Source organism: Varanus komodoensis, unplaced genomic scaffold (genome assembly GCF_004798865.1).
Source record: "Varanus komodoensis strain SLA01 unplaced genomic scaffold, ASM479886v1 scaffold190, whole genome shotgun sequence".
Classification (NCBI taxonomy): Eukaryota; Metazoa; Chordata; class Lepidosauria; order Squamata; family Varanidae; genus Varanus; species Varanus komodoensis.
Window position 1 is genome coordinate 1 of NW_025335551.1, and position 120,644 is coordinate 120,644.

The 120,644-nt window shown below is 44.0% G+C and overlaps 5 protein-coding genes across 5 annotated transcripts; all 5 read right to left on the reverse strand.

The window, feature by feature from the left end:
- Window positions 1-45,958: 45,958 nt before the first annotated feature.
- SLC39A2 (solute carrier family 39 member 2) lies at window positions 45,959-51,902 on the reverse strand. Its single transcript, XM_044428140.1, has 4 exons — window positions 51,788-51,902; window positions 49,732-49,862; window positions 49,023-49,076; window positions 45,959-46,555 (listed from the first exon to the last, which is right to left on the reverse strand). Exons 1-4 carry the CDS (start codon window positions 51,900-51,902, stop codon window positions 45,959-45,961), a joined length of 897 nt encoding a protein of 298 aa, XP_044284075.1.
- Window positions 51,903-58,637: 6,735 nt separating this feature from the next.
- METTL17 (methyltransferase like 17) lies at window positions 58,638-81,492 on the reverse strand. Its single transcript, XM_044428141.1, has 15 exons — window positions 81,478-81,492; window positions 78,675-78,827; window positions 76,729-76,882; window positions 74,562-74,714; window positions 73,229-73,325; window positions 71,662-71,743; window positions 70,562-70,635; window positions 70,309-70,403; window positions 69,164-69,234; window positions 67,509-67,616; window positions 65,045-65,113; window positions 63,921-63,971; window positions 63,009-63,101; window positions 61,374-61,558; window positions 58,638-61,272 (listed from the first exon to the last, which is right to left on the reverse strand). Exons 1-15 carry the CDS (start codon window positions 81,490-81,492, stop codon window positions 61,137-61,139), a joined length of 1,536 nt encoding a protein of 511 aa, XP_044284076.1. The 3' UTR covers window positions 58,638-61,136.
- Window positions 81,493-81,644: 152 nt separating this feature from the next.
- On the reverse strand, window positions 81,645-82,079 carry LOC123022444 (ribonuclease-like). Its single transcript, XM_044428142.1, has one exon. The coding sequence runs from the start codon at window positions 82,077-82,079 to the stop codon at window positions 81,645-81,647; it is 435 nt and encodes a 144-aa protein (XP_044284077.1).
- Window positions 82,080-93,802: 11,723 nt separating this feature from the next.
- On the reverse strand, window positions 93,803-94,234 carry LOC123022445 (ribonuclease-like). The gene has a single exon (XM_044428143.1). It carries the CDS (start codon window positions 94,232-94,234, stop codon window positions 93,803-93,805), a length of 432 nt encoding a protein of 143 aa, XP_044284078.1.
- Window positions 94,235-102,032: 7,798 nt separating this feature from the next.
- Window positions 102,033-110,419, reverse strand: LOC123022446 (vomeronasal type-2 receptor 26-like). The gene is made up of 5 exons (XM_044428145.1): window positions 110,352-110,419; window positions 106,811-106,928; window positions 104,216-104,443; window positions 103,217-103,343; window positions 102,033-102,961 (listed from the first exon to the last, which is right to left on the reverse strand). Exons 1-5 carry the CDS (start codon window positions 110,417-110,419, stop codon window positions 102,033-102,035), a joined length of 1,470 nt encoding a protein of 489 aa, XP_044284080.1.
- Between the last annotated feature and the right edge of the window lie 10,225 nt (window positions 110,420-120,644).

The window sequence follows — 120,644 nt, forward strand, 5'->3', positions numbered from 1 at the left end:
GTGGAATCCCTGGCGGCAGCTCTCCACACATGCTGCACGTGGAAGCATCTACAATTAACCCCAAGAAAAGAGATTCAGCATGACGGACGTGGTCATGCTCTTCCTTAGAGCTCATGAATCTTCACTCTGACCTTCTTGCGAAAAGACAATTCCAAAATACAAGAAAGAGAAAACTAGAGATTTCACTATTCATTACCACTCCACAAAACATTTCTGATAAAGCAAAATCTAACCTTAGGAGAAAATGAGTATGTTGAAAGTTAAGATGGAGTTATTTTGAAATATAGCAGCTAAATACACTGAAAGCAGAGAGCGGGAAAAGGAATGAGTCCAATGCAACTCTTGGATGATCTGTACAACTGGGCTTCCTATCATGCAGTTTTTCATGGTGTGGGAGAGCAGGTACAGTCAGGAACCTCCCCAATCATCTCTCAACTTTGACTTCACAAGTACATTGATGATAAAAGCCTCTTCCTATTCAGGTTGAGAACATAAAATGTATGACCCAGTTACCAAAGCAAACTGATCAAAAGCACTGGGGATTTCCATTCAGCTATAAATTAGCGCTCCACTAAACATTTCAGATAAAGCCAAGTCCAACATGAGGAGAAAATGAGCATGTGTAAGGCTACAATGCAATTGTTTAAGCATGTGACAGTTGCTATAACAGAAAGCAGAGACAGAGAAAGAGAATGAGTTCAATGCAATCTTGCATGGTGTGGAAGAGCAGGCACATTTAGGAAACTCAACAAACAGGTCTCATTTTTGGATTTGCAAGTACATCCATAATATTAGTCTCTTCCAATTCAGGTTGAGAACATAAAATGTGCTGTCAACTTACCAAAGCAACCCGACCAATTGCATACCTCTGCGAACTTGGGATTCCACACAATGGCACTTCCGTTAATGGTGAACACCTTTCCATCAGGGGCTCTGGGGTCCATCCTTCCAACCTGAGCCCTCCAGAAGGTATGATTGGAGTTTATGACCAAGTTGAGGATATCGTACCCAGATGTCAGGAAGCCATTCCCATCAAAAAGGATTTCTTCCCCAGCAGTATTGTTGAAACGAATTCTTCTCAGGAATGCATGGAGCTAGAGGGGATGGGACAAAGATTTGGATGAAGTGCAGGAAGTCAAAAACTGAGATAGTCTTCTCACACTGGAAGTTGCTGAACGAGCAAATATCCAGCTACCCTGCATGTATTACAGAGGAGCACAGCATAAAGGATATATGTAATGGCATCCAAGAACTGTAGGATTGCTCAAGGGAAACCCCAAGGACCATCTTTCCAAGCAGATTTTAGGAGAAGTTTCCACTTTTAGTCTGTCCTCCATGCTCATTTCCCTTGGCCTCAGGAAAACAATTGTATGCCCTAACACTTTGCAGCTTGTTGCCTGGCTGTAATTCCTCTCCTGGAGGTAGACGGTCATGCATTTGAAACTCATGCAAAGAATTGTGGTGTGAATAGTTCATTCAACTGGGTATGCATCTGAAGAGTCATGTCTCACCTGCCAGGGATGAGACTCCCTGAGATTCTGTTTCCCATGGTGCCAGATTGCTCTCTGCTTTGCCCTTGTGAGATACAAGTCATGGCATGCATGCGCCAGAGCATAAACAGCATTGTAGATGTTGTAGCTGTGCCCGGACATCTCCATTTCAAACAAAAAGCCGGACAGGTCCCTCAGTCTCTCCTCTCCAGTGCAGTCCTTTCCTCCTGGTATATGCTTATTATACAGGGGAAGCGAGCACAGGAATGCATTACTCCAGAACCGATGGATGAGATAGAAGGAAGACTGGAAAGGATTAATGTCCTCAAGAAAGACCTGAAATCCTGGGACCACTTTTGTGTGAAGTGAGAAGGACAAGGTTCCATTGAGGGATTTTTCTGGGAATCTGCTCCAAGGAAACATAGCTGTGACATCCCACTGGGAAATTGTAACCCACACTTTTTCCATGGGGTGCTTCAGGAACCATTCAGATGCTTCCAATAGTATTCGGAAACATTCCATAGACTGGCCATCTCCACTGACAAGAGTCACATTGATTTTACAATGTGATAGATTATGGGATAGCTTATTCAAGTTAATTGAAAGAGACTTAACGTTCAATGAGTAACTCTTCATCTTTGGAATAACTTGTGTCAAACCAATGCATATGTCATTGTGGAAGAGCCTTTTTTGTAGACTTTGAAGGAAAGTTTCTCCACTGTCATCATCGGATGTTAAGAGGCCTATCCAATTCCACCCAAAATGCTTCAGTAACTGGACAATCCCGTTGAACTGAAGACTTTCACTTGGAGCCATCCGAAATAGGTTTGGGAAGTGTGCTTTATCAATCAATTTGGTGTCAAGAGAGCGATAAGTAAGCTGCATAGTAGAAAGAGAGAGAAGGGCAAGCATGTTGGTAGTATACTCTTGGACCAAAGTGAAGCACACAAATTGGATAAAAGGGGATGGGGAGGAGATATAGTTGCACTCATCTAAGACATGCCAAGGATATTGTCAAAAGAATGTGGGCAGAGGAGAAGAGAGTCTCAGCATTTAGTGCTGTTAACACATTTATTCACTGAACAGTACATGCAAAGCAGGTGATATGAAAAAGAATACATGCAAAGCTGGAGAGTACAAAGAAACTTGACATGATGTAAACAACTTTGAATTTTCACTGTTTTACATATATCTATGATTTCTGTTGTGTGAAATCTTATATATCTTTGATATTCAGCATCACATCCCAATTGATTTGCTTTTAAATCAGTTACCTATAAGCATACAAAGTTTTTCAATGTTTCTATAGAGTCTATAAGCATGCACACACCTGTGGAATCTTGTAGGTAGTTAAAATATTGGACATCTGGATGGAGTTTTGGGAGGTGAGCCCTCCAATGGCAGCCACAAGACTCTTCCGCCTGTCACAGTTGTAATTGATAGGATGTTCTTGTTCCAGGAAGAGGAGCTGCAAGCTGCTAAAACAGGCTTTTATTTCATTGAATGAATTGTCATAGACTTTAGAACCCACTGTCCTGTTGGGTAATAACTTGCCATTCCTGTTGATCTCATCAATGGCAAAAAGAAAGGCAAGAATGTGCTGGTAGTTTTTCGTTATTATCCTGCAAACGAGTTCCACATATTCTTACATTCCTACATCAGAGAATCCAGTGCAATATTTCCCATAAAATTGTAGCTGTAGACCTTGCAGCAGTAAAATAAATACAACACATTTCCAGCTCATTTTGTCTGCAGGAGGGATGGATGAACATGTGAGCGCATCCATTGAAAATGTCCTAATCCGACATGATAGGAAAATTCTTCTTGGGGCATTAGAGCTCTTTCGTGGCCACATGCCAAACCTTCTGGCATTGTTTCATGGACACATCTCAAGATACATAGTCACCAATTGATGAACATCAATGCATGAACTAGATAATGTCACTATTTCATCAATGAAGTAACATACAGGAGTAAACGGCTACTTACCATGACTTTCTTGAGAAATCTGGGGAATTTGTGAAGTAAAATAAGGGAGTTTCAGATAGCTCAAGAGAAACAAATTCACCAATCATGAGATTAATTCTTGAAGTTGGAAAACTACGTTGCACTCTTGGCTGTTGGCTGCACATTGAATTCAGACTCTTGCTGAATGTATAAGGCAAGTGGAGTAGTAGGAAAAGAGTTCTGAGTGACAGCAATTTTCTGCCATACCCTTGGATGTTCAACTGCATTTTCACCTGCAGAATTGCCAGCTTAGATACAATCCACATTAGTCTTAACTGAAACTAGAGGAAATGCTTAGCAAACGGGGAAGAAGCATTGCCTGGGTTTGGATGCTGACCTAGTATTTTGATCTAGTGAATCAGCTAATGCCACTCGGGCCTGACAAGTGATCACCAAATCTCTCTGGCATGTGATGGTGGGAAATAGCTCTTATAGGCTCAATCTGAAATGAAACATACTTCCAAGGTGGGTTGACTGGCTTTTGTTGTAGTTGGTCATTTTTCCGGCAGCATATTCTCACCACAAAACAACTCTAAGAGCAGTGTTTAATTATAGTGATTCTAATAATTACAGAGGACATAATTACCTTTTTCCAAAGTCATCAAGTGTCTGCAAAACCAGGAACAATTTCCAATTTCTGTGATTGGAACAGATCCATTGTTGAGAATGGATCTCTTTCAGCCCAGTCCCTCTCCTTTTCTCTTTCCTGCAGAGCAAGATGGGAGGTTCCCCCTTGCAGTCTTTATTTTTGAAAGCTGTCAAGCTAGGGTTGGCTTTGTGTTACAGAGTGAGGTATACATTAGTTTGCCAAGCGGAAGCCTCCCTCAAGTGCATGAGACCAGAAATTATAAAAGGAGGTATGATCATCCTAGAAATTGATTCTGAATGGAAATCCTTTCTTTCCCTTTCCTGCAAAAAGAGTTAGCACCACCCTGATGGAGGCTTGTGCTGCTTATTGGCAAGAACTGCAGGAACACAAACCATTAGTTCATTGTACACTTGGTTGACTTGACACTAGACCACTGGGCTGATAAAGGGCAAAGGGCAAAGGTGATCCCCCAACTTGTATGGAACCACCTGCACATTATGGCCCTGGTTGCACTGAATTTGTCATCTTTTTGGAGGCAGGTTAGGAGGACCCTCTTCTCTAAGGTTTCTAAGGAATTGGCAACCCACATGCCTCAGGGGAATTTCTCGTCCAATGTGTTTTGCAGAGTCATACTTTGCTATTGTCTGTTTTTAGCTATTTTAAATTTGTTAACATCTTTTCTGATTTTCTAATTTTTGTTGCATTTTCATTGACTGTTTTTATGAATTTTTGTGAGGTATCCAGATAGTTTCTGCTGTAGGATGATTTAGGAATCAATCAATAAATCTAAGTCAAACTCCCCCAGTTCTGTCTCTCTCCCTTCCAGACTGTCATCCCACAAACAAGAGGTAGCCTGGTTCTCCCCAGCCACCTGGTTTATTGTGAGGCTCATTGGTCTTGGAATGACAGTTGTGTTGACCTCACTTCTCCTTCTCATTCAATTTCAGAGTCTCATACATCCACCTTGAAATGCTGCATTTGGGTGAAAAGGGCCCAGTCTCTGAAGTCCAAACGCACTGTTTACCTAAATATCGACAGGCCTTAGATAATTCTGCTGCAACCCTTGCAGTCTCTTAGGGATTGTCTAATTTTCTAGATAGAGTAGCTAATACAACTCAAGTTGATCAGGCAAGTGATTATAGCTTCTAGAAATAAGTAAGTAAATCAATGTACAGCTCAAGAAATCAACCCTTCACCTTGCATCCACCATGTAGCAAAAATTTCTGCCAAAGGATCAGCCTCATAGACTTGACCAAGTTGGGCTGTTTCACAATAAATGTCACTGTGGTAGACTGTATTTAATTGCCTTCTTGTCTGGATGCATGGCTACAGACTCATCTTTTCTTTAGCTATTCTTCCCTTGGAATTTCAAACAACTCACACTCTGACATGGAATCCAGCATCCTCAAAGGCAGAAATGCTGGGAATTTTTTTTTCTTCCATACTGGAAGAAAAGATCGCTTTCATTGACTGAAGGTCTGGGAGTTGAAGGTTGAACTAAGCTCAGAAAACTATTTCTTATTTCTGGGATGGTTTTATGCAACAGGAAACATAGTACAAAATTGAGATACCCCAATTATTTCAACAGCCTTTCTAACGGATTTGTTGTGTAAGCTGTTTGATCATTTTCTGGCATAAGTGTATACATGGTGGACAGAAAGAACTCTGATGTTGGTGCTCCAGGTCCACCCTTACGTCACCAACTCCTATGCCCAACTGGACAGCAACTAACTACTCTGTTTTATTATTGCATACTTGCAAGTACAGGTACATGCATTTAAAATAAAATCAAACCATCTGTGTGGAAATCTCCCCAATTCATGTCCCCCCCTTGCACATCCATCTACTATCCATGTGATTTCTAGAAGAGGACCGAGGGACCATTTTTGAGCTCTATAAATAGATTTACCAAGCTCCACACCATGACTGAGGACATTATCTGTAAGAGTTATTGCTACTCAGTGTTAATTTGCATCTTGTTTTTTAACTTCTCCGAGAATCTTTCTCCAATAACACCCATATAAGACTTGGTCATTTCTTGGTCTCTGGTTCATTATATTGGACAGCTCACCATCAGTCCCAAAAGAGGGATGCCCAACAAAAAGAAGCAAAAGTTGAACGGGATGGGAGGAACTCACATTCCTTACACACATGCCTTAGTTATTACATGAAATCCTGAAATCAGGCATTTCTGTCCCTTATACTCTTCTTAGCAGAGGAAGGGCTCCAGCTGTACAAACTACACCCTGAATGACACCTTGATGTTTGTTTCATAGAAGCACACAAACATAGGATAGTAGAGTTGGAAGGGACCAGAGGGCCATTGGGTTCAGCCCCCTGCTCAGTGCAAGATTCCAAGTTGAACCATCCCTTGGTTCCATTGCCCCATTACTCTTACTGTCAGGATATCCTTCTTGATGTTCAGCCAGAACCTGGCTTTTGGATATTTGAGCCTGTTTTTCTGTGTCCTGCACACTGGGATGATTGAGAAGAGATCTTGGTCTTCCTGTTTGTGACAACCTTTCAAGTATTTATTCATTCATTTGATTTTTGTCCTGTGGCATTAGGCAGTAAGTTTCCCTGAGTGGTCCTTGAAGAGGGTTTTCATACATGTGTTCTTTTTTGTTTTGAGATGATGGCTAAGCTTCTTGTGAAGCCACATGGCCCTGTTCTGTTTTCTTCTACTGACTTTCCTTGTTTTAATTGTTTCCAATTGTGCCTTTAGAATTTTCTTAAACCAAAAATGAATGAATGAATGAATGAATGAAAAGCAAAGCAAAGCAAAGCAAAGCAAAGCAAAAAGAAGGGAAGGGAAGAAGATTCCAAATAATTGAAATAACTTATAGATTTTATTCCATAGTATTCACCATATTTTAAATACAGTATACCTATCTCTAACTAAACTACATCGACTTTGCATTGAACTTACAATTGGAAACAATTTGGATGGAAATCTTACATCAGGTATTCCACCCCCACTCCCTGAACTATTATGTAGTTACACAGGACACAAACCCTGGGTTCTCTCCCACTGTTTCCCAAACAATAAGCAATGAAGTTGTGGTCAGGTTCAGACAGAATGGGGTCTGAGTGCCTTTTTGTTCAACCTCTTCCACCCATTCAAATAATTTAGGAGATTCCTACTCACATCACACATACAGGGACACTTTCCAGTACAGTTTTACATGGAAGTGAAAAGGCTGGAGACTCAAAGCTCTTATCAGTCAAGTTGGCTATTCCTTTTTCTTACTAGAATTTGCCTAGTGTTGAGATTTGGCCTCACTATTATGATGTAGCACTTGGGAAAAAAGAGGCACCCCAGTAAGCCAGCACTGGCAGCCAGGATGGAGAAGACCTCCACAGCCACCATGTACTTCCCCTTGGTGCTCAAGTAGGTGGGCACAAAGGACACCCACACACTGCAGAAGACCAACATGCTGAAGGTGATCAGCTTGGCTTCGTTGAAGGTATCTGGCAGCTTCCTGGCAAGGAAAGCCACCATGAAGCTGATGGAGGCCAAAACACCCATGTAGCCCAGCACTATGTAGAACATCAGGGCTGAACCTTCATTGCACTGCACAATGATCTCACTGATCTGGGAGTGCACGTCAACCTCCGGGAAGGGAGGAGAGGTTGCCAGCCACACCCCACAGATGCCAGCTTGCATGAGAGAGCCGAGCACAATGACGGATGTGGCCAGCCTATTACCTACCCACCGCCTCATCCCATATCCTGGCTTGGTGGCTAGGAAGGCCACAATGACAGTGATGGTTTTGGCTAAGACACAAGAAACAGCTGCAGAAAAGACAGTGCCAAACACAGTTTGCTGGAGGATGCAGGACACCTTTCCAGGCCAGCCAATGAAGAGGAAGGAGCAGAGGAAGCAGAGCAGCAGTGAGAAGAGCAGTGCACATGTGATGCTCCTGTTGTTGGCTTTGATGATGGGGGTGTTCCAGTGCAGAAGGAAAATCCCCATCACCGCAACTGTGCTTGCAGAAAAGAAGAGCACCATGAATGCCAATGCAATTCCCAGGCCTTCTGTGTAAGATAAAAAGGTGACTCTTTTGGGAATGCATCGGTCCTGGTTCTCATTTGGGTACTGATCTTCTGGACACCTCTCACATTGATCTGCATCTGAAAATATGAAGCAAAGTACTGTAAAGATACATAAATCAGAATCTATCAATTACACTAGTATCTACCAATTAATATACCTTGCACAATTAATTTGTTTTGTTAATTAGTAAAATAAGCAATCTGTTGTGAATTAAAATGTAAAATGAGGTTTGCCTAACAGTAATGTAAATTATGGGTGAACTTCTCCCCAAGAAATTGGGCGATGAAACTGGGAATAATACTTTTTATTTTGAAAAAAAGATCTATTTCTTTCTGTGCTGAACAGGTCAGATGCCATCCCTCCTTTCTGACTGAGCAGCTTCTTTGTTCTTTGAGAAGCAAGCTGTTTGCCTTTTTTCATTATGAATTAAACTACAATCTTCCCTTCAGTACTTTCTAGGGAGGAGACAAGAATATGAAGGAGAAATGCCTGATTATCCTGCTTGAATTGCTGCGGGCACTTTTGAAGCTGACCCAGCCCAGCTCAGGGAGGCCACTTTTGTGCTCCATCTGGCATCCAGAAACCTCTTCCTCTTCAAATGAAGATGATTACAAAGTCCACTTTGGGAAAGGTGAGCCAGGTCACAGTTGGCAGAAGGCTTTGTAGAAGATTGGGGACTATAGGGTGATATCTGGCATGAAAGGAGCTGGAGGAAGAGGAAGGAAAATGTTGGGGGCAAAAGTCCATACCCTGATTGAGACAGGGCCTTCAGCCCTGGGTGGACATGTCCACCCTGACCATTATTTTCCCCATAGGCAGCTATTGCTCCATAATCCCCTCATCCATTATCCCTCAACCTTTGCTTGATAATTCCCTTATTCATTATCCTTCCTTCATTTTCAAGCAATGGGACCTAATCATTTTTTTCTAAGCATTTTTGGGTGCAGGGGGAGGATACTTGTCTTGCAAGTTCTCAGGGCATGTGCTCTGCACATTCCTCATTAGTACTTTATTACATTTTGGGCATTATCTTGCCAGAATTTGATGTGCCACTTCCTTGCTTTGGACCTAAAACCTCAGGTAGTGATCATCTAGCAAGAGACATGAACTAACACCCTAGTACACCTCTTTAAATTAGGGGTGTACACCTTCTTGACTCTGAGGGCCAAATCGGGTTTTCTTAGGGTTCTTGGGGGCTGTACACACCTGCAAACACACTGTGGTAGGGTGAGACACATATGATAACAAGGTAGAGATGGGTAAGGAGCACACACCCTGGCGGGACAGCATACACATTGGAATGGAATGATACACACAGAATCACACACTGGAATGGTGAAGGACAGACCCAAATTTCCTCCCCATGTGTTCATACATGGGCTTAGGAAGGAAGTGGTTCTGTGACTCTGAAAGACTAGACTACGTCAGCACCTGCTTATATTCCTGTAAAGTGTGATAAAAAGAGAAGTTCTTTCCTTGTGGCTCCACTTTGCCTACTTTGGGCATGAAGACCTTTTTCTGTAGGGTCCATTGCACACCCTGGAGGACTTGATGGGCTATTGCACACTCCATGACCAAATCCCACTTCTGAGGACAACATGGGAAGGAGACACACACTGTGGTGTGAGGCAGGTTTGGGTGGAGACACGTATAATACAATGAGGGGGGCATACATTAAGTAGGATCTCTCTCTCTCTCTCTCTCTCTCTCTCTCTCTCTCTCTCTCTCTCTCTCTCTCTCTCACACACACACACACACACACACACACACACAGGTGCTGCTGGAGTAGGAAGTAATGCTGAAGCCTTCTCACTTCCCCAGTGATCCTGACTGTACTACACTTAACAAACCAGGATCAGCCCAAATTGCTTCTTCAGTGCCATAGTTTGATCTCCCTAGCCCAACCTCCACCCCATCTATTTCCAATCTCAAATCAGAGATTGGCAGTTAGTCTAGGACGAGAAACACTACTTTCCTTCATTTACCAGTCTGGACTGAAATCATTCCAACAGGGCATTTAATGCATCCATAACAACAGACTTGCTTTCCTTGGAGGACAATCCTGCTGTATCCAGTGTGGCATCTCTCCACACATGTGGCACGGGGAAGCATCTAAAGGTAATCACAAGAAAGGATGCTTGTTGTCTTTGATTTATGGTGTCACTATGCAAGAGTGCCCTCCAAAATGTTCTCTCCTTGTCAGCCAAGCTCAACTCTTGTAAGCTCAAGACTGTGGTTTCCTTAATGGCACTAGACAATCTCATAGGTGACCTTCCCTTCTTCTTCTGCCTTCAACTTTCCCTAGCATTCTTGTCTTCTCTCACCTTCCAAGGGGTCTTGCCATCTTATGATATGCCCAAAGTGGGATCGCTTCAGTTTTGTCATTTTCACTTCTAGGGAAACTCTGGCTACATTCAGTCAATGGCCCACTTGTTCATCTTTTAACCAGCCCAGGGTAGTTGCAAAGCTCTCCTTAAGCACCATGTCATAAGTGTATCCATTTTCTTCTGGTTAGTTTTCTTTCGTCATAGCTAATTATTCTCAGCAGTTCTACTTTATTTATTTATTTCCATTTCTATACTGCCTCATAACCCGAAGGTTCACTGGGTGGCTTACAAATGCATTTATAACATCTCTATCCCTCCCATTAACCAAGAAGACTCCTTAGGCAGTATATAAAAATATTCCTTAAAGCAGACCCTTAGTATCTAAAAACCCCTTCGTTTGTAAAACAGGATACAAACGGAAAGGGGATTGGAAGGGTAGAGAAAAACGTTAATTCAGACAATAGATGCTTGGTGCAGTGAAAGGGCCTCATCAATGACAATGCTTTTCCACAGTGGCACACATTCTAAAAATGCAATTGTAAAAGAAAATGGGGTTCTATTATTATAATAATAGTAATTTCTACTCCAGTACATGTCATCCACAAAGTGGATCCCATATCCAGAGAATATGGGATGGTTTAATCTTCCACCTACTCCACAGGCAAGGGATTATTGCTACAGGTAAGTGTTGTTTTATTCAGTGACTGCATGGCACAGGGAACAAGGATCTTGCCAGGAATCCTTCAGGTCTGAATTCCCAAGGAAGGAGCTAATGGTATCCTACCCATTCATTGTAGAGCAGAAAATGTATTGCTTGGCTATGGAAATGTATTGCTTGCCTATAAAAATGGTGATGAAGACAGCCATACCCCCTTAAACTGGTGATTCCACAGAATGGCACTTCCATTGATGGTGAACGCTTTCCTATCAGGAGCTCTGGGGTCCATCCTTCCCACTCGGACCCTCTGGAAGGATTCATTGGGGAACATGATCAAGTTGAGGATATCATACCCAGATGTTACATCCCCATTCACATCGAATAGTATTTCTTCCCCAGCGTTATTGTTAAAGCAGGTATTTCTCAGAAAAGAATGCAGCTAAATTGGAGGAGAAAGGGGGTTATGCACTGCTGGTAGCAAATGGGTCATTTTTATCTCACTGGAATGTCCCACATTGTGATCTTTGGTCTAGCTGACACATTGTCATATCACCTGGAGTGACTGTAATACTTTCCAAAGAAGATTCAGACCTCAGGAATGCCCTATTTAAGCCCAGGATGTACACATCGGAAGCTAAAATTTGTGGGATCTCCCCCAGAGAATCCCCAGAAGTTTCTGCCCAGGCTGTTCTTGGGTGTACAGCATCATGGAGCTCACTGGGGGACTTTGGGTGAGTCATGGACTCTCAGCCCAACCCACCTCACACAGCTGTTGCTGTGAGGATAAGCTTGAGAGCAGGAGGAGAATGAGGTAAGCCACCTTGAGTTCCTTCAAAAGAAAAAAAGCAGGCTATAAATAGCACTGGCACAAGGGAGGAAACAGAAGGGTTCGACTGGCTGCAGAAAAGTTCCTCCAGGGTCACAGTCTGCCCACTAAGGCTGAAGCAGCCCAGTTATCATCTTGAGACATTTGCAAAAGCCCAACCAGGCTTGGCATATGTTTCCTTGAAGAATCACACCATCCTTACAGCTTAGCTGCAGCAAAAATGACCAATGTCTTACCTGCACAGTCTGAGCCTTTAGAGAACCCTTTCCTTCTTGGTTCTGCATTGCTTTCTGCTTGGCCATGGATGCCTCCATGGCATGGAGGGCATGTGCTACAGCATAAACAGCATTGTAAATATTGTAGCTTTCCCCTGACATTCCCATTTCAAATATAATTCCAGGGAGGCTCCTCAACTTTTCTTGGCCAGTGCAGTGGTTTTGGCCTGGTATAGACAAGTCATGCTGGGGAATTGAACATAGGAATGCAGTAAACCAGAAATGATGGATTAAATAAAGGGAAGACTGTAAAGGATGCAAGGCCTCAAGAAAGTCCTGAAATCCTGGCACCACATTTGTGTGAAGTGCGAAAGACAAAGTGCCATTGAGAGACTTTGGCGTGAATTTTTTGCCAGAAAAAACAGATGTGACATCCCACCGAGCAGTTGCGATCCAAACTCTGTGATCCATTGGATACATCATTAAAATTTCATAATTTTCCCAAATTATTCGTAAACCCTCCATAGACTGACCATCCCCATAGAGAAGAAGCAAATTTACTTTGTTCAGTAAAACAGTAGAAGCTATTCTTCCTAGGTGTTTAGCAAGTGATTTATTATTTGATGTGTAACTCTTCACTGTTGGAATGAATTCTGTGAAAGCAATGCACATGTCATTCTGGAAGAGCATTGGTTTCAGGGTTTGAAGGAAGGTTTCTCCACTGTCACCTTCTGGTACCAAAAGGCCAATCCAGTTCCACCCAAAATACTTCAGTAACTGAACAATCCCATCATACTGAGAGCTTTCATTTGGAACCATTTGGAAGAACATCGGGAAATGAGTTTTATCACTCAGCACTGGGTCAAAGGAACCATAACTGAGCTAATAGGAAGGAAAAAAAAAAATGACATGAATCTCAGTATTCCTGAAGAAATTGAAGTGCTTATGCATTTCACTAAACTTGATCCTCCCAGAAATATAAGCCAAATCATAAAATCATTGTACTAGGATGCATATGCATAATCAAGGTTTGCCCAGAGGAAACGGGCTCTCAGAAAGAAGCTGGAGAGTAAGAGTAGACAATTCATTATTTACAGCTTGCTATTCCCAATCAAGGCTTAGGAAGGAAAGGGAAACTGCTGAAAGTCAGATATAGGTGTGCATGGGGAAAAAAATGTTCCAAGCTCTTTTCTGACCAGAATTTACTCATTTTCCACCTTCTTGACTCAAGCACAATCTGCAAAGTGCACACATATCCAAGCTTGCAGTCATTCAGGGATCAAACAAAAGGCATTTAACATGCATATACTTGAAAAATGTGCACAATAACCTTCAACCAAAGGCAGAGGAGTGCACGCATTTCAAAGACATGCACAATCAATCCATTCATTTAGAAAATAACACACAGGTACATATTGATTTCCATGCAAAAAGGAAAACAACAAGAAGAAAATTAACAATCAGAATTGAAGTCAAGGCAGAAAAACCTTCAGGATGAAACACAGAGAAATTTATCAAGTTTAAGTTTTGCTGATTCCCACATCTTCACTCAGAGGTTGCTTTCCCACATTTGAAAGACTACAGCTTAGAGGAACACAGAGGGGCTACCTGTGTCTTTAGCTAAGGAACACGTACCTGTGGAATCTTGTATATATTTAATATGTTGTCTATCTGGATGGAATTTGGAGAAGTAAGCCCCCCAATGGTGGCCACCAGCCTTTTCTCCATGCCACAGCGGTAATTGAGCGGACCTCCTTGTCCTATAAAAAGTAGATGCAGAGTTGCATCAACAGCTTTCCACGGACTAAAAGCATTGTCATAGATCTTTGGAAGTAGTGTGATGTTGGGCAATAACGTGTTGTCCTTATTAAGCTCATGAATGGCAAAAGCTAAGGCAAGGACATGCTGGTAGTTCTTAGGCAATAACCTGCAATGAGAGACATACATTTATCCACATCCTGATGACAGAGAAACAGGTACTCTTTTGGCTTTATAATTCTAGCTGTAACATTTGCAGCAACAGGATAGGTGGTATTTAGCAAGGCCAAACTCAACACCTGGTATTCTCAGGTGGCTGCCAAGGCCCCAAAATCCAGCTGTAGGCAACCGGGTCAAGTCCTTACTGTTAATATTATTCCCATACAACATTGATATCCTACTTTTTCCACTTGTGAGGAACCGAAGATGGCTCATGTAGCCCTGTTCCATTCCATTTTCTCCTCACAACATCAGCCCTGCAAGGTGGGTTAAGCTGAGACCCTTTCTTCAACCTTCTAGTTAATCCTTTCCTTGTCAAGCACAGCTCAGGAACTCTCATCACTGTGCTTCAAACTGAAGAGTTGGTGTGCCATAGTGGTTAAGAGCTTAGGACTGGAACTCAGGCACTCTGGGTTCAAGTCCAGCTCAGCCAGGGAGCCAGCTGGGTAACTTTGGGCCAGGCACAGACTCTCAGCCCAGCCTACCTCACAGGGCTGTTGTTGTGGGATGCGATTAAAAGCAGCAGAAGGAAGATGCTGTAAGTCACTTTGAGTTCATTGTAAGAAAAAAAGAGGATATAAATTGGATTGAGTCCTAGGTGGGTGCCCAAACATACCAACTCTTCATGGCAGCTGCACTAAAGGAAAAACGAGCTACTCACCAATCTACATACACAAATTCCTTTCCTTCTACATGAGACTCCCACAGGTGTATTTGATTACTGGTGGGTGAACCGTATGAGCAGCCCCCAATAAACTCCATTGGGTTTGATGTGACATGGGAGTTAACTGGAGCACTAACTTCCTGATGGTCACATTCAAGCATGCAAGTGATACCTAACTGCTGCTCTCACCACCTCCTTCATGATCCAGTTTATTTAAATTAAATCAGAAATGTCAAAAGATCTTTAAAACATGAAATAGCAACTTACCATGCATTTCTGAAACTGTATGGGTATGAGGCAAAGTTGAATAAGAGCAATTCAGAAAGTGTAAGGGAAACAAATTCTCCAATGAGGATACTATTTCTAGAGCTAGGAGAATTTGATGAATGGTTTTCCTCCCAAGTATACATGGAGTTCAGTCCCTTGCTTTAAGTATATGGCAAGAAGAAAAGCTCTTTGAAGGATATTCAACTCTGGCCAAAATACCAGCTATTTATTTACAGATACTAACAATGTAGCATCTGAATTAACCAAAGGTACAGAAAACCAAGCACAAGTATGAAGGAGACTTTACATTTAAATGGATTCCAACCTGACTATTGATCAATGGGACAAAATATCAAAGATCAAGTTTGTCTTATCTCTCTCAAATAACCTCTCAAGACTCTGTGGGCTATGGCAATTTGTAAGAGCTTTTTACAGACTGAGTATAGAACAAGATAAAATATGCATCTTAATTTGTCTCCTACCACACACACACACACAGAGGAACACTCCCTGTGGTGAATGATCTCCAATGAGATGTAGGGTTTTTTAAATTAATATTTACAACAAACAGAATTACATTATAGTGATTTTTATAATTATGGGACAAAACTTTCAGGTAGTTCTCAAATCTCTGCACAACTGAAATAATATATTTTTGTGATGCAAACACATCCACATCCATTCTTTGTTAAGGCTTGGACAAGGTCCAAAAAACTGTTGAAACAACTGTGTATCATTGTATAAAGCCAGATTTTTCCTGAATGGAATTTCTATTGCCCTGTTAATTGTAGGAAGGCAGAGAAGAGGGGAAAATTTGTTTGAGTATCATAGTGTGTCTTATCCAGATAAATATCATTTCCCTTCTGCCTATCAAAATGGAATGCTACCACACAGGTAAGCTTTCATCCAATATGAGAAGAATTGCATTCATTCTAGAAGTCCAAGGTGAATCCACAGCCTAAGCAAAATTCTGTAAATTACCTGTGTCTGGAAGTCTTTACATGCAAAGGGCATCTTTCCATACTTGAACACAAAAAATGTCCCCTTAGTCACAGTTATGGTATTCCTGTGAATGTAGTATAAGTAGTTAGTCGGCCTATACACACTTGAGCCAAGGAGAAAATGTACCTTGTCTATGAATCGTTATTTCTGACCATCATCAGAGTGAGAGATATTGATGGATGATACCTGAGAGATAGTGCCAGATAAAATCAAGGAATCCAAATAATTACTTATTTTTTAAAATCCTGGACAGATGGGCAAGACAAACAGATATTGATATAAAGATATCTGACAATTCACTCAAGACATTCTGGCGATTAGCAGGTGTATTCAGAGGGACACTTTGTACAATCCTTTTAGATCTGCTGGAGTGATTGGAAACAGAATTGGGTTTTGCAAAGGCATGAATGGTACAATGAAATATGGAACATGGTAATTAATGATAAACTGATGACAGAAATAAAAATTAAAGGAGAGTTAATGAAAGAAAATAAATATAATGAAATTTGGGAAGATTTTGTAAAAGCAGTACTGATATAAGGCAAAGACTGTAAACCCAGTCAAGATTATATGAACTTCTGGAGGGGATATGGAAATAATTGAAGCATATTATGTATTATTAATTGTTATAGTATGTGAATGGTGGTAGCATTGGTCTCCAGGGTGGTGGAAGCACTTTATTATTTACTTTTTTATTATTGTGTTTTTGTTATGTTATATTATTATTGTTGTGATGTATTGTAATTATGTTTTTTTTGTAAAAAAAATAAAAAATGGGGGAAAGAAAAAGTTCTGCTGGAGCAGACTGAGAGAAGTCATCAGAGTTAGTTTCCATAATAGTGCTCTACCTTCAAACATTGAAGTCATTCATTTTACCCTGGAACTGCCCTAAGGAGACCAGCTTTCAAGCCAGACTGCTCAATACCACAGCATCATTGGACAGCATAATCCTCAACAGGGATTATTTGTTGCACCCTGTTCCTTACTGAGAGGGCCACAGATCAGTATTACAGTACATGCTTACATGCAGGAAGTCCTACATTCGGTCCTAACATTTCCAGGAAGGGCAGAAAAAGATACCAATTAAAAGCTCTGCAGATCAGTTGCCAGTCAGTGTAGAGCCAACTGAATTTCATGGACCAATGAGCCACACAGTATAATAAACTTCATGAACCTGGGTGTAGCCTATTTTGTTTCTCAGTTTGGGTTTCCAACTCACATGGCTAGATATTGGGAAGTACCACTGCAGGTCCCCCCATTTTTCACCAAATGGTCCTCCTCATGTTGGCTGCTTGTAGCTGGGAACAGAAATGTCGGAGGGCTATTTTGGTGCAGTTCAATTACCACTAATATGTGAGGAATCAAAGAAATTGTTTGAAAGCAGTTGCTCTAAGGGAAATATCTCAGGGATACAAGTTGAGCAGGAGAATTCACCGCATTTAGTTGCTTTGTCTCTCAGGAATTAACACTGTGAGGCTTCTCTACATGACATATTTGGTCTGCTGCTTTAGCAAGAGCTCTTATTCCACCTCTGGTTTCTTGATAGGAGTTACAACCCTTTATTTGAACAGGTTTTTACTGTTGGCCTTTCTTTCTCTGCCTTCCTATATGCTCTGTAAAACAACCACAGAGTGGCAGTAAAGTAATGAGCAATTGGGAAAATACTTGTGCTTCTGTAAGCATTATAGCCAGATAATGACCTCATTCTAAAAGACAGTGGGGAACATTATGGGAAACATGAAAGCAGCCCTGAAGAACAAAAGCATTGTGTAAAATCCCTGAAAACTACCAGAGTGAAAAACGATCACATATCAAATGCCTGGAAGAGTGAAGCACAGAGTTTGAGAAGATCCAACCCAGTAACCCAGCCTTTGATGGACAAGATGTAGACAATCACTAAGGCCACCAGATAGGGTTCCCACTCAGGCAGTACTCTTCATGGATTATCATTTTTTCCTCACCAACTGCTCTCTGGTATTCAGTTGAGATTGCAGAATGATAATGTAACACCTGGGGAGAAAGATGCAACCTAACAAGCCCACACTAGAAGCCAAGATGGAGAAGATCTCCACAGCCACCATGTATTTCCCCCTGGTGCTCAGATTCTACCAGACACACCCACCTGCTCAGAACTACAACCAACTAACCACTGTACCTCCAATTCCTGACTAACAGTATTATCCCAGAAATATAGCAAGCATAAAATGCAAGGGAGCAGATTACATTCCCTTTTCTTGTGACCCATGTCTCTCTTCTTTCATGGGGATGACCACAGCTATTTCTCTACCAAACCCAGAGAAAGGTACACTTACTTTCACCCAGTGAGCCTGGAATGCCACACCCCTTGACTTATAAAATGGGCAGAGCTTTGAATTTCCCATGGGGCTTCCAGAAATAAACAGTGCTGATAAGTATTTATTTTTGAAAGTATGAATTACATGGCAGAGCATCTGATGTTTGTGTGTCCTCAGGTCACAGCACAAGCAAGAATGAGATGTCTCTTTAATCACATGATGCTTTTACTTTTCTACAGTAAATTGCATGGAAAAGAGCACGGGAATGCAAAACTTGTTTCTTGTTGACTTATCTCTCTAATTGACTTCACTGAACTCCCATTCAGGGCTCATCATCGTGTACAAGAAGTTCAGATTTCCCACATCAGTGTGCATCACATTACATCACTATTTCCCCCTATTGGGAAGCCTTCTCAACTGTTCACATGTAACTCCTGATGATTTGTAAACAAATAATGAAGTCCTAGTCACAATAATAATATCTTGTGAAACCATATGGCTTAAATCTCTACATGGTGACAGGAGATTAATCCTGCTTACTAATGTATATAATGAAATTCAAATAGTCAGTATTGCCACTGAGTAATCTTTCAGGTGACCATGGAAAGTCCATCAAGTACTAAGGTTCTTCTTCCTCACCAACTGCTCTCTAGTATTCAGCTGAGGTTGCAGAATGATAATGTAACACTTGGGGAGAAAGATGCAACCTAACAAGCCCACACTAGAAGCCAAGATGGAGAAGATCTCCACAGCCACCATGTATTTCCCCCTGGTGCTCAGATATGTGGGCACAAAGGATACCCAAACACTACAGAAGACCAACATACTGAAGGTGATCATCTTAGCTTCATTGAAGGTATTGGGCAACTTCCTGGCAAGGAAGGCCACGGTTAAGCTGACCATGGCGAGAAAGCCCATGTAGCTCAAGACAATGTAGAACATGAGGTCCGAGCCTTCATTGCACTGCACTATGATCTGGCTGATCTGGGAGTGCATGTCAAACTCTGGAAATGGGGGAGAGCTTAGCCACCACCCTGCACAGATGCCAGTTTGAATGAGTGCAGAGAGAATGATGACGGAAGCTGCCAGCCTCTTCCCCACCCATTTCCTCATCCTGTTCCCAGGCTTTGTGGCCATGAAGGCCAACACCACTGTGATGGTTTTGGCCAACACACTGGAGACTGAGATGGAGAAGATAATGCCAAAGACGGTTTGCCTCAGAAGGCAGGTTGCCTTCCCAGGCTGTCCGATGAATAAGAGGGAGCAGAGAAAGCAGAACAGCAGGGAGAAGAGCAGGGTCTGTGTGAGGCTCCAGTTGTTGGCTTTGACAATGGGAGTGTTTCGGTGCTGAATGAAGATCCACAGCACCAGAAGTGTGACTACAGAAAGGACAAGAGCCAAGGAAAGAAGTGCTGCTCCTAGTGACTCCTGATATGACAAGTAGCTCACTTCTTTAGGAATACAGTGATCCTGATTCTTGTTTGGATACTGATCTTCCAAGCACTTTACACATTCTTCTGCATCTGAAAGTCATGGGAAACATCTTAGTATTTCTAGTTTGCTCTGTTTCTATTTGAGTTCCACAATACGAAATCGGTATAAGCAAATGCACTGTTTCAATTGGACAACAAAGCTGTAATATTCACATTCCCCAACACCTCTTCATGCATCTAGATTCTGAGAAACAAATTATGGTTGGATTAAGGTGTCTGGGTCCTGGTGTCCATAAGTTCAACCTGCTGCCGCATCCTAGACTCTGATATATATGCCTGTACATTCTAATAAACACAACTCTATTTACAGATAGAAAAATGGCCAAATGGCAGCAAACACAAACGCTTTAAACATCTGGAATATTTTCTATATAAACTGAGATTCTTTCACTTACTGATCTTGATTGAAATCATTCCTTCAGCACATTGAAAGCAATCATAGCAACAGGTTTGTTCTCCTTGTCGGACAATCATGCTCTGTCCAGGGTGGCAGTTCTCCACACATGTGGAATGGGGCATTGCCTGTTGGTACTCACAAGGAAGACCATATGGGAAGATTAGTCTTTCCTGATTGCTCCACTTCCCAAGTACATTCCCCTTTCTCAGGTCAGGCATCTCTATCAGGTCAGAAATCCTCATCACCATAATTCTGGAGATATTTTTCCTCAGATTCCTTGCCATTTTCTTTTTGCCCAGTCACACAAGATGGACAACTGGAAAGCACCAAGTGTTACCACCTCCTTTCAGGTGTGGAGAACACTGGGTGTCCTGGACCTAATTCTCATCCTTAACTGGAGGGTTTGTGCATTTACCGGCATGCATCCTCAGATCTATGGGAATGTTAATTCTGTTCTTTCCTCAGAACTTAATACCAATAACATCAAGAGGTTTTAAAAAAAATAGTGATGCACATGATTAAAATGGGTAATTTCTGGGTTCTTTAAAACCAGAAATGTGGTTTTGGTAGGGTGAGCAGAAGCAAATAATATCCTGATGGAAGGTTGTACTTTTCCCACTCTCCATGTTTTTCACATTTTTCCCCATGAAAACAGCAGTGCAATGCCTGTTGGTAATGAAGCCAAGCCAATCTCCTGCATTATATAGGCATCCTTGTGTGGTATTTAGACTTCCTGTGTCAGAGCATCCAAGTACATCTGTAGCAGAATCTTTGTATTCATCGGAGATCCAAATTTCTACAAGTTAGCTTTTGAAGAACACAATTTGCACTTTCCCAACATCTAATATGAATTGGTAATGATATGTGAGGAATGCTTTGTGGGATGGGAGCCTGTCCAATTCCTTGGACTCTGCTCCCTGGTCTCTGGTCCACTTTGCAACAGCTCTGGTGTTCCTGGGGCGGGTGTCCAGGGCTTTTGGGACACACTCACCAGGAATCAAGGCCAACAAGCACTGACCCTCTTCCTCACCAAGTGCAGCCACCATTTGTGTGGATGTAGCTGACCCTGAAGAAGGCTTGTCATGGGGGTCTTACCAGGAAAGGAGCCTGCACAAGCAGCATCCATTTTCTCTGTTTCCTACGGCCACAATTAGGGCTGTTGTACCTGGCATGGAACATTTCTGGTTGTGTGACCAGGGTTCTGCAAGGGTTTGTGGACTTCCTCTGAGCCTAGCTTGTTTTGGAAGACTGGACTGAGGACAAGAGGATGTTCGTAAATGATCGGAGGGATGAATTCTTATACAGTTCGTGCCAACCCTAGAATGGACCTAACTTTCTATCTTCTCTGCACATTGAAGCACAATTATACTTCATTTTTAAGTCTTCTCTAAATTTTTTCTTGCAGTGTTCTAATTAAAATTTATGTACAGAAATACATATATCAAAGAAGATAGCATACAGAAAAGCATTTATGGAGAAATAATGCACAGTTCTGGGAAATGTGGGTAAATAATTGGGTAAAAATTTTAATTTGCCCAAAAATGCATAAGAATTTTAATGCACACTTTAAAAACACCTTCTGAAATGGAGATGGAACGAGCATAGAATGAATTTCTGTTTGAGAATATGTGAACATTGTATGAGATGAAATAAGCCCCAGGTCATAACAAACCAGATACAATAAACACACACTTTCCATTCTAACTTCTTAACAAAACATAAAAGGTAATGATGCTCCAGATAATTATCACCACCATAGATCCTTTTTGCTTTGCTTTGCTTTGCTTTCTTTTGCTTTCCTTTCCTTTCATTAGCTACATGTTGGCAACTGTACAAAAGTTACACCCACCTGCTTAAACTTAGGATTCCATGTAACAGCACTTGAGTTAATACTGAATTCATTGCCAGCAGGAGCCCGGGGATCGATCCTTCCAACTCGGACTCTCTGGAAGGATTGATTGGGAAATGTGACCAGGTTGATGAGATCATATCCACCGGCAAGCTCCCAGTTCTCATCAAACAAGATTTCTTTCTGAGCACTGTTGTTAAATCTGATGTTTCTGAGAAAGGGGTGAAGCTGGATTGCAAGAAAACAAACACTCAGAGGCTTGGTCCAATCTTGGCAAAAGTGCCCAGATTGCATCTATGGCCTTTACCAAGTGGAGACCTTGACCTCATTTGCTATTGGTACTGTATTGGTACTATCTGGCACGAATCTGTACCCTGCCATGCTTTCTGTCTATGCCATATGCAAAAACCCCCAAAAACCCCAAAACGTTAATTCACAGGTGGAATACGATCAAGTGCTACTATCAGTATTGCTCAGGTGGAGTGTTTCTAGAACTTCACCTTGTTGGCCACTGAAGTGGCCAACACTCCTCCAGGGTTTTAGGTGAGATCCCTTCCTTCTTATCAGGGAACCATCTTTTAATTCCAAGGATTGAACTTGTGTAATTTATGATCTGTGAATGAGCTATTACTCCTGCTTGTTACAAGAGCTGACCAGGGATAAGCTGCAGGAAACATTTTTTCCATGCTTTGATGCAGTCCTGAACCAGGAAGCAATCTTTAAAAGGGTGGCTGGAAGGAAATAAGGCATTTTTTAATTTCAACTAACCATGGGTCATGATCAGAAAGACTTCTGGACCTTGAAGTCCAAACCGCTGGAGATTTCCTTCTGCCCATTTCTGATCTAATTCTTCCTGAACCAAAATCAGAAAAGCCATCCAAATTATTCCAGGTTTCATTTCAGAAATTTAAAAGAAAAAAGTCACTCTGTGAGGCATTTCATCGAGAAAAGGGGGAGATTTGAGGGATATTTCTGTCATGTTGTCTCCTTGCTTGTCAGACCTCACCTGGAATACTGTGTCCAATTCTGGGCACCAAGATTTAAGAAAGATGCAGGTAAATGAGAAAGGGTCCAGAGGAGGGCAACTAAAATGATCAAGGGTTTGGAGACACTGCCCTATGATGAGCGATTGAGAGAACTGGGCATGTTCAGCCTTGAGAAGAGAAGACTGGGGGGATATATACTTATATATTCCTCTATAAGTACCTCAAAGACTGTCACAAAGAGGAAGGTCAAGATCTCTTCTTGCTGATGTTATAGTGTAGGACATGGAATATTCAGTTCAATGTGTAGCAACTCAGATTCAGGCTGGACATCAGGAAAAACTTCCTCACTGTCAGAGCAATATGACAGTGGAACCAGCTGCCTAGTTCCACTGTCTAGAGGTGGTGGGCTTTCCCACACTAGAGACCTTCAAAAAGAAACTGGACAGCTGTCTGAGTGGGATGGTGTAGATTGCTGTCCTGCAACAGCAGGGTATTGGACTCTATTGCCTTCATGGCCCCTTCAAATTCTACAATTCTATGAGCTAGAGTTGCTTTTTTGTCTTAAAATCCAAGACTACAGACAGTTTTTACATCTTGATTAGCACTTCACAGCTAACAAGGAAATGCAACTCCAGAACACCACTAGAAAGTTGAACAATAGCATCTGCTCACATAGAGTGAAGGATAGTTGAACCCAAATGGGAAACCTCCCTCCAGATTTCCCTTTCAGTACACACTGCAGGTTCCACCCCTGGGGTGACTCTTACTGATGGAGAACTAGTCCATGATACCTACACAAGTCCTCAAATTTTCACCACAACTTGTGTCCCTGAGCTTGCAATGCTTGTTTACAAAATGTATAGTTTAGACAATTGTGCACTTCAAATATGCATATTTTAAGATTGCATTCCCAATCATCATTTATCAGGGTTGATATGGTTCTTGCTATGCTTTTGTTTCATGGTTCATGGCTTTACATTGTTTTATGGTTTGATCTTAGAGCTGCAGTTACCTGCCAGGGCTGAAATTCCAGGAGGCTCCATTTTTCTCCACTCCCCCTTGCTTTCTGTTTGGTTCTGCATGAATGCATGGCATGGAGAGCATGAGCTACAGTGTAAACACTGTTGTAGATGCTGTAGCTCTGGCCAGACATCTCCATCTCAAACCAAGGCGCAGGGAGTCTCCCCAACTTCTCCTCACCTGTGCAGCTCTCCTTGTTTGGAAGATGAAGGTTGAATTGTGGGAAAGAGCAAAGAAATGCACTGACCCAGAACTGCTGGAGGAAATAAATGGTGGATTGCAATGGATTGATGCTCTCAAGAAAGTCCTGAAACCCTGGAACCACTGTTGTATCATGTATCAATGACATGGTGCCATTGAATGACTGTGTGGTGAGCATGTCCCCAGTGGCTACAGCAGTGAAATCCCATTGAGCAGTTATGATCCACACCCTCTCTAGTGGGTGCCTATGTGAAATTTCAAATGAGTATAGAATCAGTCGTAAACCTTCCAGAGACTGACTATCTCCATACACAAGAATGACATTGATTTCATTCAATAATAGTGCTGACATAATCGGATCCAATTTTTCTTGAATTATCTCATTTGTTAAAAATTTTGTCACTCTCGGGATCACTTGAGTCCAAGCAATGCAGATTGAGTTCTGGAAAAGCCTTGGTCTCAATGTTCGAAGAAAGGTTTCTCCACTGTCATCATCTGGGAGAATGAGGCCAAACCAATTCCATCCAAAGTGCCTGAAGAGATGTATGATTCCAAGATACTGAGGATCCTCATTTGGCATCATCCGGTATAAGCCAGGGAACTGGATTTTGTTCCCCATCATTGGATCAAAGGAGCCATAGCTGAGCTAGAGGGCAAGATGTAGCATCTGAATGAATTAAACCCATCCATCATTATATTATTTTTACTATTAATAGATTCTGGTCTTGGAGCCATGAAGGAAAATTCCTGACTTTACAAGCTCAGTCAACTAACTTGACCAACTCCACATTTAAGGTTGGGAGCATCCTTTGACCTTGGTGTGCATGAAGATGTGCATGCCATTGCTTTTGTGAGTTCCAATGCATCAGTCAGTTTTGGCACTTCTCCTTTCCCCTCACATATTGCCCCTTTGGATAAGGGATCATAGTTGGGAGGGAAGGGAGAGATGAATAAAGAGACAGGTACATAGCACTTTGGTGTAAACATGGTCATATTTATTTGAAAGAGATCTGCAGATGATATTGGCAGCTGCTCTTGCGGGTGATTATCCTATAATTTTATTGAGTGAAGATATCCACCCTTGCCAGGTGGCACCTGCCCACTTACCACCCTGAAGGGCAATGCCATCATGATATAGGGCAGCCTTCCTGTGTCACCTTCTCCCAGAGCCACCAAACTCTGAGTGGTCCATCAGCCTAAGAGGCAACCCAGATCTCCACCACAGGTTGCAAACACTTCAGCATGAACCTGAGCATGGAAGTGTGGGTCACTGTACAGATGTCCACAAAGGCTCACCAACTTGAACCTGAACTGAATTATGCCTAGATCTACCTGCCACATGTGACTAAGAATATGCTCCAGTCAGCCCAAAATGGTCCCTTTCCCATCTAACAGTGTGGAGAAGATAAAAGCTGCAGGCAACCTCTGGCAAATCAGGTTGCCTGCTAAAAATTCCTTCTTGTCTCCTCAAAAGGTGAGCAGACCCACCCACACTGTATATGGAAGGAGAGATAGAGTGGGAGCCCAAAAATTAAGGAGGGCAAGGATGGAGCTCTGCAAGCTAAAATTTCCACATGGGTTCCAGTTATGACATGCATGAATTAAGCACACAGCATTGTCCCATCTGTCTCTTCCGTCACTCACCTGCCATGTTTTCTCATGCCCAGATGAACTGGGCACATGTAGGGGTATTAAGTGACCCAAGAATAGGTCAAATAATGTTGGACATCCTGCAAGAGTACTCTATGGGAGTGTCCGTAAAAATTTTTATCTCTGATTGGCACATCAACCTATGCCCTGCTAGCTGCTTCTTTGTTATTTCAAGCTGCAAAGCTCACACAGTGACTTACAAATCCACTAAAACGAAACAGTCTAAACATGTGTGGCACACAAGGGAAGAGGAACGGAGAGGTAAAAGGAACAGGACAGGCCTGTGGCCATCTCAAAGGAAGATCCCCATTGTTGAACTGGTATGACCCATTTAAATGTTTGAGTATTTGCTTTTTATCTGACCTGGTCATTTCTTCTGTGCTATAAAAAATGCAGGGCTGATGTTATACTTCTTGGCCCATCTATTGTTTAGAGAGAAGTATATTGTTTTCTGGGTAAGTAACTGATACTGCCAGTGTGTGTCTGCTCAATCCATTGCTCAATTAAGATCAAACATTCATGAAGCAAAAGTTGGTAGCTCAAAAACTGACCCCAGAAATGTTGGTTCCTGAGCTATGAGAAATGTAAACAGAGCTTCCTTATGCAAGTTCCAATCCCTTGCCCTATTCCAACCCATCTTTTGGCTAATTTTGGTTCTGTGTTGACTGTGTACAGTCTTACAGGCTTCCTGTTGTTCATATGCACTTGTGAAACACCTAAAATGCTACTCAATGGAAGAAGCAGCGGGTAGAAGTGGTAGATGGCCAGTAGAGCTGGTGATGATGAAGGTGAGAAGTGGGAATTGTGGGCACAGAAGGAAAAATGTGGCAGGGGAGGCAGTGAAGGAAGGGAAAGGAAATCCTGCAGGCAGAGAAGAGGAATGGTGGAGGAGGAGGAAGGGGAAGGAAGTCTAAGGACTTCTCCTAACCTCCTTCCTTAGACTTCCTTCTCCTACAGAAAAGGAGAAGGGGTGAACAAAGAGGATATTCAAAGTCAATCTGTGTAAGGGAGACGAGAATATGCATGCACACAGAAGTTCCCAATTTTCCATTGCCCTGACCAAAGTGCCTCCTCTGGGTCACAGAAGCATGTGTAGGTGAATGAGCTACTGTATCTTTATGTTCTGCCTGTCTACCTGTCTACTGCCTGCTCTGCTAACAGGAGGACCCATACTTCAATGTCCGTCCACTCCACTTGTTCCCTCTATGTTCCAAAAGTAGGGACTAAGTTAACGCCCCAAGTCTCAAAGATCTCCATCTCAAATACAACTAGTTGTCTGAAGTTTTCCACTATATGTGTGAACAGAAGGGAGGACTATCCTATCTTGTCCATCACTATAGCAGAAGGTAATTTGCTGCTAGTGCCCTTAAGACTTCTTCAGATCTATAGCATCAAGTTCACAAATTCCTATATCTGCCTGAAGACTTACCTGTGGAATTTTGACCATATTTAAGATGTTGGCCATCTGGACAGAGTTTTGGGAGGTGAGCCCACCAAGAACAGCCACTTGTTTTTCTCTCCTGTTACACTTGAATGCAGGATTGCCCAGTCCTCTCCAGAGCAGATCCAGAATGGTCCAAGAAGTCCTTATTGCATTGAAAAAATTGTCAAAGATTTTGGATCCCAAGGTGACATTGGGCAATAACATGGGGCTATTGTTGATCTCATGCATGGCAAAAGCAAAAGCCAGGACATGCTGATAATTTTTAGGAATCATGCTGCAAAGAGATTTTAATGTTGTCCTTAGTCCTTATATGACAGAACTGAGTATTCAATAGCTGGCATTAAGATTCACCCATTTATGTTCTGCAAATAGTGGCTCCCCAAATGTGGACAAAGGACAGAACTGATTGGTCCTAACTGATATAGTCAATGGTGAGCAATCCCAGGAGATTCAGAAAAAGAGATATGGAAGAACACAAGTGGCCCACCCCACACTCAGTGAATGAGATGTTGCTAACAGTTCTATAATAGACAGACAGCTTGTTTATCCATAGTGATGAGAGAAAGATGATCTTCAGAAGGAAATTTAGGGAATGTGCATAGAACAAGCATGTTACAGATTTTGTTCTCCATGTGTGAAACTTGGCTTTGCGAACTCCTTGCTTTCTTGTGAAGTTCACTAGGTGCTCTTCTGCAAGGTACTATGTCTTCTCCCAACACACTTACTGGGTAGATGTGCAGATATATTGTTACTTCCATATTTTCAGAGAAAGCATGGAATACAAGGAAATAAGTGGCAAGGAATCTGGAACAACATGGTTCCACACAGATCTTCCTGCCATACTTCCTACTCAGTCAGCAAGCCATGGGACGCATCTCTTTCCCTTTCCCTCCCTCTCTCATTTTCTGTCCCCTTATATCCCTGAGGCACATCTTATTTCCACCTGTCTCTTTCTCCCTTACCCCTCTTTTATGGTAGCCATCTCCTTTCCTCTCATTCTCTCACCTTGTTCTCACCTTTCTTAGAATTATGAGGATATAAGAAAGCAACAAAAGTTTAGCTGCACTTGTAGGAGTTTCAAGGCACAAAACTCTTTTTTTGTCTTTGGCAAAGAGCCACACATGTTGTTGCTTTGATAGATGGGGGAAAGAAACAATAGTTTGAAACTGCTTGAAGAGAGAAGCTTTCTTTACCTTTCTTTGGGGGGGGGGGTTGTACAAAGATATTTTTTGTACCCAAGGCAAACAACTAATTTTCAGACTATTCTCTTTATGTTCATGGACAGCTGCTCTTCCATATAAGGGGCTTTGCCAGGCTTACCTGGAGATGCCAGCTACTGAACCTGTGATATCTGAATGCAAAATATGTATGCTACCCTCCCATTCTTCAGCTCCCTAAAAGAAAAGTGGGGCATCTGAGCAATCATATTTTTAACCTTTTTCTGGAAATAGCTGCATGAAAAATTAGAAATTCAACAGAGGAAGCAGTTCTTATTTTAAATCTTATAAGAGGAAATGGTGAATGTATGGTATTATTTGACAGAGATTTCAAAACATGGATGCAATCCTCTAACAAGGCATTTTATCTACTGAATTTTTGCCTGGATATAGAGTGTTTAAACACTTGGCAGCAATGACAGTGTACAAAGTTTGTCGCTCAGTGCATTCCATGTGTAAATGGGATGAAAACAGACCTTTAGACATCAGCCTTGAACCTGCATTGACTGGCTCAGACACTGGGAGATGCCATGGCTATGCTCTCTTTTCTACCAGCTAAAAGCAGAGGAAAATTAGTCTGAATGTATCCCAGCTAGACTAGAGCAGGAGGGAAGGAAGAACAGCAGCCTTGTTTTGTTGAGGTGTGAGTGACCATGAGACTGACTATGGCATTATAAAATATGCAAGAAAATAAAGAATGACTTACAAGCTGCTTACAAGTGGGATATCCATGCAATAATATTTGGAGTTCTTCAATGTGTCTGCATAAAAGGGAAGAAATCAATACTCCTGTAAGACGAAGCACTGAAGCTTTTGCTTGCCAGAGAGGTGAAAAATACAGATGCTAAAATCTGCACTCCTCTGTTAAGGAAAACAGAGAAATGGCCAAGGCACTGAGCCTTTGGCTGGGGAAAAAAGTTGGGATGCTGTGTGGGGCTGAACGGGACAGTGGCTCAGCTGCAGAGGGAACAGTCTGATCAGTCGTCACTCTTCAAAGCTATGGACCTATTGCACAATCACAGTATACTACTCAATACATTCATTGTGGAAATGGGAAGAAAACAAACCTTTCAAATTCAGCTGTGGAACTCCCTTGCCTGGTGCAGGACCTCCAGTTTTTAGATGCCCCTGAATGCAGAGCCAGAGCTGTTTTTAGACTTTGCTGGTAGCTTAGCTAGTTATGGCCCATTTTCTGCCACATAAAAGTAGTGAAAAATCAGTCTAATTCATATCAGCATGGAAAGAACAGGAAAGTGGATGGAGTAAAAAGAAGCCATCAGAGAAATGATGATTCCAGTGCAGAACAGCATTGTGAAAAATAAAAGAAAATAAAGAATAACTTACAAGACAGATGTAGTGGAAAAAAGTGGGTTCTCAGCAAACTCTGGAGAAAGCAGCTTGGCAAATGTAATGGATACAAATTCAGCAATGATGATCTCCTCTCCAGAACCAAGTGAATGAGTCTGAGCTGTTGTTCTCCAACTACATGTGAAAGGGTTTAGATTTTGGCCAGAAGAATAATGCGGCAGTAGCAGCAAAATCAGTCCTAGTGCCAAAAAATCTTCTGCATGTCCCAGCTGCATACCCGCATGACCACCAATTCACTCACCCAAACCAGCTTGCCCCAGTCCTGACAAGAAATGCAGTTGACTTTACTCCATAAGGATTAACAGACATCACAATTTTTGATAATTTTTCCTGATTTCTTGGTAGGAAAGAATGATCAAAGCTGAAGTGGGCAGACTGATCTTCTAGACCCAAATGGTGCCGGTTGTTTGGGCTGATGTCTTTATACATCATGCACCAAATAAATCAAAGTTAGAAAGGTTTTGGGGAATTCATTTCACATACAGCCTTTTCTTTTCCTTGGGGCTTCCAGAGATGTCAGTGCTGATTACAGTATTTAGTCTTTTAATGCTAATTACATGGCAAATCATCTGTTGTTTCTATGTCTGCAGGTCTCAGTGCAAGCAAGAATCAGATGTCTCTAATTGGATTATGCTTGTACTTTTCTGTAGTATATTGTATGGAAAAGAGCAGACGGGTGCAAAACTTCTGGTTGATTTAACTTTCTAAATGCAGTTAATTAGTATATGAGCACCAGGAAGGGAAATGCCCACCCTATACTCCTATCCTTACTCTAATGAGCAGTAACTGAAATAAAAACATCCTCTTGGTATGTAACCCTTTCTAGTATCTTTGGTCCTCTGATTGCTGTCCAAATTCACCTGTCCCAGGTTGCATGGTCAGTGGTGCATAGCTTTTCTCACCTCTCTGCTGGAGATACTGGAAGCTGAACTGGGTCACACAGGTAGGAGCAGGTCAAACAGAAGTATGTGCACTACCCCTCATTTAGAATCAATAAATTAATCAATGAAAATGCCACTGCATGTGTCTCATGCCTTCTCCACCACCTCTGAGAGTCAGTATTACACACTTAAACATGGAACCTCACCAGAACAGCAAAGAAGTTCACCGCTTATACAGTGGTGCCCTCTCCAGGTGGAAACTTCTTGGTTTAGCTGTGACAGCCTGAAGAAGTTAAGCCAACATCAACAATGGATGCCCTACCACAATGGAAGAGGAGATGGGCACTCAGTGGCAAACCTTTCTATGCTATTAAAGTTGGATGAGATCTCTGAGCCAGTATGCATGATCAGGAGTAGGTACCATAGGTACAGGATGGGGGACAAGTGGCTGGAGAGTGACACTTGTGAAAAGGATCTAAGTGTACTTGTTAACAACAGGCTAAACATGAGCCAGCAGCGTGACACAGTAGTTAAGAGGGTGAACCCTTGGATGTATAGTGAGAGGTGTGGTTTCCAGATCAAGAGAGGTGCTGGTATCGCTCCATAAGATTCTGGTGCACCCACAACTGGATTACAGTGCCCATTCTTGGGCTCCACATTACAAGAGGGACATAGCAAAGTTGGAATCAGTCCAACACAGGGTCACAAGGATGGTAGCCAGATTTCGGGGGGACGCCATATGAGATGAGAATGAGGGAACTGGAACTTCTCAACTTGGAGACTCTGAGAGGCTAATATATTGATTTATTTATTTAGAATATTTATATGCCGTCCTTTTGCAAAAGCCTCAGGACCAGTATCATACATTAATAAGAATAATAATATACAACATAATACAAATAAATTCCAGATCCACCCTGGCTGCAGATTAAAACATAGCCAATATTGAAAGATATTAAAATATTGTTGGAATAAAAAGTTCTTAACCTGGCACCGAGAAACAAATAACGACAGCGCCAGGAGGACCTTTCTGGGGAGCACATTCCATAGGTGGGGCGCCACCACAGAGAAAGCCCTCCTCCGGGTACTTTGCCTCTTAATATCTTTCATGGAGGGTTCCCAGAGGAGGGCCTCTGTTGCTGATCTTGGGGTGGTAGGGCAAATACGGAAGAAGGCGTTCCTTTAGGTATCCAGGTCCCAAGCCATTAAGGGCTTTATAGGTAATAACCAGCACCTTGAATTGAGCCTGGACTTCGATGGGAAGTCAGTGAAGCTGGTAGAGGACTGGTTTATATGAGAATAATGCCCAGTCCCCATCAGCAACCAGGCTGCTCTATTTTGCACCATCTGAAGTATCCGAACTGTCTTCAAGGGCAGCCCCACATACAGTGCTTTACAGAAATCTAACCAGGAAGTAACCAATGCATGTGTCACTGTCGCTAGGCAATCGTCCTCCAGGTAGGGACACAGTTGATTAACCGAAGCTGAAGGAAAGTGCTGCTCACCACCACAGTCACCTGAGTTTCCAGGGACAGGTCCGGGTCGAGGACCACTCCCAAGCTGAGGACCCTGTCCTTTAGAGGGAGTGCAACCCCATTCAGGGCAAGGTCCAAGTCACCTACCCAGGAGCTTGAACCACCCACCAACAGGACCTCCATCTTGTCTGGATTGAGCTTCAGTTTATTGGCCCTCATCCAGCCCATTACCTCAGCCAGGCTCCATCAGTACAGCCACTGCCTCATCTGAATTGGTTGAAAAAAAGAGGTAGAGAGGTACAGCATACTGATGATTCCACAGCCCAAACCTCCTGATGACCTCTCCCAGTGGTTTCATGTAGATGTTGAATAGCAAGGGGGACAAAATGGACCCCTGTGGTACTCCATGGCATAGCTGCCATGGTGCAGAGCCATAGTCCCCCAGCACCACCTTCTGGAATCAGCAGTCGAGGTAGGAGCGGAATCACTGCCAAGCAGTGCCTCCTACTCCCAGTTTCACTAGCCTATCCAGAAGGATACCATGGTCGATGGTATCGAAAGCCACTGAGAGGTCCAGGAGGACCAACAGGGACGCACTCCCCCTGTCGCTCTCCCTGCACAGGTCATCATACAGGGTGACCAAGGCAAATTCAGTACCATACTTCAGTCGGGTCTGAAGCTGGACTGAAATGGGTCCAGATAGTCCAGATATAGTGACATACTGGTATGTGAAGGGGTCTCACACAGTGGAGGGTCCTGACCTGCTGTCCCTTGTGGTGGAAGGAAGGATGTGGTCCAGTGGGGCAAAGTTAAAGGAACCAGTTTTCAGGATGGATGTCAGGAAGAACTTCCTGATGATTAGGATGCCTAAGATATGGAATGGAATTCCACAGGAGGTGGTAGGAACCATCAGTGAGGGTGTTCAGGGAAAGATTGGACAACCACATTTTGGGGATTAAATGAGTGGAGCTGGCTCGTGCTGAGGGTCAGACTAGACGGCTCAGGAGAACCCTTCTGACTCGCTATGTTTCTGTCTCCTAACTGTTGTTTTGTTCACAACACACTGAAAAGATGTGTGTGAGCCCACCTTCATGCCCATATGATAGTGGAAGGAAAGCAAGGGCAAAAGAACATTAGGGTAGTTTAGGAAACTGGGTCTGTGAACTTGGACTGTGTCTAAGAACTGCAAGGGAAGCCACTGGGCTATGACAGCAAAGGAAAGGAAAACAGGACTTTGAATGACAAGTAGTATGACATAAGGATTCTGTTTCATTTATATCTCACCTTGCTTTCCTCTTCTGAGGAACTCAAAGCAGCCTGCATACCTCCATTTTGGTTAAGCAGAGAATGAGTGACAGGCCCAAAGTCACACAACGCCAGTCATAACTGAGTGGGGCTAGAATCGAGTCCCACAGCCTGACCACCACCTCATCCTTGACTTGCCCATGCAAATAAATATCTGCTCAGAAGAGTGTGCCTTGGACATTTCCCTGTTGTCCTTGACAGAGGCTCTGTGCTCAGCCCAGCACTGTTTCCCAACTGATTCTCACCACTGCCACTCCTGCACATGGAGGCCTTCACTCAAGCACAAACCTGGGGTGCTGAGGGGAATCAGCTGAGCAGGAGTGCTCTTTTCCCTAGCACCACCCAATGGATTCCCCCTGCCTTTTGCCTGAGCAAAGGTCAGGCACCTCCTCCTGCTCCAGCAGTCCCCTCTTGCTAAGTAAACACCAATGAAGTACTCCATTAATTGGGCAAATGATGGTCCTTCACAATGAATACTCACATTCCTGGACTGTATAATACAAGAAGGACAGCAGATCACCAATGAGCAGGAGTCACCAATGCTCCTTTCAATACATACTCCAGAGCTAACAAAACACTGACCTAACCCATTGTTCCAGGTTTCAGATGTCAGAAAACATGTCAAGATACTTCATATTCTAGACATTCAGAAGTTAGTTGCCCTCCTTTGTATGTCCGTAAAAGAGGAAAAGATGGAGGGAACCATTCCCACATTTCGAGTTCTGGGATACGAGTCAGCTGATGCCTCTCACACAGGCCCAGCACCAGTTCTCCCAACCCTCAGGGAAAACAATGAGCATCGGAATGGTGATGCAATGGGATAAGCTCTTACCCAGCTTGGGTTATCTTGCTGAAGTAAAGCCCATCCCCATATCATGATTGTCTAAATTCAGAGGTAAATGACTGGATCCAGAGCATTGATCTTGAAAGAACATGGAGCTAGGTTGATCTTGGCCTTTTAAGCCCCTGAAATGCTGACTGTAGCACTGGAAAGTAGGGTCAGAAGGATAACACTAAAACCTAACAACATAGAACGTATCACATACTAGACACTATGAACCGGCTTGTTGATATACTGGTTCTATTATGATTGTTTTAGTTGTTAATGGAAACCACCTCTCATTAATTTGCCAGTAGGACGGTACCCACATTCAACCAAATAAAATGACAATACAACATGTACAGTGTAAGAAAAGATGAAATTTCATGGCCACGTTCTTCAGACTAGAGACATGTATTTCTGTCTGAGGTCTTCATTATGTTAAGCTAACTAGCAAGGGTGGCTTTGTGATATAATTGAAAAGCACTGCAGTAATGGTTAATAAAAGCCTTCAGAAAGTCAGGGAACAGTGGCTTATACATAAGAAGTTGATTCCAAACAAGCTCCCTCTCCTCCCTTCCTAAGAAAAAGGAGTTAGCTGCTCCCTCAGAGTGCTTTCAGCTGCTTTTGAACTTGCCAGAGGCAAGGTCCATTTCCCTGCCCTTTTGATCACTTGCAAAAAGATCGCACAAACCATGCAAAGAAGGGAGAAGTCAAGGCTTCTAATTCTTCTTCCTTACCAGCTGTTCTCTGGTATTCAGCTCTGGCCTCCACACAATAATGTAGAATTTGGGGAGAAAGATGCAACTCAGCAGCCCAACCCCTGAGGCCAGGATGGAGAAGACCTCCACAGCCACCATGTACTTGCCCTTGGTGCTCAGGTAGGTGGGCACAAAGGACACCCAAACGCTGCAGAAGACCAGCATGCTGAAGGTGATCAGCTTGGCTTCATTGAAAGCATCGGGCAACCTCCTGGCAAAGAAAGCAACGCTGAAGCTGATGATGGCCAACATGCCCAGATAGCCCAGGACAAGGTAGAACATGATATCCGAGCCTTCGTTGCACTGCACTATGACCTGATCCACCTGGGAGCGCATGTCAAACTCGGGGAAGGGGGGAGAAGTTGCCAGCCACACTGCACAGATGATGGCTTGTGTCAGTGAGGAGAGCACCACAACCCATGCAGCCCACCTCTTCCCTACCCACTTGGCCAACCTGTTCCCTGGCTTTGTGGCCACAAAGGCCACAACCACAGTGATGGTTTTGCCCAGGATGGAGGAGACGGCGGTGGAGAAAGTGATGGCAAACAAGGTCTGCCGCAGAAAGCAGGACACCGTCCCTGGCTGCCCGAGGAACAGGAAAGAGCACAGGATGCAAAGCAGCAGGGAGGAGAGGAGGATGTAGGTGAGGCTCCTGTTGTTGGCCTTGACGATGGGTGTGTGTCTGTGCCAGACAAAGCTCCACAACACCACAAGTGTGACCAGAGAAGAGAAGAGAACTAAGCAGGTCAGAGCGATCCCCAGTGGCTCCTCATAGGATAGGAAGCTTATCTGTTTGTTGACGCACTGATCTTGCTTCTGGTTTGGGTGTTGGCTGTCTGCACACGGGTTGCAATGTTCTGCATCTGCAAGTAATACATAAAGCCTTGATACTTTAATGTTATGCTTTCAGCACCTCATAGAAATGACAGTCGTGGGTGAATCCTGTAGAAGGAACAGGTCATTGGACAAAGACAGAAGGAGGAATTCATGCAGAACCCTTGAAATGATCATTAAGTTAGAGGTGCACTCCACATTGGACTGAATCCTGAACCCAAAAGCTAAGCGGGCTGATTCCAGTAGGTTCAAGTGATGTCTTAACAGAGCTAGGGATCCTCTGAAGCTCACTGAATCCAAGTATGAACATTCCTGAAGAATTAAACTATTAGCCATTTTGATTTAGAAGAATGCGGAGCTCTGACGCTCTTTAGAAGGCCAGATATTGAAGATGAAACCGAAATACTTTGGCCACCTAATGACAAGGAAAGACTCATTGGAGAAGCCCTGATGCTGGGAACGACTGAAGGAAAAAGGAGAATGGTGTGGCTGAGGATGAGGTGGCAAGATGGAGTCGCTGAAGCAGTCAGTGTGGGCTTGGGTGGACTCTAACGGATGGTGGAGGACAGGAGAGCCTGGAGGAATGTTGCCATGGGGCCGCAATCAGTCGGGCACAACTTTGCGATGAACAACAACAATACAAAGCAGGAGACACTGTGTCTGTATGGAAGGTTGCTGGTTTTGAACCAAATTTCCTCAAACTCAATTCACTTTCCAGGATGATGCCTACTGCAAAAAGTAGTCTGCAGATACTGCACGTTTATCTGAAAAGGTTCATCCTATACCATAGAGCAGTGCTTTCCTACCACTGTGACCCTGGAAAATCCATTTTTATTGGTTAGAGGGCTGTCTACAGAAAGAACCATCTATATTTGGACTTCTCCTTGACTTTAAAGAGGATAGTGCTTTCTAAAATGCCCCCTGTCTTCATTGTGCTGGAAGCAGAGCATTCAAGTTGGAAGTCCCCTTCCCGAGGAGATGGTTCCTTTTGGTTGCACCAGGCAGCTTTGACTCACACCATAGGGTATTTGTATGCAAGGGAGAGAACTAGTCCTTTGGTCCTGCTCTTACCCCATCCTTACTGCTGGGCCAGCTGTACCTACCTTTCTGGTTTGAAATCATTCCTTCAGGGCACTGAGGGCAGTTGTAACAGCAGATCTGTTGCTCCTTACGAATCATCTTGCTGTGTCCAGGATGGCAACTTGGAACACAAGTTGATTGGGGAAGCTTCTAGCAGTAATCACAAGAGAAAGGGCTTAAGGAGGAAACCAGAGGAACTTTGCTTCTTAGAGTTATCATGTTTACACAATAACTGACCCTTCCTGTCCATTACAAAGAATACAGGAATATTCAAATATCTGGGAGATGTACCTGAATCACTTAAGTCTCACACATCCCCCCTCCTCCATGAATTAGCCCTGGGGCATTTGTGGAAGTAATGGTGCTTCATTAGGTAAACAAAGAATTTAACAGATGAGAGACCGCAGGACCACTTCTGCTCAAGAATGCCTTGGTCCATTTTATTTCATTCTGCAGTGTAGTTTTGTCCATTTTTCAGTCTATAGGAACTCCATTCTGGAGCCTTAAGAATGGGATCAGCCACGTTTCCATATTCTTTATCAGTGATGGAAAAATCAAAATGAAGAGGTCCATTCCTACCTGCTTAAACTTGAGATTCCACACAACGGCACTTCCATTAATGGTGAATTGTTTTCCCGTGGGTGCATGGGGGTCCATCCTTCCAACATGGATTTTTTGGAAGGATTGGTTGGGAAAGGTGACGGTGTTGATTAGGTCATACCCCATTGACATCTCCCCATTCTCATCAAAGAAGAGTTCTTCTCCAGCACTATTGTTGAAGCGGACATGCTTCAAAAAGGAATGAAGCTAAATTGGAGACAAATCAAGAATGAATGAGAAGCAGTGGTGAGAAATGACTTGCTGAAATTCTTTTGGAATATGTTCTCCGGATTGGTTAACATTAGATACATTTGAGAAACCAAAATTATACATAAATAGATTTTTCTCAGTTTCCTCCGTGATACACTGGACAATCTGGTAGATACATTAGGAAGAAGTTCAGTAGTGAGATGGGCAAGTTCTTTACAGAGATCAACTCAAATTGGCAATTTTAATCCCCATTCTACACCTAGGCTTACTGCTAGAAGAGGGCTTCCCTACACAATTCAAGCCATCTTGCAAACTACCAGTGCTTGCAGCCAAGTGGCATTGACCAAGTCTTTGGAGGATTCGTATTGAAATACTAAGAGAAGGTCAGTAAGGCAGAAGACAAGATAGAGCACCTTTGCTGGATCCAGGCACTCTGACCTCCACCATCTGGACCTAAAACACTAAGAAAAATGGGGGGGGGGGGTTGTTGCATGGAGAAGGACCTGTAAACCAGCATGATTTGTGACACTGCACAACATCATCAACACTTTCAGATTTCATTAAATCACAAGAAACATTAACTCCAGCTTCTATTTTCCTCTCTGACCACAGAAACATGTAGCCACTGTGAATGGAAGATACCCTGGGCCATTTAAGACTTTGGTGATACTGTTGAATGTCATACTCTGGAATATTAACATCTCCCCTTTAGTATACTCACTTATGCAGATGGATGCAGACTTCATTTGAGTTTGGTCTCTATAAGAATGTATTAACAGGGGCAATGTGCCCAATATTCAGGGCAAACTGACCAGTGACTGCCAAGAACAAATGCATAGAAAGCAGAAAGAAGAGATTTCTCCATCAGCACCCAGGGATTTAAGACTGGTTCGCTCTTAAAATGTTGCTTGGCAACCCATTCTATGCATCCCTGCTGGTGAAAAACTAGGTTTGCAGCATCATTTGTTTTTTTCCTGAATGGTATCTCAATTTTATCACCTTCAGAGCAGGTGGATACATCAAGGTCCTCCCCATGCTGTGAAAAGCTGCACCTGTGGGGAACTGATACCAGCAGTATTGGGCCTGGGGCAGAGGTGCCAGAACTTATCGTGACACCAGTGCTGGAAGGGAAAGAGACCAAAAATCCTTTTCCAGTGACATATACATGTCAGCATATACATGGCCCCATCCCTCTTGACTGGTTGGGGATACTTGGAGGGAATATATGTTGCAAGCTTGTTTGATTTTAGAGAAAGTATATCATGCAGTAGGCTTTAAAATTTCAGTTTAATGTGGAAAGGGGGAGGAATGAACTGAAAGACAAAGAAATCCAGAAGTGTTGAGGCCCCAAACACACTGATTTGCCCATCCCAAGTTCTGTCTGCCCTCTTTTACAAAGATTCTTAACAGGAGGGACTGAAGAAAAACCCTCTATACCTGCCAAGGGTGAACATGGAGAATGCTCCAGTTTGCTTCAGTTCCTCGTGCTCTCTGCTTGGATCTTGAGGAAAACATGGCATGGAGAGCATGTGCAATGGCATAAACAGCATTGTAGATGCTGTAACCTTCCCCGGGCATGTCTCCTTCAAACACAGAGTTGGGGAGGCTGCTCAACTTCTCTTCCCCGGTACAATCTGCTGCACCTGGTATGTACCAGTTATATGCAGGAAATGAGCACACAAAAGCACTGGACCAGAACCCATGGATGAAATAAAGTTCAGACCACTTAGGAGTCATAGTCTGAAGGATTTCTTTATACCCTGCTACTTCTTGCATGTGGAGTGCAAAGGATAAGGTGCCATTGAGGGATTTGGGGGTGAATACTCCACTATAGTAGACAGATGTAAAATCCCACTGAGCTGTGATGATCCAAACCCTCTCAATGGGATTCTTTTGCTCAAACTCACAGAAGGAAAGAATGGCTCGTAAGCCCTCCATAGATCTCGAGTCTCCATGAACAACAATCACATTTGCTTTTGTGGAGGAGAGAGTGGAAGCAAGCCTTTGCAGTTGGGGATGAAGTTGCTCTCTGTTTCCCCAGTGGTCCTTCAGTGTTGGAACTACTTCCCTAAAAGCAAAGCATATGTTGTTCTCAAATAGCAGAGGAGTGAGAGCCCTTGATAACATTTCTCCACTGTTGTCACCTGAAATAATGAGTCCAACCCAGCTCCATCCAAAATATTGAAGCAGCTGAATAATCCCGACATACTGAGGATTCACATTGGGGATCATCTGATAGACAGCAGGGAACTGGATTTTATCACTCAACACAGGGTCAAAGGAGCCATAATTAAACTAAGAAGAATAACAGTGGTCTATTTAGCATTGCAAAGGAGCAATTTTTGCTTGCTAAATTTAAGTTACATCCTACTACATTCTGGCAGGACAGAAGATTTGACCTATTGAGTCCACCCTCCAGCAATTATTACAGACAAAAAATGCCTTCTGGCAACCCAAATTTGATATGCATGCCAGGACATTAGTAACATATGTGACGTGAGACCTAATATCAGAGCCAAAAAGATTTGGTGTGAATGGGAACTTGAGGCAGAAAGATCCAGTTCCCAAACTGAGATGATAATTCATCCACATACCCATACCTGTGGCATCTTATAGATGGTTAAAAAGTGAGGCATCTGATTCATGTTGATAGAGGTGAGCCCACCAATGACAGCCATTTGCTTGTATTTCCTTTCACAGACATAATTTGGGGGACTCCCTTGTCTTGTGAATAGATGATCCATAGTTGCAAAGCATGATCCCTTCTCATTGTAAGCATTTTGAGAGAAGATATATTTCAATGTAAGGTTGGGTAAGAGCTGGGCATTGTGAGTGATCTCCAGAATGGCATATTCAAAGGCAAGGACCTGGTGATAATATTTAGGCACCACACTGCAAGGAGATTGAGAAGTGGTCTTAGAACAGCCACATTGGTGAAAGATCTCATCTGATTTAATGTACAGACCATTCACTTCAGATTAATTCCTGAAAGCTCAGTTCCTTGACCTTTCAACTATCTTAACCATTAAAAAGTGCTTCCTCTTTTCTTATGTCTTTCTACACTATTCATATCTCTATGGTTTCTGATTCTTTTGTAGGTTGTGAGCCTAATCTTCATGAACAGTATGCTTATTTTTACCCTTCATCATGGGAATCCATCACTCATCAGGAACAAATGCAGTGCTGAAAACTTTGCTGAAGGACCTCCAGTGGCCCTCCAGATGTTTCTGGACTACAGCAGTAGATCTTGAAAATGGGTCATGCTAGCTCGACCTGTTGGGAATGGGAGAGCCCCTAACATCTGGAGGATCACAGGTTCTGCAGTCTTGGCCTGGGGATTCTATGGCTCAGATTTAGTAGATCTTAAATCAAAAGCCATCTCTCCATATGTACAGCAGCATATTCAGACAGAATGGTCATTTTTTGCATAAACCTGCTTCACATAATAAAAGGTCAACTTACTACGCATGTACCATCTCAGGTGGGGTCATGTTAAATGAAAGTTCATTCAGTAAAGGAATCAGAAGAGACACAAATTCACCGATGACAATATCTTCTCGAAAGCCATAAATGTGCTTTTGAGGCTTCAGATGCCAAGCACAGCTGTTGCCCCATTTCTTGTTGGCAATATGGGGTAGCTGCAGCAGCAAAAGAATGAGCGGCAAAGGCATCCATCTGCCCACTAGCACATCCAGGCCCCCATCAGACTTTGACACACTCATATTGACCGATACCGCAGAGCTACCAAGACCCTTCGTCTTCAAATGGGCTTCCAGATCACCCTGAAAACATGGTGGTGCAATGCAGGCTTTAGTTTTGCGCCGACATCATGCTGAGTTCTCACACATTCCTGTCTTAAATGCTGCCTGTTTTCAGTCAGCCTTGAGTAACTGCATCTGAAAGGAGGTGTTTTGAGACTAGACTTGCAGTGGAGGGAATCATCAACTCCTAAGGTAGATTATTGTGTTCTTGTGTCTTCCACATCATTCCGCAATTCAATGACTGCATGACATTAATTATGATGATTACAGGCTACACAATTGCCCTTCCTAGTCCACACAGTTTAGGAAAACACACCTCAATGTCTCCGGAGGGGTTCCTATGCCCACTGTGGGCTGGACTTCTTCCTGCCATAGAACTAAGGGCCAATGTATTTAGAAAAACCAAGGCCAGAACAGACACTTCACATGATGTTGAAACTTTTATTTCTTTTCCACTTCAGTTTTCCTCTACTTAAGGAGCAGGAAGCCCAGTGCAAATCAGGACAAGAGTATGGGGGGCTTTTAAGATCCTGGACAGGGGCCCTGCCCCTACTGTAGAGTAAGAGCTGAAATGATAATGATATAAGCACAAGAGGACAGTTATTCTCAGCTCATGTTCCAAGGTGAGGCAGATACAGACTTCCCGGATGGAGAGGGTTTGGGAAGCAAAATTCTTGGACTCTGAAATTCAAGACTTGGAGGGGCTTATCTTTGCCATACACCCAGGCAAATGTTGAGACCAGTCAGGCTTTGCAACTGCAAGGAGGAAGTGCACGAGAACTCCTGTAGTCAGCTAAGCCTGGCACAACTCTTGACTCCTTTATGTGACCTCAGGAGAGACCTGCCAACCAACCAGAGGGATGATGGATAGAGAAGAAGCTTGCTCATCTCCAAAAGAGACATCCTAGAGAGAGGGACCACAAGGGAACTTCAAAGGAGGAAGCTTAGGAAGTACTAGTAGGTTGGGTTCAATGAACTAGTCTGTGCATACTCAGAAACTCATTGTTTCTTTGTTGTGCTTATTGGAAGAGCATTGTAGATTAACAACTTTTGCCAAAGAACAGCCTGTGCTTTGGAAATTTGAAGGGGGAAAACCTGGCTTGCAACAGCAGGGCCTCTTCATGATATTGTTGTCCTCCAGGGCCTTGCCTAAGTTTTCCAGTCAGTCTTTTATGCAGGATGTTTCATTTTGGTTTTTTGTTTGCTTTAAAAGTGAGGGAAATCTGGTGTTAAATTTTAAATCACAACCAACCAGCCTAATGAAAAACGAAAATCCATGATATGGTAGTTACAGCACAGTACCAAATGTATATAGAAAAGCAGAGAACTGCAAACATCCAGAAAAAGTATCTTGGAAAGGAGGCATTTTTCTTCCCTAATGAAAAGAGAAGATACCTCCACTAAGATGCAGGTTCAGCCCCTCATGCAGTGAAGCCCCCAGAATGCAGTAGGCCCTGCTCTTTTGGGGCACAACTCCTGAGTTTGGAGCAGAGGGGAAAATCCACCACCTCTCTTCTGCCTGAAGAGGATCCCAGACAATCACTGTCACCCCAAAGGGCATATTTCCTCAAGGTTGCAGCACTCCTAAGTGAAGTGGTTAATAGCCTGAGGAAATTCCTCCACAGCAAAAGGGTTGGTAGCTCACAGGGCTGGAGTTGTCTCTTCAAGGAACCTTTCCTGGTTTGTTGTCTTCATTCTTCTCCAGGCAGGCTCCCTCCTGAATGTTGTAGGGTGGCTGACTTCAACCTTAAAGTCTCCACACATGAATTCACGCCAGAAGGTGTAGCTGTATGCCTTAAAGCATCACATCATCACATGCAGTCTTGGGTGGTGTGGGTGACAGAACTCGGTAAGGAAGGGATGGGAATCCAGCCCACAGGGCTCCGGGCAAGTCCCCTCTCTCTCCCCCACCCCTTCAAGCCTGACTTCCTCAGAACTGAGAAGGGAAGGAGGAGCAAAGGCAGGTGTTCTTCACAGCTGGTGCTTCCAGAGTTGGGACTCAGATCTGGTTCTCCAATACTACAGTGAGGCCTTGCCGCAAACTGTCCTCTATCTGGGAAAAATGGTGGGGAAGACTGCATGATGGGGTAAGTAATCTTTCTCCAACCACCTCTCTCCACTTCCTGCAGTCAATCACCAGTCAAGGCTTGATTCTCTCCACTGGGCCTCCTTCCCCTAAGACGCCTCAGTCATGCAATGGGTTGAGCAAAATGGCCAAGCGTTCTGACCCCTGCCAGGCTTTCTGCTCACCTGCCTCTCCCCATTCCCTACTGGTTTTCCTCTCTTACACTGTCATTCCATCTTTGGTTCCTTGTCTCCCACCTGCCATCCTGACAGCCAGTCCCAAGAATTCTGTTTACCTAGGACAGGGCCATATCCACATTTAGGACTTAAAATACTTTTGGCTTAAATGAACACTGGAATCTCCAGAAGAAGCAACAATAGTCTTGACTGTATCTTTAGTAAGCCCAGGACAAACCATCACTGTTCTGCAGTCCTCCAACCAGAGTATAACTGGAGAAAACATTTCACTAAAGTGTTTGCCCTCTTCTGATTGTTAAGAAAAGACACAAAACCTTTTATTGCACTGTACAATAGACATAGGCACATGAATTGTGGAAAGAAAGGGTGGGGGGGGGTAGCACAGCTTACGTGTCCAAAATGAAGATTGGGACATCTGCTGTGGTCAAGCACAAAGCTACACAAGATAGTTACTGCACTTTCCCTTCCACTAATGCCCTGAACCATAACCAGGGACCTGAGGCAACTCAGAGAAAGATTGAGTATGAGCATTGCTATGCTAGTTGGGGAGAGCAAGCAAGGGGAGTTCAATGAGAAGACTTCTTAGGTCAACAAAGCAGTGTAGAGCATGCAATGCATCCGGATTCCTCTAAAAACTTCTGGTTTGGAACCACGAATACTAGGACACCTTGTGTAACTGCCTGCTTTGCCTTGTCCACCCTTAGCAGTATGGAAGCAAGAGCTCGTCTTTCCAAGGAAATGCCTTAAGCAGGGTAGATCACCTGCCCTCACCTAAGATGAGCCATGCTGGATCAGACCAAGGGTGCATCTAAACCAACATTTTGGTCACACAGTGGCCAAGCAGCTTGCACCTCCCGCCACCCCCCCCCCCCAGAGAGAGAGAGAGAGAGAGAGAGAGAGAGAGAGAGAGAGAGAGAGAAATACAATGCAAGCAGATCATGAGCATCTGTTTTGATCCACAGATGCAAAATCAGCAAGCAGCCTCTACTTCCTGTCTCAGTCTCCCCTTTCTTGGTCCCCTGCTAGACCCAGAGTTCTTTCCAGGAAACCTTGCACATTCATGTTTCCATGGAGTGAAAAGGTTACGGATTGTGGAGGTAGCAGAATTGCTTGCTCTCAGCTATCATGCTTCTCGTGGATGCAGTCAGCTGCTGCTAGTAACTGTGGTCTTTCAGTACCATGGAGAAATCACTGCCGATTAAAATGATGCTTTCCCCTCCCACCATCCAGTATTTGGTCCTGGAGGCCTTAGTTTTCCTCTGACCTTTTCCTTCCCTTTGTGGGTTGGTGTTCATCATCATCCACCACCACTACCACCACCATCATCTACATACAGGTCTCCTTTCTACCACTGCACTCAAGATGGTTCACTGTATAAACATCAAGGCTTAGAATTTAACAGGCACAATACAAAAAGAACATGGAAGACTGACCAACCAACCAACCAAAAGTCAATTCAGGTAAAGGAAGGTCAAGAAGCCAAATGGCACTTGGGTCCTTATGAATGCAGAGCGGTGTCACTTCTCCCTCCAAGACACAAGGGGTGGAAATGGCAGCTGATAAAGGTGTTTCTGGAAAGGGAAACATCCAGATGTGGAATTGTGATGGGTTTCCTTCAGGACTAGAGCCAGGAGCAGGCATAACTGTGCCCCCAGAAGACCCGGGTCCCATTGAATTGCTCTTCTCTTCACCTTTGAAGCCTTTGTTCACCTGTCTTTTGTTCTGGTCCTGGCAATGGCACTGGTGAGGAGAATGGGCATATGGCATGGTGGTCCACTTGCTCCCTGGCTCCTTGCTTGTTAGCCAAAAAAGGACTAGCAATGATGACAAGGAAGATGAGGAGCAACAGCAGGTGGTGGCAATGGCTGTGTGAAGATAGACTCACTGAGGTTGTGAGTCCATTGAGAGAATCTCACCCAAAGGCCTACAGTCAGCAACAGTTTTCATAGGGACCCTTCAGTCACCGAACCTTCAGGCCCAGATAGCAATGATGGCCATGATAGAGAAGCCTAGGAAGATGAAGAAGAACTTACTGAGGGAGCTTTCATGAGAGCGTAGTTCATATGGAAGGATCTCCAAGAAGGTGACGTAGAGGAAGGTTCCTGCTGCCACCCCTTCCAGCACCGCCTGGGCCAGGCCGCTCCCATCACCATTGGAAAAAGAGACACCGATGCCCACGCCAATACCAGCAGGAGACATCAGAGAAAAGAAGACCACATACAGCACCCTCCAGAAGGTTTGGGTGCCACTTTGCACCAGCTTCATTGCTAAGCTGAAGGCCACAATGGCTTTGTGGATGAGCACTGCCAGGCAGAGCTGGACTGCAGCCGTCATCTCCTTCTGGACACCAATGGCGAGGCCCTCAAAGATGGAGTGGAAGGACAGTGAGAGGAAGAGCACAAATGCCCGGAAAGAGTTGTGTGCTTCTGGCTGGTCCTTGTGGTCATCCTGATTTTCCTGGTCACCATGAGAATGCACAGCCTGCGGGCAGCAATGGAGCACTGTACTCTCGATCACAAACACCAGGAAGAAGCCCAAGGAGATGACGAGCTCCCCAAATGGATAGCCCTGCCATGGACAAGGAGGGAGGGAGGGAAGGGGAGTGGAAAGTGAAGGCGTTATATTAGTTCCTTTAGTATATATAATATAATATGATGCAATATAATATAATACAATACAATGTAATAATAACATCAATAATAGAATAGAAATACTATAATATAAATAATATGATACTATACAATAATATACTTTCTGACCCTAGCCTAATGGGACTGCAGGTGGCACCTAGACCCTAGCCTAGAAACCGATGAAATACTTCATTTATTATTTATTTATTGCATTTATTTGAGAGCTGCCCACTGGAATCACGTTCTCTGTGCAGCCATTACTATAATAAATGCCAATAAAATAACATTAGATAAAAGGAATGCAATTTAAAATATAATAAAATAGAACAGGATAAAATCATGATATACATTATTAAATAAAAAATATAATAGAATGTATTATAAAACAGGGCAAATAGCCAGAATGGTCTAAGCAGCACCATAAGTACTCTGAAAAAGGAAGGCTTTTGCCAGGCACCTAAAACTCAGCAAAGAAGACTCTGGCAAATTTCCTGAAGTAAGACATTCCATTTAATCTTTTGCCCTCATCTGTTGCTTTGCCCATATGATTCAACGAGTTGTACAGTGTTCTGCCCATGAAGCATCACTTTGAGCATGCTATTTCTCCAAAGGAATCTCTTCATGCCACAGGGCAAGCAGTTCTTGGAACGGCATGGCTTTCGGAATCCATTGAACAGTGCAACTCCCAGAAGGGATGTGTTTTTAGAAAACCTGAGAAGAGTTTCTGCCCTCTGCTCATCTATCCAGAAGTGCTGACTGTTACTTAAGTCTTAATAAAGAGCTTTCAAAAGTCCCAGTGGCCAAAATAGGAGAAAAGGGCTACAGGGATCCATTCAAAGGTGATCCAACAGGTGGCGATCAAGGGACACCATAGGATTGTTTGAGAAGCACATTGCTTTGTGCTGTGTCTGGGGAGGAAGGAGGAGATGCTCACACCCAAATGCAGAAAGTTACACGTGAGAAATAAAAACACTGAACACATTTGGGAAGATGGCCCAAATGTGTGTTGGGAGTAGCTGGGTTCTCTCCATTATGTAATGTATCCTCCAAGAAGAAATGACGTCCCATTTTTCAGTATTGCACTTGAATCCTTGAATCAGTATTGCATTCCTTCTTCTAAGGAGTTCAGGCTAGCCCAGTGGTTTTATTCATCATCCACTGATACTCACAACAAGCCTGTGAGATATGGTGGAATGAGACATGGTGGCAAGCAAGAGGCACCTGGTAAGCTTCAGGAGGACTGGAATTCTTCTCTCTCCAGTCCGGGTATATTGCTGGGTATTTAAAAGATTCAGGACTCAGGACCATACAACAGAATTCTCTCTCTCTCAGTCTGTATGTACATTTATCAATTATTACTAAGATTTTACAGGAGATTCTCTCAAACAAAATGGAGTTTTCAGCTTATTTGCACCCTGATCAATGGAAAATATTTTTTCCTAAGTTTAGTTGCCACACAGGGGAAGATTTGGTGGGGGGAGTGGTTAAGCATGTGGGAAGCATGGCCCACCTCTTGAAAATTGGCTCCTGTGTGTCAGTTAAGTTGAGGAGGGGGCAAAAAATATTCCACTGGCACTCATGGTGCCCAACCATGTATTGGACTGTAAGTCCCAGTACCCTAGTCAGCAATGCTGGCATTGTAGTCCAACACATCTGTAGGGACATGGTCAAAGAAGGCTGTGCTTTATGTTTGATATGTGTTCACTTGTTTTGCAACATTTCTCTGCAGCTAAGCTCACCTTTACAAAATCAGTTTAGAGCAATATTTTTGCTCTAGAACCCAACAAAGCTCCCAGAATAGTAGGCGATTCATTAAATTTGATTCGTTAAAAAAGTGAATCAACACCAAATGCAAATATGTAACTTTAGAACTTCAGCACAATCGAGCTATTGTGTTCAAATGTTTACTGTGGTTACCTTTGTCTTTAATCAGTACCGAAACCAAACCAGAGCAACCCAGGATGCTTGAAGCTCTCATTAAACAGGTCATGAAGCCCATGGAGAACAAGCTCGAGGTTTGACTCTCATGTATCATCTGCTTGTGCAACATTAAAAACATTTCGCCACAGACTGGAGCTGATAGTCTATGAGGTTGACAAAATTACAAGCTGATGCCCAGAGGTAGAAGAGCCAGGGAACACTTTATACTTTTGCTAACTCCTAGAGTAGAGAAATCCCTAAATCAGCTTTCCCCAACCTGGTGCCTCCTGGCTGTGGAGGACTACAGCTCCCATAATTTCTAGCCAGCATGGCCAATGGTAGGACTACAACTCCTACATTGGCCATGTTGGCTGAGAAGTACAGGAATTGGAGATACTGTCTTAATTGATCACAATGGTTGGTGCCTATCCCAAGTTCATCTGGAATTAGGAAAAAGAGAAATGCTTCAGAAAGGGGACACCCACCTCAGAATTGTCGCCATTTTCCAAGGTGCCATTCTGCTTGTATGGAAACTTTCCCTGTATGTGGACACAACATCAGAGTTGAATGTATTTCGGAGGTCAGAGTCAATAGCTATGGTGGATGCGAAATGAAGCAACATGCTCCAGTTTAAAGTAACCTGATGAATCTCCAAATCCTGAATTCAGCTTTTTGAACTGTGAACTTTCTCCCAGCTCATGAATCAGATCATTGCTGCTCCTGCATTGCTGCTTCTTCTTATATTATGAAATGGATTTAAAATGCAATTTTAATATTAATATTTTAAATGCGATTTTAATTTCATATGTAAACCACTTAGGCATTTTATTGTATGTAGCACTTTATAAATAATATGACTCCCCCTCCCCAGCCTACATCATTGTAACAGCACAAATACAGCATAAAGAATCCAGGAATTACTGAAAAAATTGGCACAGTTTGGGAACCTTTGGAGTGCAAGCTTAGGACTCTGTTGGGGGTTGGATTTGGCCCACAGTCCCCCAGGTTCAACTTTTCTGAGTTTACTTGGACTGGCAGTGACTCCAGGGCCTCAAGCAAAATTCTTGCTTGCCACTGGCACTGGGGTTGCCATGGACTGAAACGGAGACCCTGTGCCTGTAAAGCACGAATTCTCCCACCGTCCAAACTGCTGCAGGGAAATGCAAGTGAAAAGGCTCCTGTGAGAACACTCACCTGTCGCTGTCGCTTTTTTATTTCCTCTTGGATGTCCCCCAGTGCATCGGCCACCATGTGCATGATGCAGGCCCCAAGGAACACTCCGGCAGCAAAGCAGCCGATGAAACTGAGGATTCGCCGATGCTTTCCTGAATGGGGTGCCCAAAGAAAGGGAGAGTGATTATTCCAGCTCTACAGCAACTCAGGATAAGACTATCTATCCGTGCCCTACTGGAGAATTTATACTAGCATGACTAGCAGTGAATACCCACCAAGATCAAGAGATACCTGCAAATATTGAAGTATCTCTTCGGTTGAAGCACCACAGTGTTTGCTCAGCGGAAACGTGCCAGCATTATTAAATGGCAGATAAGAACTTTGGTCCACTTTTGTTAAGTACCTGCTGAGATTCCAGAAGTTGTGTTAATTTGGGACACAAAGTATTTCTGATGAAAAACATCTGAGCATTTGGCAAGAAAACAAAATGGATGGAGTCCTTCCTCCAGGTCTTTGGGTACTTTCCCCTTAAAAGTCTGGGTTTGTATCCCTGTGCATTTAATTGTGCAATTGCTACCTTTGCATTGCCTCCTCTTTCTCCTGCACATGCCCAATCAGGTTCCTCATCTTTACCGAAAATGTGGCAGGTAGGCACACTGCAGTCCTTTCTGTGCAAAGTTGTGCCTACTGAATCTGGGTCATATGGATGGAGAAGCCCTGCAGTTTGTTTCTGCTAAGAAGTTGTAAAAAAAGGCCAAGTTCTTCATGTTCAAGAGGGAAAGCACTTGAGATTTTAAAGACTCAAATGCTAGATGAAGACAAGCAAACAGAATTGCTGATCCTTCTTTCCTGTGTACCCATTTAAATATATGTGTGTGTGTGTGTGTGTGTGTGTGTGTGTGTGTGTGTGTGTAGTTGTTTTATATGCTCAGGTGCTTGAAGCCCTGGTCATTCATCCTCCATGTATGGATTCCAGGTTTGGAGAGTGGAAAATGATGGAAGTACTGATTGTTTCCAGCTGCCTGCAGCTCCTCAGATTAGCTCTGGGGAGCTGGGGGAGGACTCAGCTCCCCAGAGCAACAGCAGATTTCTACCTATATATGGGCAGATTTCTGCAGCCTGATGTTCTCCAGATGTTTTGGACATCAACTTCCATGGACCTCAGCAGGTGCAAACAAGGGACTGGAATACTAGGAGTAGCAGTCCAAAATTTTTGGAGACCACCAGTTTGGAGAAGCCTGGAATTGGCCTCAGCTCCTGAACATCTGCATTTTGGCACAATCATCTTTCCTCCACCAAAAAGGAAGAGGGAAAGAAAACAAGAAAGAAAGGCTGGTAGGCATCACGACAACTGGAACAAACTGGAGTTTGCTTTATCACCTGCTGTCTGGGTCCACTGGGGCATGGGCTTTTGATCTGAGGTCCAGTCCTATCTGTAACACTGATAACATAGTAAGGTAGTACACCCCATGGAGTCTTACTGCTCACATATTTACTTTTATCCATCTTTCACTCATTTTGAAAGGACAACAAATCTTTGGGTTTTACCATTCCCCACTGATTCTACCCTCTTCCCATCTTTCTAGCTTTCTTGTGCTGTCCTATCCTCCTGCCACTTCAAATATTAGCTTTTACATTCATTGAGAAGCCTTCTCCAACCTCTAGAAGACTACAACTCCTTGCACCCCTCAAGCTGGCCAACACAAATGTAGGTACCATTTAGTGGGAAATGCTGTCCTAGAGGCATGGAGATGTAATGTAACATGTTTGCACAGCTTCTTTCATGTCAACAGTATAGTAAAAAATGTGCTATGATGGCAAAAATCAGGGCAGTCATATACATACTGTATAAAATCTAGACACTCCATGATAAGTGAGGTGCCTTCCCAATGCATGTCCAGCTACCAAGTTAATGACAAAGTTGTTTTCAACTGGGAGTGCATGCTATATTATCTTGCCTCCCAACCATTCTATCTCAATCTTTGTACTCCTGGACAAGGTTGTTCTGAGAGTTGCATTACCTCCCCGTCCCTCTGAGGATTAGGAGACACCCCCATTCCCTTTGCCAGCTTCTCACCTCTGGCCATGTTGATCTGGAACCATTTGATCTGAGTTGGGATGAGGCCACAAAGGAGTGGGACCACCAGTAAACCACCTAGGCAGCCGATTTTCACTGCCAGCAATTGATCCATCTCAGTGGTGTAGGATGAGAAGGTTCAGACCAGGCGACAAGTAACCAAGCAGGAACAGGTAATGTGGATCCCTTGGACTGTTGCGTTTTGCTCCTTTCAGGCCAACCTGACCCTAAAGCTTCTCACAAATAGTAACTAGCCTTAAGCAGAGATGTCTCCTATGCTTCACACACTTCTGGTCCGATAAAGCTCTGCTTTTGGAGTGTTTAGTGAGAAGAGTTTCACACCCATGTAATTATCATGGACCACATACCCACACATGACAAGATCAAAACCAATTAGATGTCTCAGTTGTGACCAGAAAATCAGTTCCTTCAGCAACTTCTGCCTCCTTTAATTATGCTCCATGGTGTTTTCCACTCTCAACAATACTTCTGGCAGTCCACTGCTCTTCCCGCTTCCTCACTGGTCCAGTTCAGTCCCTCTGTCTTCCATTCCACCTTCCTTCCTATCTCCTCTCACCAGGCTGCAGCTTCTGTCCCAGCTCTGTCCAGCCCTTGCCTTCTCGGGAGCTTATAATTACCCTGATACTCCAAGTGAGAAAATGCTCCGGTCTTCTCTGGCATGTCAGCCCGATGCAACACCTTCATTATGTAAATACATAACTTCATTTGCAATAAGTCTTCGTCAGAGATTAATGTCAAGATTAACTTAAGGTTACTAGGCCATGGCAGCTGTAGTCAAGGGCTCCACCTCAAGTTCCTGGCAAATACACTCATTACAATAGGAGTTTGTTGAACTAGCACAAGATTGTGAATTTAGGGCTGGTCTTTGGCTACTAGGCTAGGATCTAGAAATGCCCTGATTATACCAGCTGTATTCCCATTGTGTGTGAGTGTGTGAGAGAGATTTTGGGATTTCACAGAGAAAATGTAAAGAGAGGGAGAAGAACAAGCTCATACTGTATTTTTAAAATGAAACACACAATTCCTCACCAGTGTAGGATCTCCACTCTTCATCCACTGACATCTGGATGAAGTATCTAGCAATATATTCAGAGTAGTCAGTAGCAGACTGGATGCACAACATTTCTTCCATGTTCCTGCCACCCAAAAACTCTTGTAATTGCAGCCTCCAGTTGCATGCTAGTATTGAATATGGAATTCTGCTCTGGGTTTGCTTTCAATAGGAAAAAACACAGTTCCTGTAAGAGCCTGGCCAGTTGCAAAGTATCACAGAAGCAAGCAATGCAATGCATTTGATGATATACAGCAAAATAAATTCATTCAGAAAGAATAATAATCAGGCAGCCAAATGTTTCAACAGTTACAAAATAAGTGTAACATGATTTGAAAGGTTTGCAGTGTAGGAAATCTGCAACCCAGAAATGTGCTGATCGTGGTCATTTGAGAAGTTGAAAAGTTGAAGAATGTGGAAGGGGGAAAATAACCCCATGTCCATTTTCACAGATATTTGCATTTCAATTAGTTCTTAATATGTGGCCCAACTGTATTTAGTGGAGGCTTTCTTATTGTGATTATTTGGTTGTAGAAACCTAGGAAGCTGCCCTGATGGACTGGACTATACCTCCATCCAGCTTAAGGAAGTTGAATGCCTTTCAGCCCAAGGGTCAAATTGTATTTTGGAGAAGCAATTGGTCAGCTGCTTTCTCTCAGTGGCTGGGACCAAAATACCACCCCCAAGCCTATGATAGCTAAAGGCCACAATACAATGTTCTCCATCCTTCATGCACATAAGCATCTGAACACAGAGGGTTACATCCATCCAGGGCAGGGCACAAGCTCTGTGTCTTGTGTCCTGTATTTCTCCCTAGAAGTCATTTTCAGGTGTCCAGATGAAGCGCAAACAGGAAAGGAAGAAGGAAGACTGCCACTTGCATTCAGAATCAACTGTCAGTCCCAGACTCTTCGCTCTCCTGCTTCCTGGCACACCTCTTTGGCCCTCTCTCCAAGGCTGACTTCCAACCTCGGAGAGGCAGCCAGATGGTTTCTTTCCACACGACGACAGGATGTAAGCTCTGCATTTGCAGTTTCAGCTTCAAGTTCAAGGAGGCAATGTCAGGAGGCCAGAGAACTGTGCCCTAGAGCTTATAGGGCATTTCAGGCTTTTAGCATGGTGGAACTGTCCAAAGCAAGATTCCACCAATGGGGGAAAGGCGGTGGGAGCAGGAAAAGTGAGGATGGCCACCTGCAGAATCACAGAGGGCTTGATTTGGAGCCCAGGCCGGGCCAGCTTTGGATGCTCCAATCTAGCCCAGTATTGTCTATTTTGATTAGCCGAGTCTTCCCAAAATACTGCAAGAGGATATTTCACATCACAGGTTACCCCAAAGTTGCTGGGTATCTTTGTTAGGATTAAGACATAAGAACCTGATTGAGTAAACAATTATGTATTTTTATTATATATTGGCACAGTAGTGACACTCTCTGGGTGGTTCACAGTAATAAAACCATAAACAATAATATACAAGAACATTTAAGAGTACAATATAAAATAATAATTAAAAACCTAAAATGAAACCTAGCAGAAGGACGCTTTAAAACACAGCAACAGATTTTAAATTACAGAAACTGAGAAATTGAAATGCCTGGAAAAATACGGTCCTCATGTCAGTCTCAGAGAATTCCAATTGTGGAGCCACAACAGAAAAGTCCTTTCAGTAGCCACTCATCTTTCTTTGCTGGAAATTTCCCAAAATCTACAAACAGGCTCTGGGCACATCCATATAGGAAAAGATGCTCCTTCAGGCAACCTGATCAATAGGGCTTTGAATGTTAATACTGGGTTTTTCAATCGGATCTGTAAGGATGGGCAGCCAGTACTGATGAGAAAGTCCTGGCATGATTGCTTTGACCAGTACCCATTAACTTGTAACTTGTAAACCGTCCCGAGTTGCCAGTAGATGGACGGTCTATAAAAGCTTTAGATAAATAAATACCTTGCTGTTGTACTGAAGACTAGCTGAAGTCTCCAGTAAGATTTCAAAGGGAGACCCTTGTATAATACACCACACAAATATGGACCAGAGGTGACCAGGGCATGGAAAACTCTCACTAAGCTATCTCAGTCTACAAAAAAGCTGTTGAGGTCCAGGACCCCCAATTGGAACACCTGGCCAAGAGGAAGCTGGCAGCTGGCCAACAGTCATGATCGCTATCAGGGTCCGGATTATGTTTTCTTCCACGAGTCATTTAACAACTCTTTTGAAAAGCCTGGCACCACCCTTCAAGGAAGAATGCCCAACTGCCTGGATCCAGCTGAATATCCCCTTCCCTAGAAGATGCAGGGTGGTGGGGGCGGTGATCAGGCTCCATCCATCCCTTCCGGCCTTGATAACTGAAACTTACCTGATACAATTGAATCTGATGGTGCTCTGGACCACTGTACTGAGATTGCACTATGAGGACCACATGGTGAGTGATGGGAGCAGCTTTCCCTTCAAAACGCTAAGCAGGCTTGTCACAGTGCATTACCAAGTGGCACCCTTCCCGATTTGCACCCGGAGCCACCTGGAAAAAGGACCCCAAAGTACAAACCTGATCCTTCAGAGGGGTGTAATGGTGTACTTATCCCTGGAATGCTTTGCACATCACTGATTCTATGCCTTATCTCTGCCTTGCCTGAATTAAGCCTTGGTTTATTGGGCCTCATCCAATCCACTACCATGCTTGTACTGTCTTCCCTCTTGATTCTTTATGCTCCCCACCACCTGGTTGCTGCAGCCCTAAATCTTAAAAGTGGGCAGGGGGCAACAGGATGGTGTTCAATGTTGAAAAATCCAAAGTCTTGCACTTGGGGCATAGGAACGGGTGCCATAAGTACAGGCAAGGGGACAAGTGGCTGGAGAGCAGCACTTGTGAAAGGGATCTTGGGGTACTGGTTGACTGCTGGCTAAACATGAGTCAACAGTGAGACATAAACACAACCCATGGTTGCATAGGCAGAAGGCTTCTAGAGCGAGAGAGGTATTACTATTACTCTGTATGACTCTGGTGCTCCCACAACTGGAGTATTGTGTTCAGTTCTGGGCTCCACATTACAGGAAGGATATAGCCAGGTTGGAATTGGTGCAGCACAGGGTCACAGGTATGATGGTTGGAATGCAGGGAAAGCTGTATGAGGTGAGACTGAGAGAACTGGGCCTCTTCAGCCAGGAGGAGACTCCAAGGGGATCTGTTGGTGATGTATAGGTTTGTGAGGGGATATTATACGGAGGTAGGTAGAGACCTGCTTTTCCCTGCAGAGGAAGGCAGGAAGTGCACCAACAGAGCCAAGCTTAGGGAACCAAGGTTCAATTTGGATGCCAGGAAGTACTTCCTGACAGTTACGACCCCGAGGGTGTGGAATGGGCTTCCACAGGAGGTGGCTGAGGCCCCATCAGTGAGGGTGTTCAAATATAGGCTAGACATGCACATGGTAGGCATGTCATGAGCAGAGCCAACTTGAGCAGGGAGTCAGACTAGATGACCCAGGAGATTCCTTCTGACTCGCTCTGTTTCTATGTTACTGTATTTCTAAAATGCTAATAATCTTTTATTAGGAAGCTCACAGATGAGAAGTTTGCAGGTTGCATCTTTCATCATGAAAAATGCCCAAATGGGTGCCAGCAGGATTTGTGGAAATGCACAAATTGCCTCGTAATACTAATCCCAAGCACAATGGATTAGCTAGATCAGGGATAAGGATCCTGTGGCCCTCCAGTGGGGACTGAAACTCCCATCATCCTTCTTTTTCAACCAGACTGGCTAGGAGCTGCCATACAGAGAGAACTGGAGCGGGCTGCATATTTTACACACACACACACACACACACACACACACACACACACAGAGAGAGAAATAGAGAGAGAGAGACCGCACAAACTGAAAAAAAAAAGAAACAAAAAGGAACCCTAACTGTTGAGAGACTCTATGGAATGAGGTTATTTTGCCTTTGAGGATTTGCAGATTAAATGATGCAGTACAAGGCCAGAGATAACCAAGGTTTCAGCAACAACATTCAAGATATAATCAGCCCTCTCACCCCATCAGAAACCACAGTGGCCTATTTTAAGGCCCCACCAGGCTTCCTTTACTATCCCAGCCTCAAGACTGGTTTGACAGGCTGGAAGGAGACACTCCCAAAGGCGTTCGTTTCAACAAACCGGGCACTGCACTTTATTGAGCGCTGGCATGACCCAACTACTAGTTTCCTCATCGTTCTGCTGTTAAAACAAAGACTAGGACTTTGCAATCCTAACCCAGAAAACTGCAAACAAAATGCACTCGTTACCTCTGCACAAAGAACAAACAACCCTTTTCCTGTACCAGTGAAGACACCAAAGCCTTCCTCTGTTCTAATCTCTACTTAGGGTGGCCACCTACAAATTACTAATAAAGAAACATACCACATCCCTCCGCTCAAAAAAGGATGAAATAGGACTCCAGTTCGCACATGAAAAATTGCAAACCAAGCTGGACATATTTAACCTTGAGATGCGAAGACTGAATGGAGCTAACAGATCACTTTTCAAATACTTGAAAGGCTGTCGCACAGAAGAGAGTCAAGCCTCTTCTCCATCATCAACTCTTCCCAGTGCAGGACAGGGAATAATGGGCTTAAGCTGCAGGAAGCCAGGCTCTGGCTGGGGATCAGGAAAAATTTCCTGATGGTTGTAGCAGTGCAACAACGGAACCAATGACCTAGGGAGATGGTGGGCTCTCCCACATTAGAGGCATTCAAGAGGTTCATCCTCTGCTCCAGATACTTTAACTGCAGTCCTGCACTCAATTTGATAGTCCTTTAGGCCCCTTCCAATTTTACTATTCTATGAAATTAGAAATAAGTGCAATGATTAAACAAACATATATCGAAGATACAACCAGCCTTCTGGTGTGTCCAGAAAGTAATGAGAATGAAGTCCCTACACTTGAGAAGGGTTCTGTGAAGAGAGAAACTGGTCAGGGCCACTTGGGGTGCGGTGTCAGGCATGTGTGAGAATAAGGATCAGTTGCATTCCAGTCCTACAAGCGAGTTTGGAACAGTGGTATGTGATAAAATGGTATGAAGTTGGGTAAAGGTGCATCAGAAACTTTGGAAATAGTGAGGTAAGCTTATGGAGAAGCTGCGCTGTCATCTGCGCAAGTGTAGCAATGGCACAAGTTGAGATCGGCTCAGCTTGGATCCTTCATCAAGACAATGCACCAAGTCATAGAGATTTTAGCTGAAAAACACATCACGGGGCTTCCCCATCCACCCTACAGCCCCGACGTGGCTCCTTGTGACTTTTTCATCTTCCCAAAGATGAAGAGTGGTGAGAAAGGACACCATTTTGGTAGTGTGGATAACGTCCAAAGAGCCACTGGGCAGGCTCTGAACTTGAAGCCTTCCAGGGCTGCTATGAAGAATGAGAAAATCGCTGGGGGTGTTGTGTACACTCACAAGGTGCATACTTTGAAGGAGACAATGTTCAATTGTAAAACTTGTCAATAAAAGAATTTTTAAAATATTCCCATTAATTTTTGGGCACACCTCATATTACACCTGACTGTACTGTGAAAGAGGGACTAAGTGACCTATGTACCTACTCTTGGTGGGGTATTTTAAGTCCCCTCACCTCCATGTGGAATTTCTATTTGTACACTGGGCTTGATTAACAGCCCTTCCAAGAATTGGACATCTTCAAATACAGACTGTCTTCTGACAGCTCTTTAAATAGAGGATTGATCTCTAAGCATAGAACCAATGGTAAAATAATACAGTTCTGAAAGGGTCTGAAAGAAACAAAACACATAATTTGGTTTGGGTGAAGTTTTGCTTTACGGCTGTGTGAAGGGGATTCTTTCAAAACCTACAATTCCTCCTCAGTAAAAGTGAAGAACTGGAAAACTCTGCTTAATGCTCACAAATGTTTTGGCATGTTGCAGCACAATCCTATGTGTATTTTACTCAGGAGTAGGCCTCACTAAACCAGTAAACCAGGCTTATACTAGTCCCGATAGTTTTGCCAATGGTCCACTTTCAGAGCATCTCACTTTCTAGTCAGCTCATTTGTACCTAAGGTTCTTTCATGACTTTGTTGCTTTGGATGGTCTACAAAAAAGATCAGCAAGGACAAGGGGACATTCCTGCAGCTGCTGCTTATTGGCCAGGACCAAACTATTGAGTCCCACTGGTTCCAGGGACTGATCCAACTCAAAACATGGCACAATGGGGCAGCTCTGTGCAACCATTCCAGTTCCTGGTGGGGGACTAGGATCCACACATGAGCAGCCAGGTCTGCGTCCAGATAGCAGAAGTGCCCCTGCAGAACACTAGAGCACTGGGCCAAGTGGCTGGCAAAATCTATAGCTGAACTCTAAATTCCTGAATGTAATGGCAAAGAACCATTAGGCAGACTCTCCATTTTAATGTGTTTTTAAGCCGAATTGTGGCTGCTCTGAGTGGTAAAACCTGAGGGCAGCAGAAATCCATACAATTTTTCAGGCCACTAAAGTTACATCCTTTGATACCCTGTCCTGTTAAGTGATTTTGACACTGTTGCATTTCCTCCCGAATCCATCCATTTCTGCTCCCATCACCCTCAGAAGCTTCTGAGGGTCATGGTTGTAAGAGATCTAGTCACTGCTCTCCTGTCCTTCACCATCCCTCGGAGTCCACCCAAGCTCAGACCCACTGCCCCAATGACTCCATCTAACCACCTCATCCTCTACCATCCCCTTCTTCTTTTGCCCTCAATTGTTCCCAGCATCAGGGTCTTCTCCAGTGAGTCCTTCCTTCTCATTAGGTGGCCAAAGTATTTGAGTTTCATAGGCAGTGGTAAAACCCAGGCAGACACACTTTGTGGGAAGCAGCTTCAAGGCCTTGGATGGCTCCCTCAGGCTCTGCAATTTTTGGATGAGGCTGCTCCAGGGCATGCAGCAAGTACACCCAAGAGAAACGAGTTTGCAGGACAAGCTAGGCTCATGGTGGATTGTTTTACCCCCATTAAGCCACAGCCTACGCCATTTGGAATATGCTTGATTTGAAGGTTCTAGCCTCATGCAAACTCAGCCAAACCAGTTTGTTCCAGCATTAAAAAACCTGCCAGAGATCCACGGCTTTTAGCAACCCGATTGGGGATTGCATATTTAGAATGGTACCTAGTGCACCCCTTGGCACATCAAGGATTATACAACCCACGGTGAGTCCAATGCATCATACAAACTGCACCAGCGTCTTGAGAATGATGGTTTGGCTGCAATCCTAGGCACCCTGTACAAAAAGCCCAGGCTCTCTCATTCCAAAGCTTCTGGAAAAGCGATTCCCAAAGCAATCTAGATAATGGATTGCATGTTTTTCTGGTCCACCTGCAATCAGAAGTTCCAAGAACCTGGTTGAATCAAGCAGCATGGAAAGATGACCAATTCTGGTTGAGAGGTGCTTGAATTGCCCAGATGGGTATTTTTTGGATGCAGAATTCATCATTCATCAGAACGATCTACTGAGAGTACAAGATTCCTCTCAAGGTATCAATATATATCTCCAAACCCATGAATTGTAGACATTTGCATGTGCCAAGAATTGTGCAATCTTACAAGTCTGTTTCCTCACTCCAAAGCTAGGAACGGAATCTGAGCTCCTGCACCTCATACAACTTCTCTTCCAGCACTGGGACTGAGCTTGCATGGGAACACAAACCCTTTCACCTTGGACAAAAACTAGACATGTTCTACCAACCTCCCAGTTTCAGGCTGTACACGCTAATCCAGTTTGGAATTTGACTTCACCCTTAAATTAACATCAAAAGGAAGAGTGGGAGAACACTCCTTTTCCATTCTTGATCCAATCTGATTGCCAAGTACAGGGGAGGGGCAGTTCATCTGAGTTAAATGATCTCCCACAAAAGATACCAAGCAGCCTTTTGCAGCCCTCCAGGTAGTCTGAACACCAGTAGGTCCTCTGGTGGACACGTCTGTGACTTTAACCCCGGGAGACTGGCTTTTGCCCCCAGGTCAGGGACTTTACAGTGTCCAGTTAGCAATACTTTAGAGGATGCTGCTACACTTGGCCATGTCAGGCCAAGGGGAAACAACACACCATTAATCACAGTGCTTCTGGAAGGAGAAGAGGCTGGCTCAAGGCATTCAACAGCATCCATGCAAAGTGGTTCGCACAATGGCGAAACCTGGTGCTCAAGGCCACACAGTGATTTCCCAGCCAAGAGGTCTGAAGAAAGGGCCGCAGTTAGTTCATTCTGGAGCGCTGGCACAACATGTCACGGAGAGGCCGTGGAGCTCACTGGAAGGCGCTCCATCAGTGCTGGTTCTCGTTCTCATCCCTGTCCTCACCCTCGCAGGCTGCCTCGGCTTCCAAGGGCAGCTGGCTCTCTGGGTTCGAGACAGGGAAGCGGTCCCCCCAGGAGCTGGTCCGGGCACAGCGGTAAAGATCCCTGAAGGGAGAAAGGACATGGCATTTATGGCCAACGTTCCTGACACGTTGCCCAGAGAACTTGGAGACCCTCCATCCCTGGGGAGAGCAGGAGGCCAGTACCTGCCGTGCCTCCGAGAGGTGATCACGCAGTGCTGGAGGTGGCCGTCAGCACAGCACAGGTGGAGGTGGACGTGGCGAGGGCGGCACAGGACCGACTGAGTAATTCGCGGCCAGGCCTCCTCTGACTCCCCTGTTCCTCGGCGTACGATCAGGTAGAAAAACTTCTCTTCTTTCTGCGGTGGATTCTGGAGGAACAGAACGGGTGGGGGGAAAGTATAAATATTCAGTGCAGTCTCTCAGCAAGCACTGCAACCTTGGAAGGGAAGACCATGCATTTGCTATGCTGCAAGAGAGAAACCTCACAGTGGGGCTGCGTAACCATGACTCTACCTCTGATCTAAACACGCCTCCATCCGAGACTCAAAGAGCCAGCATGGCTAGTCGGTGGGAAGCACTTCCTCACTGCCATTTGCCCAACATGAAGTATGTGGACTGGCCTTTGCAACTGGAACAGGGCTGCCGATACAGTTCAGCACACAACAAGTTCCTTGCATTCAATCTCCTCGATGATGCAAGAGAAGCCTGAAGGGGGATTGGCTCCTGTCCCAAATTAACAGTCTTCACCCTCTCCACCATGCTGCCATTTGCTCTGGACCCGCAGAACAACTAGGAGGAGGGTAAGAATTAGGCAAGCAAGGAAAGCTTGGGGATCCATGAAGGTGACATGGGGATCCCCCATAACCATAGACTCTTCCAATGGGTCCAGACCAGAGACATGGATCCAGAAAAAGAGAAAAATCTCCTCCTGCTGCCTAGTTTCCCTGTATAATAAAATACCTTTGCAGTATCCAAGCCACTTCCAGCATAGAAAAAGTGCTTTACACTGTCAAACTATTTGTCCATCTGCCCAGGACTGACCAGCAATACCTGTTACTTGAACTTCATAATAGGAGATGTTGAGAATTCAAACGGGGTGCTGTTATACTTCAAGCTGACCACGTGTAAATCAGGGAGCTTCACATCCACTGCAGATAACTGCAGATATGACTAAATCTGGATCTAGCACTAAGGCTGGGTGGAATCTGTCAGATGCCCTGGCTCAGCACCTTGGACTCCAGTGTGCTTCTTCAGAGCCATGAGTTCAACTTCCTGGCAAGTGTGCAAAGCGTTAATGCAGCGCTTGCAGAGAACTGAGCTCCACACGACTGCTGCACCAGCGGCATTTCTCTGCTGTGCACATGACTTGCAGCCTCGGCTGCGCTGCATGTGACACAGAAGGAGGTTGGCTGGTTGCACAACCGAGCACTCACCAACTTCCTCTTGGCTTGATCTCTAAGACAGGGCCAAGCATGAGGGGAAGTCTGCGAAATGAAGAGGGATGGAATCTGGGCAGCTTTCTTGAACTCTTTATCCAGCACTGAGTATTTGTTACATCCATTAATTAAGTAGTCCAAGTGCTTCCAATACATTTTTCTCAACAACACTCACAACCTTGGAAGGAAGGACAGTGTAACTGCTACACTGCAAGATGCAGAAACCAAAACGGGAAGAGCGGCTTGCTTCATCACTTGTGCCCTCAATGGCTTCACTCCACAGGCTCACTGACCTACAGCACCCCTCCCTCCGGCTCAAAAGGGCTTGAACGACCTACCGTGATGGGCATTCTCTCTTTTCAAGGCCAGGAAGGTCACTTACCCAACTGAAGGGCAATGGGCGGTACATCTGGACGAAGTTACATGGCACGGGATGGTCGCGTGACAAGCGAGGGCAGGGCAAATGATGAGGACACTGCAAGAGAAAGGGCAGATGGGTAGCGACAAAAAGGTTGCAAGCCTTTATGGGCTCTTGGACAATGAGAAAGGATATGAAAAGAATGTTCATTATCTGCACATCCTACCAGTTGGTGCATCTTTGCAAGGCTTCTGTTCCCAAGGACTGAGTTGAAGCCTGACTGAGCACAGCAAAGTGGCTTTATCAGAAGCAGAGCTAAGCCAAGTGCAGTGGCACCAACTCCCACCCGGCTTCCTTGTTGCATCTTTAACTCAAAACTGCCGGGGTTTTGTAAGCTCTGGTTACAGCCAAGCTGGGAAACTGTTAAAGAGGTCATGGGACTGTCAGGTGGGGAAGGGGGAGAACAGGATCCCCGGGATCCTATTCTCTATTGATTCACAGAATCATACAGTTGAAAGAGGTGCTCCCCCAAAGATCACAGGATTGGTCTGCCCTGGCCACAAACCAGGACTGGCCACAGTTTAACCTTGGTTTGTAAGCCAGGATTAGTTGCAGATGAGGTGCATAGAAACATCAGACATATCACATTAAGGTACTTCTGAGAAAGGAAGTGAACGCAAAAGGAAATGATACATGTTCTTGATCTGATAAACCAGGATGGACAAACTGTAGACCCAGATATGGAGGAACACAGCTCCCCTGGGTACACCAGCTAGGGGTGACGGGAGCTGTAAGCCAAGTCATCTGACAGGCCACCCACTTTTCAATAAAACATAGTTCAGCAGATGATAATTAGCATCATATCTGTGCCTTACATTCCCTCCATGAGGTCACCTTGGTCCCGCTACACCTCTGAGAACACTTTGCAACACTTACCGGAGCAAAAACACGAGCTTCTCGGGGATCGTGAACTACTTTATCCATCCCCTGCACAACAGCATTTTAAAAAAAAAAAGCACAGTGAGTTAGATCATCCCTCCATGGAACTGGTGCCTGGTGAAGACATGTCTTGTCTCCAAGACGTTTTACACTAGCATTATTTTATTTTACATTCTTTCAGAAATGTTTTTATTTCAAGTTTTTCTTATAGATAGCCCAAACATCAGTGTGGAGTGACTGACTGGACATATGAAAGTGTTGTGAGAGGTGACGGCTCACAGTTGTAAATGACCCACACTTATGCAGGCAATAAAACTGAAGTCCTTTATTGCTACTTATCTACAAGATTTATGATGCTACGAATCAGCCCTACAGCAATGACCTTAACAAGTCAGTTGCTATCTTCCCAGTGACGTCTTCTCAGGGAACCCACGTGGTATTAGCTTTCCTTGCCCCACCTTCCCCCCCAAGGCGGGACAAAGCCTCCTTTTGTTCCAATCGGCGCAAGCCACGTCTAAGAGACGCGCGAGACAAATCTATCTCGCCTCTTGCATCTCCTGTATCCTGCTCAGGAGGCTCAACGTCAGGAGGAAGGGGGGCCTCCTGCCCAAGCTCTTTTGGAGCAGGAAGTGTAGTGTCTTTTCCCTCAGGGATCTTGTGGTCGGGCTGAGATGTGGCTGTTTGCCCAAGGCGTAAAGGGTCAGGATGAGGATCGGCTGCCTGTATAGTTGCTCCCAAGCCAGGTTGTGGAAGGGTCACTTGGTCCAAGTATAAGTCCTCCTGTTTCAATGACTGATCCCCCCTTCTGGTGTTTGACCCTTCCTCATGAGGTGCCTCCTCCTCTGTTGAGGCATCAGGCATGACAGAAAGGTACACTGCTGTAGAAGAAGACTCTGCAACACAGGGAAGGTACCTCAATAATCTTTCTGCTAGCGGGATGTGGAATTAGGGCCGTCTCCTTGCTGCTGCACATTTGTTGTTTTAACCTGTTTTGTATGAGCTGTCCTGAAAACATTTTGCTATAGAGGAATTTAGCGACATACAGTCCATTTTCTTTCACTACCATTTTATAGTCTTTCGGTGTTCTTTTTGGCAGGCACAAATGTCTCCAAAAGCCTTACCTTCAGGACAACATCTCGGGCCTCCATGAGCATCTGATGGCCTTCCTTGGTTCCATTTTCAACCAGAACCTGGAAAAGACAGATGAAGGAGATAAAACACTCTGGCCTGAATGCCTCCCACAGCACAGGATGCCTGAGGGAAGTAAATTAGTATTATTTCTAAAGTACCATCAGTGCCCCTTGCAAACAGCAAGGAGACAGAGAACCCTGCCCGAGGGATCCCAGTTTAATACTGGGAAAACAGAAAAAGGGGGACAATGCACAAACAGGGAAAGCCATCAAGTGGTTCTTTGGGATGGACATGGTAAGGCTAAGTTAAACGCTGAGTGAAGGCATTCCAACCAAGTGGTGGGCCATGGTTAAGGCCAACTAGATTTCAAAAGCTGCTCCAAAATATTGGAACCACAAAGATCCACTGTTAGGTAGGCAACTCACCCCCGGCTTATGTTTTCCATTGGCAACCAGATCCTAATCCAACGATCCCACAGGTCAACACATTTGGGAGGCAGAGAGAAAAAAGCAGAGCTAATACTCTGGGACAGTGGTGGAAAACCTATGGCATGCGTGCCACAGCGGGCGTGCAGAGCCCTCTCTGTTGGCACGTGAACCAACTTGTCCCAGCATTGCCCCAGCAGACAAGCGTCAGATAAGAGCGCAGGTAGTGGCCATGCACATGCTTGGAAAGGAGTAGCGGTGCCAGGTGATGACATCACAAGCCACAACTCGTCCGAGCTTTCGCATGGCTGGTCAGTGCATTGCCAAGGATATGTATATATTTGCTCGGACAGGCTGTGAAGTGTTTTTTCTAAACTAAAACCTCAGTAAAGTGGGTTTTGGGTTGCAGTTTGGGGACTTGGTCTCTAAAAGGTTCGCCATCACTGGGTTAGGGTTAGAAAAAGGTGCCCTGGCATGATTTTGATGGTTGAAATGTGTTTAGAATGGGCAGAAATGATGAGCAGTGCAGAAAATGCTACTCAACGAAGGCTTTTTCTACACTGCTGCCCCTTTCAATGAAACTTTAGCCCTATATTAGGGTTAGGGATGAGCACCAGGGTAGGGTTATGGTTACAAATACGAGGTGTCCTGACATGATTCTGATGGTTGGAATGTGTTTAGAATGGACAGAAATGATGAGCAGTGCAGAAAAAGCTACTCGAGGAAGGCTTTTTCAAAATCATTCTCTTTTCTATGGAATTTTCCTCTTATATTAGGGTAGGGTATGCACCGGGTTAGGTTTAGGGTTACAAAAACGAGGTGTCCTGGCATGATTTTGATGGTTGGAATGTGTTTAGAATGGGAAGAAATGCTGAGTTGCACAGAAAAAGCTAGTCAAGGAGGGCTTTTTCAACATTGCTGCCCCTTTCAATGGAACTTTAGCCCTATATTAGGGTTAGGGGAGTGCATCAGGTTATGTTTAGGGCAATGGTGGTGAACCTATGGCACGTGTCCCACAGCCGGCACGCAGAGCCCTCTATGTTGGCACACAAGCCAAGTCGTGCCAGCATCACCCCAGCAGCCGAGCATCACATAGGAGCAAACATAGGGACCATGCGCATGCTCAGAAAGGAGTAGCGGCACCAGGCAATGATGTCACAAGCCGCAACTCATTAGCCGCGACTCGTCCGAGCTTTCGCATGGTCAGTCAGTTTGCTGCCAAGGATATGTATATATTTACTTGGACAGGCTATCAGTTGTTTTTTCTAAACTAATACCTCAGTTTTCAGGTTTTATTGTAATGTTGGCACTTTGCGATAAATAAGTGGGTTTTGGGTTGCAGTTTGGGCACTCGGTCTCTAAAAGATTCACCTGCTCTGGGAGATGGGCTAGACATTCTGCAGCAGAGATTGGGACCACAGTGTGATTCTCCAGATGTCACTGGACTACAGCTCCCATCACCCTCCACCACTGGATAGTATAGTTAGGGCAGACGGGAGTTGCAGTCTGTCCACTTCTAGAGGGCCACACTGTTCTGTGCCAAGCCTTCCGGGCTGAGAAAAGCAGCTCAGCAAGGGGAGGAGTGTTTCACAAAAGCCCCTACATGTGGCCCTGTGACCTACTCTTGTGCCTGCCTACTTGTCGTCCTGCCAGTGCTTCCTGCCATGGCTCAGCATTGCTTCCTTCCCTTGCAAGAAATGACAACAGGGAGCCAGAGCAGGAAATGTTGCCCTCGCTCAGAATTGGCTTGGAATAGCACTGCATGGTAGACTTAAAAGCGGACGTGGTGTCATTATGCTGCGAATCAGAGTGAGGCTCATGCTTTCAGGCTCCTCCTCTGGTACTGGAGTGGGGAGGGAAAAAGCCAAAGTTGCCCACTGGCAGCACGATCAAGGTCATTAGAAAGGGGGTGAACCAATTAATTATGAGCAGGCAGGCCCTCTTTTCACAGCCCAGGAACAAACCGATGCTGTAGGGAGAAGCGTGTTTTCACCTGGCTGAACTGAGCCAGAACGTGCCCGTCACTTACCAGAAAGCCGTCTGTCTTTCGCCAAAGCGCCTGCACTGTCTCTACTCTGTGAGAGTAACTCGTGAGTTCATTGAGCGAGAACGCAGACACCACAAGATCAAATTTCACCTGCAGAGGAAGGGGAAGAGCCTGAACACATAGCCAGACACTTCCCACTAGAAACGGGGTACTTTTAAAGATTCACCGATTTCGTTACACCCACCAACTTCCCCCAGCCTGGTCCCGAATCCTTTCTCCCTGAAAAGGAGAGAAGGGATTCCGATCTTGTATTTGTCAAAAAAGACCCGTCATGGCTGCCCTGGTGATGAATAACATGGTTCACCCTGCAAGTGCCTGCAGGACCGGGGTGGGCCCATAGGTACTCACAAGGAAGGGAGCCTGCAACTCCATGCAGCGTAGCCAGGAGGCCCAAGAGGCAACATGGCTCCGTGGTGGCTGCTTGTGTTCCTACCTCCAAGTCTTGCCTAGACTGCTGTCTACACCTGACTCTGGTGCAACCCCACCTTGCCAGCTACCTGATCCTTGCTGCCTTCTGACCCTGCTTTGCCTCTGGACCTGCCATGCCTTGCAGGATATTGACGGCTGCTTATTCCTGGCTCTGTCATGGCTTCTGACCCTTGCTTGTTCCTGACTCTGTTTCTGGCCTGGGTGTATCCACAAGATCTCCATCCACCGGGTCCTTCTGCTCCACCCATGGAACCTGGTGCCCATATCCTGGATCTGAAAGTGCTATAGTTTTGTACATCTTAGAAATTCTTCTTAATGTGACTTATATATACAGTAGTCCCCTGAAATTCGCAGGCGTTACGTTCCTAGAGCACCTGCGAATTGTGAAAAACCGCAAATCTGGTGCCGGCGATGGGCACCGGCCGTCAAGGAGGTGCAGGCGGGAGGTGCGGCCCGGGCCAGGCTGGGGGGCAGGATGCGCACGTGGCGAGGTGGGGCGCATGCGCACAGAGATCGCTTGCTCCGAGTGAGTCCAAGCTCAGAGGAAACGATCTCCTGCAAGGAGATCGACTTGGACTCACTTGGAGAAAAATCTCATGAAAGACTGAAGCCGCGAATGCTGAATCGCGACTTCACGGGGGCATACTGCAGTTACTAAATTTACATCGATCTGATGGGTAATGGACAGACAGTGGGGTGCAGACTGGAAAGCTGGGTTCAAGTTCATCCCATCATGAAACTTACTGTGTGACCATGAGTGGCCTGGCAAAAAACGCCCATGCAGGCTCCTTAGTCCCTTGCAGGAAAGGATAGCAGGAATCACACTTACTACAGAGAACCTCTGTTCATGATCAAGTGCCAGTTACCCTCATCTTCTACTCTGCCTGATCAAAAGTGGGCATGTCCAGAAGTTGCTTTTCAGGAATGTCAGACTGACTTGAATGATTCAAAAACAAAGAAACAAACAAGCACCCCACATGGGGACCAGCTTCAGTCACAGGAGATCTGGTAAGAAGAGGAACGCAACCCGGTAAAACCGGGAAATGATTGTGGCACTTGAGAAAACACACAGGGAAACAGGCCATGTTACCAGTCCCCAGCTGAAAGAGAAGTGCAGATGTTGGAAAGATATTTAACAGGCCCCCTTGGGACCAGCCTGCTTTGAACGCAGCTGCTATTTGGATGAGTTGCATGAGAGTTGTTTTTACCTTTGGTGAAACAGGGAGGAACTGCCGGAAATAGACACCAGGAAAGTGTAAATTCTGATCCTCAGATAACCCTAAGAAGAAGATGGGCAATAGGTATAAGTGTGGCGATATAAGAAGGAGCTTGTGGGGTTCAAGAATCCTGACCGATCCTGAATGAGATGGGCACAAACTACAGCTCAAAACAGCTATTATGTAGGTGGGGAAGGAAGGAGTGAAAGGTTTAAGAAAAACTTTAATAAAGATTATAGTTGCAGAAGTGAAGGACTTGCTGTCTGGCGTTGAGTGTAATATGCTCAGATAATTTTACTTTTATTTTTAAAGCCCAAGTTTCTAGTCCTCAAGACTTGGAAGGCATATTTGGAAACGTGTATGGGCAATGCACAGTAAAATTTCCATCACTAAGAATAGGGCATCCATGCCCTAAGATACATTTTGCATTCTTTCCATAACTAGCAGGTGTGTATCAAACAAGAAGTTCAACTGAGACATTGTAAAGGCCGGGATAGAAAAACTTTAAGTAAATAAATAAACAGAAATTGAGCTATACACAGTTTTTAAGCTTATATATGTCTATATGCATACCTTCACTTCTTCCCTGCATAGGAACTACAGAACTGTGTGTGGTTGGCACAAAATGCAAAACATCAGGTTTGGGCTTTAAACTGTGTACATTTTTAACTGTACTCTGGTTTGTATTCACCGAGTGTTGCAGAAAACCTGCCTCTGGACTATGCCCATTTCAAAATCCAGGTGTTCCAGGAAGAGGGCCAAAATAAAAACACGATAAATCAATTTGCTGGTGCAGAGACTGATGATTCTATGTAGGCATGTATGAAAGCACATTTGATTTTTTTGTGTACCCACCTGCAGTCTTAATGCGGCAAGCCCAAACCCAGTTCGGATGCTTCACTGGGAAGCTTAAACACTGTTAGAAATGGGGGTGCCTCATGCAAATTCTTTGGCCATCCTTCTGCTGTGCAGTCCGTAAGAGGCCGGGACCAGTGGGAATCAGGGGACGACCCAAGGGGGACCTCTTCTGTACAGGAACCAGGCCTGGAAAGCCAGTTCCACCAGGGCTACTGAGATAAGGGCAGCCAAGCACACACCTCCGTCTCGCTGCAGAGCACCCCACGCACCGTTCTCACCTTTCATGAGCTTCTCCGCCAAGGCCAACATTGGCGCCGAGCTGTCGATGTTCATGTATTCCTTGAGAGTCTTTCCCCACATGCTGTGTGCTGCCCTAAAGTGGGCACAAGAGGACAAACCATGGCGAAGCTGCTAGGATGGAAGCACCCTTCTATCATCCCCAGATGACAGTTCCCACCCTCCCCCTTAGGAAAGTGCCCCCTCCCCCATTGCTGCAGAGGAAAGGCAGCGTTCCCTTATGGGGTTTCTCACCAGCTGACAGCTCCGGTCCCTGAGCCAAAATCTAACAGGGTGCTTGGCTGGAATTCTGGGACTCTCTTCTGGATCTGAAGAGGGCAAAATAGAAAAGGATGACTGTTAGCTGAAGGCCACTATCGATTGCGGTTGTTTTGCATTTATATCCTACATTTTTCCCCCTGTTGTGAGGAACCCAACGTGCTACATAGCTCCATTTCATCCTCACAACAACCCTGAAAAGTAGATTGGGCCAAGATGCTTTTCCCAGTTCAAAAGTGCATAGTAGAAAAATGATTGGAACTACTCTGGATGTCATTCTCTGAGATATTTGTCAGTATGTGCAGCTGTATATAAATCCATTGAATGAAAATAATTCCTGTGTCTATTTAGACATCCCACAACTTCTACCATTCTGCAGCTAGAATATTTTTAGAACACCAACTGAGCCTCACAAGGGAATGCTCTTCATAATCAAAGCAAGTTGTTCCACACTGAGAGCCAGTGTGGTGTAGTGGTTAAGAGCGTGGGACTGGGACTCAGACGATCTGGGTTCTAGTCTCCGCCCGACCATGGAGCCAACTGGGTGACGTTGGGCCAGTCGCAGACTCTCAGCCCAGCCTACCTCACAGCGTTGTTGTTGTGGGGATAAGATGGAGGAGGAGATGTAAGCTGCCTTGAGCCCTTTGTAGAAAAAGGCAGGATATAAATAAATAAATAAATGGCCATTCTCCAAAGTGTTGCCAGTGAAGGTTTACGAAGAGGGATGGGCAGCTTCCAGATCTGCAGGGGTCCTTTTTGTCCTTTGACCTAAATTTTAAGACTCTTAAGGATGCCTGGGGCTAAATGATTTGAAAATCTGGTGGGCAATCAATACATGCTAAATAATACCTACTCTAAAAAGAGCGAGGGGAAGCCAAGACTGATATTTCGGCTTGCCAAAAGATCACCCGTGCAAGTCCTTGGCAGAAACCGTATGCGAGTCCAGGGCCTCCATACCTAAACACGGCACTGGAGCCTTTCCAGCCTGTTGCCAAGTGAACTGTGCTTGCTTAAAATTATGGCCTGCCTGCTCAAAGCATTTCCCCACTGCCATAAAAACTGAAGCGGCTACTCACCTCATGGAAAGCTCGGCAAACTGCAGCAAACACTCCATCCATTCGGGCTACCATGTATACGAAGCTGAGCTCGTTGGTGTATCTTGGAAGGACAAAGCAAGGCATCAGTCAGTAGTGCATAGGTGACCTCAGTCTCAGCCAGTAAGACTGGAAGGTGTCATTTACAAGGGGTCAGTGGAGTGATTTCCATTGGTGGCAAGGGTAAGTCATTTTACGAATGCCCTCCCTGCCTCTGTTATGCTAGAAAGTGATCTGCTTCACATTGGCAAACTTTGATTCAACTTAGGAATCTCAGCTTTCAATTCAAAATAGAGGAATCAAGCATCAAGTCCTTATTGCTGCTTAGGAAAGTGTGAACAAGTGTAGGCTAAGACATCCAAAATCTCAAAGGACAAAGGGGGTGAGCTCATGTTTGCGCATGCACGTGTGCGAAGAGAATTTGCATTTCTCCTGTGGATACGTTACATCTCTGTAAGAATGCACAGGCAGAATCACACAGTTCTACTATATATTCATCAATCTGACAAAAGCCACTACTGTTCTTCTCCATGCAACTCCAGAGATGCATCATGGAAAATCAGAGCCAGTGTGGTGCAGTGGTGAGTGACTAGGCTAGGAATCAGGAGATTAGGGTTCTAGTCCCTGTTCATTCTTGAAGCTTTCCAGGTTATTTTGAGCCAGCCATCAACTCTCAGCCTAACCCACCTCTAAGTGTTTGAATGAGGATAAAATAGGAAAAAGGGGCATTATGGAAGTCACTTTGGATTTCTTGAAAGCAAAAGAAAGGCAGAGTTATACATATCATTAAATACATGTAACTACTAGGTTAAGGAATGCCAATATTTTGCTATAACTTTTTCAGAGGGAGCAGTGGGGATGTTACCTGGTTTAATTTAGCTACAGGCTAAGAGCCAGTATGGCATAATGGTGAGGTTACTGGACTGAGACCCGGGATATTCAGGATTTCCGGCCATAAAGCTCACTGGGGGACTTTAGGCCAGACACTGACCTCAGCCTAACCTACTTCACAAAATTATTTAAATTTGTTTATTTAAAACATTTTTATACCATCTACTACTGAGGTCTCGTGATGGTTTGACAGTAAAGCACAATAAAACAAATTAAAATGCAGCATTCTAATTAATTTCTAGTGATAAAACCCATGACAATCAAACCTTAAAATATTGGGAAAATAAAAAGGTTTTAGCCCGGCACCAAAAAGAATAAAGTGACAGTGCCAGGCAAACCTTTCTGGGAAGCATATTCCTAACTGGGGTGCCACCGCAGAGAAGGCCCTTCTCTGGGTAGCCACTTTCCTAATCTCCTTCAAGGAGGGCTTCCGGAGGACCTCTGCCCCAGATCTTAAGGGGCGGGCAGGCACATATGGAAGGAGATACTCCTTCAGGTAACCAGGTCATAAGCCTTTATTGTGAAGATGAAAAATGGAGATGGGGACCACAGAAGCCAACCTGGGCTCCTTGCAGGAAGGAAACGGCAGGCTATAAATATAATAAGATCAGTCAATAAAAGGGAGGACTTGTTTGAAAAGAGTTGCGGAAACACTCACTCTAGTGCCTCCCAGTGGTAAGATGTTCTACGGAGGGCTTTCAAGACCATTCTCTGAAGCTTTGTCTCATCTTCTTCATCCAGGCTGGTCAGTTCACCTGTCAGAGAAAGGAAAAAACAGACCATTTTATTTAGTATATTTGTATTCCATCCATCTTCTTAGGCTGCATGGTGGATACACCATTCACTATGTCCATTTTGCCCTCACAGCCATCCCAGGATCTATGTTAAGATACGGATTGGGCTAAATCCACCCAGTGAAGGTTTCATAGCTGAGATGGGATTGAAACTCTGGCCTCCTTAGGCCAAGCCCAACATTAACTGCTATGCCACATTGGCTCTTCCTTGGACACAATCCTGCTTTTTTTTTAATGCTCTCTTAAAATAAAGTAAAGTAAGAATGCCAAGGGATCTTATACAAATATATACACTCAACCTGCATATTACCTGCAAATTCTCAAAAAGGATATTATCCAGCTTTATTGGGTAAGGGTGCAGCACAAGTCGTGATAAACACCACATGAAAAATCACTTTTCATGAGACACAACAAACATGTTTGTGATTCAAACATGTGGCTGCCCCAAAAGAGCTATGGGCTTGGTTAAACCCATTCTACCTGTTTCGTGGACCATCAGACATCTCTTGCTCCATCATGAGCTCGGTGATGGAGTAAATCCAATTTCTTGCATGCTAATTTTGTTTGTTAGAAAGCATACACTCAGCAATGCATTTTTTACTGTGCAAATCCCCAGCAGTTTAAATGAAAGAAAGAAGGCAAAAAATATCAGCCTGTGAGCACAGGAGACTTGGAAAAAGCCACTTCACTGCCTGAAGAGCCTGATTCTGCCTAATCTTGCAAGCTGAGCAGGGTCAGGCCAGGTTGAAACTTGGACAGATGACGGAGCAGGCCGTTGTACCCGATGGCCTTCTAGGCCTCTTCCAACTGTACGATTCTAAATTTTTAAAAATCCAAGCTTATGAAAATCCACCCTGGGCTCATCCCTAGTTGTAAGAGGCATCAACATCAGAGAATAAAAATTCCTTCCCAAGAAAGCAAAAGAGAGACACACAGTGAGAAGGAGAAGTGCCTCTTCTTAAATTTTCCAGCTACATTTAAGTATTTTATTTAAAATATATTTACTGAACAGCAGCACTTAAAATCACTTCAATCTGGTTAACCCCCAACCACTTTCTAATTAATAGAGGATAGTTTTCACACAAGGGAGGCCATCAAACCGACGCACACGTTGTAACACACCCAAAACATCCAAAACCATGTGCTGCTCATGGGGGACATCCTCTCCTCCACAATATCCCCCCAAACCAGGCTCACCTTCCTGAGGGGCTGCCATCCTGGTCCCCCTGAGCTTCTGCTCCAATTCTTGTGCCTTCCTGCACAAGTCTGCTGCCTCCAGGGGGCGCTTGCGGCTCCACAAGTAGTTGATGAAAGCCTTCGATTTGTTCTCCAGATTGCGCACAGAGGATTCTGGGAGAGGAAATGGGAGCTGTGATGGGCAAAACAAGCTCTCCAATGTGCATACAGCATGTGGGGTGGAAAGAAAGGAGATCAGGTGCTAACAGCATTTCTCCAGCCTGATGGGGCAGACTGGAGAGAGGACAACCATGATGCCCTGAGCTCAGTCTGGTTGGGAAGAGATGTTTCCTCTGGGTCAGGATTAGTAAAACCTGCACCTTGAGCACATCTAGAGGCTTTGAACACACCTGGATTGGGCAGATAGGAGAAACAGGCAACCAAGATCTCTGAGCACTGCTTTTGACCATGCTGCCGTAGTGGGGCAGGCGTTACAAAGGTGTAGGGTTAAGCTTTAGGTTAGGCTTAGTAAGTCCTGGCACTATGACCATGGCTAGAGGTCTGGAAATAGCATTGGAACCCCTGAGCAAACCCAAAGAGCCTGCTGTCTGGGCGTGGATGGATTTTAACCATGAGTTTATGCTCAGGATAAGCTTCATATTAGTGTTAGGATTAATAAAACCAGCCCCCCTGAGCACTTGTATGGGTCTGGAACTAACCTAGGCTGGGCACATGGGGCAAACAGTCAAAGTTGACCTGAGTGCCATGCTTGGGCATGGGGAAAAATTTTGCTACCGTATTAGCATCAGAGTTAACTGTTAGGTTCTGATTAGTGTTAGTACTGCCTAGATCTCTATGCACATCTAGACTGGACAACAAAATTGATGCCAGCTTCCCCAAAAAAGTAGAAGTAGAATAATATTTCCAGTGCTCTAAATATTACTTGGTTTGCTATATTCGACTGATTGTTACCCCGAAGGGACATCCTCCCACAATTAGCACATGAAGCCTTGTGTTGAGTAAACAGGACCTAATATGCAATCTATGTCAATTTTATGTGCAATATAAATATATCAACAGTTTCCCAATTGCTACAAAATATTTGACCTTACTTCAACAGCTTAATTTTCTTTCACTGGGGCAACTGTAGCACCTTCAGCTTGGCATACGCTCTGCACCACTTCCTGGCTGTATTTCAGGTCAAGGGGAATCTAATTCAGAACATCTAGCTGGAATGTCTGATTCAGTGCAGGGTCTGTGCACTTGGTCTGGGGAGGATGGGTGCTGTTGCTAACAGGATCCCATGGGCCACTGTGCAAACAGATAGCTGGAACAGGTGGACCTGGGCTGATGGACTGAGCCAGCAAGGCTTTTCTGATGCCCTTTGGGGCAACGAACAGTAATCACCATCTTAGTTTGCTTTCCTTCCCTCTGCTACTGAGGACAGTTAACAGTGGGCAAAAGCACCAAGCATAGGTCTGGTCTATACCCAGCCAGAAGCTAACTCTGCTGTGGACATGTCATGCCTTAATTTTCAGTTTCCCCACAGGCAACTAAGCACTAGGGTTTGCCAGTTACGTATTTGCATCCTACACCTTATCCCTCTAACATAATTGATTGCAATACAACAGCCTAGACATCTATGGGTAAATGCAGACATATGGTTTGGACATTTTTCACGTAAAATACAGCATCTGAAAATGTTCCATTTTGGAGAATCTCCCACCCCACATCACTGAGGATCACCTTCTGCATTTAATATTTAATTTCAACTACATGTGGTTATTAAGGCCATATAACGGGCCATTATATCAGTGGCCTTTTTAACATGTCCAGTATCTTTATTAGAACTGTTTTAGCTGCTTAAATTGTTATTGGTTTACATTACAACAGGATGTGGGATTTTATCTGCATTTGTACTTGGCAATTTTATCCATTGCCAGGATGTACCCAGAAAGCTTTGGCTACTGAGTGGCAAAGAAATTAAATAAGTTATTAGGAGAACCATATTGCAGGAAATAGTTGCTTACAAAGATATTTTGTTTTCAAAATGGAAGTGTGAACCAGACTAACACAATACAGCCTTGTACTAAACACAATTTCTGAATGAGGAAACAGCACCAGAGCCTTCGGTCCTCACCAACACCCCACACGCTCCAAGCCTCCATCTTTTATGGTGTCTACTCACCAGCTACCAGAGAGCAAGCCGCTTTTACCAATTCAGGTGGAAGCTTGACAGTTTTGAGGTTGCAGATGCCTGGATGCTTGCGGTGTGGAACTTTGCCCAGGAAATCGGAAGAATTATCTACTTGGGAGACCTTGGGAATGACAGTAGCCAAACCCTGAGGGGAGGCAGAAGAAAAAAATAAGTCAGGAGACCCATAATATATTCACGGCAAAGTGGAAAGCAAACACTAAGTGGAATAAATCAGGACTGAGAAAAACTCTAAGAGAACAAACACAGCCGGGCTGCAGGATGAAAGATTCCCTTCTTTTATGGGCTTGCCTGAGTTTTAATGTCTTCAGGGGAGGCACTTCTCTCTGTTGCCAGCAGACCTACCTTCTTGGGAGCTGCTCTCAGGCTCTAACTTCCAGCAAGGGAAAAGATAAATTGGCCCCCTCCCTAATGCTTATTTATTTTTATGTCCCCCCCCTTTTTTTCATTTCAAGCATCTCAAGGTGGTTTCCACAATTCTTTCAATCTTATCCTTTCAAGGACAACTCATTAAGGCTGATTGGGCTGAGAGTGCAAAACTGGCCCAAAATGACCCAGCGAACTTCAGCTGGATTTCCCAAGTCTCCAGTCCAACACTCAAACCACATCAATGTCATTCCACCAACACATGAATGGGTTTATTCAAGGAGACCTTTGCATATATGCTAATCTGCTACTTAAAGTAGCAGTTTAATGGGTCACTGCTGCTTTTTTAACTAGACTATTGAATTTTTAATTGGGTTTGTGTGTCACAATGTAATTACAATTTTTTTCCTAAATTTCAGTTTGACTGCCACTCTTTGCCAGAAAAGCTTAAAAACGAAGGACACAATCCTATTCAAGCTTAGACAGAAAAAAAGGTGCACAGCTCCCAGCATGACCCAGCTAGCATTGCTTCCTACTCCCACTGAACTCTCACCTAGCTTTACCCTCACAACCAGCCAGCAAGGCAGATTGGGATACCAGCCACTGGCTGCTCTCCATTTCTTGGTGAAAACTGCACAGCTGACTGGATGTTCATGCCCGGTGGGGATGATGGAACATATGGAGAATCCCAGATTTGAGAAGGATGGTCTGGCCCAATGTTTGCCCATCACACCCCACTGCACATCCAAGGCCACCAGAGGGTTCAATCTGTTGCCTACAATTACAGGATCTCTGGTAATAAGGCTCTGCTTTGAGCAAGAGACTGGACTCAGCTGAAAGAGCCAGTGTGGTGCAGTGGTTAAGAGCATGGAAAAGGGACTCAGGCCATCTGGGTTTTAGTTCCTGCTCAGCCATGGAGCCAAACGGGTGACTTTGGGCCAGTCACAGATGCTCAGCCCAGCCTACCTCACAGGGCTGTTGTTGGGAGAACAAGATTGAGAGCAGCAGAAGAATGATGTAAGCTGAGGTCCTTACAAATAAAAAAGGTAGGATATAAATCTAATAAATACATAACGCTCAGATGCTTGAATTTATTCATTCATTCATTCTTTAAGGTTATATACAGTCTGGGAGGCAAAACTCTCTCAACAGGAGACACAGATCAAAAGCGTAGATATTCAATATAAAAAACATGCATGCAGTATATACACATACAGCATAGAAAGAAACGCACACATCTTGAAAAACATTTATGAACAATCGGCAACCAGAAAGCCGTTTAAAGGCGCAGTCCTGTGGAAGTCTGGCTGAGTGCTGTAAGCCTTTTTTCGGTGCCTAGGACTGCACCTAAAAACACTTCGCATCCACCACCAAAAATATATTTCGGGCATTTTGGGCGAGGAGTGTTCGGGTCTCCTGCACCAGAAGTGAAGTACCTAGTCCTCTTTAAGGAATTCGGATTAAATCAGCAACCCCAATTTAAAAACTCTATGCATGCTCCAACGACGCTCATGGATAAGTAGATAAGAGAAGGGCATGGGCAGATCGCTCACCCTGGAAGTCCAAGAGGAATGAGCGGCGCAGAAAGTCCTCCGCACGCTCCGCAAAGTCCCCGTCGCAGCCATCTTTAGAAGGAACTTTTCGTTCAGCGCGCCTGCGCGGAAGTCCCTGCAACGATTTCCGAAAGTGCCGCACTCGGCCGCCACCTTGGGAAGGGAGCGAAGAGCGCATGCGTACATCTGCAACTCCACTCACTGGCGGGATCGTAAGAGACGCCGGGAAGGCCACGCCCACCGAGCGTCTGATTGGTGCTGGGTAGGTTCTTTTTGTTGTTTTGTTGTTGTTTTGGGTAAGTTACTCTTTAAGAATATTTAATTTTTTCTGCAAGGTGTTAAGATGTATTTGCTACCGTTGCGTTTTCCCTTCGTTTAGTGCAAAGAGCTGCGCCTTTGAAACAACTGAAAAATCCTATAGTCAACTAAGTTTTACTTATTGAAGGTACAAGTTTATATAGGTTTAGAGTCTAAAACTTTAGACTCGGCCTAACTTTAGACAGAAAATGTCCTGTAATTTCTGTGCTGGGAGTCGTAGGAATTTTTCTGTGTAAACGTGCATAGGATTGTCCCTTTATTGTACTTTCAGACCACCCAGTGAGTTCTCTAAAACACACAGTGCAAATATTCAATTGAACGAACAGCAATTGTAATGTGAACTCGTCTGGAGTAGTATGCAAGGATTTCAGTGAGATTTTTTAGATGTATGTGATTGTACTATGAATGGCTTCTTTAGACATTAATTTTGGTCTCTGCTGTTTCCCCTCTGTCTTTCTAAGAAAGTCAGGTGGCTTACTTTTAACCATGTATATTTACTTAGAAGTAAGCATACGCAGGATTGTAGCATGTGCCCAATTGCCTGTGTGGTAAACACCATGGAATCTGATGGGATTGAGCTGCAAGTAAATATATTTGCTTACGTATGGGCTGATATTATGTGATATTATGTACTCATGAAGATCATGAGTACATAATATCACCCTTCATATTCCCTGCACTCAGACCAGGAATAGATGACTCAGCTATGGTAGCTAGGACTGATAGGACGCGTGAGCCAAAACATCTGGAGGTTTCCAGATTGCCTGAATTTGTATTTCGGAGCCCAGACCACAGGGAGAAATGTTGCTTTCAACTACTGGGTTTGTATTCTGTTCATGTTCTGGAGCTCGCTTAGCAGAGCAACATCCCCTCCTTAGAAGAGATGAGAGCATTCTTCCCAGAGCACAGAATAGCCCTTCAAATGCAAAAGCATGGTTTTGGCATGGCTTTCCCCACAGCTCTGTTTCTGCTTTTCATTAGCAGAAGGGGAGGCTGCAACAACGGACTGGCTGGGAGCTAGCAGAGGGAAACTCATGCTGGTGAGCCTCAAGTGACAAAGACGGATCAAGAACTCCAAATAAGAACAGGCTGAAGACCTGGTCAGAGGAACCACCGACTGATAGCATCTCAGTCCCCTGCAATAGCTTCCACTGAGCTTGATGGGGCAAAGCAGTTAAGGCTGGGGTGAGACAACCAGAGGGAGAGAAAGAAGGGCAGATCTAGTAAGGATTAACCTAAGTATGGGAGATTATAAGTTATAACACTAAAAATGAAGGCAGAAGTCTTACACGGAGTGTCACATCAAAAGTCCATCTTCTCTAGACATCAAGAGTGCTAGGTCAGTGGTTCACCTCCAGCTTCCATTTCCCTCCCATGGAGTTGAATTTGTTGCAAAAATTTGGTGGCATGGCAGCAAAGAAGTGTTGATCTTTCTTTAAAACCAGCCCCTATTTGCTGTTGCTCCACTAAATTTTGGTGGAAATTTTTCACTTTTTTTGGTGTTAAGGCCTCCTGCCTGCACCCCCGCTCCAAAAGGCCAGGGGAGCTGAATGTGGCTGCTGCTGCTGATCTTGTCTATTCTGACTACACTATTAACATAGCAAGCTGATGAATGAATGAATGAATGAGTGTAATTTATTTGTCAAGACTGTAAGATTGTATCGCAAGCTATACAAAACATTAATGACTTGTAAAATACAAAAGCAATCTACCTGAGCAGTTGAACATTACTAAATGGTGCATCCCACTGCAAACGCAAATGAAGCAATTTTCAGTGATTTGATATGATTGGGTTAATGTTCCATTCCAGAAGGAAGAGTCACCAATTCTTTCCACCTTCTTTTAAATGATGTAAACAAACAATGTGGTAAATTCTCCACCTGTCTTTTCCATGAAGTTGAAACTTACTTGGGTGCCATCATAAATCTTAAACAGCTATTTGTTTAAATGTTCATCAAATATGCAAAATTTGATTTGAGATTGAAAATTTCAAAAGTTGCCAAATTAAAACAATGCACAAGCATTACTCTCATTTTCCCCATAGTCTGAAAGGTTAGCAATCCATTCTAAAATGGTTCTTTTCACGTGCACACACATATATACAGGTATTTTGGATCATTGCAATAATGTAGTTAATGCTAAGCCTATAATATTTAGCCAATGGTGAGCCTGTGTATATGGGTGGCTGATAGAGTAATAAACCATTTTAATTTGCCATGGGGAAAAATCCCACTTCATATGGAATAGTGTGACTTTTTTCATACATAAATGGCTAGGAGAAGTAGGAGTAAATTCAAAGGGCCAGGGATACTCCCCCTATTGTAGTTGTTATGTGCCACGTCATCTTCAATTTATGACAACCCTTGGACTGAAAGCCCTCCAGAGTGTCCTATCAACAACAGCTCTGCCCAGGTCTTGCTAGCTCTTCTTAATGTGGTCCAAATGCACAGAGGGGAACAAAATCTTTTCCACCCATGCAGTGTACCTCTTCTGCATCCATGGAGTCCAGAGGCCTGCACGATGTGAGAAATTTGAATATGGTTTCAAACTGTGAGAGCCAACATAAAGTCTGCCACTCCACCATACCACCTGGTGCCATGGACCTACAATTATTTCTTTGCTGCAATTGCAAGCAGAAAGTGTAAGGCTGTGCTACATGAAGTTGCTCTCTTCAAAATGAATGGGCCATCCGGATGGGTCACAGCCAATAAGGATGTGCCTTTGCCCTGTGTGGGCCCAATAGTGGCACTGGCCCCGCAGAGCCCCCTGCAGCTTGCAGGTCGTGACGGATAATTGTGCCCGGCTGAGCCGTAGGGCCCGGCGGTAGTGACTGCCGGCCCAGGTGCAGATGTCCTTCAGCTGGTTCCTCGGTGCGTGGACGAAACTGTTGGTGCCTTTGCATGGTCTGGACATTCCCCTGCGTGCCATCATGGCCTCACAGTAATCCTGCCCCAACACTTTGGTTCGCGGGAAGTCGTTGTGCTGCCTCAGGAACTTCTCATGCCGAGGATTCTGGGAAGAGACAATCATGCAGGACCCCACGAGGAGCAGCAGTGCTGCTACACTTCCTGTGAGGGAGATCCCCATTGTGGAACACAGATGAGTCTGGAAGCATAGCATGGAATTAGAGTGTTAGAGCCAATGGGCACAGCTTGTGCTTTGCCGAAATTGTGCTTTCTTAGCTTTCAAGAACACATGGCTTGACCAAACCCTAACCTACCTGAGCTTTGTCAGACAGAACCAGGAATGCTGGGGCAGCCCTAGGGCCCAACTCCTGCTTAAATCAGGAGTCCAGTTTGAAGTATCCCACCAGGCCAGTGGTGGTGAACCTATGGCACGCATGCCACAATGGGCACACAGAGCCCTCTCTGTTGGAACGCGAGCCTAATCGCCCCAGCAGACAAGCATCAGATAAGAACGTGCATAGGGACAATGGGCATGCTCAGAAAAGAGTAGCGGTGCCAGGTGATGATGTCACAAGGAGTGACACATTAGCCGCGACTTGTCTGAGCTTTGGCATGGCCAGTCAGTGCACTGCCAAGGAGAGAGAGAGAGAGAGAGAGAGAGAGAGAGAGAGAGAGAGAGAGATATTTGCTTGGACCGGCTGTTTTCAGGTTTTATTGCAGTGTTGGCACTTTGCGATAAATAAGTGGGTTTTGGGTTGCAGTTTGGGCACTTGGTCTCTAAAAGGTTCACCATCACTGGGTTGGGGTTAAAAAACAAGGTGCCCTTGTATAATATTGATGGTTGGAATGTGTTTAGAATAGGCAGAAATGTTGAACTGTGCAGAAAAAGCTACACAAGGAAGGCTTTTTCAAAATCACCCTCTTTTCAATGGAACTATAGACCTGTATTAGGGTTAGGGGTGTGCACCAGGGTAGGGTTAGGGTTAGAAAAACGAGGCGTCCTGGCATGATTTTGATGGTTGGAATGTGTTTAGAATGGGCAGAAATGATGAGCTGTGCAGAAAAAGCTACTAAAAGAAGGCTTTTTCAAAATTGCCCTCTTTTCAATGGAACTTTAGCCCTATATTTGGGTTAGGGGTGTGCACCAGGGTAGGGTTAGAGTTAGAAAAACAAGGTGTCCTGGCATGATATTGATGGTTGGAATGTCTTTAGAATGGGCAGAAATGTTGAGAAGTGCAGAAAAAGCTACTCAAGGAAGGCTTTTTCAAAATCGCCCTATTCAATGGTATATTACTCCCCTATTAGTGTTAGAGGAGTGCACCAGGGTAAGGTTAGGCCAGTGGTGGCCAACCCAAGGCACGCATTCCACAGCGGGCATGCAGAGCCCTCTCTGTCGGCATGTGGGCAATTCACCCCTCCATTGCCCCAACAGGTGAGCATCGGATAACAGTGTACATAGGGACCATGCGCATGCTTGGAAAGGAGTAGTGGCACCAGGAGATGATGTCATGAGCCGCGATTCCTTAGCTGTGACTCGTCTGCACTTTTGCATGACCAGTCAGTGCGCTGCCATGGATGGACTGACTGTGAGTTGTTTTTTCTAAACAAAAACCTCAGTTTTCAGGTTTTATTGTAGCGTTGTGATAAATAAGTGGGTTTTGGATTGCACTTTGGACACGCGGTCTCTAAAAAGTTTGCCATCACTGCTCTAGGCTTTGCTAGAATATCTCCAGTGATGGAGAATCCATCGCATCCCTAGGTAGCTGGGGTGATTGTCTGACTGCTGTGACAGTGTAATGTTTCCTCTGGTGGTTATCTGAAATACGCCTTCCTGTGACTACAGCTGCTATTCCACAGGACTTGCTGAGAGAGAAGTGCTTGCAGCCCTCTTTATGGGGCAGCCTTTGATGTGCTACAGTGTCCCAATTCAGTCTTCTCTTCTTGAGGCTATATGGATCCAGTTCCTTTGGTCTTTCCTCACAAACTTAGGTGTGAGTTTCTAGATCATATTTGTTTGCCTTCTCAGAACTCTTCTTAGACTGTGGTGTCCACAACTTCAATGTGAATAAAACCTTATTATTCTCCCATTATTTTAATGTTTAATTAGGTTTAATTGTGATTTTATTGTGAATTGCTGGATGCTGTGCTATTTTTATCTGAGCTTGTTGTAAACCATCCCGGGATGCTAGTAATGGGACAGTGTATAAAAGCTTTAAATAATTAAATAATAAAAATAAAATAAAATAAAATAAAATAAAAGCTTTAAGTAATTAAATAAACTATTGCCATGTCAAGTATCTTCCATCATACATCTGCATTTTGCTTTCTTTTTCCTTTGAAGTTTGTCTTTGTCTATGTTAAATTGTGTACCATTGCATTCTGTCCAGTTTCTGACTCACCAAGATCACCTTGAGTGTGGTTTCTATTCCCTCAACTATTAGGTGTTCCATCCAATTTTGTGTCACCTGCAAATCTGATCAGCTTTTTCCCCACCTCCTTCTCCAAGTCCTTAATAAAAATGTGGAAGAATTCAAGGCCCAGGACACAGCCTCCCTCCAGGGTGTGTGTTTTAAAAAGGCACTGCCAAGCAACAAAACAGCAAAAGAACGGGAGAAAGCACATCATCTGCAAAAAGCTTGAAAGCTAACATTTGCTTCCACACAAAAGCTAGTACAGGCCTCATGATTCAGAGTGTGGGACCACCACAATTTCAGTGGCACTGTGAAAGAGGCCCTTTCTGTAGTAATCCCACCATGGAAACCTGGGAAGAAAGGGATACCTGTGGGTGGCATCAGAAAATGATTTTATTGGAGATCCTTGGGCTTCAGATGAAAGTTTGCAAATTACCCATGTAAACCCATGTTACCATAGATTTAATTGCTTGTATATCTGCTTCAAATTGGAGGCTATTCTTTTTCTTCCCTCGTCCCTGTTTTTTGTCCAAAGCGCCTTGATGGAATTGAGAAAGTGTGAGTTTCAGTTGACATTAGATGGCAGCAGAGGACAAGAATTGGGCAGTCCTGAAACTAGAAAGACACTTTCTTCAAACGGACTTCAAGTTTCTGAGAATCTGACCTGTAGATTCCACAGCAGACTTGCTTTCAACAAGTTGCAGATGTTCCACCGACTTATGGAGTGGTTTTAAATTTTCTGGAATCTTTTGTGAAGTTTGTCATCCAAAAATGAGAAAATTGTTGGGAAATGCACTGACACATGGGATAATTTTTTTTAAGTGTGCAAACATTGTCATCTCTTCAGGCTCTGCTCTAAAGCAAGCTTTGTGTGTGTGTGCCCTGCTTATTGATTTTAGATTGAGATGCAAATAATATGCAAAATGGTAGATGCCAGTGCAAATTCCATAAATTGTAGTGGACTTCTCATGTGCCTTTCTGAAGTGGTGGGGGGAACTAATCTACCAATCAGCAGATGGGGACCAAAAGGATTTTGACAATCCAGTAAATACACCTGGAATGGATTGCATGAAATCCCTGCATCCATAGTTGGGAGGAATATCCTTGCCTTTATCAGGTGGGTTGTTACAGTGGAGAGAGGCATTGAGGCTCCCATGCCCTGGAGTGGAAAGAGGAAATCTCATCAGGTGCCTTTTGCCAGCAGCAAAGGGGAGGAAAAACAAGTAGACTGAAATTTCCTCTTCTGCACCATTTTGAAGGGTAGAGAGAACTGGTTTTCTATTGCATCTGGATTTCCTGAACCTTAATTTTCAGGAATTCTCTCTCTCTCTCTCTCTCATCATGCAATCGCCACACTCTTGCCGCTACCTTGCTACCTTGCTATGTCTGGAACTTGAGCAAACTCTGGAGAGTGCTTAGCCTCAAACATGGATTTCACAGGCCAGGTTCAAACAATGCAGTAGTCCACACTCAGGGGTTGAGTATAGGTTGCCTCTGAACAATGGGTTGAGGAAACATGGGTTATTGTGTTTGAATCCAGGTGTGCTAACCAGCCATGGCTTGTTAACCACAACAATGGAGAGAACACCTGGTTTGTTGCTGAGCTGTGAACTGGGGGGTTATTCACCATGGCTCGTTGCCTCAGCTGGGTTCACACTATGTGATAACCCTTCATGCAACGGCCCTTATGTTTAGCTTATCATGATCTCTGATTGTCAATTTCTACCATTTAGCATTTACTTAGTTAACTGTTATTCTGGGGCTTTGTTAGCTGCTTGAATGAGCCTTATACAAATTCAATTACTGTAGCTTTTTTAACATGTGTTTTACATTTGGTTCTAAAGTCTGCATGATAACTTTATGATGTTTTTATGGCTGCCTGTGTTTATATTAGACAGACAGACAGACTTTATTGTGGTCAAAGACCAGCTCCATTGTCTGTATTTATATTGTATTTTATGTGTCATAAATGCATAACTTCAGCTACTGGGAGGTATAGAAATTAAATTAACCAAATAAATAAACCTGCAGCCTGGGAACATAAAAAACATCTGGGAAATAAAACACCACTGAACATGTGGAAAATGTGTGTCTGTGTTTGTGTTTTCTAACCCTCCTCTTTGCTGTGTCAGCCCAATCTCAGGGATGTTGCAACAGTAATTTTGGTGGATTGTTCCCATGGTTGTCAACTAAACTCTGGGGTATATTAGGAAATCCTAATCTTTACTCTATTAAGTGAGAGTATTTAAATTTGGTCCACAGACCAAGGTTTGACATCCCTAGTGTAGTCAAGGCAGCCTCATGATTGCACTAATGAAAAATACACAAAGCACTGTGATGGCTAAGCTCCAACTGATGGCAGCCATCTTTGCATGATCCTACATGTGTCCTCTTTACCCATAACGCAATGTGGGTCAGGATGCTGTTTGCTCATTCCATTTCTTTTATTCCATGTCTATACCACATCACCTCTGAAGCTCTCTGTGTGGCTTGCAAAGATTAAACCTTAAAAACCGGTTATAAAAGCAATTAACATACAAACCTATAACATTCAGCACAAAGAAAGACACATATGTAGCCTAAACAATTTTAAACAACCAGTTACAAGTAAAAAAAAACCCCTGATCCTCTTTGTAGGCTACCAAATTTCCTGACAGTGTTAAAAAGTAAAGGTAACAGTGAGACCAGATTCTGCTATTGACATTCCCAGCATGCCTTTCCTGTTTCTACACTCTTGACAGTTCCCAGAAAAGTGTCCAACTCACCCAGGTGACTCTTCACATGCGAATTCAGTTGCAAGTGGAGTTGAGAGCCTTCCACATTTTCCTTCATTTTCCAGGACAATTTATACACAGTGTAGCCGGGCTCCAACAGAAGATTAGCACTGATTGCTTAGAACTAGACAGAACTGGCCAGCAAGGCATGAACAAATGAAGAGGAGGGTCCGGATTAAGGAAAGCAAATGTGTTAAGGTCAGACTCCTTTGGCCTCCTGGGTTCTTTCTGTTAACCTGTAAACACACTTCTCTGTATCCTAGCTTCTGGATTTATCTCCTGAGAATGTCCTGCTTGAATTGTTGGAACTACCCAACTCATTATGACACACTATAAATTATTCCTCAGCTACACTGGAACTCAGCAAAAAAGTTCTCCATCCCTGGTTTACAAGCCCTCTCTTGATCCTTCTTTTACGCAATACCTCAAACATTACATGTTCCTTACAATCCAGTATACCAGAAAAGATCCACGCAGCATGCATTTGCACTGTTAGAAGAGAATGTCCTATTTTGGTGGGTGGAACCAAAATATCTCAGGTGATTTTCCAATCAGACAAAACAAAAACATTGAACCCATGTCATAAGGCAAGGTAAAGACATCAGGCAGTGAATGTTGGCACCCTTGATAGTCCCTTTTGCTTGGGTTCCTCTTTTCAGTGCTTCAGAAGAATTAAAAAAAAAAGCTTTGCATGGAGTAGAGACATATCTCCAAGATGTGACCAGACAAGAGTGTTATTTTGGAGTGGGTGAATTCTGCTATCCTTCCTCATCTTTCAGAACAGGATATCTGGAATGGGGAACTGGGATGGGGATGGTGAAAGAACCCATGGCCAAAACCCCAGGATGGACCTGATGATGCTTCCTTAAGCTAAGACACTGGAGCAGCTCTTTGGTGCTTCTACCAACTCATTCTCTCCTCTCTGATTTAACTCTGTGATTATTGTTGTGGCAACTTGCAACACCATGAAACACAATGGATGGTCCAGTTTCATGGAGGACTTGAGCTCTGAAAGTATAAATGCTGGGTTTGTTTGGAGACATTCTTGACATTCTCTGTAGTGATCCCAGGTCTTGTCCAAGATGGGAACACAATGTCCCTTGGGTCATTTTCCATTAAGGAGGTCAGTATTTGGTCACAGATAAAGCAGCACCAAGCAGGAGTCTTCCAGTCTAAACTGTCCTCTCTAGTTCATTAGCTCTTTATTGTTCATCTGCCCCTGGACGCCACTCTTTGTCTACCTTTCTGTGTGTCCCAATCTCCCATTTCTTTCCAAAAGGTGATGGCTGGGGAAAGCCCTAGATAAGGCTCAAAGATACCTTTTGTACTACTTCAAGTTCTACCCTGCCAAAACAGGCTGAAGGCTGCCTTCTTAATTGGGAGAAGTTGCCTCATAGACAGCCAGGGCTTCCCAGAAATGGAGTTCAATGATTCCTCTATAGCCAACAGAAGTTTCTATGGCTTTCACATCAAGCATGAATGACTGTGCATGTTCGGATCTCTACAGGTTCCAAAGGTCAGATGAACAACAGCCATCCTTTTAGGTATGAGATGTTTTACCTGCTTATAAGAAACTCAGTCTGTAGCAACTCATACAGAGCACAATCCTATGGCTGTGTAGATAGACTAAAAGCCCTAGTCTATTTAGTCTAGAAGAATTTCTAGACTAAAGAATTCCAAGAATTTTTAGTATTGATTAGTATCATTCTTTAGTATAATTTATATCATATTACATCATGAGAAGGCAAGGCTCTCTGGAGAAGACAATCCTGCTAGGGAAAGTCAAAGGCAGAAGAAGAAAAGGGAGACCAAATAAGAGTTGGATTACATCCATCAAGGGAGCCACAGTCTTGAATTTAGAGGAGCTGAGCAGGACTGTTATGGATGGGACATTTTGGAGAACTTTCTTTCATAGGGTCACCACAAGTGGAGATGACTTGATGGCATGTGACAACAACCATTTTCATTATTGTGCCTGTGTTTTGAATTACTGCAAACTACTCAGAGAACTTCAGCAGTAAGAACTGAAAGTAATAATGCAACTATTATTGTAATAATGATACTAATAGTAGCAACCTTGCTCCATGTCCTGATTTGGGAATCCATCTTAAGAAGTCCTGTAAAGTAGGGAGGCCATGGAGGTTCCATAGCTGCTCTGTGAAGCATCCTTGGTTCTTCCTGAATGAATCTTTCCCCACACCTCCCAAGGAGGATGGCTTGCTGTCACCTCCACTCTCAGGTAGAAGACAACAAAGGAGAAGGCAGGTAAGCGGCTGCTCTTCCCTGCACTGTCCAGGCAGCTTTGTGTAGTGCCCCATGGAGACTCCTCCAGAACCAAGAGGACTTTGTGCCTCGCTTGGCACAGGGAAAGGCAGGTTACTTACAGGGACAAGATGATGATGAATGGAATGGAAGTGGCTGCACCCACTGATGCCCCCTGACCTGTGGGAGGCCTGATGGGAGGCAACTTGGTCCATCACCAGCTGGATCTTGCAGCCAAGATCTTCCATTGATTTCCATTGGAATCCCAACCTTCTGCCCTCCCTCCTCCTGGCTGAAAATGGACATCTAGCTAAAAACCAGAGTACAGACTGGCAGAAATTGCTACCACTGTACCTTGTCTGAAGCATTGGATACACATCACCCTCCAAGTCTATGAATATGGAATAACAGAGCAGCAGGACTGCATTTGTCATTGGCTCTCACATGCTGCCTTCTCTGAAAAGAATGCTGAAGAAGAAAAACAGTGCTTCAAAATAAGGTTTTTGCGCGTTGAAATTCAAAACCTACTTAGTTTTGTGAGCAAGTTACTTTTCTTTTAACTTCACCAACTTGCTTTCTAGGTGTGTTCTCTTCGGCCATGCCCACCAAGACCATCATTGCATGATTGGGCAACCCCTTGTAGAAGCCATGCTGTGGAATTGCCCATAAGATGCTCTTAAAAGGTTGTATCTGCCCTCTTGCCCCAAAATTGAGGATCCTGCAGCACGAGACCTGCAAACAACCCAGTTTAAAACACCAGAATGAAACTTTTCCAATTTGCTTTTGGAAAGGTTCAGAGTTTAGACATGGGCCTTTTTCTAAACACCCATCCAGTTCCTGTGGCCAAACAGAGGCCTCTTTTTCGGGGAAAAGTGTGTGAATTTTGAAAACATAGCAGTTAACGCTCACAAGCTGTTTCAGAGAAATGTGAACATCCGCAAGAGTGTTGACTCTGTGTGTGTGTGTGTGTGTGTGTGTGTGTGTGTGTGTGTTTTATTCCCCCAGAATTTAAAAGGCATTTAAACAACCTTTGATACTGAGAAAGCAATGCAGAGAAAATGCTCAAAACCATTTTATGAAAGGCATTGAGAAAAGACATGCCGGCCAACTTACCATGATTCATATTTTTTGTAATTAATAGAAGGCCAGGATCAAATTATACATTAGGCTCATCATGTGGTTCATAGCTAAGGGTCAGTGTTTTTATTTTTACTCTGACTGAATTAAGATAAACACACATGGGGAGGGAAAAACTAACCCCACCACCGCTTTCCCCCTCAAATCCCTCTGTGTGTGTGTGTGTGTGTGTGCGCGCGTGTGCACACAGAGGGAGAGGAATTTCAGAAAAGTTGTCACAGAGAGGTTGAAATCTCCCTACCTGGTAGACAGAACTCTGCTCCAAACTTCACATTAGGGTACTGAAAAAGCTAACCCTCTGCTGAATGCCACATGGTTTGCCCAACATGTTCTGTGGCTCCTAGAAGCTGCCTGTTTCACCATCAGTTCATCATTGTCTGCTTTTATGGGCAATTGATCTCTAGTCACTGATGGTGGTATTTTCAATGTTAACCCACCCTGCTATCCTCAGACATTCCAGAACTGGTATGATCAGGGATTGAACCTGGGACCTTCTGGAGACAAAGAGTGTGCTCAGACATGGACTATTACCCACCCTTCACATTTCTTCTCCTGAACCCTCCCTGGCATAACAGGGCAGTGAGGACTCATCTGTCCAGATTGTGTGCACCTTTCCTCAGTCATCCATTTGAAGGGAGACTGCAGCCACAAAATTTGAAGAAGACTGAGACTGGGAAGGGCAATAATGAAGGAACTAGGAAAGATTATCAAATGTAAGGATGTTTCACTGCAGACCAAGGCCAAGATCATCTACCCTATGGTATTCTTGATTGATGTGTATGTGCATATTTATTTATTTATTTATTCATTCATTCATAACATTTCTATGCCGCCCCATCGCAACAAAGCCTCGAGGCGGCTCACAACACATAAATAAATACAGAAGTAATAAAGTAAATAAGTACTAAATTATACAATAAATAACACCCCCCAGTGCATTCTTGGCTAATTAAAAAAAACCCTAGTTAATAATTAACAGTTAAAATAAGTTTTAAATAAAAAGGTCTTAACCTGGCGCCGAAAAACAAATAACGACGGCGCCAGGCAGACCTCTCTGGGGAGCACATTCCATAGATGGGGCGCCACCGCAGAGAAGGTCCTCCTCCGGGTGCTCACCCTCCTAATCTCATTCACAGAGAGTTCCCGGAGGAGAGCATCTACTGCTGACCTCAAGGGGCGGGAGGGCATATATGGGTGCAAGCGTTCCTTTAGATAACCAGGTCCCAAGCTGTTTAGGGCTTTATAGGTCATAACCAACACCTTGAATTGGGCCCGGACTTCAATTGGGAGCCAGTGGAGCTGACGGAGAACTGGGGTTATATGAGAACAATGCCCAGACCCTGTCAGCAACCTGGCAGCTCTATTCTGCACCAATTGAAGTATCCGGACCATCTTCAAGGGTAGCCCCACGTAGAGCGTGTTACAGAAATCTAATCGGGAAGTTACCAACGTGTGTGTCACTGTTGCCAGGCAGTCATGCTCTAGGAAGGGAAGCAGCTGATGTATCATCCGAAGCTGAAGGAAGGCGCTCCTCGCCACCGCTGTCACCTGAGCTTCTAGAGACAGCTCAGGGTCGAGGAGCACTCCTAAGCTGGACAATGAAGAAAGCTTCCAGGAAGAAAATGGATGTGTGCAAAACATGGTGCTGGAGGACAGCTTTGTGAAAATCCTGCACCAACCAAAAGGCTAACAAGTGGATCAACTCAAGCCAAAGTGAAGCTGCATTCTTGGGGGGTATCATGGGAAGGTAAGAGTCCCTGGAGAAGGAAATAATGCTGCAAAAGGAAAAGAAGATGGCCAGATATGAGATGGACAGACTCCATAAGGGAAGCCACAACCTCAAAATTTAGAACAGCTAAGCAGGGCTACCATGCATAGGACCTTCTGGAGGACTTTCATTTAGGGTTCCCGTAAGTCAGAGACAACTGGACGGCACATAACAAGGTGGAGGTATTTCTGAGACTGGGAGAACTCCAAGGTTTGCAGAAGAGCCTGAAACAAAGCACACCCCTCACCAGACAATTTTAGGATGCAAGAAATCCTAAGGTGGAGGTAACATCCTCTCCCCCACAAAAACCAAGAGCAGCATGACATGCTCAAGTTTACTCAGTAGATCCAGAATCCTGACCATTTCGTTTTGGGGAGGGGAAAAGAGCATGGTGACTCACTAGAACACTGAACAGGGAACATGTCATGCCGCAATCTTTTGTTGCACATCCTAACAACAACAACCACAAAGCAACTGCTATGCATGTGCAAATATTTTATTGCATGAAGGTGTAAGAGAAGACAATTCAAGCACAGGCTCCTATCATCAGCCTGAGAAAAACATGTTCCATGCTGACATTTTCTATCCCTACTAGGAATAACAACATCTCCAGTGTTATATTAGATATTCATGCAAAGATTTGGCAGCAGAAATATAAAGCCCTGGGAATTAACTCAATTATGCAACACTCCAGCTTGGCAGAGCCTATTAGAACAAGAACAGAGATAAATAAAACTCTTAAGGAATTTTGTTTCTCTCCACTTATCTATGAATATACAATGTATATTTTGCCTGGAATATCCCATTCCTGTTAGATCACCTTCCACCATTTAAAGGGCAACCTAGGGTTAAAAAAAAAAAATGGAGGCCACTTTTTTTCAGTTTCTAAATTGTCAGAACTAGCCCCATTCTCAAATTTTCAAACCCTAAATAGGGCATTAAAAAAAAAGTAAAAGCTTTCACATTCCCAAGCTTGTAATCATGTTTAAAAATGCATTTTAAGGCTATTTTAAATGTGCATTTCATGCATTTTCATGCTTTTACACAAACCCCAGAAAAGAGGGTGGGGACTGTAGTTGGTTGTGAGTAGAGATGTGCAGGCCTGAGGAAAAAAAATGGAAAATGTGGAAAAGTTGAGGGTTTTCCAGGGGGAAAAAAATGATTTTTCCCATCACCCCCACCTGTAGGCCTTCACATCTCCAACAAATGCTGAGTTTTCTCTAAGAGATCCCTGTGCTTTTTTTCTGAACTGAGTTCCCTAGGAGCAAGAATGGCTTTTACACCACCTGAAGTATAAACAGAGGATAAATTTTGTGAAAGGGATGAGGTGGAAGGTCAGATCTTAGGGTGTTTAAAGACTGATAGGAAGGAATCATTATGCTGTTTGATGGCCACCAGATGATAATAGGAGTCAATGAGGCAAAAGCAAGTTGTAGCTGAAAGACATAAACACACTAAAGGGGAAATGGGATCTTGATTTCAGCCAGACTGTAAAATGGCTAGACGCATGGGATCCCCAGCAAATGCTGATGTACAAGTGCTCCTTGCACTCCTACAGAGGTGATTTGAAGTGCACTGGCTCCCCATTCTGACACGCCACCCGAATGCGCTGGAAACTAACCCTGCCCCGGTAGTTACAGGGTTGTTTCTGGACATTTCCCATGATGCGGCAAGCGGTGATCTCAAAGATGGCATTGCTGTCGTAGTAATTCTCACTGTGGTGGGTGCCCCCCTCACGGCAGATGGCATCCAAAGACTCGTGTGACCCGTGGATGAAGGTGTTTGAGGGCTTGCAGTTGATGTTGGTCATTCCTCTCCTCTGCATCATCAGGTTGCAGTAATGCCGGACATCCAGGTGGCTGTCAGTCTTTGGGAAGTCATTGTGCTGCCGGAGGAATTTCTCATGCCGGGTTTCCCTCTGAGTGATAGCTGGCAAAGGTGACAGCAGAACCAGCAGGAATAGGAACTGCGAGCAGGCCGCCATTTGAGCGTTGGTGTCAGCTACAGCTGGACGTAGAAAAGAGATGTTCAAACCAATCCTGCCTGCATAGCTCAACTTTGAGTCAGCATGTTGAGTCTCCTTTGCTAAGCAGGAAAGGCACAGGGCTGCTGCTGGATGGGTGCCCACAGGTGGAAGCAGAGTGAAAGGTTCAACCACGAGTGGTGGTTGAAGCCCCATTGGTGAGGGTGTTCAAGGACATGCACATGGTAGGCATGGAGCTGGCTGGAGCTGGGGGGTCAGACTAGATGACCCAGGAGGTCCCTTCTGACTTGCTCTGTTTCTATGTTCCAACTCTACTACTATTCTAATCTTTCTAAAACTGCCATGCAGCCCTTTGCAGGCAGGATGTTGCATGTGTGGACTTGTGTTATCCAGATGAAAGCTAGAAAGTGTTGCAGATTGGCCACAAGCTGCCACTGCCACCATCAATCACCCTCTGCAGGCATTGGTTGAACTGCTGTGATGTCATCAATCAAACCTGCACATTCTAACAGCTGAGAAGGAAAGAGTTGGTGGTGGAAGACCATTGAAAACACAACTTTGGAGAAGGAAATGAAAGGGCAATTCAGTTTAAAGGAACTGCATGCCCTTTGGCGGAAGGAAGGCATGGCAGACCCAAGAGGTGGGGAGAACATTACATAGAGCTTGGGATCTTGTTCTGTTTGCTCCATGGAATGGGTGGAAATGGTAGGGAAATAGATTTTAGCTAATATATAGGGAAAGCTTCATTATGATAAAAGCAGTTAGACTGCCTTGGGGGATGCTGGGTTCTTTATTGCTGGAGGTATTAAGAAGAGGCTGGCTGGCTGGATTTCATACCTGCATCTTGCCTTGTGGATCCACTGTAGATCCTGTATTGAATAGGGGGTGCCCTCAAAGTCCCTTCCAACTCTGTAATACTCCCTTGCCTTTCTCCTTCATGCAAACAGTATATTGCCCACCCATTCACTTCAGAAACTCACCTGAATCCCAATGTCCCAATCTCTTCACCTTCAACAGATCCCACGTGTCTTGCAGAACAAAATGGTTCTCTCCGCGTGCTGCGTTTTCTTCTCCTGTTTTGTTGAGACTGTGGAATAGGGGGAGATCGGCTTCTGAAAATTGCCAAATTATTTTGCAATCTGTACTTCCCAGGAAAATAGGAAGCTCTACAGCAAAGGAATGAAAGCAAAGCCAAGCAAAGCAAAGAGACAAATTGCAGGGTCTAGAAACTCTAATGCTTATTTCCAAAGGGAATCCAATGCAGCTTTTGAATATTGTTTTAAAAGTATCTCTTCCTTTGCACTTTTGCAAACTATATAACATTGTAATAATAAACTATGCTGTAAAGGTTTGCCAAGTCCTTGGCTGGTCACAAAGCCAGAACGGATGATGCTAAAAACCAGGCCAACATGGCTCTTGTTTTGTACTTCTAAGCCAGGCAAAAGAACATCTGGAATTGATCATATTGGGAGGAAGAAAAGAAACAAAACAAAACATCAGTAGCAACTTTCTGAAGTTACATTTGCTTATTACCAGCCAAGTTCAGAGGACCTGGGGAGGGGAGGAGAAATAATTACTCTTAAAAAATCAATCTGAACAGTATTACTGCACTTTTGGATTAAGACAAGAGAGCAAGTCAACCCACCTAACTGTTCCTCTGACTGGGAAACTTCTGAATGTGCAGCTGACTGTCTGTTCTTTGTCACTGAAATCTAAATCTCATGAAACTGGCCCATACAGTTGTCAGGTTTGCCTTCTTCCTGGTTTCTGGGGCAGTACCAGAATCCTCACAAAATGCTCCTCCCTTTAGACTCTGGAATACCTTAGTCATTGATAAGTGAGAGTAAACAAAGGGAAAGCAAATACAGGGGTGTGTTCCTAGTCAGATGCTCACCAGCTGGCAGAAGAACAAGGGGGATGTTGCATTGGACACAAGGAACAGCCTTGTCCTGAATCTGACCTTTGATACTCCTAGCCTGGGATGGTCATAGAACCATAGAATAGTAGAGTTGGAAGGGGCCTATAAGGACATTAAGTCCACCCCTTGCTCAGTGAGGGAGTCCCAGGTAAACCAGCCCTCTCAGATGGCTGTCCAGCTGCTGCCAGAATGCCACTGGTGTGGGAGAGCCCAAGACTTCCCTAGGTCATTGCTTTACCATATTGCTCCTGCAGAACAGTCTAGAGGAAGGTCTAAGGTAGGGAACCATTTTTAGCACTGGGCACATGGCATCCTTTTAAAAGGAGCTTGTCCGAGCTGATCTTGACACTGCGCTACCATCTTTCCACAGCACAGAGGATGATTACATGAAATGGGCTTCTTGAGACTGCAGTCCTCTTCACATTTAGATTGGAGCAGGGATGGCAAAGAGGTTGGTTTCCCTTTTGCATTTCTCCAGATTCAGCTGCAGCTTGTCTTAGACTTTCAGAGAAACTGTTTTACGTCTGAATGAAAATTCATCTGCATTTTAGTTCAGATTTCTTTCAACATATATATTTTAGGGGATACAAGGAATTTTCCTAATATAATTCATTTTAATATACTTTTTCTTCATAAGCACAAGTCTTTACACGCTGTTTGATCTAGAGATGCATATTTCAAAGGATAATTGAGTTTTCGTTTCCAGGATGTTTTGACAGTGCTCTAGTAGATAAGTTCACGTGAAAATATATATTGAACTGATTTCGCAGGGGGACTTCCTTCCAGAGAAATGTACACAGGATTGTGCTTTAAGGGCATGTCTTATCAACTGGGCACTTGATGTTGATAAGCCTTGCTTACAAGCACCCACAGCAGAGTGAGAGCAGAGGCCACAGAGTGGCCAAACTCTGCCTCTCCACACCTCCTACTTGTCATTTTAGCTAGACCTATTTCTAGCCTTCTGGCTGAGACACTTCAGAGGGGAAGGGGAAAAGGCCAGGGTTCCATCAGGATAGTTGGTGTCTGTCCTCTTGTCCTACAGGACAGATGTGCTACATGTGGGAGGTGCAAATGCCTAAATCCAAACTCAGAGCTCTGTCTCCAGCCTCAGATCTGGGAATCTGAACAAATCTATGGGAACCTACAGATGATGTCTAGTGCCCATAGCATTGCTCTCCCCATCATGTAACAAATTACATTTGGACAAGCTCTTTACTGTATAAAAATGCCCCTTTCTTTTGTCTTACAGCACCAGGATGTTCATAAGTAACATTAGCAGTGTTGAATTTCAACTCACTCTCCAACAGAGAGTGCCTTAAATTAATTTAAAGTTCACCTCTCTTCCTCTCCTCCATCCACAGCTCCGCAGTTGTATGGCTAGGAAGGAACCATGCCTCAGACCTTTAATTCTGCATATTTGAGTCTGCTGCCAGACTTGCACATTTGGAAGCAGTTTCCAGGGTATAACACACAGGAAGAGTGAGTAGTTGACCCCAGTCAGAAATCAAGTCTTGCAAGCTTTCTGCCAGGGCAGGTACCTCTGCCAGGGCAGTTGTGTGGAAAGGCAACCTTGCATTGTGTTTTTCACAAGAGGAGCCTGCCACTCACAGAGTGAGCCCAACTTTTTCCTGGCTTTGTGACTCAGGCTCAGTCATCACCTTTACCCTCTGCACCCCATGCTTCAGATATGCTGTCCACTTTAATCCAACACCCCCCACAGCCCCCCACAATCTTCAAGGAAATTTGCTTATATGAATCCATTCAATCCCAGCCTTTTTGATTTCCCAAAGGAAACTTTCTAGAGTCGCAAACCTATCTGGAGGTGGAGCAGGTGGAGTGGTTTCTTGGTGACATCACATAGTGCTAGCCAATCACTGCCATGCATGGTTGTCCTCTGCCTGGCGCTCAGTCCTAGACAGGAATAGGCCTGCCTGTATGGGATACCCATCTGCCAGTTTTTGATTCCCACAGAATCTTCTCCTTATGGATGCAGGATCAAAGGGTTGGAGGGACCCTTCTTGGTTGCCCAGTCCAATCCTCTGCTCAAAGCAGGAGATCTAAGCCTGAAGCACTCTCAACATGCACTTGCCCAGTCTGTTCACGAAGACCCCCAGTGAGAGTGGACCCTAGGCCATTAGTTCTACTGCTGAATGCCCTTATCATATATCCCCCGCATATGCCCATTAAGTCCAGCCCTGCCCTCCAGAGCAGCAGAGAACAAATTCTTGACCTCTTCCACTGAATAGCACATCAGATATTTGGTGAACACTGCCATGTCCCCTCCACAGTCTTTTCCAGACTAAACAGGCCCAGTTGCTCTGTTGTATATTAACTTGCTGTAACATATTAGCTAATTAATTGCTTGTAACTTAACTGCTGTAACTTATTAACTCACTGTAATTTGTTTATTGCCCTACAGAAGCAGTTTCAGGGAGCGTGCAGAATGGAAAACAGCAGGGGAGTAAGAAAGCCTAGGGGAGCAGCTCTGGGGAGCAATGAAGAATGGAAAAAGCTGCACAGGTAGCAATCCTGTGCACTATGAAGAAGGCTAAATTTAGCTGTTTGTTAATTGCACTCATCCAATCATTTAATGCTTTAAGAATTCTGCCATTTCCTCTTGCTCCTAAACTGAAAATTGCACTTGAACACATAGCAATGCAACGTGTGTTATGTACCTTTGATTTGCTGCCATTTCTTGGCTCCCACACTGCTGTACTTTACATTTTGTGAAGCATCCCGCTTCAACGTTATAACCAAAGATCAAAGCCCTTCTCCTCATTGAATAGCCTACATTTCATTTCATTTCATTTCATTTCATCTAGATATACTTACTGTGCTCAAATAAATTGGTGGAAGAAATTGCATACCATTTAATGTATTTATTTATTTATCATTAGATTTCTAGCCCACCCCATCAGCCACATGGCTCCCTGACAGGTTCCAAACAATAAAAGCATATAAAAACAAAGATATAAAACTATATAAATACATTGAACAATATAAACACACCGAAATAAAATCCATTCATTCCAATGAAGCAATGGTGTGCCATTATTTATATTCTCTCCACCCGCAGTTTTCCATATAGAGAGATTGTTTAAAGAGACATCATGTGCTGGGTGTTAGAAGACCTTTAGGACTTTTCAAGCCTGAGCAGTTTATCCAGAATTAATTCCAGCACTGGAAAGAAATCTGTGCATTAAAAGAACAAAAGTAACATTTTGCAGCATCTTTTGATATGTCATAACGGAGCAATGTGTAGATGATTTATCTGAAATATTGGGTTGTCTTTTGTGCCATATGATTCATGCTGAAAACTTGCAAGGTGGCATTCTCAGTAGAGTTCAAGGAATCCAGTACAATGTAATGAATTCATCTTACACCCTTCCAAGCAAGAAAGAAACAGGAAACACCTGAAATGCACCGCTGTCTAGTAACCAATGCATGCAATTACATGGACTCTCATGCCATAGTCCAAACTGTAGTCTAAACTGGATTGTTCTAAAAATAATTTAATATAGGATTATAAGTAGAACCTTGACCGAAAAGGGGTGAGCTATCATGGCTATTGGGTGCAAGCAAATGATGCATAAAAAGCAGCTTTGAAACGGCTTTTTTTTTTTTCCTAAAGAAGCAAGGGCTGTGTAGAGGAAGACTTAGTGAGAGGGATTTTAGTATTTTTCCTGTCTGCCTTGCTCCTTTCTTCCTCTTGGTTTAAGTTCAATTTTGTGCCCCTGATTTCATTATGGTAATATTGGTCTGTATCCGAGTAAAATGGGGATTGATGAGGGCTAGACTGAGAATAGAAACATACCTGTTCTGGGGAAGTGAATGTAGGACTGTGTGAACAGGTAAGAGCAGATATTTTTGGGGAGAACCTTAATCTCAGATACAGAAGCAAAACATCTGGAACATATATGTATTGCCTAATGAAAAGCAGTCCCAAATAGTACAATCCGAATACACAACTCTGCCGCCTAGCCATGGAGTAGAAGGTCTTCAGCTGCATTCTGCAATAGCTGAGGTTTCCACGTTGACTTTAACTGCAGCCTCAGGCAGAGTGCTTTTTTAAGAGAGGCCAGTCAAAAATCACCTTTTTATCAATAAAAGGGGAAGATAAAATCAGAGATAAATCTGAAATTTACTGGAATCCATCTTCAATTGGTCTTTCAAACTGGAAAGGCAGGCCCAGAAAAACTGGGTGTGCACTGAGATTGCCAGTGGCTACTAGCCTTGTTGTCCATGTGCTTCCTTCTTCACCAGAGATGGCAGGCCAGCATGTAACAGTTGCTGTGGAGCTGGATGGGAGCAGGTCTTGTGCCCATCCTGTGGGCAGCTGGTTTGCCACCATGTTCATGGAGTTCCACCATGTGCATGAACTAGACAGACCTTGAGTGTGATCCCACATGGTTTTTCCTATGTTCTTCTGGGTGGGTGATGCTCACCCGAGAATCCTGGCTGCACCTTTGGCCCTGGCTGAAACAGAAGTGCTAAGGGACACCTGCACTTACTTGAGAAATGTAAACACACCATAGAATGGAATGGCTTGATGTTTAAACAAATAGAGTTTGAGAAAGGAAACACAAAGAACAATTGCCCATCCTGAAGATCGCTCTTTGTCACTTGCATGCTTACTTTTAATTTTCTCCCTTTTTAAAAACCTTGATTGATTGTTGGAATGTTAGCATGCTTTAGTCCTGCAAAGACCCCAAGGGAGCTTGCATAATCACCTCCTCATCTTCTTCCTCTTTTATTTATCCTCAGACAACCCTGCAGGGGAGTTTAGGCAAAGATCCCATGAGCTGCCCAAAGAAATCCAGTGAGCTTGATGGCCAAAGGAGGGGTGGAACCTGGATCTCATGAGTCCAGGCCCAAAGTTCTGGCTACTACACCCCACTTGTGCTGACACTTCTTACTCTGACTCTGAACAAAAGAGAATAAACCCACAATGAGTCAATAATGAAGTAGAAGTAGACAAGCATTTTGCTCACAAAATCAGACAAGCTCTGAGTCAAAAGAGAGTTGAGTTGAAACAATGGGAAGGTGTGCTTCCTTTGTAATGTAAAAATATGTATTCAGCTCATGCTTTGTCTTAAGGAATTCTGTATCTCTGCAAAAAACACATTTTAAATCTGTTCGATTTCTGTAAATCCTAAGTGTTCCCTGTGTTATCTATTGTTCAGGCCTTCAATGGCTCTTGATAATTTCCTGATGCCTATAATGATTTCTCAGTGTTTCTGTATTTTCCTCACTGCCTTCCACACTTTGGAAAAAAAAACCTATAAAATCTATTTCTTTATTAATTTATTTATTTGCTGTATCACGTGACTTTTTTCTTACAGAGAACTCAAAGCTGCTTGCATCCTTCTCCTCCTCCTGTGCAGTTGAGAATTGGAAAGAGCAGTTTCATTTCAGTTTCAAAGGTTTGCAGGAGTAACCTGCCCTCTGGTGGCAAATGTCTGCATAGACACACCTTCTTTGCTTCTTCCAGGGATCTTTTTTTGCACCGCAGACAGGATGTCTTTCCCTGCACCTGGCTTTGTTCTCTGCATACTCCCTATGGCTGTGTTTGCATTCAGTCCAGGAACCTGAATCTGATCATCAGATATCAGATAATGCTTGTATAAAATCTCAGTTCTCAGCCTTTTAATGCCTCACCTTAAATTGCCAATCAACTCTGCTGTGAGAAACAGTGGAAGTTTAAGTGTCACCACCTGAATTCACCCAAGCGCACCCTCCAACTGGACGGGTCACCACTTTCCATGGAAAGGGGAGACACTTCTAGTTAAATCAGGCAAGGAAATAGTTCTTTTCAGTCAAGTGAGAGAAGTCTGCTTTCTGAAGGCTGCGTTCCTTCTCATGCTGCCAGTCCAGAGGATGTTATTTCCTTCCTCCTTGTGCATATCCTAAGCATTTTTTCCTCACTAATTGCTCTCTGGTGTTCAGCTCAGGCCTCAGTATAATAATGTACATCTTGGGGAGGAAGATGCAGCCCAGTAAGCCAGCACCAGAGGCCAAGATGGAGAAGATCTCCATAGCCACCATGTACTTGCCTTTGGTGCTCAGGTAGGTGGGCACAAAGGACACCCACACACTGCAGAAGACCAGCATGCTGAAGGTGATCAGCTTGGCTTCATTGAAGGTGTCAGGCAACTTCCTGGCAAGGAAAGCCATAGTGAAGCTAATGGTGGCCAGGAAGCCCATGCAGCCCAGGACCATGTAGAACATGAGCAGGGAACCTTCATTGCATTGAACAATGATGGTGTCAACCTTGAAGTGCATGTCCAACTCTGGGAAGGGGGGAGAAGTTGCCAGCCACACAGTGCAGATGCCCACTTGAATAAGAGAAGAGAAAACAATGACTGAAACTGACAGTCTTTTCCCCACCCATTTTCTTATGTTGTTTCCAGGCTTAGTGGCCATGAAGGCCAGCACGACCGTGATGGTCTTGGCTAACACACAGGATACAGCGATGGAGAAGATGATGCCAAAGACAGTTTGTCTCAGAAGGCAGGTCACCCTACTGGGCCTTCCAATGAACAAGAAGGAGCAAAGAAAGCAGAGCAGAAGAGAGCAGAGCAAGGTGCATGTGATGCTCCAGTTGTTGGCTTTGACGATGGGAGTGTTGTGGTGCTGAAGGAAGGTCCACCCCACCACCACTGAGATCACAGAAAGGAAGAGAGCCAAGCAGACCAGAACCACTCCGAGGGGCTCCTTGTAAGAAAGGTAGATTACTTCTTTGGGAATACATTGCTTCTGATTCTTGCTTGCATGCTGATCTTCAGGGCATTGCTCACATTGGTCCTCATCTGAAAGCAATGTGAAAATGCTTAGTAATTCAAGATTCGCAAACATTCCTTTCACTTAGCTAGAATCCATTAAGTGCAGCTCATGTAACAATCCCTCTTCCTTTAGCATCAGTGACACACGTTGTGTCAGCATTTCCTCTGCATAATCCTGCTGTTCCCACTCAACATATTCAGCTATTGAAGGATAAGATGACAGAATACCCGCAGTGAAACATCTTGTTTTTCATCTAAGAAACATGACAATCATTCCCTTACCCATCTGGATTGAAATCCTTCCTGGGGGGCAAATAATGCATTCATAGCAACACACTTCCTTCCCCTGCTGGACCAACCGGCTCTGGCCAGGATGACAACTCTCCACACAGGTGGACTGCGGCAGCATCTAAGGGAAAGCACAAAGAGGGAAATTGGGAAAGAAATGAGCTTGTTTCCCTTTTTGCCATAATTGTCTACCTTTCCTGTTCATGAGGACAGAATCAGATCTCAGAATTTGCATCAGAGCAGCAACTTCGGACAGAAACAATGGTACTGAGGCATCAGAATGGTCCAAGTCTGATCACAGACTTCAGGTGAAGATGCTCCTTGGCTTTATCAGTCACAGTTCCCCATTCACTCAGCTGGGCAATATTTAGTTTCTGCTCACTTTCCCTTTCCCTCCCACCCTGCTCTCTCTTTTGGTGGGGAGGAGGTGTAGGCATGGACCCAATCCCACTGTAACATAGGCAATTTAGATTTAACCTAAGGTATCAGGGAAGACACCCCATGCCATCAAATGCATTTAGCATCACCCTTAATTTTCAGGAACTGACACTTCTGGGTGTAAAAAGAGAAAAAATTAAGCAGCTATTTAGGTGAAAGTGTAATGCTAATGCAGAACTTGTGAGAACTGAATGATCACATTAGCCATATACATAGTTTAATGTCTCTTTGATATAATGTGAATGGACATTTGGAGCCAAAACCAAATCTGAGTGTTAAAACCTTGAAAGAGGATTGTACAAGTATGAAATGTCCATACAAAGCAGCTTTACATGGTGTGTTGCATTTAAAAAATAATTAAAAGCTAATAGAGGTTTGGTCACTTGAAATCTCAGTAAGATACACATTCGAATTCTTTTTTTTTAAAAAATTGTCACCAAAAAGAAAAAAAGCAGTCAGCCCTGTGATACTCCTTATGCTTCTGATATCTTAGGCCACTGGGAACTGACTTCAAATTATCAAATGGAAAATGACAGTGACAGTGACTATTTCTACCTGATGAAATTTGTGATTCCAAATAATAGCACTTCTGTTAATGATGAACTCTTTCCCAGCAGGGGCCTGGGGGTAAATAATTCCAATGTGTCTTCTCTGGAAAGATCTATTTGGGAAAGTGATCAGGTTGATGAGATCATATCCGAATGCCAGGTCCCCATTGTCATCAAAGAATATTTCTTCCCCAGCACTATTGTTGAATCGGATGTTTCTCAGAAACACATGAAGCTAAGAAGAAAGTGAAAAATCAGACAACACAGTCAGATGATGAGGAATGGCTTAATGTTGCATATATGCACAATGTGAGGAAAATATCAAGCAATATCAACTAGTGAAGCCAAAAACTACCCTGCATGTCTGTGGACAGTGCACTGTCCATTCAAGACCTATTTTCTCAGTGTTGCAGGAGAAAGGATCCTGCATGGACCCTCTAAAATCTGACATAGGCACCATCTAAATGAAGGTGTAGGAGCCTAATGTCCATCCTCTATCCTGAGAAGCAACACAGGTGGGCAAGAGGTGCCCCTGGACTGGGTGTTGGGCTGCCCTGGGGTAGAAACTGCCCTCTTTGCCTGTTTTAGAATGTCAAAAGGCACCATGGACAGAAGGTAGCACACCCATCATGCTGCAAAGCGAGCAAGACAAATCCTTGAGATTGTGGGTGGGATTATCAGATGCTATCACAGGACCACCAGGTGGGTTTGAGGACAAAGCTGAGTTTGTTGCAGTGCTCTATCATTTTTTTTTTTAAAGAATCCTTCTCATGTTCTTTTTTTAAATGGGATCAAGAGGTTACTGTTTGTGCTGTCAATGGGCTAATACTGCTTCATTTAAGAAAATGATGGTGGTCCATGTCTCAATACATTACATTATTTTTGTTCTACTCTCTAGATATAATAAGGGCATCTCAACCAAAGGAACCTACCTGTGCGGAGTTCCTTGACTTTCGAAAAATGAGTAAGGAGAGGTATGATGGAGGTTTATACACTCATGAAAGGTGCTGAATAGATGAAGATCACTTGCCTTCCTTTCTTACAATATACGTACTCACTCAGGGAATAGCATCAGTGAGCAAGAGATCTGAGACAAGCCATCCTCTTGTAGATGACTTGAAGGGGGACTAAAATAAATGTGTGGATGAGACATGGCCTATGGACTCTTTCCTTGCCTTGTTCCAGACACAGGGTGAGTGCTTCATTTTCTGTTCTGACCTCATAAATCACATGGGCTAACCTGTCTATGTTCTGCCCTTGATTTACCTGTGGTTGCACCTTTGTTTATTTGTGGTTAATTCTTCAATGGTATTTGAAGATGAATTGCGGATGGCCCGCTAGAAGTGCAGCTACCTGCCATGGCTGAGCTTCCCAAGGACCCTGCATTCTTCCATCTCGTTCTTTTTTGTGTTTGCTTCTGGACAGAGCCATGGCCTGGAGGGCATGCGCGACAACATAAACAGCATTGTGGATACTGTAACTTTGGCCAGACATTTCCATTTCAAACACAGTTCTGGGAAGGCTTCCCAACTTCTCCTTTCCAGTGCAGTTTTTTGTGTCTGGGAAATAGAGATTGTGTACTGGGAAGGAACATAAAAATGCAGTAACCCAGAATGGTCTGATTAAATGCAAGGTAGACTGGAAAGGATTTATCTTCTCCACAAATGCTTGAAATCCTGGTACCACATTTGTATGTGGTCTGAACAACAAGCTTCCATTGAAGGATTTTGTGGCAAATCCTCTCATAATTCCTAAAGCTGTGAGATCCCATTCAGCAGTAGTGATCCACACCCTTTCTGTAGGATGCTTGTAAACAAATTCTTTTATGTTTAAAGCCAGTCGTAAACCTTCCATAGATTCACTGTCTCCATGAACAAGAATCACATTGACTCCACTCAGTGTGAGTACTACATGAACTGGGCTCAGTTTTTGGTGAACCATTGCAAATGGTAAAAACAGGGTCACTCTTGAGATCATCTGAATCCAAGCAATGCAAATGTTGTTCTGCTGAAGACTTGGTCTCAGGGTTCGAAGGAAGATTTCTCCACTGTCATCATCAGAAACAATGAGGCCAATCCAGGTCCATCCAAAGTGCTTGAAGAGCTGAATGATCCCAGCATACTGTACATCTTCATTTGGGACCATATGGTAGAAAGAAGGGAATTGATTTTTGTCCCTCAGAGCTGGATTCAAGGAGCCATAGCTGAGCTAAGAGGGACAAAAGGACAGTTTCAGAACCATCCCTATATGGTTCAATATATCTATATCTATATTTACCTATAGTGGTATATAGATTACGCTTGACCAGAAAAGATTGATTGGTAACCAAAGGTTTCCAAGGTTAATATGATTACTTCATTCAATATAATCTTACAACAAAGTTTTCGGCCTTTGAGAAAACTGTCCAATCTCATCTCCTCTAGCATATTTTCCTGCCATTGTCTATTTGCAGGGTAGGTGTAGCTTCTAAGCAGGATATGGAAGAAATAAATCTCAAGGTTTTCATCACTGTCATGCTGCTTAGATCCTCCATGTTGCTGGTTCTTATTCCAGGTATTGATGCACTCTTGCCCATTTTAAAGTGTTCGTTCTAAACACATACCTGTGGCACCTTGTAGGTATTCAGGATGTGGGCCATCTGGATGGAGTTGTGGGAGATGAGTCCTCCTATGACAGCCATTAATTTATCTTCCCAGGCATCACTGTGATTGGAGTGATCCCTTAGCAAAGAGAAGAGAATATGCAGAGTGTTCTGACAGGATAGCCCTGTGTGAAAAGCGTTGTTGTAAATCCTGGATCCCAGTGTGGTATTAGGTAACAATTCAACATCCTTATTGATTTGAAGAATGGCAAAAATGAAAGCCAGGATGTTTTGGTAGGTTTTTGGTATAATGCTGCAATGAGATATTTATACAGCATTAAATGGAGTTGTTTCGGTTTGCTGTATGGTTATCCCATTTAACAAATGAGGACGATGCATGAATCAGATAGAAAGAACTGACTTTCCTACCAAGGATACAAGAACTAAGTCTTTGTAAAGGCCATGCAAATCTTGAACTAGCAGAGCTATGTGGAACTGGTGCTGAGGTGTGGAGACCTTAGCTACGGGAGACCTCAGTCTCCTTACAGGATGTCCATAATCCTCTGAGACAGGGGGGTGATAGACATCCTGATGGATTGTACCCTTATTGATTTTTCCATGAGAATACCTGCTCTACCAGTACCCCCAAGAAAACTCAAGCTTTTCTTAAATTAAGAGCAGCAGGTATTTCTGTTAATCAGGACTGATCTTCAAGTGTTGATAGCTTGGTCAGGGCTTAGGAAAGAAATTAAAAGCAAAAACAGACACAAGCTGGTTCTCAAATGTACCAATTTATTTTGCAAATCAGAACCACTGAGCCTAGTACAAACTTTTGCTGAGGGGGTGGGGGAGAGAGACACATGCATACACTTACTTAGCATCTATTGTAGAACGTGGATGTTTCATGAATTCTGGTGGAAGGATGTTGGCGAGTGACACAGATACAAATTCACTAATGGTAATATCATTTGAAGGATTATGCAAATGAGATTCACCTGTTGGTGCCCAGCTGTGCAGGGAGGAGTTCAAACTCTTGCCAGAAGCATAATGTAGCAACAGCAAAAGGAACATCAGATGGAGTCCTAATACATCTTGCACCAGTCCCCAACATGGCCTCTTCATGATCACCAAGGACCACAACAAAGAACATCAGTCTAGGGAGAACCTATAAAATAGTGTGAATACACAGAACTGTGTCTGCCTTAGATTGGGTGGAAGCAAGTTATGGATTCTTTATAGAGTGTGTATATCATATCACCTTAGAAATGAAGCTTTTGTTTTGGTATTTAATTGCATGGTAGTACCTGATTATCCATTGGGCTACCCAAGGCAACAGTAATTTGGTAAATTACAGGGCAGATCCTCTGCTTTGGCATCTCTCAAGGGTCTGTCACCTCAAGCATCTCAAGATGTCTGGGTGGTGCCCCTCTATAGCAGGAGTGAAGAACCTCATCAAGCCAGAGACTACATTCTATTTTGGAGATGCTCCTGGGGCCATATTGCAGTGGTGGGTGTGGCTAAAAGGAAAAGGAGGTGAGACCAAAGTATTAAAGAGACATCAGCACATTTCAGTTTAAAAGTCTTACCTCTAATAACTATGCCACAGAAGACACATCTCCACATTTTTGAAGGTGAGGGGGCTACAGAATTACCTAGAAACCACCAAATGGTCAGCAGTTGAGAGAAATGGGCCTTGAGTCATGGCAGCAGGGTGTGGCTCTGTGAAGAACCCCAGAGACCTGCATTTGGGACTCAGGCCTGAAGTTCTCAACATACAATCTACAGGGCATGTCCTGAGGTTCTCCACCTGCAACCTGTAGGGCATGACCTGCACATAAACTATACTGGAGAGAAGCAGTCTGAGGACTTGGTCTAACCTTCCAAATTTACAAGGATTGGCATAAGATCAGAAGAAAGAAATAGGACAGTGTTGGTCCACCTGCATCCCTATCCTGGTCAGATTCATCTGAAGATGCCTCCTACTGAGTCTGTCAGTCCTTCTCAGTCTATCTATCCCAGTAGTGTGTTTTGACTAGCACATGTGTTTTCATGTCCTGTCCCTGCCATCTCTGTCATGCAACTTAAGATCCTTTTCACTGAAGATGCAATACCACCCAGAGCTAGGTGTGTGTGAGGGAAACATTGGCGGGGAGGTTGGGAACTCCATCAGTTTCCCTGGCCTTGGCTCTGCAGACACTGGTCCAATTTGTGAGGGCCATGAATCCATGATTCTGGTGAGCACACCCAGCACTTGTTTAACATTCACCAGGAGTTGAGCCCCATGTGATTGTGTGTCCCTCTTCCACATCATGTCCAGCAACTTTCTGTTGCATGTAATGGGGCATGTAATGCAGAAGAAGGTTGCTGGTTGCACAACAGTTATTCTGCTAGTGATCCTGGACTTCCTCTCAGCTCAGGTCACTTTTAAGACACAGGAGGCAGGAGATGACTTGTGTGAATGTATGGATTCCATGGAGGGACGTATTCATGGAGCTTCATCACAGCCCTATCCAGAGCAATGTGCAGGTCAGGCAAACTCTCAGATCTTCTCTGAGCATTGAGCTATCAGTTGTAACAACACACACACTTTTAAGCATGTGCATTGAGAAGTGAAATGTAGCTATGAACATAAAATTTCCATGCAGACATTTAAAAAGTGTGTTTCTATGAAAAGAGAGGCTAGGAACTACCTCCTTGACCAGAAGTGGCATGCCTGCATGCACCAGTTGCTGAGGAGCTTGGGCAGGAGGAGGTCTTGCACCCATTCTGCTCAAGGGATCCTGTGGGCAGCTGATCTGCCACCATGTGTACAGAGTGCTGGACCAAATGGTCCTTCGGCCTGATCCAGCATGGCTTTTCTTATGCTCTTAGGTACAGCTTTCTAAGCATTATATGTGTATTTCAACAAAAGCCCAGGCCTAGGCATTCAAAAGTTGGTTACTCAGTCATGTGGGGATATACTCTATACATGCCCAGAGGAAACATGAGAAAAACCTTTCTCACAATACTCTATCCAGAATTTTCTTGGTGTTACATAAACAAATGGAGTACCTACCTTCAAGTACTACCTCACTTCACTCCTAATGAGTCCTCCCTATCTGACCATGGACAGGCTTTGCCCTACCTGATATAATAGAAACCTGCCAGTCAAACTATGGGTCCAAATGTCTTCTTTTCCCTGTATGTATCTTCTCAGCCATAAGTGTGCCAAAATACCAGCTGAGCAGGGAGCTACAAAAAGAAGATATTGGGGACTAAATACCCTAAATACTGGGACTTACAACCCATGGAAGAGATGCTGGAAAGGAAGTGGTTGTGGTGGGTCACACAGAAGATGGAAGAATCCTCTAGTACATGGCATTGGATTCTCTAGTGTAAGTAAACATTGCTATCATACCATTGAGGGCAGGGTTGTTTCCCCAACTCAGGTATGAGGACCCACCAACATTAGCAAGATGCTCTGTGCATGTCTCGCTGGAGCAAGAATAATGATCTGAATATCAATGTTAATCCCATAAAATTAGGATCGGGGAATATAAGCCATGGAGTTAAATTCTCTCACCGCCACATGGTATAAGGAGTTTTCATGAGGATACTGAGCATGAGTTCTTTGGAGTTATCCAGCCCCATGTGGAAAAGTATAGGGAGGTCTAGAGAGAAAGAGAAAAGGGTGACCACTTTCTTTTGGACTTGAAAATCAAATTCTCTGAACACCAAAAGACTCTCCATACATGCTGGAGCTCCAAAAGGTTTTATTACTGGTCAACAGTGCAATTTCAATGAGGTTTACATCCTAAGTAGTTCTTGGATCTGCTACAGATCTGATTAATAATTTCAGTATGAAACAGAACATGGAGATTTGCTATAAACAGTTCTTTGGTCAATATTGTCACACTAATCAGATAAGAATACAAAAAGGGATGGAGGTGTTACTTCTTGTTATTTATGGCCCCAGTTTTACAATTCCAAATGGTGCGTGTGTCTAAATAAACTTTGTGGAGGCTTGGCCAGATTGCCATGTTCTTCTCTGCATTGCATTCTGGAAAGAGCAAGGTGTTCTCTCCCTGGAGCTCCCTTTTCCTAATCCTGCCACCCACATCTTCTCCTTTTAGTATCACCAATAGATTGCTAGAAAGTGTTTCATCCCAGAACACAGGAGACTTTCTTTGGACCTGATGTAATATCTATCTGTTACACAGAGCAGAGTCCCAAGTGTCTTATTCTGCCTGTATGTCCTGAAGTCTATCTTTTAGAAGCAAGTGCTTAATATAGAAAGAAATGGAGGGACATTATACAAAATGGAGGCAAGCTGACACAGAGGAAATGCCAATTAGGAAAATATTCTGGCAGGAACTGGCACATATAAATGTCAGTTGGTTCTTGGCAGAGCAGAGAAGGCTGGGAGAGTGTTGCGGTTGGCCAGGGAACTGGTGAAGGCAAGGCAGGACCTGGGCAGAGGAGTGGGGGGACAGGAGCAGTGGAGAGGAAGAAAGGGGCCACAGAGGTCAGAGAGGCCCAGGAGGAAGCAGAGGGGCAGGGCCCGCAGCCTCTGAGGCCTGTAAAGCCGCACTCAGCTGCTGGTGGTGCCAACGGTGTCATCCCTTGTCTGCATCCCTTAACTGCAGCCCGGGCTGCCCAGGGACTCTCTTTCTTGGGGACAGTATTTAATTAATTTTTTTAAATTTGGTTTTTGTTTGTATGTGCGTGTGTTTGTCTGGTAGAACTGGCTGAGTAAAGTTAGAAGGGTAGTGCAGGACAGACAAGGCGGGGCAAGAAGGTAGGGCCTGTGAGGGCTACCCAATGTCAGGCCAGGAGATGGCCCTGGCGGGAATCACAGGTGTTGCTGTCTGCTGCAACACCTGTGAATGTTTGCCCTTCTCTCTCAGGAGAGGCAGGGATACACTGGCCCTCGGTACAAGCTCCTCCTAGAGGAGGAGGTGAGGTATCTGAGGGCCAAGAGAGCTCCCCAGGCCCCCAGGAGCAGTCCTCCAGACAGAAGGTTGAGGGAGGGGCTGAGGGAGAAACAGCCAGGGAGACATGGAGGAATGGTAAACAAAGATGGATGGAGCTTGAGGCATTTGTACCTGATACACAGGTTCAAATGTTTATAGACGCTGGAACAAGTTGTTGTCTTATTTTTTCTTGAGCTCATCTACAGTGATTGGAAGAGAGTGAGGAATCCAAGTACATCTTGTCTTTCCATCAGTTTTATGTAGCCCTAATTTATTGCTGGAATGTTCTGCTGCATGGCATCTCCTCCTGGACATCCAGCCTCAATTTGTGTAGGATCCCATGGGGTGTGGCTGGTCCATCTGTATATTAGGCAGCAGTGATGAAAGAAACTGCCAGAGATATAGCAACAGAAGACCTTTGGGTTTCTACTCTTCAAAGTGGTGTTACATCTGGTAAGAAGAAGGTGTCCTGTGTTCAGGTAACAAGCTTTCTCCCACATTCTGCAAGGGAGATAGAACAGGAGTAATGGGATGACCTTAGAGTGACAGTGCTAGCGAAGTCCAAGAGAGTTCCAGAAAAGGCACTGAGGAAAGGGAGTAGCAGGAGAAATAGGGACTCTGTCAGTAGGACTCATCCATTGAAGCTTTTACTTTGAATTCTGTAGGAGCTATCCATGGTGTTGATCTCCATCCCCTAAATAGGGGATCCTATCCTATCCATCCTCTAAAGGAGCTATCCATACCCACCATGGATATAAAACCATCCCCACCATATAGGATATATGGACATCCTATAAAACTCAGGATAAACCTTCAGTGAATTAGGGATCCCACAGATAATAAGAATCACTAATCTCCCTTGGGAATTAGTCTACAACTTTCTCAAGAGATTGTTGCAGAGAAAAATCGCACCAGCAGAGGCACTAACAAATTACACCACCCCCCTCCCCCCAAAAAAAGGAAGGAAGAAAGGAAGGAAGCAAGCAATCTCATAATTCAAACAGCAATACTTAAGATGGGATGTATAGGAAAGGCACATCTGAAGGTGTGCACAATCAATAGCTATGTTAGAATTCTCCTATTATTTAACAGTGGCATTCGTAATCAATGAGCTCCCTGAATTGGCAACTACATGGAAACTAGGGGGTTATTTTGCAAACATAAAGGCAGGAACCTGCCTAAGCTTGCCCTAGAAGCAAATATGACAAAACTGAGACTGCTAAATTTTGAATACATGAGTAGGCAAGACTCACTGGAGAAGACAATCATTCTAAGGAAAGTCAAAGGCAGAAGAAGAAAAGGAAGAAATGAACAAACAAACCAAGTGGAACTTGTTGGCCAGTTCATCATCTTAAGTAAAAGTCTAACCCAAGACTGTAGAAAGTGCAAGAAAGTGCTTTGAGTGCAAGACACACATTTGGTTTTGGAGAACCTCTTCCATGCCAGTGGGGAGTGGGGTCTAAGGTGGCCATAAACACCAAAAATGTGCCATGTTTCAGGTTACAGTTATGTGCCAGTCTTTGAAGTTTACAAGAGGCATTTCAACTTGACCGGATAGGGGGAAGAAGTTGTGAAAAAGGCTGGAAACCACTGAACATCCAGCAGGGGGGGGGGGGGTGATGGCCTGAGGAAAGGGCATGGCTTTCTTGACAACCCTGAAGGATCAGCTTGGGACCCACCAGCCTGAGGTTCCCTATCCCTGATCTGATAAATCTCCAGTGTGAAACAATGGAGAGACCTTTGCAGAGTTTTCAAACTAGGTAGGAGAATGAAATTGTTAAGTTGTTAAGAACCACCTAAAGAGGCTCTACTATTGGGCAGTATAGAAATTAAACTAAAGGTGGAAATCCTCAATGCTGTAAGTGTTACTGTAACTTTTCATTTATGCTTGGAGGTAGGTTGGAGAGATTTCCTTTCAGTTCCTTACCAACCTTGGACAATTCCATCACCTAGCAAAAGCCACCCCAGATACTGTTGTGAAGACATGATTAGGCCACCTTGAGTGTATGGGAGGAAGGAAGAGATAAATAAATACTGAAATATTTTGGTAAGTAGAAACAGTGTAATGCAATCTGTCCCCCCAAGCTTGACAAAGCTTTTTTCATTCATTCCAAGATAAACTGGAAGAGACACAGCAAGTCATGGCCAGAAGGGGGCAACATCCATTACATTTTCTCCTGGTGTCCGCTTGGTTGATGGCAGGCATAGAAGCACTTCATGACTATGAATACTTCAAACTACATCATGTCGATTATCCAAAGACAAATGCCCGTAATGAAGACATCTACTGTAGACTGATTTTGAGCAAGAGATGCATTATCTTTGGAACTGTTCATACTTACATTGTTCATGCCTCAGAGGAGCAGCTTCAAGAAATTTGCACCATTAATGGCACAGATGCCACTGGATATTATCGAAACTCTGTCCCCCTTCCAGTGACTTCTTGTTATGATGGGTCTCAAAACCTTGAATTCAAGGGTGAAGCCCTTTATGGAATATTTGAAGTTAGGTGCAAGGATGGATTTCCAGTTGAATTTGTAGGATTTCGTAAGCATTTTTGGCCTACCGATGGAAAACCCTGAAATCTTGGTTAGCTTTGCTCTGCTTTAGATTAACTTTTCTCTGACTGGAGGATAAAATTTCCACCCTGCTTCCACAAGGCTTCTTTCTATCTATGCTTGATTCCAGACCTCTTTTTGCATGTATGAATAATGTTGTAGTGGCTTCTCAGCATCCTGCTAGTTTTCTGGTTATCTCCTTGCTGAGTCAGAGAAGCACACTTAGAATACTCTGACTGGCTCTAAAAGATGCTCCCAGTTATTATGTCACTATGAACAGCCCATTCTGGATGGTCCAAGGAAATAGAGAAACAAGTTGATACCTTCATAATTCATCCATATCTCCTAAAGCTCAGGACTTCAGGATTTGAGAAGTCCACTGACAGAAGACTAATTTTTGGTCTAACGCATAAAGCATGTGCTACATTCTATTAGTAACCTTTCCCTTACATAGAAGGCCCTTGTTCTGGATGAGATTCTTCTGTATCTGTGATTAACTTTAATTCCTGCTTCAATAAAATAAATTGTGCCCTTATTTAAGGATGGAATGCTGTGCTTAGTTGTTCCAAAACCCTCTTACATATTTGCATGAAGTTTTTGCAACTGAAGGGGATCATACATGAGAATTTATAGGAGTTCAGGTGTGGAATGGTAGCAGTGGCCTCCTTGTACTCTGCCACTAAGTATTGGCATGATTCATAAAGCACATAAAGCAAGATGTGACATATGGGCCAAGTTTTCTTAAGCATGTCTTCACTTGAAATTGTGAGTTCATGTGAATGTTTCATCCTCCCCCACTTCTCCTTTCCTTGATGTAATAAGCACACAAATCTGAGATCTTGTTTTACACCTTCCTCACTCTTTCCCCACCACCACCCCTTTTTTGGGGAAGTCCTGATGGGCAGAAGATAATACATGCTTGTTTGAGCTCACCATTCCTCCCGCTCACCCACCCCACTCTTCAAGAAACCCAAGTCCCAAGAATTCTGGGAAAATAAGTAGAGTAACACTAACCTAGTTTAGTATACAATTAAAGTATGTGTTGTGCTCAACTTGAGAGCTTAGAGAAAAGAGAGGACGGGCATTTTAATTTTTCAGATTACTGTACTCAACACTGCTACTCTGGAAGCCCCAGAGGGAGTCAAAAGCCATCATTTGAAAAACCACACCCCAAGCAGTCCATTTCTACTCTTATTAGTTGTGCTTATTCAATAAAGATTCCTGTCCCAACCATTTGCTCCAACACAACCTGAGATGCTCATTTCGGGCAGCCTGAGCAATAACTGCAAGCTTTTCTGCATCTCCTCACAAGACAGAAACGCCTGATGATGACCTTTGGAGAAGATGGAGCAGGTTGGGTGTGGCTTCTTCCAGAACTGCCAGCTTTCAGCCTGATTCTTCTGCTACTGCAGCTGCCTTTCTGCTCTGGCAAAAGCCTGAACTCCTCCAGGCATACCTGGATGACAAAAGGTCAGCCACATTCACATCAGCTTCTAGATGAGATCATTATTGGCCAGATTGTTTCTATGCGAATAGCTAAAAGCATTACCCAGTCATTTACAAAGCACATAAGTTATCCCACTGACCCACAGGATCAGTAAGTAGTTCTAATTCTCTCTCTCTCTCTCTCTCATTCTCTCTCTCTCTCTCTCTCTCTCTCATGAAAAAATCTGCACCTGGTACATAATACTTAGTTTCGCATTGTTGTTGTTGTTGTTAGTCACGAAGTTGTGTCTGTCCCATCGCAACCCCATGGACATTCCTCCAGGCCTTCCTGTCCACCATCTCCCAGAGTCCACTTAAGCTCACACCAACTGCTTCAGTGACTACATCTAGCCACCTCATCCTCTGCCGTCCCCTTCTTCTTTTGACATCTATTGTTCCCAGCATTAGACTCTTCTCCAGGGAGTCCTTCCTTCTCATTAGGTGGCCAAAGCTGCAAATTTGAAGCACAATCTCACCAATCTCTCTACATGCTTTTTGATTCTTCCCTAAGCTGGGATAATTTTCTTCAAACCAATATCCTTTGACTTTACACAGAAGATACCCCCATCAGCCCATCATAATCAGGATACAGACTTAATTATATGTATTCACATCTCAGATCATTTAAAAATGTCTTCTTGTTGGCTTGGGGGTCTGACAAAGGACATCCATCTCATGAACACACTCATGAAGAGCTCCAAACCTCTCTCTCTGTTGCTTTGAGGAGTTGCGTATTTGGGTGCCTGCAATTTTTGATCAAGCAAAGGCAACCTGTGGGGCAAATACTGTCACCCCTCACCTCTGGCACTGCTGAACTGATAATGGCCAACACTAGGATGATGTTGCAGAGCAATAAGATCAGTAGGGATGCGCTTGAACTTCTTCAGCAGTTAGCCGGGATACAGCAGGGGCCAGAGCTCTGTGCTCTGGTTGCTTCTAGCTTAGCTTGCTGCCAAGTGTTGTGTTTTCATCCACCTTTGAGGCAGGTTCAGAAATTGCAGGCTGCACAGAAGTCAGGCCAACTTGTTTCCTGGGACCAGGTGATGTGAACATGGAAGTCCACCCTGCCTACCTTTAATGCTTGTCAATGTGTTTCTGGGGCAAATTCAGATGTTGTAAGCTATATTTTTACTTTATCCAGACATACATGGCCCAGGGCACCAGGACAACAAGGGCAATGTCTTCCTTATGAATCTACCTAGTTGCCCAGGTTGGCTTCAGAGGTCCTTTTAGAGGCCCCTACAAAAAAATCAAAGAGGCATCAGAGATGACAGGTTGGGAGGGGTCTATCTCTGCGATAACTTGAAACCTATGAAGGACAAGAGAACTAAATCCATGTAGTCAAGAAGATATGGGTGCGACTTTGCACCCACGAAACACCAACCTATGAAGCTCTCTTCTAAGGCATCCCTCCTGGTGCTGGCACCTTCCTCTGCTCAGTACCCAGTGAAGATCTATGTATTTGGACCTTGGCACTGGCATTTGGACATTAGGCTTGGTCCACTTGCCACAAGCTGATTATTCTGCAGTCAGTTCAGACTGGTAGGAATTAGTTTTGTCTTGCCAATGAAAAGCTCTGTATAGCACAGCTTGGAGATTCTGTTTCATGCTATTTATTTTCATTCGCATTCAGCTCACTGGGATTTGTCTTCATTGGCTGTGCTTTTAATGATACAGTCATTTCTTACTTCAGTACATGTGTCAGTGCAGTCTTTCAAAATTCCCATCCTAGAGGCAAGCGATGTATGATTTGCAATGATTGTCAGCTTCTTCTCCCCATTTAGTTAGATGGAAGGATCATGATGTCAGTGACTGCAAACTTGATTTGATGCTACAGCATGATCTCGTTGCAGCCTGATCCCCCAAAACTACCAGCTTGTCCTTGCTTTCCTTTTTGCCATTCGCGAGATCAACAACAATGCTGAATTGCTACCCAACACCACACTGGCTTCCAAGATACATGACAGTGCTTTTGATCCAAAAGAAAGCTGCTGGGGCACGCTGGACCTTCTCTTCCCAGGGCAAGGGAATCCCCCCAATTACAAGTGTGTCGGAGAAGAGGAAGTAATGGCTGTCATTGGGGGGCTCACCTCTCAAAACTCCATTCAGATGGCCAACATCTTAAACGCCTGCAAGATACCACAGGTATGTTACAGGGTTACATGGAAAGCTCATATGTGTCTCAGAACTGTTAGGGGTGAAGGGCTCTGCCCAAGCCAATGTGGTCTCTCTTTCCATTGCCATTATGGTAACTTAGCCAGTTTCTGTACCATGAACACACAAGATTAATAACCCCAAGCTATGATTGCTGCAAGTTAGAACTGATAACCTTGAAAAATCTAGTTTCTTCTCCCCATACTTAGAATGTCCTTTCGGCATGCTTGGAATCTCCTTTCCATCTTCTCCTTTCACACAAGGTGAATTTGGTAGAATTGGACACTTAGAGACAGCAATGGTTATGATAAAATTATATTCGAAGGAAAAAGGGAGTGGTGGGTGTTTGGAGAAAGCCATTTCTTCAAATGTTATTCTCTGTCCTGATTTTTTCTCCCCCATTAGCTTAGCTATGGCTCCATTGATTCAGCCTTGAGGGACAAAGTTGGATTCCCTTGTTTCTACCGAATGGTCCCAAATGAAGATCTGCAGTATGCTGGGATTGTTGGGCTCCTCAACCATTTTGGATGGACCTGGATTGGCCTCATTGTGCCAGATGATGACAGAGGAGAAATGTTCCTTCGAACTCTGAGACCAAGGCTTCTGCAGAGCAGTATTTGCATTGCTTGGATGCATGTAATCCCAATAGTGACAGTGTTAGTAAAAAATGAAATACTGAAAGAAAAATTGTGGCCTATTCATAGAACTCTTCCATTGACTGAAGTCAATGTGATTCTTGTGCATGGGGATGGTCAGTCTCTGGAAGGTTTACGGCTAATTTTACGCTCCAGTGAAATCAATCTTAACTATCCAATACAAAGGGTGTGGATCACAACAGCTGAGTGGGATTTCACTGGTTTAGTAAGTGGAGGTAAATTCACCCCAAGATCTTTCAATGGCACTTTGTCATTCAGGCTGCATTCAAGCATGGTACCAGGATTTCAAGAATTTGTGGAGATGATCAATCCTTTCCAGTCCACATTTTATTTTATACATGAATTCTGGGTCAGTGCATTTCTCTGTTCGCTTCATATATATAAACTGAATTTTCCAGATATTGGAAACTGCACTGGGCAGGAGAAGCTGGGAAGTTTGCCTGGAAGTGTGTTTGAAATGGGGATGTCTGGCCAGAGCTACAATATTTACAATGCCATCCATGCAGTAGCACATGCTTTCCATACCAGGGATTCATCCAGAGTCAAATCCAGAGCAATGAGAGATGGGGGCACATGGACCCTCTGGAAAGCTCATCCTTGGCAGGTAGTCACAGCTCCAGGCAGCAAATGGCCAAACCTCATCAGATACCAGAGCGGGACTGACAACAGTCAGTTTTGTGCAGTGGTTAAGAGTGTGGGAACAGGATTCTGGGTTCCAGTCCTCATTCATCCTTCAATGTTGAGTTTCCTTGGCCGGTAACAGACTCTCAGCCCAACCTACCTCACAGGGTTGTGCCTGTGAGGATAAGATTGAGAAGAGAAGAATGATGTGAACCTCCTTGAAAGGAAAAGAGGGATTTAAAGATAAGAAATCAATATAGTTAATAAATCACAATAAAAGCAGAACCAAAACAAGAACATGGGACTCTTGTCATGATTAAATATGATGAATAACACACCAAAGAAGTATTTGAAGGCATAGATCATTCTACTGCTTCTCTGAACACTTGTGCTGAACACACCCCTGGCAGGAGGTCCTCAATGTTAGTAGGCAGTCTGTGCAGTTCTTTTAGCGATACTACGTGGAAGAGGACTCGGTCCACTATCCCTATTGAGGGAGGAGCACAGCTGTTACACAAGCCCCAGCTTCCATGAAGCAAGCATCATCCAAGTGCATCACCCAAATTATTGCTCTATGGCTGCAGCTGGGCACTCGCCCTAGAGCAGGCTCACAGGTCCATCATTCACAAAGAAAGTGATAGCATCCCACTTCCAATGTGCTCATGATCTTCTGAATGGGTGATGCTGAAGAAGACCCTGTTCTGGCCAGCTCCATGGTCTGTGCGAGGACGACCTCTTAGGAACATCTCTGCACAGCTGTTGAGTCATAGGTGAGGCTCCAACGTGATCCAGCCATGACTCAAGCCCAGAGGATGATCCTTAACATCTTCCCTCCAACCTCAGGAAGACATGTTAATATTTTTTGGAAAGTTAAACATCTTATCTTGTGGTCATGGTTCAGTAACTAACAGATACAGACATTAGGTTTGCATCGAGGTGATAGCAAGACCTTCCTGATCATTTTACACACCTGGAATTTTTTTTCTGTTTCCCTTCAGCTTCACTTTTTTCTGAGAAACATCCATTTTAACAATAGTGCTGGTGAAGAAATAGTTTTCAACTATAATGAGGACCTGGGAAGGGGATACGATCTCATCAACTTGGTCACCTTCTCCAATGAATCTTTCCAAAGAAAGAGAGTTGGGAGGTTGGATCCAGGGGCTTCTGTGGGTAAAGAGTTGATTGTTAATGAAAGTGCCATCATGTGGAATCCTAAATTTCATCAGGTAGGAACCATCTTCCTCATGATGTTAAAGTTCATCCTTTGGATTGATCCCTGGGAACTGGTATCAGTGGAAGCTGATTTAGGGTTTAGCAGCAAATTTGATAAGAGCTCGATTTCTTAGCTTCACTCTTTCAGTTGAGCACTCAAAGCTGTGAATGAGGGGGGAAAGTAGGCTATGGATGTAAAAATACTCATAATACTGGT

What these genes read in the sequence shown, in the direction of transcription:
- LOC123022446 (XM_044428145.1), bottom strand. Translation starts at nt 110,419, where the DNA reads ATGGGGCTGGATAACTCCAAAGAACTCATGCTCAGTATCCTCATGAAA. An exon ending in ATACCTACAAGGTGCCACAG is followed by an intron (nt 104,444 to 106,810) that starts GTATGTGTTTAG and finishes CTTTCTTCTTAG; the next exon opens with CTTCATGTGTTTCTGAGAAA. An exon ending in AAGGATTTCAATCCAGATGG is followed by an intron (nt 102,962 to 103,216) that starts GTAAGGGAATGA and finishes CATTGCTTTCAG; the next exon opens with ATGAGGACCAATGTGAGCAA.
- LOC123022445 (XM_044428143.1), bottom strand. Translation starts at nt 94,234, where the DNA reads ATGGCGGCCTGCTCGCAGTTCCTATTCCTGCTGGTTCTGCTGTCACCT.
- SLC39A2 (XM_044428140.1), bottom strand. Translation starts at nt 51,902, where the DNA reads ATGGATCAATTGCTGGCAGTGAAAATCGGCTGCCTAGGTGGTTTACTG. An exon ending in TAAAAAAGCGACAGCGACAG is followed by an intron (nt 49,077 to 49,731) that starts GTGAGTGTTCTC and finishes GTCCACATACAG; the next exon opens with GGAAAGTTTCCATACAAGCA. An exon ending in AAAATGGCGACAATTCTGAG is followed by an intron (nt 46,556 to 49,022) that starts GTGGGTGTCCCC and finishes TGTCCATGGCAG; the next exon opens with GGCTATCCATTTGGGGAGCT.
- METTL17 (XM_044428141.1), bottom strand. An exon ending in GGGACCGGAGCTGTCAGCTG is followed by an intron (nt 70,404 to 70,561) that starts GTGAGAAACCCC and finishes TGCCCACTTTAG; the next exon opens with GGCAGCACACAGCATGTGGG. An exon ending in AAGCTCGTGTTTTTGCTCCG is followed by an intron (nt 63,102 to 63,920) that starts GTAAGTGTTGCA and finishes TTTCTCTTGCAG; the next exon opens with TGTCCTCATCATTTGCCCTG.
- LOC123022444 (XM_044428142.1), bottom strand. Translation starts at nt 82,079, where the DNA reads ATGGGGATCTCCCTCACAGGAAGTGTAGCAGCACTGCTGCTCCTCGTG.